Below are 108,182 nucleotides of genomic sequence, written 5' to 3'. Positions count from 1 at the left end.
TCTGTGAGGGGAACTGAGGTCTTCTAACAACTCTCAGCATCCTTAACAAACTACAGTTCCCAGGGGGGAAGCTGTTGACTGTTTAAAGTGGTATGATATTGCTTTCAATATACAGTGCAATGGGGCCTTAGCTGGATGCAACCTATAGCTCAGTATAGGAAAGAGGGAAAATAGCTATACATGCTATTTCTACAACAGTAGCCTTTATGGGGGAGGGCAGTGGGAAGATGAAATACAAATTAAAAATGGTAACAGAGAAGTTGTCACTCAGATGTAGCAGGAGATTTCATTTTATAAGAATTTATGTTCTATCTGCCAGTTCTTAAAAAAGAACAGAGAGAAAAGGAGCCAGAAAGGGCCGGCTTGGAGATATGTATATACAGGAAAACTGGAGAACTCTAAATAAGGATTTAGCTGATTATTTTTGAAATCAATTGTTTTTCCTGTCAGTTGGCAGACAGTTTTTTATTCACAGCCAGTTGGCAAACTCAGTCACTGAGCAGTGTCAGTTTAGTTCAGGAAAACGTATCCGGAGATTAAGTGGTGATCTGGAAGGGACCTGCCACATTGAACATATTTTGCCAGGTTTAAAATATCTCCAGTGGCTTCGTTTGTCTTTGGGTGCAATTCAAAGTTATGGTTCTGATCTTGCAAGCAGCCTGGTATTGACTACTAGTGTAGGTGAATAGCTGTCATCTTGCAGGCCTAGGGTCCAAATGTGGCCCTTCAGATCTCACTAACTGGCCCTCAGGACTCTCTATAGGCTACACCCCTCACTGGCCCTGCTCTACAATCCCCTTGAGTGTCTTTGCTTGACTAGAATATTTCCTGGACCTCTGATCATGCTTCCTTGTACAGAAAGGTATGTGAGAGAGTGTGTAGAAACTACCCTACTACACATGAGGTAAAAAAATCATTGTTGTTGCTCTGTCCCCTGTCCACCGCAGAGGTGGCCCAGCAGAGAATGTGGTCCTTGGGCAAAAAATGGTTTCCATCACTAGTGTAGCGGTTAATTAACCAATTAATTAATTAATCAATCTGGGAGAAACAGGTTCAAATCCTCATGAAGAATCTCAGTAGATGTCCTCAGGCCAGGCACACCCCTCACAGCCTAACTCTGGACCAGCTTCCTGGTAAAAAAGAATTTCTCTTCACTGCCCAGTAAGGACACTAATGGAGCCCAGTTAGTTTTGCCACAGCCTGATGGCTTGTGGGAACACGTAGTGGAACTTTTCCCCCACGGGTGGCACCAGTGTTCATAGAATCATAGCATTAGAAGGGACTCTGAGAGTAACCTAGTCCAACCCTCCTGCAATGCAGGAATCTCAACAAGGTCCTACATGACAGATGGCCATCCAACCTATGCTTAAAAACCTCCAAGGAAGTAGAGACTCTTGTGGGAATCTGTTCTCCCTCTGAAAAATAAAGAATTCATACAATTCAAAGAATTGTAGAGTTGCAGGGGACCCCCTAGGATCATCTAGTCCAACCCCTGGAAAGCTGGAATCTTTTTGGCCAGCGGGGCTTGGACCCATGACCCTAAGATTACAAGTCTCATGCTCTACAACTGACTGAGCTGTTCCTTTGACCTGAACTTGTAATAGTATTAACTATCATCATCATCATCATCATCATTATTATTATTAAAAAGATGTTTCACTTGTTAGGCTTGATTGTAATGCTATCAATGTTTTCACTGGGCGCTACATTTCGTTGAGTTTTGATCGATTCCCATTTTGCCAGTATTGAGGCAGCTGAGGTAATAAGTGTTTGTGCGCGCACGCGTTTAGCTTCGGCGAGTATACGTTTGTAATTCGTGTTTTCCCAAGAAACATAATGTCTAGAAAGCGAAGTGGAAAGAATTAGGCTCCTGGGTTTTTAAGATTTAAAACAGAAGTGGGGGGGGGGGGGCACCATTAGGTCAGACGCCACTTCTCCTGCTGTCCCTTCAACAGCTTTTTAAAAAGCTGCCCTTCTGCGCAAGCTTTAAAAGGTGACAGAGCTCACCTAGCCAGCCTAGGCGCTGTTGGGATGTACCATCCCCTCAACTCGAGGCAGGGGAACATCTACGCCCACCCGCCTTTGCCTCAGTTCTTTACCAATGGCCAAAAAAAAGAAAAGTATTTTCCGTTAGAGAACGTGCGGGAAAGCGCCATATTTCTCCCGTTTTAATAATAATAAAAAAGCAAAACTGTGATCTCCCACCCCCTTTTTTATAACTTGGTTCGCTCCGTTGCCTTAGAAGCCACCCCAAACTTGACGAGTGGTAAGCGCTCCGGAGGTAAGGCGGTCGTGTTCCCTTTTGCGTCCTTCCTTTGGGGCAAGTTCATTTAAAACTCGAGGCGGTTGGGCGATACCAATAGCGGGAAGGGGAGAGATTGAAGGGTGGGGGAAGTTTCCGTTGCGGCGCTGTTTCAGATGTAAAAGACGTCCATAGTTAGTATAGATTGGTTTGCTACACTTATCTGTCAATCTTAAGTCACTTGCGCTGATAACAATTTTACTCAACAGCGATAAATCCAACAGGGGGTGAAGGAAAGTTGATATTCTGCATCTGCTACAGGTGTACACAATTAAAACTGTTGGAAGGTTGTACCCGGTGCTCGTCCTGCTCAGAGTAGACCCCTTGAAATGAATGGTGACGACTAACTTAGAGACATGGCGGTTGTAGACTCATTGCTCCTAGTGGACATAAGTTGGCCATGCTCATTAATGTCACTGTGTCTACTCTGAGTAGGACTAGCGTTGGATACAGCCCACATATTTCAGTGAGTCTAGTCTGAATAAAACTTAGTTGGCTGCAACCTTGGGTTGTTTTTAAGCACCCCAGATTTATTTCAGCAGCTTTGAGCATTTTAATAGGAAGGAAGGCCATGCTAAAACGTTTTTTTAAGTATACACTCTTGCGTCAACCTCTAATATACAACTGTTATGTTTTTATTTATTACATGGCAGACCCCAAAGATTATGGATCTCCAGAAGAGTAGACAGCTTTTGTGCTAGGTTTCGCCTCTGGGTCTAGTTAAAACAGCTGGCCTTTGCTTCCAGATCAAGCCCACCAGTACTAGAATTTTTGTTTTCCTAGAGTTGGGCTGGAATAGGCTATAGGTTTACCTCATTATCTTTTTCTTTATGAAAAAAAGAAAAAGAAATTTACATTTCTAGGGTGAAGAGTACACACAATATGATGAGTGGGTCTTTCCCTTCATCTCCTGTACTTGTTTTTGTGGTGATCTTGCTCCAAATGCACATTTGAAGGTATCTTTAAGTACTTGTGTCTGAGTTGACTTTCCCCCATGCTCCCTTTTTCCTTGTGTGTCCTGCCTTTTAGACTGTAAGCCATGAACCAGGGGCTGTCTTCCTACTGTTTTTTTGTAAATGGTTCTGGGAAGTTTTCTCAGCTATGAAAAGCAGGGTATAAAATTGTTTAAATAAAGAAATGACAGATTTGAGGGGTGACATTTAGCAGGAAAATGGCCTGGGTGGAATGGCCTGGGTGGTCTTCAGTTTCTCTGTTTTTGAAATCAAGCCCGAGAAAGATTTGTTGTGCTAGGGTGGCAGGGCGCTATAATCCACTTGCACACCCTTATGTTTTTGGTATGAGTGTGAATCCCTCCTGCAAAATACAGTCCGAAAGTGACCTACATATACCTGTTTGCTGGAAAGAAGGGGAAGTTTATGCTTTGAGAGCAAGCACTCCATGTGAAGCTTCCAAGAATGTTTTTTCATGAGCTACTGACTCCAGGTTTAGATAATGATTTTTACGTAATAAAAGCTTTGATTCAGATTAATTTCTTTTCTTCAGCCATAAGCCAATACAAAAAATAACGAGCATAAAAACGAAGAAGAAAGGACGAATGGTACAAAATGTTCAGCACATTGAAAAGCGACAGGTGTTCTCATACTTGTCCAATAATAATAATAATAATAATAAAATATACAGAGTTTTTACCAGAATTTTAAAAAATTCTCCTAAATTTGTTAGGGAGTAGACTTCTTCTCAAGAATTGCCAGATAAGACCTGCATTGATTCAGCTTACAGTCAAATACAGGGTTAAGAACAAATTAATTTTGACTGGTTTGTTTTTTAAAAAACACACACCACTTTTCATATAATTTCTAAGGAAAACATCAAGGGTTGTATCCAATGCTAATCCTACCATTGGATGAGTAGGTGAAGGGCCATAGCCCATTGGTAAGGCATCTGCTTTGCATGCAGAAGGTCCTGGATTCAATCCTTTGCATCTACAGGTAGGTAGGTAAAGGTAAAGGACCCCTGGATGGTTAAGTGACTATGGGATGTGGCGCTCATCTCAATTTTCAGGCTGAGGGAGCCAGTGTTTGTCCGCAGACAGCTTTCCAGGTCATGTGGCCAGCAGGACTAAACTGCTACTGGTGCACAGAAGACCATGACAAGTGCTAGAGCGCACATAAACGCCATTGGCCTTCCGGCCACAGCAGTATCTATTTATCTATTTGCACCGGTTTGCTTTTGAACTGCTAGGTTGGCAGAAGCTGGGACAGAGCAATGAGAATTCACCCCGTTGCATGGATTCAAACTGCTGACCTTCCGATCAGCAAGCCATGTTCAAATATATAAAAGGATGTCATATAGAGGAGGGAGAAAGGTTGTTTTCTGCTGCTCCAGAGAAGCGGACACGGAGCAATGGATCCAAACTACAAGAAAGAAGATTCCACCTAAACATTAGGAAGAACATCCTGACAATAAGAGCTGTTCAACTGTGGGATTTGCTGCCAAGGAGTGTGGTGGAGTCTCCTTCTTTGGAGGTCTTTAAGCAGAGGCTTGACAACCATATGTCAGGAGTGCTCTGATGGTGTTTCCTGCTTGGCAGGGGGTTGGACTTGATGGCCCTTGTGGTCTATGATTCTATGATTCTATTCTAAGCCAAGCAGCTCAGTGCTTTAGACCCATGTCCTTTTAGGCATCTCCAAATAGGGCTGGGGTAGAACTCTGTCAAAAGCTCTAGAGAGTCACTGCCAATCAGAGCTAGGTAGACCAATGGTCTATCACAGTTTCCTATGTACTCAAAGTAGACACACAGAAGTTAAAAAGTATGACCAGCTTAGGCCTAGAGTAACTTAGTTGGATATAATCTTTTTAAATATTGGACCTATAGTATTTTGGTCGCAGAACAGGAAGATATTTATTTAGTACTATTTGTTTTAAATTACATGCTTTGTTTTGGTTGAAAACAGTTTTTGTGCTAACATTTATTGTTTTCTTTGGCAGCTAAGCTCTGTTTGAAAGGAAAAAGATGGACCAAATAAATGACATGGAATCCACTGGCATTTCAGAAGAGAACCTCAGGCCTGAAGAGAATGAAGAGAACGAAGATAATGAAGAAGATGAGATGATATCTGACCAACTTGTGCAAGAGGAGGAAAGCTGGAAAGGTTCATATATAAAATGATGGTGTATATTTTATTGCACTTGTGAGGCTTCTGACACCAATTGGTCAAGCTGAGTGTGAGGACATGGAATATTTGTGAACATTCCAATTGCTCAGGGAAGGACACTGCAAGAATACTTGAAGTCCAGATTCAGTGGGGGAAGGGAGCTGCCAGTTTGGTCAGAAATTTAGAGTTGACCTGGAAGTGGGAGGGTGGGAATTAGTTTCAGGGGAAAATTGTGTCTCCTTAGAAGTATAATTTTCACCATGTCCGTGCATGTGCATTGCAGTGACCCAGAAATGGCTGGAAAAGGGGACAGAATGGGGTCAGAGCAGGCTTTTGCATGGTCTGCTGTTGCATGTGATGACCCGGAAAGCAACCCCCAAGCAAATCAGGGGGAGTCTGTACTCACTTTTCTGGAGAATAGGGACAAATTGTGTCTCTGGTGCTAAGAAACCCAGGATTGCACAGCTCAGTTGCCTTGGCAGTGAGGAAATTTCCTCACCCCTTGCTAATTTAAACCACGGGTGTGATGCTGTGGCATTGGCAGATTCCTTATATGATCCCTGAATGGTCAGGATCACTTGGGAAAGAAGAAGCCTAGGCAAAATAAAGGCAAATGCTAGAGAAAAATGTGTTTTTCATGCTCTTCCCATAGCTCCCCTTTTTGTATTTAAATAAACAAAAGGAAACCTTTAGCACATTGCTAATTAAAAATGCACACAGGTCATAGGGGCAGGATTAGCTTTGTGGCGCAGAGTGGTGAGGAAGCCAAGTATCATAAAGCCCACAAGCAAAGCAGCTGAAGGAAGCACGAAACACATAGGCAATGAGCTGAGGAAGAGGAACATCAGGGAATGGTAGATATATAACAAAGCGGTGGTCTGCCCCTACCTTAGAGACGTCAGTGTCCTCATAAGAGCAAACCTTCTACTCTGTCTATGAGCTATACTCTGGGTCATCAGAGCTTTGCAACTACAGCAGCTCTGATTTGAAAGGAAGATAATTTTATTCAGGTTAATAACAGTACTGGCTCAACAGGAAGCATGGAGTTCTGAATAGTAGCATTGAAGTTGTCCCAACAGTTGCTGAATCTTAAAAACAAATTATCCTAGGTAAGGTCTGCCCATCAGAGAGGCAATGTTGCAGCTGTCTGAAAATAGAGATTATATGTGACTTTCCCCGTCAACACCCTGGGCTGCTGCATTCTGCACTAGGTGCGAATTCTGTATTTCCTTCAAGGTCAGCCCCACATAAAGTGTGTTACTGTAGTCTTTCCTGGTGGTTACTAAAGTGTGGATAACTGTAGCCAGCTATCCCTGTGCAGAAAAGGCTCTAGTTAATACATCACCTGACACTGGGCATAAACACCTGGGCTTCAAGTGACAGTGATAGTTCCAGGAGTACTCCCAAACTACCTACCAGGCAGCAATGCTTCTGAATACCAGTTGCTGGAAACTGCAAGAGGGGAGAGTCCTCTTGTGTTCTTGTGGTTTTCCTACAGGCATCTAGTTGGCCATTGTTTGAACAGGATGTTGGACTAGATGGGTTATTGGCCTAATTCAGCAATCTCTTATGTCCTCATGTCCTTCAAGGTGGGTTACCACCCTGTCCAGAACAGTCTGTCCCAGCCAATCTTGGACCTGGGAAGCACAGAAGCTTCACATTGTCTGGATTCAGCTTCAATTTATGGGTCCATATTTATGGGTTCAATTTATTTCCTGCCATTCCTCGTGAAAGGAGCCCAGGGTAGCAACCCCGTCCATTACCACCTCCAGGCACTGACTCAGGACCTTCATTGCTTCTCCTGATAGCAATGGAGCATAGATGTGGAGCTTATGGAAATGGTGGAGACGTATGAACAGAATGCTCAAACAAATGCGTTTTCCTCTGCTGTCTGCTACAGTCTGTCATTGAACTGTAAATTCCATTTTCCCATTTGGCTATTACAGAGTTCCTTTGTGCAGCACTTAGGAAAGATGGCTTGTGACAGCTCTGTCGCCAAGGTGGAGTGCATTTGCCTGCGTTAAGTCCCTGAGTGTAAAATTGTCTTTGTATATATTTTGTGACAAGATCCCCCCCCATTATACACAGTAGTAAAGCTTTTAGCTTGTCATCTGTGTGGCCTCTTGTCTTGTGTCGACTTGTCAAGGAAGGGTATCGAAGTCGCAAAGGGCAAAAGTTTCCTTCCTTTCCATCAGGACCTGAACTTGAAGACGATTATGAGGAGGAGGCCCGCACAGACAGTAATGATGCTTTGGAAGGAGGTGAAGAGGAAGGAGAGAAAGGAGAGGATTTGGTTTCTATTGGGTGAGTGCTTTGGCATGAGAAGATACTCTTTTCACTTCAGAATTCAGATAGAGTACCCATAAGAACATAATGTTCTTGCTTGGGGAACGGCCATAGCTCAGTGGTGGAGCATCTGCTTTGCATGCAGAAGGTCCCTGGTTCAATCCCTGGTATCTCCAGGTAGAACAGAGGATGCTCCCTGCCTGAAACCCTGGAAAGCCACTGCCAGTCAGGGTAGACAGTACACAGCTAGATGCACGATTGGTTTGACTTGATATAAGGCAGCATCTTGTGTCCCTTGATCAGATGAAGGTCTCTTTTAGGGATGGGGAACCACTGACCCTCCATATCTGGTTGAACTCCAACCCCCATGAGCACTAGCATGTTGGAAGTTCTAATCCAACAGCTCTACAGTGGGAGTAGGGATTTTTTTCTCGCCAAAGGGCTACATTTCCTCATGGGCAACCTTCCATAGGCCACATGCCAGTGGTGGGTGTGAGAGATGTGGGTGCAGATAGACACACACCACTCTCCCATTCTCCAGTAAGTATTTTCACACTTATGTTCCAGCCAGGTAAATAAATCAGAGCCACTGAGGGGAGTGACTTGGGCAGAATGCTGAGGGCCAGATGGAGATACAGGGAGGGATGCCGTCAGCCCCCACCCTTGATCAAGGGAGGGGCACAGGAAATCCTCGACCTGATTTCATAAAGCATCCCTGTCTTCATTGCTGGGTGACACTATACCAGACAGAAAGCCCTCAAGAGAAGCAGAAACGTGACAACTTTCTTCTTGTTGCTTGTCTCCATCTTTGACACCTTGTAGGGGCAAAGAGGTGGAACAGAAATAATTCTAAGATGGTAATTAAATATATAAGTAAACCAAGTAAATTTATAAGGCCTATAAGGCCTCTGTTGTTTTTTTATGGCTTTTTGATCTTAAGATCTATGGAAATAGAAATCTGTTCTCTCCCCACGCCCAGCCAACCAAGCAGGGAAGGCTCAGAACAACCAAAGACACAGAGAATAAAAAAAACAATGAACTATGCAGACAGAGTTCGTGTTCTCAACTTGCGCAGGAACCTGAACCAACTTGACAATCTAGCCAAGGAAAAGGAGATGATTATTAGGAAAACCAGGTCAGTTCTCCATCCACCCTCCCCACTACACACACATAAGCATTTTCCGCTGTTTCCACAATGTATGGAGTAAAAGTTGTTTTTAGGGTTTAGCCTGTGCTTAAAGACTTGATTTCTCATTATGCTGAAAGGGTCTGTCTGCTGCCATTATTTAAAAGAAAATGTTCTTGCTTAAAATACCCTTGGGTTCCTGGAAGTAGGAGTAAGCAGGCAGGGGAGGAAATGGAGGAACTGAGTAGCATAATATAGTGTCAAGCGACTGAGGGCTGAGCTAGGCAATAGTTAGCTATGTGTCAGTGCCCTTAAATGCAGGGGTGTGCTTTATATGCAGATTACTAGCATTCTGGGATCCTAGCATGGTGGGTAAGGGGTCTTTAATGCTTCTCCTATGGGCATAAAAAGGCAGTAATTTCTGCTCTGATCTGTATTCTCATAATCAGTGCTGTTTCTGTTTCACTGCAGTTCACTTTCTGCCAAATATTTCAAGACTTGTCTCACTGTTCACTGTTTAACATAGATTATGGAGCTATTTACGTAACTTACATTCATTTCAATGTAAAGGAAACGTCAAAACAACGTTTTAAAAAATAGTCATTGATTATGGATCATTTGAGGACTTAAAAAATCAAGAAGGGTGTGAACAAATATGTGGATCACATGACTGCAAACATGTGAATTGCAGCAATTTCCACCTCATATTTTTATTTTCACCAGAATTCTCTGACAATCCTATTGCCTGCCCCCTGCTATGGTCTTGATTGGGATCATGGACACAAACCTGCAATTTGCATGGAGGGCTGGGGGAAAGAGCTCCCCTTGAATTAGAGGTTGTTTTGCAGCACAAATTGCACACTGTCCAATAGGGTTTACGCCTCCCTACCCCTCATGCTGGAGCCCTAACACAGATTGCTGCTGTCTCCCTCTTCAGAAATTTATGACATTTCATGTGGATAAGGGCACAGGTAAGCTCTTGGCTACAAATTCAGTTCAAATCTCTCACTTCCCACGAACTCACTCAGTTGCTCTAAGCAAGCACCCACCTCCCCAACCCTCAACATCTGTATCATTGATTTTAAATAAATGCATATAAATTTCTCAACCATTGATGCTTGCTTTTGATGAACCTGCTTCTATAATTGTGATGTTTTTACTGTTTCACTGTTGTTGTTTATTTGTTTTATTTATTTATTTATTTATTCATTCAGTTTATATCCTGATCATCCTTTCAAAGAAGCCTATAAACATAAATTAATATTTTATTATTATTTTTGTCACTATATTATTTTTATATACTGCTTCAGGATTTATTTATAAATGAAAAGTGGTTTAGAAATTCTTTTCATAAAAAATAAATACGAAGGATGGTATTAGCTAAATTTTACTCATAGTAGACCCATTGAAATTACTGGACCTAACTTAGGGCTTGTCTACACTTCTGCTAGTTCTGTGCCTAGAAAGCAAGTGCCCAAGTGGTTTTCCACTTGACCCACACTTTCTAGGCACTGGCCTGAGTGGTTTTCCCCCTGCCCTGTTCCTTTCCCAGGGAAAACTGCTCTTTAGTTTGTTTAGTGCTAAATCTTTAGTGCTAAATTGGAGCAAATCTCAGTTCGGAGAAAACATTAATGCCATTTGCTCTGACTGAGTACTAAAGAGTGGTTTTGCCCAGGTGAAAGCAGCGGGACAAGAGGAAATGTGGATAAGCCTTCAGTCATCTTCATTAATTCTTGAGGTTCTACTCAGAATAAGTTGAACACTACTCTAAGTATTGCTATGGATTGTAGCCAACTACCGTATTTTTCGCCCCATAAGACGCACTTTTTCCCCTCCAAAAATGAAGGGGAAATGTGTGCGTGTCCTATGGGGCGAATGCAGGCTTTCGCTGAAGCCTGGAGAGCGAGGGGGGTCGGTGCGTACCGACCCCTCTCGCTCTCCAGGCTTCAGGAAGCTCTGCGCAACCCTCGGGAGACCGGCTCGAGGGTTGCACAGAGCTGCCTGCAATCCCGGGACCAGCGCAGCTCTGCGCGGCCACCGGGAGCCGGGGGCGAAGCTCCGACCCCGCTCCCGGGGGCCGCGCAGAGCTGCCTGCGGCCCTGGGACCAGCGCAGCTCTGCGCGGCCACCGGGAGCCGGGGGAGAAGCTCCGCCCCGCTCCCGGTGGCCGTGCAGAGCTGCCTGCGGTCCTGGGACCAGCGCAGCTCTGCGCCGCCATCCCGAGCGGGGCGCTAAGTCCCGCCCCGCTCGGGATGGCGGCACAGAGCTGCCTGCCGTCGCGGGACTGCAGGCAGGTCTACGCCGCCATCCCGAGCGGGGCGCTAAGTCCCGCCCCGCTCAGGATGGCGGCACAGAGCTGCCTGCCATCGCGGGACTGCAGGCAGGTCTACGCCGCCATCCCGAGCGGGGCGCTAAGTCCCGCCGCGCTCGGGATGGCGGCACAGAGCTGCCTGCCGTCGCGGGACTGCAGGCAGGTCTACGCCGCCATCCCGAGCGGGGCGCTAAGTCCCGCCGCGCTCGGGATGGCGGCACAGAGCTGCCTGCCGTCGCGGGACTGCAGGCAGGTCTACGCCGCCATCCCGAGCGGGGCGCTAAGTCCCGCCGCGCTCGGGATGGCGGCACAGAGCTGCCTGCCGTCGCGGGACTGCAGGCAGGTCTACGCCGCCATCCCGAGCGGGGCGCTAAGTCCCGCCGTGCTCGGGATGGCGGCACAGAGCTGCCTGCCGTCGCGGGACTGCAGGCAGGTCTACGCCGCCATCCCGAGCGGGGCGCTAAGTCCCGCCGTGCTCGGGATGGCGGCGTAGACCTGCCTGCAGTCCCGCGACGGCAGGCAGCTCTGTGCCGCCATCCCGAGCGGGGCGCTAAGTCCCGCCCCGCTCGGGATGGCGGCACAGAGCTGCCTGCCCTCCCGGGACTGGTGCACTTCTCCCCATCGCCAGCCCCACAAGCTCGGGGGACAGCGGGGAGGCAGAGCGTGCCTTCCCACTGTTCCCCGACCTGGTTCTTCCAGCCCCGCACCTGGGGGGGGGGAAATAATTTTTTTTCTTTATTTCCCCCCCAAAAAACTAGGTGCGTCTTATGGGCCGGAGCGTCTTATGGGGCGCAAAATACGGTAAGTCTTACTCAGAGTAGAGCCACTGGAATTGATGAACATCTGTTGTAAACAACTAAGTCCTATTTGAAGTGCACCTATTAAAATTAATAGATTGAAGTTAGTCAATTAATTTCAGTGGACCCACTTTGAGTAGGGCTAACATTGGATATAACTTGGCATTCTTGGGGGGTTTTTTAATTACAGTATTAAAATATACAGTATTTATAATCTTATAATCATTAATTTGTACACAGATGAATTTTTGACTGTTAATTCTGTGCTGAAATCTGCAGCTTAGTTGCCAGAAATGTCAAAGAAAGAGAAGGGTCTTGAGATTTAGGAAGACCCCCCTCCCTGCCCCCAGTGATTTGTGCCTGCTTTTTTTCAGGGAGGAACTGGATGCCTGTCATTCCCATATTGACAGCCTAACAAACCAACAAAGGGTTGTAGAGAGCGAAATTGAGAGAGAGAAGGAGGCTGGGAACAGGTACGTAGCTGTACCTGCATGTCATAGATTGCTACCCTTTTCAGTGTTCACATGGCTCACTCTGAACTTTGATTACTCTCTCTGGTCTCTTGCTGTTGCTGGAAGTGCTTGATAGTCCCCATCCGCCACCTCTCCTGATTCTCTTTGTTGAATGGTTCTTAATGAGTCAGTGATTAAAATGTTTGATAAACACAAATGCAGTTATATCTGAGGACCACAGTGTGCAGTAGGAAACATTAACCTTTTGTTGTGTGCTAGGAAGCAGATGGAGCACTTTGCCTCCTCCTTGCTGATGCCATCTCTCTGTATGTCACACACTGTTCATACCCAGTGGGTGCCTACTAGTCAGCAGAGTTAGGTGCATGTAGCAGCTTTGGAAATGCTTGATCTTTTTCTTCTCCACATTCAAGGAGGAGGTAAGATTACAGTCGGGCAATTGTTCACACATGCAAGGCGCCTAATAGCAGATTACTGAACTTTCTTTGTGGCTGAACCATGCAGTGAAGAAAGAAAATGATCAAAGATCATTTGATCTTATCACACAAGACAAGGTGATTGTGGGAGGGGGGATGCACAGGGGAATCAGGCTCAAGCTAAGCCTTCTGTCTCCTCATAATGGAAATGCTTCGTTTCTCATGAATTGATATAGCATAGAGCAGGCTTCCTCAAACGGGCCTCCAGATGTTTTGAGACTACAATTCCCATCATCCCTGACCACTGGTCCTGCTGGCTAGGGATCATGGGAATTGTAGGCCAAAAACATCTGGAGGGCTGAGTTTGAGGAAGCCTGGCATAGAGGGTAAGGCTGCACATACACATACATTTAAAGCACTTCGCTTCCACCAAAGAATCCTGGAAACTGTAGTTTGTTAAAGATGCTGGGAATTGTAGCTATGTGAGGGGTAAAATGACAGCTCGCATGATTCCTTGTGGTTGTTGTTGTAGACCTCCTTTCATCTGAAGATCACAGGGTGGTTCACAACATAAAAATACAAAATGAGAACCCAAAATGCATAATAGAAACAAACCAATAGCCCTTCCTTTTGTGTGTGTGTGTGTCTGTGGGCTGGGTTTTTAATGTGACTTAAATGTACGATGTGTATGACATTTCGGCAATAAATCAGGAGGTCTGCAGTTTTATTCTGGATCTGTAGAACTTTTTCTGCCCTGAACTTACTTGAGGGCTTTAAGCAAGGCTCCCTCAGCCCCCCCCCCCATCTGCAAAATAGAACTGACTTAACCTTACAGCAGAGTTGGGGAGCATGTTAGACCCAAAGTCCCCTCAGCCCCAGCCTGTGTGGCCAGTGGTTAGGATGATGGGTATTGTAGTCCAACAGCATTTGGATGATCACAGGTTTCCCATCCCTGCCTTGCAGGGTTGCTGTCAGAACTGCCACTAGATAACGTATTTGAAGCTCTCAGAACACTAGAAGTGCTATGCAAATCTTAAGTATTACTGTATTGTTAGGGGCAAGCTAGGTGAAATACATAAAAGTTTGTAAGACTTTATTTTAGAGAGTTTTGGTTGTAGTTCCACTCAGAGTAGACCTATTGAAGTCAGTGGAACAAAGTTAGTCATGCTCAATAACTTCAGTTGGTCTACTGTGCATTAAAGACAACCACTAGGTACAAAGGTGAAATGAAATCAAGCAAAATGTTCCCTTTTCATGGTTTCATACCATCATTATATCAGATTGTTAAGGAGAATAGGGCAAGATGGCACTGTACTGCTACCAACCCTTTGCTCATGGGACTAATTTAAATTTGACAGTAATTTCTAATGGCTTTGTTCACTGAGGAGAAAGCAATAATAAGGCACACAAATGTGTTTAGCAGCAGGATGGGCTTCTGATTCATTAACCAAATGCAAAGTTATGATCATAATTTTGTTCTGAGATAGAATAGTATAATCCTGAAGGAATTCCAATTATTTCTTGAAACTTATGGCTCCCCCTCCCATTCTAAGCAGCACCGTGGTTATGTGAAGTCCTTGTTTGTTTTGTTCTCCTTAACCTTTTGATGACACTCTTCTGTTAAAATTATGAACTGCACTTGACTTCATGTTCTGTCCATCTACTAAATTCTACAGTTAAGGATTCTAAGAAGTTGCTACAGAGCAGGGACTGGAGAAACCTGTGGCTCTCTAGATGTTGATGGATTCCAGCTCCCATCAGCCTCAGTCATCAGGGATAACAGGCTCCTATCTATGCTGTAGAGTTAGTAGAGAAGCCCGATAACTGGAGTAGTCCACACATTGTAATGATCTCTGCAAATGTTTTCAGATCAGAAAAAAAAATGCACATTTGGAGGATTCTTCATCATAAAAGCAGACATCAAATCAGATTTTCCAAATGGTTATTTCAATGCTAGCCAAAGCACAAAAGGCTGACTTGCTTGTTGTTAGGCTCATACTTGTCAATTCTTTCTAGTTGGTCTCAGTTCTTCACACACTGATACTTTCTGATCTGTGGTACTTGTTTTAAGAAACTAGGTGTTCAAGAATGACCCAAGTGTACTCTCTCCACTTTCACTTTCCAGCAACAGGCATTCAAAGGCACACTACCTCCAATTGTGGAGACCAGGGGTCAGCAAACTTTTTCAGCAGGGGGTCTGTCCACTGTCCCTCAGACCTTGTGGGGGCCAGACTATATTTGGGGGGGGGAATGAAGGAATTCCTATGCCCCACAAATAACCCAGAGATGCATTTTAAATAAAAGCGCACATTCTACTCATGTAAAAACACCAGGCAGGCCCCACAAATAACCCAGAGGTGCATTTTAAATAAAAGGACACATTCTACTCATGTAAAAACACACTGATTCCCGGACCTTCCATGAGCCGGATTTAGAAGGTGATTGAGCCAGATCTGGCCCCTGGGCCTTAGTTTGCCTACCCTTGGTGGAGGCAGAACATAGCTATTATGGCTAAAAGCAATTGGTAGTCTTGACCTCCATGAATTTGTTTATTCCTCTTTTAAAGCCATTCATAGCTAGACTGTAAACTAGAAGTTTGCAGGTACATGGGGAGGAGTATGTGACTCATCCCCAGTGATGAGTCGGCTAGCTGAAGTGAAGTCAGGAGATCTATGTGCTTAAATTTCTCTGCCATGCCCAATTGGTCCTTCAGCATCGTCTGACATCCCACATGAGGGGGAATCATGGGCTGCAATGGCAAACACCCAGCTGGGATGGCCTGTAAGTGACTCCTCCAACCAACAGCTCAAGTCTCCTTGTAGACCTGGTTGGCACCATTTTTCAGAGGACGAGGCAGGCAGATGTAACCATTCTTCCTTGCTCCTCTTTCTGCCAGCTTACTCAGAGAGGGCAGATGAAAGGCAGAAGTAGCAAGAAGGAAGAACACCAGGAGCAGGGGAAAATAGCAGGGAAACAGGGGCCTCTGCAGGTGCCCAGTGATGTCTGCTACTGGTGCGAGTCCTGGACAGTTAATGTGGCCTTGCACCATGGTGCAAATATCTCTTTGTTTTTTTAAAAAATAATGATATTTATTAAGCATTTTAAAATTAAACAAAAAACAAAGAGACAAAGAAGAAGGAAAAACAAGGGAAAAACAAACAGCAATCAAACAATACAAATTGATAAAAAGCAAAAGCAAAACACATAACACATCAAAATCAAAAAACAAAAGTAAACCACAAAAAATTAAAAACAGATCCAATATTCTCAAATCCTTAACTGTCATTACCTTATTTCATCGACCTCCTCACACCTCCCTTTTTTGTATTCTAGTTATTAATTATCACAGCAAATCCTTCCCATTTTTCATAATATTCTGTCATTAAATTACCTTAATCTATTTTAACCTTATCTTACTATAAAAAACCCTAAAACTTAAAACTTATTTATACCAATTTCTCATAACCATAACGTATTCTTGCATAGTTCTTTTTTAGATTTCTGCTAAAGCCAAATAATTTCATTCCAACATTTTTCTAATACTCATTAATTTTACAAAACAATCCTAAGCAAATTTTTTTAAAAAACTTTCTTCCAATCTTCATCCAACGTCTCTTCCTCCTGGTCCCGGGTTTTGTCAGTCCTTTCTATCCCATCCATCTAGTTCATTAACCTGGTAATCTTATGTCCGAGGCCCTTAAGTCTCTTCCATGTCCCTTCCGCAGATCTTCTTCATATTTATACCTGTACTTTACTTTGTCTCCTGGTCCTTTCACTCGTGGAAACTCCAACTTGACAGTATTTTTGTCCCTTCTCGACAGATCAGCCACTTTTCCATAGTCCACACTGAACTCCATGTGGTATTTAAAAGCGTGTTTCAAGGTCCCTCCAGAGTTGAGGACTCCCACAACCCCAAACTCCTCACGGCCCATTGCCAGACTTGAAAAGTCAAGACATCCCTGCATAGAGGGGTCTATCCAGCCCCCCATCTCCAAGCCAAACAAAACTCTATCTCTCCAAATCTGCCTTTTTCCAAGTTCATTTGTCAGATCTAACAACTTATGTTCCTGCTGGGCCACAGCTCCCTCCATCTCTGCCACCCGAGGTCCAGCAACAACCTCCTCCCTCATCTGATCTGTCAGAGCACACTCCTGAGTTGATTCCTGGGTGGGCTCTATATAGATACCCACTACCTGTCCAAAATTTCTAATCGCAACAGTCATCAAATCCGTCTTCTCATGTAACTGTTCCAATAAAGCACTTGTCTTGCAGAAAGCACGCACCAGAGCCTCTGAATACATTGTTATGCAAGGTCAGAAGTCTGTTCCCATGATCTTAATCTGTTTGCAGCTGCGAAGCTCCCCAGTTCAAATTTAATAACAGTTTCACAAGCTCCCTCTAGGGGAAGAACTTCTATTTGTATCAATCTTTTTTATTTTTTATTTTTTTTAACAGCAGATCTAACATCAAAGTTTCCTTTTTCAGATATTTTGTCAATATTTTTTCCTTTAAAATGCGAAAGAGAACAGTGGAATCACTATGTTTCTCTTCTTTTAACTGTCTGTCAAAAACATTTGTCTATAGTCAATGAACTTCCCAAAAACGTCTGTCCTGACACTCCGCTCCCAGGTTCAAGATGGTGGAAAATTACTTTTCTTTACACTCTCTTCTGCAGGTTTAAACAATCCAGAAAAAATCCCCCCTCTTCTCCTGCTTCCGAAGGGGGTTCAGTAGTTTTAGATGATGAAAGTTGATCCTTTACAAACGATTTTCTAAACTCTAGTTTGCCATGTCTTTGCTTTAATCTATCTACAAGAAATGGAAGGCTGACTTCCTGTTTAGACCTTCCCGCTTCAGTGCCAAATTAAGAGGAATTTCTTAATCCAATTTTTCGTTCTACTCACAGATCGTTGTTTAAAGTCCAATTGTCCAAATTTGATCTGCTCACGGGTAGTTGTTTTTGTAGCCAAATTGTCCCAGGAAAAAGGTAGCGCTCTCCGGCAACAGCTGTGCGGCTTTGCTCCACGGAAGAAGCAGTTGACTCTCAGCACTGCGCCACTAGCCCCTCTTCACTCCGGAGCCCGTAATTGGGTTCCTTTACGAATTGGGGGGGCGCGAAAGGTGCCCGCCGAGTCCCACGGTCACAGGCTTCATCCGTCTGTGATTTTTTAAAGGGTCCCCGCTTCGCTGTAGCGGAACAGACCCGTTTTCCGTGGAGCCAGTCCCTCCAGATCAGAGGGAATCCGCCATTACCGATGGCGCCACCCCGGAAGTCCATGGTGCAAATATCTCTTTGGCGCCCCCCGTTTCTCAGAGTTGTCGACCTTTTTTAAGGGGGGTCTGATTGCAGCCCAGATGGCCTCCCACGCCCTCCTGCGAAGCCTCTCTCTAAGCGCCCGGTGCCCCTTACCTGCCCCCGTCTGGGGAAGTCCATGCGACAGGTGGGCCAGCAAGCAGATCAGGTGACTCGCCGGCTGTCCCATCCTTGCTCGGCGCCGGGATTGCACAGGGTGCTTCCCTGCTCCTCCAGCGATGCGGCCAGAGAGGGGCAGGAGAGACACCCCCACCCTGACCCACCCCCACCTCCGATTGCACCCACCAGGCGCCCAGGCAGCCCCGGCAGGAGGGGACAAAAAGGGGCTTCCCTGAGCTGAACGTAGTATGCTCCAATGGGCGACTGAGAGGAGAGGAGCGGGCTGCCCCAGAGCGGGGAAGGGAGCGTGCCCTGACACTCCTTCCCGGACACTCAGCCTGTGGCGCCCTCCAAAATCTGGCGCCCCGGCACCCCACACCACTAACGTCTATGGGTAAGATGCCCCTGGCCTTGTTCACACCTGATAAACCAATCTCCTGTGTTTTAAAATATATTAGTTACAAAATGTTGTAATATGTTTTCTTTTCCTTTTTCTTTTTTTACTCGCAAACCAGTTTAAAATGGACTGTAAGGTCTGCAAAAATGCTGTCCATGGTTATTGTCATTCAAATTGTGTAGATGTTTTTAAGGAGATTGAACGGGGAATGGACACTTTAGGGACGTAATTGAAAGACATTCTGTTAATATAAACTGGCAGAATTCTGAAAACATAAGCCTTTACCCCTCAAGGCACCATAATTGTTTCTCTTTTTTATGTGCCAGGTTTTAACATTCATTATTTCCATTTTTCTTCTTTTCTCTTTCTCTCTCTTTTTCCCTTTAATGTAATAGTGCCGCCGTGTTCCGCCTACAGGCAATGCATCGACGTGTGTGTGTTGAACTGGGAAATGAAAAGGACCTTGAGTCAAAAATTACTGCAATGCTGAACGAAAGCCTGTAAGTTTAAAGAGCACAAAAGAGACAGAGGCAGGATTGATCATTATGGTTTTCTATTAATGCAACCTAGCAATTTAGCCCTGAGTCCAGAAAAACCTACTTAATGTTTTTTGGTTTTTTTAAAGTGGAGGAATTAATCAATAAGTATGCAAATGTGTTAAGGCCTAATGCTTGGATGGAAGAAAAATGTGAAAAGACAACCACCCTCTTAAAGAAAGTTTGAATTGCATTGTGGAAACAGTTTTATTTATTTGTTTGTTTATTTGTTTGGTTTTGTGGCATCGTGGGTAAAACTGAGATGCCTAGAAATAATTTTTCACATCATGTTGATTCTTTCCAACTGTCAGGCACTGGGTAAATCTTCTGGTCCTTCCTTCCTGCCCCCCCCCCCTCTGCAGCAAGAATGTGAGGGGGGGTGGAAGCAGAGAGTGCCCCATCTTCTGAACCTTACGTTGTCGTTTGTGTCCTCAATGCAATCCAGAATAAACTTGCAAAAAGAAATCATGTATTTTTAAAATGCAGCTTTGATTTAGGTTGCTAAATGATTCTTTGGATAATTTAAGTGTTCAACATACATATATGTAAAAAAGCACTAGTTATTTTCTCTTGCACCCATTCAATTAACTGCTTTGTAAATGAAACTGTGCTATACAAGCTGAACCAAATGAAAGCAACTGCTAGTATTAAAGACATTTGGAGCAGGAAGGGAGCTTAATGGGGTCATCCCATGCCCCGAAAGAGGACCATTTCTATCTAAACGATTCCCAACAGATGTTTGTCTAACCTACTTCTTCCTCAAACTTTCTATGATGTTTTGATGGAGCTCTGCCAGGCTGCACTGGTTTGGCCTGCTTCTCCTTTTGCAACAGAGGGAGTAAAGTCAATCCTTCCTTTTCACACTTGAGATAGAAATTGCCTGAAAGGGGAGAAGAGGCAGTGTGGTATTCTGGTTAAGAGTGTTGGACTAGGATGAAAGAGGAGTGTCTGGGGGGCTGAATTATCAAAATAATGGCTAGTTCAGCAATTTATGTTTGAGCTGGCATAACAGTCAACACTGCATGCTCTTAACTGATGCCTTGCATGTTCGAAATCATGCTTTACAGAAATACAAGGTATTTGTCTTTTGAGGGGAGAAAAACCCAATCCTTTTTATTTTTGTCTCGGAGGTCACACCACTGCTGCAGCCACATCAAAGCGAGTCCAGGATGAAGGGCTTATGGCAGAGCTTGAGCAGCTGATTAACCAGAGAGCAGCCTGACTCCTCTAGCTGAATTATATAAAAAGCTTAAGAAATGGGGGGGGGGGGGAACCTTCCTTGGCACTTTTTTTAGTAGTGTGATGAGTGGCATTTGCATTTTTAAAAAATATTTTTTTAAAAACGGCTGTCAAATGTGGCCTCAGCTGGCCCAAGCTAATTCAAAGGAGTGGATGAAATTGAGGGTTTTAGTATTTGGTATGCAAAGGACCACATGTGATCATTTTTAGGTGTTGCCTTTCAGTTATATTTAGCCAATGGTAGTCCTACTTAGAGTAGACCTAATGACGCTAGGAAACATAACCAACTGCAATCTATTAGTTTCAGTAGGTCTACTCATAATAGGACTTGGTTAGATAGAACCCACTAAGTCTCTAGAGACTTACTCTTGGGTAAGGGTGTATAGAATTGTAGCATAAAACATTTTTCACATGATGAAACCAAAATAATCTAAGTTTTGTAATGATGAGAAACAAGGGGTAACTATGAAAAAATGTTGCTGTATCAAGTGCTCCTATTCAGGGTTCAAAGTAGTTAGTCATGCCTGGTCTACGGATACTCCATTCCGTACTCCTGCCCACTTGATGTTTGGTTTTTAAGCCCTGAATAGCTAGTAAACATTCTGTTCTCATTGAGCATGATGCATCCTTATTGGGTTCTTGTGTGTGTGTTTGGGAGGGAAAATTCTGGCTAATGAGTTTCTCTGTTCAGCAGCTGGAAAGTGAGTTTTACTTTCATGGTGTTTCTATAGTGTAGTGTTCCATTTTATTTTCCACCATCAAATATTTTTAATCTGTGACTTGGCAAGCTTTCACTTGATTTGGTGTGTTACTGTAAGCTGTGGTCAGTTTGGGGGGAAAATGCAGCATGGTTCCCATCCACAAAGTAATGTTAACGTGCTAGCAAATTGCTCAGCAATCAAGTCAGAAGAAGTCCTTAATTATTGCTTGTTCTTCCTTTGTCTGTTTTTATAAGACTCGAGATGTGGAAGATTGAAATTGAGCAGGGCAATTTTTCCGAGCTCCGTAACCAGATCAAACAGGACGAGGAATATTTGGACCAGCAGAACCAAATGCAAGCAGCAGAACGCCTCCAGAAACAGAAGAACCGAACTTTGCAGCTAAACCAGAGGTGGCTGGCCATGGAGAGGTAAGTGAGATGTGTGCTGCAGTCTTCCTCAACTTAAGGCCAGCCCCTCCAGATGCTGCTAGACTAAACTTGGAGTGGGAACCTCGGACCTAGGGGGCAAATATGTCCCTACTTGTTCTTTATCAAACTCAGCAACTCTCCCCAAAGCCATATCCCTTCTTCTCAGACCACACCCCACAGTGGCCATGCTTTATATCCCCCTTGAGTGCTTTTGCCTGGCTGGAATGTGCCCTTAAACTCTGATAGCACCTCTTGCTTGCTTGCTTGCTTGCTTGGAAGGAGGATAGAGAGAGGTGTGTATAGAAACATGCCTACTGTATAGAGGTAAATTTTACAGTCATTGCTCCACTGGCATGTGGTCCTTGGAAGGTTGCCCAGAAGGAAATGTGGCCTTCAACCTGAAAAGGTTCCCTACCCCAGGACTAAACCCTTAACCGTTGGTCATGCTGGTTGGAACTGATGGAGGTTTTATTCCCAACAACATCTGGAAGGTACCAGTGCAGGGGCCACTCTGGGGTTGTTTCCCGAAGTCTCCCCATCCGTATTTCTCCCTGGATTTTGGAGTTCTAAATTACCAGTCCTAGTTCTCAAGTTGCAACCAATGCAATAGGAACCTTCTGTTGGTTTTTCTTTCCTAGTGTTCTTGCCTCAGTATACTGCAATGTAGCTGTCCATTTCTCCAGCTCCTTCATATCTCTTCCCCTTAATGATGCATACCTGTGTACTGATAAATCATTATAAAATATGAGATCATCCTTGAAATATGTGATGATGGAGCAAAGTTTGTTTCTTGTTGTTCCAGAAGGCAGGACCCAAACTAATGCCTGCCCCTTCTTCACTTTCACATACCCGCTTTATGCAGCCCACCTTTTTCCTGGTTGGACTGCCCACCTGAATGGGACCTGCTTGCTTCCAGATCACCAGCCTGACAGCAAACTCAGTTAACTTCTGAAGTTCCTGTCACTGCTAGATCCAGCTTTTTTGTGTGGTGGTTCTTGGGTAACATGTTTTTAGTGGGCGCCAGCTCCTTACTGCTGTTGATGCTGCTGCCATCCATTAACTTGCCTCTTCCTCTGAGTTTCAGTAGCAGCAGCATCCAGGGAGGGAAGGCAAAGGTTAGTGCTCCTACTTGCTCCTCTCTCTGCTTGTAGAGGGCAAGTAAACAGACAGCAGCAGCAATCAAGAGGAGTAGCAGGGCTAGGATTAGTAAAAGGCCCCTTCTGGATTGTGGACCTTGGCAGGTGCCCACATAAACCAACCCCTAACACCAGCCGTGGTCCTACTAACTCAAGAATATAAGCCAGGCATACAATGTTATTTTGTTTTTAAATCTGTGTTTTGCTTCTCTGTAGAAAAATACAGAAAGTCAGGGATGATTATGAGCACCGTCTTTCCAAAGCATTGGAAGATGCTCAGAGGAACCATGAAAAAGCAGTCAAGTTTCTGAAGAAAAGTTTGGGAAGGTTTGCCATTTGCACTTCATTAAAATTTTAAGTTTTCAATAACAACGCTGGGAATGATAGATGCAGCCATGAACTTGACTGGATTTGCTCCTCCAATAGGATCCGTGACAAAGAAGCAAGCCAGGAACAGAAAAACCAGGAGTATATGCAAAAGAGGATGGAAACTGTGTTGTCCCTGAAGAACAACATCTCTTTCAATCGGGTATTAGCTTTATTTTGAAGTTCTTTGATTTTTCTAAGCATGCCTTGGAGTCCTTGGGTAGACCAGCTTTCCCAACTGAGGAGTCTCTTTTAGCACCCTCTTGACAGGACTACACAGTGGTTAAAGTGTTGGGCTAGGATTCAGATCAACCATGAAGCTCAGTTGATTACTTGGGGCCAGCTGCTGTGTCTTAGCCTAACCTACCTTACAAGTGTGCGCTTTATTACTACCTAAGGAGTCTCAAAGCGGCTAACAATCTCCTTTCCCTTCCTCCCCCACAACAAACACTCTGTGAGGTGAGTGGGGCTGAGAGACTTCAAAAAAGTGTGACTGGCCCAAGGTCACTCAGCAGCTGCATGTGGAGGAGCGGAGACGCGAACCCGGTTCCCCAGATTACGTGACTACCACTCTTAACCACTACACCACACTGGCTCTAATTACAATCTCCCTTCTAATGACCACCAGTGTTGCTATTATATGGAAGGTGGAGAGCATTTGAAAAGCTGGAATTCTGGCAGCCTGTTTCAAGTCCAGTGGAAGCTCACTGGCATCTTGGTTAGGTTGGAAATGGATTGCCCTTTTTGAAACCAGTTTTAACTCTGTGTTGAAATCAATGTGTCTTCAGTTGGTTTCGACAGGCAGGGTGCCTCCTTGATAACAGGGGCCAGCAGGGCAAACTTCAACCCTATGGCAAAGGCCCTCTTGTCCCAAGGGTCTTCAGTTGTAGGTTGATGTCCCTCTGTCTGGCATGTTTAAATATGTAGTGCTCTGCAAATTTATCTTAAGTTTCTTTCTTGTGGAACTGTTCACAAATGAATCTAACCCCTCCCCTGCACCAATATGTAGGAAAAGCTCCGAACTCACCAGGCTCAGAACAAAGCCAACTTTCTTGATGCTCAAGAGCAAGAGCAGAAGATGAAGGAAACCATCGAGGCCCAAGGACACAATGTCACCCGGGAGGCTTTTCTCTATAAAAGACAGGTGGAGTTTGAGAAGCGGAAGAAGTGAGCTGCCACTTTTTTGGGGGGGGGGATGGTAGTACTTTTAAAAAAGGAACAGGAAACTATTTGTGTCTCTTGCAATGAAGATATGAAGTCTCAAACTTAGAGGAAACTACCAAGTGAACACTGGTTTATATAATATCTAACTCTGGAAAGGTGTGGGAGGCATTGCATCACTAAAGACAAAGATTAGATGAAGGTTTTTATGCTTTGCTTGCTGGGTCTATCGGAAAAAAAGAAAGGAAGGCATTGGCATTGTGCATTAAGTCATTTATATTATTAGGTGCTGACTTTCTAGGGATTCTCTGAGAGTCATCTTAGGCTGCATAAAGCTACCTGTAAAAACACATAAGATTGTCACCCCAAAATTTGTTTAGCCTGACTCTCCTCTAATGAGTCCAACGTGACATACAGTATGTGATTCTTATCCCTACTCTCATAACTTGGCCACACATGCTAGACCCCAGCCTAACCCCAGCTGCTGATAGTAAAGGAGTTCCAGGGATTGCTTACGCACAACCAGACGCCATACTCATGAGGTGTGTGATGACTTTGGGTCTGTAGACACATGTTTCGTTGTTACTCTGCAGCCTGGGCTCAAGGACAGAGCGGTGGCTTCATGGGTCCTTCAGCACATGTCAACCCACAGGGCTCCTCAACAGGATCCTTGGCACTGACTGAAGGAGACCTGGCTTGACCCTCAAGGTCCTCAACTGTTTTGTCCTCTGAGGACTCAGTGTCTGGTACCAGGGAAGAGCAAGTCACAACAGTGGAGTTTATCAAGCTGAAGTTAGATAGGCATCTGTTGGAGCTGATCTAACTATGGGCTTGATGTATTGGGCAGGGAGTTGGACTAGATGCTCTACAGCATGGGTAGGCAAACTCAGGCCCGGGGGCTGGATCCGGCCCAGTCGCCTTCTAAGTCCAGCCCACGGACGGTCTGGGAATCTGTGTGTTCTTACATGAGTAGAATGTGCCCTTTTATTTAAAATGCATCTCTGGGTTATTTGTGGGGGGGCATAGGAATTCATTCATCCCCCCAAAAAAATCCTGCTTGCAGGTTACCCAACGTCATCGGTTGGCCGCTGTGGGAACAGGATGTTGGATCAGATGGGCCTTTGGTCTGATCCAGCAGGCTTTTCTTATCATAGAAACAGAAAATTGTTGATTTGAAAGGGACCCTGAGGTTCATCTAGTCCAACCCCCACAATGCAGGAATCTCAGCTAAAGCATCCATGACAGATGGTCATCCGTTATGTTTTTAACCTTCTCCTGGATTATGTCTAATATATCTTCTAAATTAGAAATGCTTATTTTTATGGGGAAACTTTCTCTGTGTATTTTTTTAACATCATAACTAAGTAGAGGCATATAATCAATGCTCCTACAGCAGCATAGAGACTCTAAAGTGGGAGCAGGCAGGTAGCCAGATGTAAAGCTACTGCTTCTTCCACCCACAAGCCACCCCAGTAGCAAATCCTTGAAGACTTCCCTGACACCTTCTTGCTAACCATCTGGAGCTTCTGTCTCTTTCACTGGCTAGATACAAACTGCAGAATAGTTTTTGAGCAGGTGGGGCAATGACACAAATTCTAGTAGCTAACAGGTACTAGATAACACAGGTTTACTTAGCTGGCACAAACTATACAAAAGCCTTGAAAAGGAATACCTTGCCTATGCAAAGAGAATGCTTGCAGCACTGTATGCCCATTCTTTTTTTATATTCTATATTCTTTTTTTCAAATTATAATAACATTCCAGCTGTTTAGGTGAAGATGAAGCTATCTGACGGTTCATTAGGTCTCTTAGTTTGCTCATCTTTGCTTTCAATACAGGGAATTTGTGGAACAGCAGAAAGCAAGGAAAATTGAGATTGTCAGTCAGATTTTGAAAGAAGATGCTCAGATGGAGAAAGTGAAAAAGCAGTCGTGCCCACAGACCCTGAAGAGCCAGGATAAGCTTTCTGACGCTGTAAAATGGCGCATGAAAACATGGCAGTACATCAAGAAAGCATGTGATGATGCAGTGCCCACTATTCCACAGGTAAACAGAAGTGCAGCTAGCCTTTGAAACTAAAGTGGGGAAGTTTTTTCAGTGCAAGGGCCACATTCACTTTCCGAGGGCCAGATGCCAGTGGTGGGCAAGGTTAGAGGTAAAGGGGGGTGGAGCAACAAATGCATTTTTTTACCTTTATACATTAATCCAGTTTCTACAGAAAAAATCACTTCTTTATCCTCCTTTCAGCCAGGCAAACATTTGAGGTGCTCAACAAGGGCCAATGAGGGCTGTGGTCTGTGGAGAGTTCTGAGGGTCAGACAGACAAACCTGGAGGGCGGCATTCACTCCCCACACCAGGCCTAAGGTTTCCCACTTCTGTCTTTAAGGGCTGATAAATCAGTGGTATGGCTGTCCTAGCTTGAAATGCCTGGAGTTCCTTCCTTTGTCGGGATAGGCGTAGGTAAATAGTACCAGACCTGTAGGGCTCCTGGTTCAGTGTTGTTGCCACCTTGGACTCCTTTGGGAGGAAGAGCTCAATAGAAAGTTAGTTAATAAATAAGAATCCATGTAGGAATTCACTGACGTAAGGTGTGTTGCTGATGGCCACTAGTTTAGCTCCAGATTATAAAGAATGCAGGATCTGTTTTAATTCTAGAAACAGCAGCTATGTCTTGGTAGGGAAGAACAGACCTTATAGATTGGGACTGTGACCTCCACTGTTTCCACCCTAAAAATCAACTCTTCAGAACTACCGTTTGCCCCTTAAATTTCTATTTGTTGCAATGACACCTTTGGAGATAAATGATAGGAGGAGGGGGAAGGATCACCCTCCTTCTTATACACCACAATCCCAATCCAAGATCCCTCCCATCACTCACTATTTCTAGAAGAAAAACAAACCCTAGGGAATGCATAATCTAGCCTTGGTCTTGGCACCTAACTACATGTGATGTTAACAGTGTGATTAGGAACATCAGATGCTGCTTTATCAAGTCAGACTCATTGGTCTGCCTAGCTCAGTATTGTCTACACTGACTGGAAGCAGCACTCCAGGATTTCAAGCAGAATCTCTCCCAGCCCAAAGTTGTTGGTTGAGCTTTATTTGCAAAATCTATTTTTAAAAATGAAGTTTTTGAGCTATTTTTAATAAAACACGCCAAAATCAAGACTACCGGCATTGGTTGCAATACGTCTGGATTTTCCTGGACATTTCAGCAATTTCCTCCTGGACACTGCTTCTGACTGCATTATTCTGGCTATGTCCAAGAAATTCTGAACGCATGACAACCATAGTCAAATTAGACAAGTTAATAAAAGGTGTATAAATGGCTGGTTATTGGAATTAATAGCTAAGGAGAACGTCCTGGTTTGGTGATACTATTTCACCAAATGCAATTTGATGCAGGGGTGCTATTGCCTTAGTGCCCATAGTCTGAGTTTCCTGGAAGCTTCTAATTGGTCACTGTGGAAAGCTAGACTCCTGGACTAGTTTGGGCTGCTCTTGCTTAGAAATGCATGATATGTTGTTTTGTAATATTGTCAAGACTTCTAGATCATTTGTCAACGTAAAAAATAAAATATATCTCCAGCATTTTCCCCCTATGTAATTTTAGTCAGTAAAAGTTTCAAGGTGGTTTAGTCTGTTTCACCAGGGTAGCCAGTCAGTCACTCACTCGTGTTTTTGTATTGCAATAGAAACATTGGCGTTCTCCTTCACCTTGCACCTCACTTGATGACAGAAACCTCCTTATGGGAACATCTCAAGAGATGATTGCAGAAACCAAATACCGAGAGGAGGAGGAGGAAGAAGAAGATGGGAACACCCGGGATGAGACACTAGCAAAGCCAGAGTTTACGGGAATTTGGAACCAAGAGTGCAGCGTGCCCCAGGTTCATCATGCTTTACTTACTTTTTTGTTTATTTATTTGGTAGGACCACACTAGATCTCCTTCAGCAGAAGAGGTTCTGCTAAGATAGGTTACTCCTTTGATGTGGGTGGGTGTGGGTGCCCTATCAGTCCTTGAGTCTTACCCTGTTGTTGTGAGAGACCCCACCCACTGCTAGAGATGGGACAATTTGTCAATTTTGGTTTCTCTCAGATTCGCATTTTTACTTTCAGTTCTCCACACTTCCATATCAGTTTGCATTTTTTAAAGTTTTCATAAGAATTTATCAGCATTTTTGTGTGCATTTCCCTAACTAAGTTCTACTCAGAGTAAACCCATTGAAATTTAATCAGTTGTGTCTATTAACTTTAATAGGTCTATTCTGAGTAGGACTGGCATTGGCTATAACCCACACCTCAATTTTGCCTAATGTACTGATTTTTGCAAAACAGTTTCCCCTAATATAATGCATTTTTGTATGTTATTTTGTATGCACAATATATCCTAGTATAAGCATTTTTCTGCTTATTACTTTGCTGGAGAACTGCATTGCAAAATTCAGAGAACTGTGAATCTCAAAGAATGATTGTGTTTCAGTTTGCTTATTGCTTCAGGAAGTAGAGATTAGATAGCTTTTTTAAGCATATGGTGCGGATATGACCCTAGTTTGCATGTTGCATTAAACCATAGTTTAATTGAATGGAACAGGACAGAAATGGTGTCTCTTTACATCTCTGTGAAACTGGCACTCCCAAAGGACCAGTATATCAATGGTTTTCAGCTTCCTAATATTATTGGATTGATGCTTCTCTCAAGCCATTTTCAAACTGGCTCCCCTTTGCCTCAGTTCTGCTTGGAGAAGCATTTGGTTTGCCGAAACTCTTGTTAGGATGCTCTGTTTTAAAGGAGCTGAAGTCTGGGACTATTTTCAAAAGCGTTTCTTCTTCTAACTGGGGGGGGGGGGCGAGATATCTGGCTTAGTCTTGCCTCAGAGATTTGTGAAGACACATATCACTTCATGTTTGCTGGCTTGTTTGACTGTTGCGACTGAACATGACATTCTGTTGAGTTGGTGATGGAGATGATTTCATGTGGAAAAAAGAAATCCCTTTTCACCCTGCACTTGAAACAACAGAGCGACTCTTTAGAGCACTGCAGCAGTGTTAAAGGCATGGAAGACAAATGAATAATGTACATTCACAAAGTGGAAACCTCTGTTTTACTCTGTTGCCAAGAACCTTTGTGTTCTGTTCTCCAGTGGCTTTTGGGAGACAACTGTGGGCCAAACTCTGGCCCAGTTTGCATGCTGTGGCAAACCATAGTTATAGTGGTTTACAATGATAGGGCCTTTTGAAAATGTGTCTTCTCAGTAGTGTATGGATGGAACATAGCACAATCCCTGACTTAGGACGGGATTTAGCTAATGAGTACTATCAGCAGAAGCTCATGCAACGGCTTTTGCTTGTGCAACAGGGATCCCCCCTGTCCCCCCCTCCATGATGGAGGGGTTGTAGTAACCCCAAAAAGGCTACAGGGGAGGAGGGGAATTGTTCCTCTTCATGGTTTCATTGATGGATCAATCAGAAGGGTACACTGTTGAATTCTGCCCCTAGTGGTATGTCTGAACCAGGGATTGTAGTTTTCTTTCTATGCTGTACTCTGGTGTGCAAACAAGGCCATTATGTGATCCAGAAGATCAGCCAGGAAGATTTATCACATTTAATTAAAAATAATAATAATGACAGAAATTCTTCTCACAATTTGAATTCCTAATGCTTTCCACATCATTTTCTCAGTTTACAATCATGGTATTTGAAGCTGGAGTGGGCGAGAGGGTAGGCTCCTGTATGTTTCACCCAATGGGACAATTAGCAACATTAGGGAATGAGTTTAACCTTCTCTTCTCAGTGCTGTGGGCCTCTCTGCAACTGTTAACTAAAGCCCTGCAACTAATGAATAGCCTTAGCAAAAAAGGAAAAAAGGAAAAAAATATTCCCCATCTTTGAAATAACCTAATCACATATCTCCTCCTCCCCGCTATGATTTCACACTGCTCAGGTGCCAGATGTCGGTTTAGACTCCAAACCTGTTGGTGCATCTAAACTGGAAAAGGAGATATTTTCTCAAAACTTGGAGAAGCTGCATAGTGGAATTATTCGCAAACATAAAGTCTGTGGACTTGAATTTAAGGGGTGTCCTTTCTATAGCAAGCCAAGCCTCATTCACTTTAAGGTTAGTATGGGGTTTCCGTGGGGGTGGGGGATAGATCAGGGCCTGCGAGGTGTGTTTTTTTTTTGTTTTTGTTTTTAAAATAAACAACTTTGAGTTTACAGCTCTGGAAAGAATAGAAATGGCCCATTGACTTCTGGTGGCTTTAATTCATACTGTTACAATATGCACAAAACAGGATTTCCTACTCTGGCAAAGTTCAAGTTTCATAAAATGATGATGATTATGTTTCCATCTCACCATTCCTCCATTAATCTCAGAGCAGTGTACACGGTCCATTTTATCCCTGCAACAACCCTTTGAGGTAGGTGAGACTGAAGGCAGGGGGAGAGACAGTGAGACACTGACCCATGGTCAAACAAGAAGCATCATGGTTGAGTGGGTGATTTAGTCCAGCACTGCAACAACTAGACTGTACTTACTCTCCAATTCTTCATCTATTCATCTAAGAAATCATAGCTGATTAATCAATATCACATAGGAATTGCTTTCCATGCTGCATGCATCTTTCTTTATTTGTGTGGAGGAATGTCTATATATATATAGATACACACACACACACACACACACACACACACACAGCATCGTACTTAAAGAAAGGGGAAACATAAGGCTCTGATATTTCAAAAGGTATGCAACAGATTGACTCAAAGATATTTAAGACACTTACAACATATTGAAACATATTGTGCATTCTTTTTTAGGTTCATTCCAGAGATAGGGAGCATATGCCTCTCCAGATGTTGCTGGACTACATATCCCATGATCCCTGCGTATTGGCCATGCTGATGGGAATTGCAATCCAGCAACACCTGGAAAGTCATAGGTTCCTCCACCCTGACCTATGGCTGTTCATATATTTAAAAATAAATTTTAAATAGATCTTGAGCCTAACTGATCTTTTTTAGCCAATCAGGTTGCTTGTAATTGAGCTATTTCATGGATTAATCAATTGCAGAATGATCCTGTTTAATGGAACTATGAATTACGGCTACAATTCCATACCTGGGAGTAAGCACCATTGATTACTATGGGACTTTATTTAAATAAATATTCACAGGTTTGCACTATAACACAAGGATGGTGAACCTGTGGCCTTCTAGGTATTGTTGAACCACCACTTCTATCATCCGTGACCATTGGCTATGCTGGCTAGAGCTGATGGCAGTTAGAGTCTAACAGCACCTGGAGGGCCACAAGTTAGCCACCATTGTAGGCAATCTTAGAAGGGGTGTTCCCTTGTGTGTGAAAGAAGGGGAATGCTTCTTCTAAGATGGTGCATGCTACCTCCCGTTAGTTAGCTTTTGTATTACAATTGTTTTTAAAAATAAAAGTACACTGCCAAATTAATCCCTGTTGGAATCAAAAGAACAATTTATAATCAACAATACAATCCTTTACATGCCTACTCAGAAGTAAGTTCAATAGAACTCAACCAATGGCAACAAGAAAGCCTTTTGATTGCCTTGACTCTTGTGTGATATGAGGGCAGCTCAGCCAATCACAGTCAATGACATTTCTATCCACCACAAAATCTCTTAGTGTGTTAGAATACCACATGTTTTAATTCTTTCCAGGACTTTGACATTGGTAAAACCTATAAAAAGAAGATGATTTTGATCAATGCTTTCTATAGCATTAACTACTGCAAGCTGGTGGGAGTCAGTGAACACCTCAAGGATTTTTTCACAGTTCAGTAAGTACATTTGGTTGGCTTTTTGCTTCTTCTGGGACTGGGGGTGCAGGGGAGGTGGAAAAGAAAATGAGCAGCGGCACTTGTTAGACCTTACAGCTTCCCAGTTGGATGCTTCAGCCACTGCTAACTTTTCTGAAGGCCAGCAATGCAGCAAATGACCATAGTAGTAAAGAAACAGGATTTTCCACTACTGCAGAAGTGGGGAACCTTTGGTCCTCCAAGTGTTGCTGAACTACATCTCTCATCAGCATGGCCAATAGTCAAGGCTAATGGGATTCAGGAGTGGTAGGCCAACACCATATGGTTGGTTAACGGTTCTCACAGTCTGTGGGCTCCCTGGGTCCTAGCCAAGGTTCCCTGGGTCCTAGCTTCCCCTTGTCATCTCCTGTGACAGAGATGGAAGAAATTTTGGCCCTTCCTCCCCAAGATGTTATTGGACCCAACTCCCATCAGCCTTAGTAGTCCAGTGGCCAGATATGCTGGGAGCTAGAGTCCAGCAACACCTGTAGAGCCACAAGTCCCTGGTCATTGTATGTGAGGAACCTTCAGTCCCCAGATGTTGCTGAACTGCAATTTCAACAGGCATGGCCAATGGCCAGGGATGGTGAGTCCAGCCACACCTGGAGAGCCACAGGGCCCCCCTGCATTGTTCTACGGAAGAAGCCCAGAATTTACTTCTGAACAAACATGTTTAGGATTGTATTTTAATTGAGATGCGGAACCCGCAACCCTCCAGAAGTGGTTGGATTATAACTACCATCAATTTCAGCCAGCATGACCAATGAACAGGAATGATGGGCGTTCCAGTCCAACTACAATGGGGTGCATGTTGCCAATCCCTGTTTTACAGGGTACCATTCATGAAGCTTGATTTATTTCCTTTGGTACCTGATACTTAAGAACATAATGTTGATTAGCAAATTCATATGGTGAAAGCACAACTTTATTCCTGTGTCGGCACATATTAAGCAAGCACGTGGATAGCATTTTCGACTCTACATCCTCTTCTCGACAAAGATTACATGCTGCAGCAGATTTGCTGCTAGGGGTGGCTCTTGGAAAGAAAAGATCTGTGTGGATTGAACTCGGGCTCTCTAATACTCTCATCTCAAGTTGAAAGCTGTAAATTAGCAGCTTATTACAGTGACCGGTTTTAGCCAAGTGTTCAGAAATTATGCTGTAAATCAAATGGCAACTTGACATCTTACTTTCATGTCATCCTTTTAAGAGTCCCAATCAGGGATTGGCTTGCCAGGCTGGATTATTCCCCCCCACCCTGGAAGCAGGAAACTCTACCTTCGCATGCTTAAAAATAGTTACAGTGGTTATGTGTCATGTGACAGAGCTCTCTCTTCTTATGCTAAAGGTGCACAGCACTGTTACACTGGTGTGTCAATGATCAAATATCAAATTCAGGACAATAATAATGATAAATACTTGAAATGTATAGAATACTTTCAAGAGACCAATGTATGTTGCATACCACCACTGCGTGCGACCCATAGTTAATGGTGTATAAGCTAGTTTTGCCCACTTTGTATCCCCGTCTCAAAAAATCCCAGGAAAAACTAGAAAAAGAACCCTGGTTTAGCGTTATGCTTGAATCAGGGATTATGGTTTGTTTTGTTCCAAAGAAATCCTAATTTGTAGCCATGGTTTGTACTTGGCTTACCGCTTTTGGTTTGCTTATTTCTTTATTTAAATTTAACAAGTAAAAAAGAAAAAAATGAAATAAAATTAAAGAAGGAGAAGAGAAAAAAACATAATAATAATGATACATAAAAATACTATCAAGAATACTACTACTAATGGACCACCATCAGTTCACATCGTGAATAACAGCGATCATCTCATCTGTTCATTAATCTTAAATTAAGCATATGGATTCATATAAGACTTCCAGATGGCCAGATAGGCATCCATATGAGAATGATACTGATAAGAAAAATATCGGAATGTAACCAGGATTTTATTGAGAACAACCACCCATGATGTGAAGTAAAACATGTACATCTTTTGAAAATTGCAGAGCAGTTCTTCAGCCCAGTGATGTTTGTAGAAAGGCACATACCAGGGTAAAGTGTGCATAAAATGTATACATTAGGGGAAATAACATGCAAAATACATTCTATTAGGAAAAGTTGTTTTGAAAAAATGTTTTTATTAGGAGAAATTTACTGAGAATTTTTATGAGAATTTTAAAAATAAATGCAAACAGGTGTTGAAATATGGGGAACTGAATTTGAGATTGGAAAAATGAGAAACTGAAATGGACAGATTCACCTGTCCCTAGCTTATTTTTAATACTATTTCTCTTTTATTTTATTAAGGATTGTAAAAAAACAGCAACATTAAATCTGTTGTTCCCTTTGAACAGTGAATAATAATCTCTCAAAGAGCAAATGTATTAAAGTAGGTCTCGGAAAGGCCTCTGTACTGAAGTTTCAGTAATTTTCAAAATATATGTGAATTTTAAAGACCTGTCAGTTAATTTGGAAAATGACAGCTGATTCATTTCAAAAAAACCTTGATTGATTAAAATGATTTTAGTCACATATTTTGCTTGCTGCTGTTACAAGAACAGCACAAATAAGTCATTCAAATGGTCATCTAATTCTGTCTTTCATTTCCCACTGCAGCTTTGATCCTCCGGGCCCAATGTCTTCTGGAATGTCTTGCGAAGTAGGGGTGACCTTTAAACCTATGGTAGGCGTGCCATGCAGTCATCCTGATTAAATGGCATTTGCAAATTTCATGATAGCAAAAGGATTAAGTGAAGAGTCACACAAGGTTGATCTGCTTTTTGCAAACCGTGAAATTCCATCATTCTGTTTTATAACTGTACCAGTCATAGAGAGCTGACATTTTGAAATGCTTCCTTCTTGAACTCAGGAAAAATTAGGAGTGTAGAAAGCTGTTTTCCCCCCAGGGCAGAGTATTTTTCTGCCCCAGTGTTGGCCACTCTGAATGACTGTAGCCCTTCAGGATTCCAGGTACTGCACGGTCAATCAATGGAATGTTGCTTTATCATTGGTGTGCAGCATTTCTTTAGGTTTAAAATGGAGATTGAGGCAACAAAAGTTTATGTTTGGGGCATACTGGACTCCACAGCACCTCCACAGGAAGGAATTCAGATAGTTCAGACAGGTGTTGCTGATGGAGCACTGAAATTGCTGCAGAGTTTTATTTCTGATCAGAAATTACTGTTCACATCAATGTTGTCTTGGATAAATCCTTGACATTTGTGAATGTTCACAAGCTCTTAAATGATATTCTTGTGGAGTGGGAACTAACAGATGGACAACAGTTCTGAGAATCCTGTAAGGTTGGAAGGAGAAACACCCACCAGTGATTTGAAGATCTCACTGACCAGTCTACATTTGATTGTGTGGTTCGTAATCATCTGTTTCATTCAGATACTTTTAAGGGCAACCTATATTCATTTATTTAAATCAGGATTGATGGAATATTGTTACTAATGTCAGCTGGCAATGGAGTTTATTTTTTAAAATTATTTCTTCTTTTTCTCCTGTTTTGTTTGTAAATAAATAGTGATATTTTTTAAAATTGGGGGGGGGGGGAGACTGAACCTGAAACTTACTGCATGCAAAGCAGCCCCTGTACCACTGGAGGTCAGTCCCTCCCATAAATGCATCTAAAGAGGGACTATGGACTTGCTGAAATGCTTTCTGGCTGGTGACAGTCTACAAGAGCAAATGCTTCCCTCCTGTTCGCTTTAATAGACACCTAAGGCAGGGGTGGCTAGACTTTCAGCCATAGCCAAGCAGCAGTGGCAGTGTCCTTTCACAATGTTACATGCCCTATTTCTCCATGCACACCTATTGGATGTACCCACAATACTACACAGATTGGCAGATGTAGGAATCTTGTTTGGGATTAGAACCCTCACATAGAAGTTAGGGGGCTTTAACCCTTTTGTTTTATGCAGATGTTCCAACGTGGGTGGGACAGGGGCGGCATGTCTGCAATTTGCATTAGAAGAAAAACTTCCACTGGCTGGAAAAGTTTCCATTGGTGTAATGCGAACAGCAAGGATTCACTCAGGGCTACTGTGGGGTGATAAGAGTTTAAATGTGAGTCTAGTTTGACCTTCAGTGTTTTTATTTAAAACGAAGCAAGGAGCAAAGACACGTACCAGCCAGGCATAAACACTAGGGGGCATGAAGCAGGGCCAGAGAGGGGGTGTTGCCCGGGGAAAGGGTGTGTGGCTAGGTGAGACTTTTGAGGGCCAGTTAGGGAGGCTTGAAGGACCACATTCTGCCTCCAGGCCTGAAGTTCTTCACCGTGGCTGTATACCCCTAATTCAGCTTTCAGGTTGACTTGCATAATAGATATAAAACAGTATGAAGTAATAGCAATTTAAAAAAACAGCCCAATTAAACAGTGTGTAAGTAAAGAATAGCACAGTTGCCAATAAGAAGTGCTGGTGGACAGTTGAGACTAATTATGGTTAAAAGCTTATGCAAATAGGACTGATTTTAAAAAAATAATCACAGTAATAGTGCTGGGTGAATCTGCCTTAATTCCAGAGCTAGGGCTATATATGGAAAGACTGTAATACTTGCTGTAATCCTGCAAAATGTACACTTTTTATTAACCCCTTAAATAGTCTAAAGCAATGCTTAATTTACTGACAGGTATAACTAGATTCTGAAGAGCAATTTTTGTTTCCTTTTTAGATAAACCAAGATCTTGAAGGAGAAGTCACATTTTTATCTCAGATTGGCTCCTTCTCAATCCCACTCAAGTGTTCAACCAAGAAATGTGTGGTGAGTCCAATACCTATCCTTGAATCTTTGGATGAGACAGCCCTGTTTCAGGAAATAGGAATGAAAGTAAAGATATTAGCAAGTAGAGGGAGGGAAACTGGTTGCATTCTCTCTCCTTTTTAATCCAGCAAATCCAGACACCATTTATTCTGGAGTAAACACAATTTCTGCATATGTTTTGGTGACTTGTCTGTGGAACTGCAACCCAAGTCACTTGTGACTTGCCTGTTGTGCACAGTTATAAAATGCTGAAGTAGTAAAAGCAATGCTTAACATTTTGTATAGCATTTTACAGGTGTTCCAAGTACCTTAAATTCATTATCCAGTTGCAGCAAAGGTTGGTAGCTACTGGTACTGTTATTGCAGAAGACAGCCAACAGTAGGCGGAGCCAGAGTGAAGACTGGCAGAGCCACTTCATTCATTGGCACCTTCCTCTGAGGAACTGAATGTCCCCTCACAGGACCCCGTCCTGAGGTGCAGGAAGCACAACAAGCAAGAGGCTTTGGGACAGAGGAGGGGTGCCCATCTTCCAACCAGAGGGCTGGCCCACTAAGAACCTAAAGTTATCCACAAAGTGGGGGGCAGAGCCCAGGAAAGGTAGTGTGGGGGCATCGTCTTAAAAAGGTTCAATCTGCTGTTAAGCTTTATCGGAGCAAGTTGTTTCCTTGGTGCAAGATTTCATCTAACTTAAGTAGGGAGGAGATATATCTGGCCTTAAGAAGAGTTAGACCAGTCCCAAGCCCTGGCTGTGGCTGAGCTGGTGGTGACCACAGGGTTGTAGAGCACCACCGTCGCTCAGCTTCAGGAGGGGATGAAGTGGCCACTGGAACACTTGGGCTGCTCTGTCCAGGGGGTGCCCACCAGTTGCCCACCGTCTCCTGGTGTGATTTCTTGAAGTCTGAGGCATACATTCCAGTATGCTTGGCTCCACCCCCCTCTCCTTATTAGCTTCCTTTAAGTAAGCTGCTGCCTTGTAACTCTAATCAGGTCAGCATAGCAGCAATCCAAAGCGGGAACAGCTGTTGTCTCCATAGCTACAATGAGAGGAGCCTTGGCACTCCTACACACACCAGTCTGTTGGTATGGAGAGTGTTCCAAGTGGGAGACCATGGAGTAACAGAGAAGTGCCCATTTTCAGCTGATAGGTTTGGCTCTTTAAGAGTCTCTTGTTCTCCAACAAAGAGGGTGGAGCATAGGAGAGGTGGACAGGAGACAGAAGCTCAGAAGGCCTCAGTTCACCACTGCCTCTGTTGAAGCAAGTGTTGGTGGCAAGGGGAAAAAAAGCATAAAAGGAGAATTTCCTCGATGCCAGGATCCAGGTTTGGGGCAAGTACTCTTTGGTGATAAAACCCCAGCAGATATTTAAAATCACAAAATATGAAACATAGGAAAGCATGGAAATGTAGGCTGTTAGACCTTTAAAATATGCTCTTCTCAGTTCCTACCAAAGTTCCCCTCTTCCACTAGCATAGGAAAAGGTCACACGCTTTAAAAATGTTCTACTTATGAACTCTTCAAAGGTCAGATTCATGTGCTTTTTCCATACAGCAATCAGAAAAAGTTGCACAGGCATTAAAACCTAGCTTAGTTACAGTGGTGCAAGTTCTTAAATTATTGGTATAGGAACTCAGGAAAGGCTTGTTAGAGCCATATTGTCAGAGCTTGGAGCAACCAGCTCATACCTCTTTAGGTTCTAAGCTTCTCACGTAGACAGAGGCCTGGCAGGACAGCTTACTCTATGGCATTAACCCCTCACTAATCAGACTTAACCGCTCAAGAACCTTGCCCAAGAAGGGGAGACTGGCAACTGGCTGGTAATTACCGCATTTTCCTGTCTATAAGATGCCCCCATGTATAAGATGCCCCGTGTTTTGGGGGACCCAGATTTAAGAAAATGAGGGGAGATGGCCCCGTGTATAAGGCGCTCTCTAATTTTTGACATTTTTAAGGGGAAAAACCTATACACGGAAAAATATGGTACTGAGGTTTTTTGAATCCAGGGAGGGTTTCCTGAGGAGTGCTTTTACCACTGCCTCCTTCAAGCAGACAGGTATCACCCGCTCTTGCTAGAAGGCATTAATCACCTCCCTCATCCATCTGGCTGTCCCTTCCCTGCTAGTTTTATCAACCTGCTAGTTTTATCAACCAAGAGGGGCAATGGTCCAGAGCGCAAGTGGTTGCTCTGACCAATCCAAGCACCTTGTCTGCATCCTCAAGCCATCTTGTTTAACTTCATCCAACATGACTAGACTATCTGCTTTAAGAGTGGAGTCAAGGTCCAAGCAGATGCAATTGATTTTATCCTCAAAATGCTTAGCAAACAAGTCACAGCAAACTACTGTTGGTTTTGTCACCTCCTTTGGGCCAGACTTTAAAAGGACCCGCACTACCTGGAAAAGCTCTGCTGAACAGCACAGTGAGGATGCAATGGAGGCAGCAAAGTATGCCTTCTTTTCTGCCTTCACTGCCACTAGGTTGGCTCGATGATGAGTCCTCACCAGTGTTTGACTTCATTCGACTGGAGTTTTCCTCTACTCACATTCAAGCCGTCTCCCTTGAAAAGGGCCTGAAAAGAATTGACTTTAAAGCCTTCAGAGCATGGGAAACCACTCTTGACCTGGCAGTGAAAGGAGTATGTTGTAAAACCTGACATTCCACACAATTGGTGCTATTACTGAAAGGGACCTGCTTTGCATAGCACCACTTGGAGGAAAGCCTCAGAAAAACCGCAGAGAACAGGGTGGTCCCAAACACACAGAAGTTCTCTGTTTTAAATTTTAAATAATATGTATTGCTATAGTGTTTTTTCTTTTTAAGACTACAGGTGCTAGTGCTGCAAAAACACATGTAGGTGGTTCCATTTAAAAGTGCACTTGAGTATAATGCTCAAAGACAACAACTTCAGAGAATTTGTTCCTAAAATTAGCTGTGCAGTGGAAAACAACAGCATCTTGAAATCTAACCAACAGCTTGCAATAAAAGTTTATGAACCTTTTGTTTGTTTATTTATTTATTGCTGATACATTGTTGGGAGCCTTTCGAGAATTTTATCAAGCAGCTATTCGAGGGGGAAAGACGTCAACGCATTATTTTTAGGCATCGGACGCACAGTTCCATCAAGGACAGTCACTCTTATTAAACATAGATGCTTAAACAAGCTCCTTGTACAACCAAGGACATGATTAGTTCCACGACATGTGCTTGCTATCAAGGCATTGCAAGGTAGCAGCATTTTAATTCTTCAAAGGCAAATTATGGGAAACCAGCAAAGGGGCAAGGAGCTCAAAGTGGTGCACATGTTTCTACTCCACCCCATTTTAATCTCTGTAACAACCCTGTGAGGTAGGTTAGGCTGAGTCTATGTAGTGCATTGCTGCTTGTTCCTTCCGCAGACACGCCTCAATTCTGAGCCTTCCTACTAGTTTTGCTGAGTGGACCTCTGTCCCAAAGACAAGCCTGTTAGTGCATCACTGCACCCAAGGCCTCCAGTTGATAGGATCAGTCTGATGTGTATTCCAGTGTAAATGTGTTCTGTGCTACTTTCTGACCACAGAAGGAGCTCAGGACTATTCAATAGTTTGCAGTTAGACAGCCATCTCGGAGGACAATGTTAGCAAATGGCCACTGTGAGAAAAGGGTTGTCCTAATCCAGCAGGGCTCTCCTTATGCATTTAGGATTTTGTGGTGTGTGTGTGTGTGTGTTTCCCTTATCAGGGATGTTTCATAAATAATTTCTTTCCCATCAAATAAACCATGACAAGTATTCAACGCTTGGGCGAGAATCACTTCTTGCTGGCTCTCCATGGCAATCCGCATTGCCAAGTTTAGAAATGTGCCCCCTGACTTAGCAGCAAATTGGCAGGAAATGAATTGCTTAATAAATCGGTTAGCTGGATCTCTTATTTGTCACTAAATGTCAAAACTGAGCAGCACAACAAACATGCCTAAATACTAAAATAGCTGAATTATGAATATAGTTAATGCCCCATCCCAGAAGGCGTATCACTGAGGCAGCAGCTTGGAGGATGAAGTATTGGGGACAAGTAGCAGACCTGATATCCAAATACAAAGTTGATAAAAAAGCATTATATTTACTGTACCATGGAAGGTGCTGTAATATTCTGTCCTATGCTCACCAAATGGATAGAAACGTTTGTATGAATGTACAGTTGTGGAATGTAGAAGTAATTAGTGCAGGGTGGGTTCATCATACTAGAGGGGTCCTGTAACCTCAGTGGGTGACAGAGTGTTAATATTCATATTCGATAAATGATTCAGTGAGTTGTTCATTTACATAGAAAAGGCTCCTCTAACTTGATGTACCTAGTAGAAGCATTGATTTAATTTAGAGATTAAACTTGGACTTGTGCTTTTATCAAGATTTAGTATTAACCCAGTTGTATATGAGAGATGTTGGGTTCTTCTCAGAGTAGACTCACTGAATTTAATGGGCCTTAATCTTGGCTCTGAGTAGGATGAAAACTTAGTGCAATCTGTAGTATTTAGATAGGTTTTTTTATGGTTTACATTCTTTATAATTTGATTTCATTTTTCTTTTTGTAAAAAAATAATATAAAAATCATTGATTTATAAATCTGCTGCAGCTTCCATGCAACAGTCAAGGGGAAAAGATCCCACTGTGACATTGCCTTTTGAAGCGGCAATAAGGATTTTAAGGTCTTGTGCTTGAAATGGTAGCCGTTCATTTAACTGACATTACTGCCTATCTAGGACAGTAGTAATTATGTTTCCTCCCTCTCTCCCTCTCTTTTCAGCTGGCACTAGATAAAGAGCTCATTGACTTTGGCACTCATGTGGTGGGAGAGACAATTTCACGGACCATCACCTTGACGAACTGTGGCGCCTTGGGAACAAGATTCCAGCTCCGCAAAGCAGCTGACACTACACACACTGCAATGGTGCAACATACTGTGACTGCACCACCTTCCATCAACAAAGCAGTCTTTGTAAGCCTTCCTCAGTTGAGAGCTCTAAGCAACATAGATCGGCATATCTCAAACTAGTCATTGATAGGTGCTCCTTTCCCAGAGAGATCTGATTGTCATTTCCCTTAAGCCTGCTTGGAAGCAGGAATCCTTTCCTGATGAGTTTGCAATTCAGAGTTTCTTCTCTATTCCTTTTGCTCTGGATTGGCTTCCAAATAGGATCCAAGAGTCTAGCTAAGTGATGTTATTTCTCCCCAGCCTAAAGTTGCTACTAGAAATATGAAAACTTAAAGCAAAATTAATGATTGCTTTTCAGGCAAGACTATTAAGGAAGGAAAGAAAGAAAGAAAGAAAGAAAGAAAGAAAGCATTCTGATAAGATTTCTTGTGGGATGGGGTGGGGACTAAATATAGGGATAGAGGAGAAACAAATTTTGTTTTCATTTTAATAGAAACATACCAAACTTCCTGAACCATTCATCAAAGTGAAATGCAGTTATCACTTGAAAATTTGCACTGCTTTCAATTTTTGGTGCATCTGCCCAACCAAAAAATGTTTACAAAAAAGCACAAAAATGCTCAGATTATGAGAAATGATGTACAAAACCACATTATAGTGAGGGAATTGGTCTGCAAAAATTGCTTGTATGTAGCAAATGCATACAAACTTTGTGCGAACTTTAATTTTTTTTTAGCAAACTCGGGAAATGGGGGCAGCTGAACTGAATTGCAAAAATGAGAAACTGAAATGAACAAATTTCTCTGTCCCAAACTGCACATGCCTTGTTTGTTACTGTTTTATCGAATCAAGGTGTGTGTTTTTCCCAGGAACCTATTTTGGAATAAGCCAGTGAACGCTTTGATGACTAACTTAAATGGAGCAGAGAGCAGGCAGTTACCACAACCATAAACATCAAGCCCCTTGATCATTATGAGCACTATGAGCCCTCTTTCATTTTGGAACAAATGAAAAATTTCTCTAAACTGAGACTCCTACGTTCCCCATTTGTGCCATTCAGAGATTAGGGCAGTTTACTTTACTCTAGTATGGCAGCAACACTGAGGTCAGTGGCTGCTTCTGCTCGTTGACCATATATTCCTCCTGAGTTTCCTGGCTATTATGTTGTTCAAGAGTATTTGTTTCCCCCCTCCCCTCCAAAAAATACCCTGGTATTATGCAATATATATGGTGCAGTGTTTGAGGGGAAATGGCCCTGGAACTGATGATACAGAAGGCAAGGTTTTATATAGCACTGACATTTCCTTTCATATTCTCTGTGGAGGCTGCCCTACCAAGCTCAGTCTTCGTCAGCCAGTCCCCACCTGCCAGCCTCTTTACATACCTGCCTCTTATCTCTTATATCTCTTATCTTCTATCATAAATAGCTTACATACCTCTTATCTCTCATCTCTCTTATATATTCTTATCTCTTATCTTTTGTATTATCATTTTCCTTGCTTATCTGTTACCTATCTCTTGTCTATATTATCTCTTAACTTATCTCTTATCTGTTTTTCAATCTCTTATCATGATGACTATGTTTCACCCCCCTCTGTTATAGAGGCAGCCTGTCTCTGGGAATCGCAAGTGAGGAAAGTGCTGCTGTGCTCAAGTCCTGCTTGCATATTTTCCATAAGACAGGCACGTCCAACAGGTAACATCATTGGATGTCTGTGGTAGATCAAAAAGGGGGTAGATCACTGCCAGTCTTCAACTGTGAGTAGAGTGCAGTCTCTTGGGAGTTGGCCACTCCTGCCATAAGACGTCTGCTTGGCCAGTGTGAGAACAGGATGTTGGACTAGATGAGTCACTGGCCACTGGCCTGATCAAGCAGGTTTTTTTGGTGTTCTTATGTGGATGGTCCTGTTCTGTGGCTACTGATAGTTTTTTCCCTTCAGAATCAAAAGGCTGAATAGCTGTCCAGGAAATAGCCCTATATGGAGGCCAGACTGATCAGATACTTTGTTGGGAGTCAGTGTGGTGTAATGGTTAGAGAATCAGACTAGAAGCTGGTGCGACCAGGGTTCAAATCCCTCCTCAACCATAAAGCTTACTGATCATTTCTTCATTATTTGTATTTGATTTATGCTGTATTTGTGATGTTCTATTACGTTACTGTTATTTATTGTTTGTAAGCGGCTTTGAGATTCATCTGAATGAAAAGCAGGATAGAAATATGATAAATCAAATCAAATCTTAGTCCATCTGAAAATAATTGGAATTTGTAAACCTGAGAACTTTTTGTATATCTCCCAATTAGGTTTGTGCCCCTGTGGTCGAAACAACAACTGGGAATAAGAAAGACAGCAACTTTAGTATGGGGCGCTTCACTGGTGACAAGGAAACGGTTTCTCTTAGCCGCTCTGAAGAGGTTATTCACCACACCCCTCTGCCTGACAATTTTGGTAGGTTTCTGGTTTAAGGGATTTAAGGTAAATTCCAAGAGTATAAGTAAAAGTAGAAGTAGAAAAAAATCTCTTGCAGATACTATTTGTGCTTGATTTGTTTTTGTTTTAAAAAAGCTTCCTTCAAAACTTGGCTTGTTCGCCATTTTGTGACATTTGGGTTAGCTGCCTAATAACATTATTACCCTACTATGGATTTTGGATTCCCGCCCCCCCCATCTGCATGGACTTGCAAGGAGAGAGAATGATAGCTTGGAAAAGGTGCTAGAACAGTAGTGGGGAATCCTTTTCCCAAGGACAGCATTCCCAACCTTCTGGGTCACCTGGTCCTCTAATGACAAAGAATTATCCAGGAGCACCTCAGGGTGCGTATTCCTGCAACCCTGTCCTGAGCAGGCAATGGCAGTTTCCCCTCAAGTACAAAACCTCCAAGGATTTCTTCCCACGGATACAGAATCCTTATCATTGTTCTCCTTGAAATTATCTGAAACACCCACCTCTCAAAAAGCGAGAACCATGTGACAAGTTTATTTTTACAACCTGCAATTTTATGAACAAAGTGACACAACGATAAATTGCGTAAGTTTCTCTCCCCAGCTTTTAAATGTTTCAAAAGCGTCATCAAGTTTATTTATTTTGGAGAAAATAAAGCCATTCAGTTTGGAAATATTTGCTCCCCCATTTTTTGTCCTTATCAAATGCTGCCTGTGCCACAGTTGCCCTGCTGTGCTGCTTTTCAACAAAACTCTAGCCTGTGGGCTTTGAACTGTACAGCTAAGACAAGTTGCCAGTGCAATACAGCAGTGGTGGCTGGTGCTTGTTGGGACTCGTAGGGCAGAAGGCAGGGAGACCCAACAGTAGACAGAGCCCAATCCATTCACAGACACAGCAAAGACCACTGACAGGCAGAGCCAAGTAATAATTCCAATTGTGTCTTTGGCTTCCTCCCAGCTAAATTGAATTGATATTTATTACGGCCATTGGCCCGTCACACGACAGTTTCCCATACCAACATAATGTACTTAAACCTCCAAATTTAAAACCGCCAAAACTTACAAAAACAGACAAGAACCAAAGCAAAACAAAAACAAAAGACCACATCATACATTACAATAAATTTGCAACCTAAACATCGCCCTCTGCTCATAAATTAATAAAAGACATCAGTGGTGATATCACCTAATTACATCCTAAAACATAGATCATGGTTTAAAAGGGTTATCCGAGCCGCACAGGAGTCCGTTTTTCTTCTTTAGGCATAGGACGCTGATCAAGAATCTGGCAACCGTGAGTGATCTTAGGGGGTCTTCATCATTTAATAGATATCTCAGTTTGGCTTCATTCGTATCATCGGTGATTCCCTTTAGATATTGAGCAAGAAACTTGCTCCTGGCCGATGAGTGAAAAGCACAATCAAGAATTATGTGATGCAACGATTCCGGTGCCCCACAATTACAATCACATAAAAGCGATATCTGTCCATTGGAAAATCTATTTCTTAGCACGTTCGACGGGAAGGTGTTGAATCTTGCGCTTCCTCCCAGCTGAATTCCCTAGGGGAAAACTGTGAGACTAAGAGGAAGGAAGGTGATGGACAATGCCACTCCCATGGACTGGCTTTAAGAAGGCAGGCACGTGGGGCCTGGCTGAGGGCAGACTGCGATTGGCAGGGCATTGCCCCATTCACCCTAATGAATCAGTCTCCAGCAACCATCAGGGTCCTGGACTCAGCTGTATTAGAATGCCCAATTCTGACTAGAATCATCTTGTTATGTACTGAGTTGAATAGGATCCAAAAGGCAGCAGACTGATTGGTCCTAGAACAATAGGATTCAGAATGTAGCAGTCTGATTGGTCCTAGAACAATAGGGTCCAGAATGCAGTAGTCTGATTGGCCCACAGGAGCCACCCAATGCAGCTCCAGGTGGAAGTGAATCCGCAACCTGATTGGCCTACAGGTGAATCCCAGAATTAGCCAATCACGTGGGGCTCATTGTGTAAATAATGTATATAAAGCAGACATTCTGGGGGAACTTCCATTCCTCCTCCTCACTACTATGAGCTGAATAAAGAGCATGAAATCCACTCTCGACTCCGAATATATTTCACATCTGCTGCTACAGTTTCTTGCCACCCTTACCTCCCCTGCTTTCACCCTTTGGGCCCAATCCATTTGCAGGCCTGGAGAGGACAAGCAGTACTTTCACACCTTTATAATATATATTTCATTTGCTCACTATCTCTCATAACTCTTGCGTAGGTGAAAGCAATGGGGGGGGGGGCGACAGTAACTGCCACCTATCCCAATAGCTCACTCATATTTATTGTTCATGAATGCTAGAATGTTAACTGAGACATTCTGCAAACACCATGTAACACCTCTACTGAGAGGGCTTCACTGGTGGCCAATACGCTACCAAAGACAGCGCAGTGTTTTGATGTCAGCCCTACATGACTTGGAACAGGTTGCCAAAGGGACCTCCTTGCCCCATAGATTGCTGCAACTATGCTTTTTGTACACACTAGGAACTGGGCTTTTGGTGTTGCATCACCAGCCCTTTGGAAGCAGTCTCTAGAAATCAGAAAGGAACAGCTGGAGTATTCTATGATTGCCAAGAGAAATCACTCATCCCATCAACTTCCTCTACAAAACACCAAGAAGGAGCAAACATGCTTTAGATAATTTTGCAGAGCTCAGGAGGCTGTTGGTTCTAGTATCATTGTCTGAAGAGTCATGTTTCGTTTTATAGCAGTGGTGAGGAACCTGTGGCCCACCAGATGTTCGACTCCAGCTCCTACCAGCTCCTGCCACAAATGGCTAATAGGGATGGTGGGAGTTTTAGTCTAGCAGTATCTGGGGGACCACACATTCTATATAAGAGGCATGCAGAACCCCAACCCCGACCAGGAACATAGGGATGATGGGAGTTGTAGTCCAACAGCATCAAGAAAACCACAGGTTCTCCAACTCTGAACCAACCCTGACACTGCTTTTGTCATCTGAGGCCATTTTCGTTTACCCCTTTTCAGTAGTTGCTCCTGTTAGTGGAATTTTCCCTCTAGGGAGGCACAGCTGGCACCATCTGTTTTAGGCAGCAGGCAAAAGCACTCTTTTTCTCCCAGGCATTTGGATCTTCACTTTCTGCTATTCTTTTAGTGAGTTGGGGTTGAGTTGGATCTGCATATTATATAATGTTATTGGTGAACAGTTCAGGGTTTTTGTTTCCCCCCTTGTTTTTCCAATTGTTTTCAATGTCTGATTTTAACAAGCCACTTTGAGTTCGATTTTAGAGGCAGGAGGTGGAGACAAATAAATAAATATGGTTAATAATATTACAGGGTTTCCTTATTTGTCTACCTTTTAGGGCAACTTGATAATCTGGCTTCCGACACGGACATCATTGGGGAAAGCCTACAAGTCGCTTCAGCTGAGAGACCTCTGGGACAGCAGTCTAGGGAAGAAGTACTTGAGATCACAGTGGGCAAGGTAATGCATTGAAAGAGAAACTGTAGTTGTAGCTTAACAAAGTCCTACCCAGAGTAGACCATTTTGAATTAATGGACCTAATTAATCACACCTGTTAACTTCAGTGAGTCTACTCTGGGTTGGACTAACATGGGATATAACCCTGTGAGCTTATTGGTGAATGTAAAGGCTCTCCAATACCTTAGGTGAGATATCTTCATGTAGTTTATTTTATTTTAGTGGCACTTTCCCATAGTGGACTGTGCCAATAAGCAGCTCACAATAAGAAAGGTTATCTCAACAACTTGACCAAGGAAAAACATTTTAAAAGCAGTTACAGTCAAAATACATTCTTATATCCAGTGATCTTGGAGATGCCAGAAACCGTGTCCTTCAGCCAAATTCCTCCTGAAGCTTGATAATGATGGAGACAGACACATTTGACTAGGGAGAGTATTTACTCCCCCACACAAGAACCCTGGAAATGGTAGCTTGTAAAGGGTACTGGGAATTGTTGCTCTGTGGGGGTAAACCAGTGTTCCTAGGATTCTTTGGGAAGGTGGGAAATATGCTTTAAAGGTATGGTGTGTATGCAACTTAAACATGGATGAGAAAAGATGCAGAGTGAAGATAAAAAGGAAGTGAAAGTAAGCAATAACCACAAACCATTTTTAGAAAGTTGAGCTGTCGTTACTCTTCATTTTTGCTTATTATCCAGGTTTCTGAAGGTGATATTGGACCCTTCAGCTCTGTCAAACTTCAGATTATGTTCACCCCAGCAGTTCCAGGGGCTGTGCAGGCTGATTTCAAGATTACCTTTGACAACCCAGACTGCAAACCAGTGAGTAGTTATTGCTCTGAGTCTTATGTTTGCTTTTTGTGCTGCTCCTAAGATGTGCTGTGGAATGGATGGAGGGCTTTTCAGCACAAGGGCCACATTTTCTCATGGGGAACTTTGCTGAGTCCACATTCCCAGAGTGGGTTTGGCCAGACACACACTAGGCAAACAAGAAGTATTATCACACTTCAAAGAAACATTCCTGCCACGGAATGCCAATCACTAGGGGAGGGTGCAGAGCAAGGCTGGTGAGAGATGTGGCCAGGGTAGGCATGGCTCTAGAAGCATTTGCTCAGGACAAAATGGGTTTGAAACCCTCTTCTGGAAGGTCCAGAAGTATACACCTGACAGGCCCACATGTGCACCTAGCAGGTCTGGGAAGCTGGGTTGCTGCCAAACAGCAGTAAAACATGGTTAGCAGTAGGGAAGTGGGGGGTGAAAAGAGCAGTATAGGAAGCTGTCTTACATCAAGCCAGGGCATATAGTGTCACATTGTCAACACTGACTGGCAGGAGCTCACCATGGAGGATTCTTTCCCAGCCCTCCCTGGAGATGCCCAGGAGTCAAAATGGGACCTTCTGCCACAAAAGGTGCTTAGCTTGTCCCCCACTGCCCACCATTCCCCCCACCCCACCCTTGCAACATTGTCTTCTAGTCCCCACAGCTGTTCTTTTCCCCTGATGTGGCAAAGGCACATTCAGAATCCTGAGCAAGGAAAGGGGTTTTCAAGGAGTAAGCGTTAAGCATCCAGCCACCTCTTCTCCAGGGCAAACAGCTACAGTATTGTAGCTGTTTGGCAGAGGCCTGGGGCCTCAGATTAGGGCACTTTCAGACTGTTACTATTTTCAAGTGGGGTTCAACCTCGTACTAGTAAATCACATTGTGCAATTACAGTTTCCTGGGAGGTCTTGCACAACAAACCAAGTTTCCCCAGAAAGATCAGACTTTTGTGACAGATTTTGATGGGGAAATGCACTGAAAAGTGTAGGGCAACACTTGCTTTGATACAACATCATCTAAGCTCCCTGCATACAAATAGGAATGAATGTGCAATAAACAGGCAATTTGGAAGTGCCCTTGGTCACCTGAGTTGCCTCCAAACATCATCCTAAGATCTGCAGGCAATTCTGAGTAGTGCCCCTTCTTAGGATGATGGTGTTTTTTCGGAGAGTTTAGCGTAAAAACATAAAAAGAGCCTGCTGGATCAGAACAACAGCCTGTCTAGTCCAGCATTCTGTACTCACAGTGCCCAGCCAGATGCCTTTGGTAAATTCGCAAGCAAGATTCAAGCACAATAGTGCTCTGCTCTCCCACAGTTTTCAGCAACTGGTATTCAGAAGCATTACTGCTTCTAACCATAGAGGCAGTGGCTAATAGCTGCTGATAGCCTTGTCCTCCATCCTCTTTTCAAGCCATCCAAGTTGGTGGCCATCACTGCCTCCTGTGAGAGCAAAGTGATACAATATTCATTCATTCCTTCATTTATCACACACAGACACCCCACACACTTTTCAGATAAATGAGAGAGCTGGCATCAACAGCAAAACTGGAAAGAAATGGCCACTCCCTTGGGCTTAGGAACTAAAAAGATACACAAGAGAAGGAGAGTGAAGAGAAAAGGTAGAAGAGGGCAGCCCTATCCAGGTTCCTATTGAAGTGAGTGCTTTTTGAAACAAGGTGGTTCCTCCCTAAGCTGATAAGAGTTTCAAAGCACTCTACCGGCTGCTTGGGAAACTGTAGCTTTCCAAATGTTGTTGCACTCTAGCTCCCATCAGCCCCAGCCAGTGTTGCCAAAGGTCAGATAAGGAAGATATCTGGAGGGCCACAAACATTCTCCATCCCTAGACTAAGCAAACATATCTGCCACTCTCGTATGTAATTTGGGCTTCCAAGAGTTTGGGGAAAGAGTTTGAACCTGAGCACTTGGGGCAGCAATTGTTTTTTCAGCATACAAGACCGCGTTGCCCCTGAAACTTTACATCTGTCTGTGTTCAGTTGTCCTTCAGTGTCACTGCTGTTTCTGTGGCTGTGCCGGTGTGGGTGCCCAATCCAAACGTTGACCTCAAAATCTGCATGTATGACAGGCTGTATCAGGACTGCATCATCATCCAAAGCAGGTGTGTGGCCCAGGAATTCATCTACTTCTAGGTTCTTCTGCAGGTTGACTGATTCTTAAATTTGCCCTCATTTATTAGCATTTGCTGCAATCATATTCACATTTACTTGGGAGGAAGTCTAAATTAACTCAGTGGAACTTTGTTTGAGCAGACATGAGTAGGATTGCACTGATGGTTTTAGTAGTAGATAGGTAGCCGTGTTGGTCTGCCATAGTCAAAATAAAAAATTCCTTCCAGTAGCACCTTAAAGACCAACTAAGTTAGTTCTTGGTATGAGCTTTCGTGTGCATGCACACTTCTTCAGATACACTGAAATAGAAGTTGCCAGATCCTTCTATATAGTGAGAAGGTGGGGAGGGGTGTTACTCAGAAGGATGGTGGGAATGGGAGATAGGCAGATAGCTGGGAGAGCCTGTTGACGACTCTTAACGACTGTAATAGGTCTTACAGGAAAAGGCAAGGGGTGGGAAGGTGAGAAATGGTTTAGTTATGTATAGTGAGATAAGAATCCAATGTCTTTGTTAAGCCCAGGTCTTTTCATGGTTTTAAGTTTGGTAATGAGTTGTAATTCAGCAGCTTCTCTTTCCAGTCTATTTCTGAAATTCCTTTGTAGTAAAACAGCTACTTTGAGATCTTGTATAGAATGCCCTGGGAGATTGAAGTGTTCTCCTACTGGTTTCTCTGTTCTGTGATTCTTGATGTCAGATTTATGTCCGTTTATTCTTTGGCGTAAGGTTTGGCCTGTTTGTCCAATATAGAGAGCTGAAGGACACTGTTGGCATTTGATGGCATACACAATGTTAGACGATGAGCAATTAAATAGTCCCGAGATGGTATGTGTGATGTTGTTGGGGCCAGTAATGGTGTTGTCCGGGTGTATGTGGCAGCAAAGTTGGCATCTGGGTTTATTGCAGGCTCTGGTGCCAGTGTCTGTGTTAAGTCTGGTTGTAGTATTATTGTGGGTTAGGAGTTGTTTAAGATTGGGTGGCTGTCTGTAGGCAATGAAAGGTCTTCCTCCCAGAGCTTGAGAAAGAGAACTGTCATTGTCCAGGAGAGGTTGTAGATCTCTGATGATGCGTTGTACTGTTTTAACTTGGGAGCTGTATGTGATGACTAGAGGTGTTCTGTTATTTTCTTTTTTGGGTCTGTCTTGCAGCAAGTTCTCTCTGGGTATCAGTCTGGCTCTGTTGATCTGTTGTCTAACTTCATCTGCTGGATGAAGTTAGACAACACCCGGATAACACCATTACTGGCCCCAACAACATCACACATACCATCTCGGGACTATTTAATTGCTCATCGTCTAACATTGTGTATGCCATCAAATGCCAACAGTGTCCTTCAGCTCTCTATATTGGACAAACAGGCCAAACCTTACGCCAAAGAATAAACGGACATAAATCTGACATCAAGAATCACAGAACAGAGAAACCAGTAGGAGAACACTTCAATCTCCCAGGGCATTCTATACAAGATCTCAAAGTAGCTGTTTTACTACAAAGGAATTTCAGAAATAGACTGGAAAGAGAAGCTGCTGAATTACAACTCATTACCAAACTTAAAACCATGAAAAGACCTGGGCTTAACAAAGACATTGGATTCTTATCTCACTATACATAACTAAACCATTTCTCACCTTCCCACCCCTTGCCTTTTCCTGTAAGACCTATTACAGTCGTTAAGAGTCGTCAACAGGCTCTCCCAGCTATCTGCCTATCTCCCATTCCCACCATCCTTCTGAGTAACACCCCTCCCCACCTTCTCACTATATAGAAGGATCTGGCAACTTCTATTTCAGTGTATCTGAAGAAGTGTGCATGCACACGAAAGCTCATACCAAGAACTAACTTAGTTGGTCTTTAAGGTGCTACTGGAAGGAATTTTTTATTTTGACTGATGGTTTTGTTAATCTGCCATTATTTATTTAAAGCCGGAAACTCGATTGTGTTCCCAAGTACACTTTTATTCTGCTGGGATGAAGGTCCATCACAATGGGTATTGGCGCCACCTGTCATCCGATGCACACAAAGCTGTAGTAAGTAGGCAGGGCTTAGTCCTCCTCAACCGCAGTCTGTTTCCTGCCTTCCTCAGAGGTGGTCACCTTGGGTGGCCAGGTTTGCCTTTGGGTGGCCAGCCTTCAACCCCACAACCTCCCAGCCTTACCCCATGATTACGGGCCTTTTCTGCACACCTTATCATTATTTGCTCTCTCCTCAAATGCAGGCAAAGGCCTGCTGACCCTTTCCTTCCCAATGTAAACAGCAGCAGAGCTTTGGGCAGGCAGCTCGTTTACATTAGCCTTTGTTGGGTCGTTCACATGTGTCAGAAGCAACTCCCGGGTCCTTATTAAAGGAAGTGATAGGGAAGCTGTGCTGGTTGCTGATCATCATTAACTTCAATGGATCTAGTTACAGATAGGTAGCCGTGTTGGTCTGCCATAGTCAAAACAAAAAAAATCCTTCCAGTAGCACCTTAAAGACCAACTAAGTTAGTTCTTGGTATGAGCTTTCGTGTGCAAGCACACTTCTTCAGATAATGTTTTTTCAATGGATCTGTTCTGAATAGGGTTGCATCCATTGCTAATCCTATTCAGAGTAGATCCATTGAAGTTAATGATGATGACTAATTTAGGTACATTACTTTCAGTGGGTCTACTCTGAGTATGATTTGGCTACAACCAAGTTCTTTAATTTTGTAGAAATTAAGCAGGTTTTGTTGTTGTTGTTGTTGTTGTTGTTGTTGTTAAGGGATAGGGCTTCTTATCCCTCTCTCTTTTTCATTTTTCTGTATATATTAAAACTATTAAAAGTAAATTATTATTTTTTAAAAAAGCAGGGCAGGTAGTCCAGAATTAGACTGGCTCTGGATATTTGTATTCTATTTAGCTGTTCTATGAATACTGGTTATCGACGGTAACAAAGTAATTAATTGATTATCTGATATATGCCCTTGGCCCATATTTTTATATTGTAGTTTTATAGGGATATAAGATTCCCATTTATCTCCACAGGACTTTTACACATGGAGATTTTAAAAGAAAAAAGTTTAGGTTTTTGTTTCTTGGCAGACAAGCACCATCCCACTTGAAGGCCATGGAAGCTCAATTTTTGCTTTTTAGAAATGGTTCTGTCATCTCCCCTGACCAGCCATTGCTGACGCCCCCCTTTTTTTGAATCCATGGATTTTGCTAGCTAGATGTTGAGTCTTGCTATTTTAAACTTGCTCCTCTTTATCACTATTTCACATTCTAGTTAAATTCAAGCGAATACAATTGAATGGTATTTATTTTTCTCTTTTTTCTTTTCTTTTCCTTTTTTCTATTTTTGTTGGAAAGGGATACATCCTAAACTCCTTACTAGAATTAGACCCCACTGAGATTCTTCACAGTTGGAAGGAAATGAATAAAGCTGCTATCTCAGAAATTCAGCTTACAAGTGTGACAAACGTCAAGTTATGTAAGAGACTTTCCTGGGTCTAGATAACACTCACTACCAGGAAAGGGATTATAAGTATAGTGGCAGAGTATCTTTGCTATCAGATCCATTTGCTTCATCCTCACAATGCAAATCCAAGGTTTTGAGGTGTTCCCGATAGAAAACTGTCAAGTTGCTTAGCCCCAAACCTGAGCTGCTTTTCATATTTTTTAAAAACCAAATATCAATCATTTTTTGTTTTCTTTGTATGGTGTTCAGGATCCTGCACAGGACGAAACCTCTCCTGCTAATTGCTCCTTAAATGAGATGTTTTTGCTGTCGTAAAATATAGGCTATTTAATTTCTGAGCTCATCCCCTTTCCAACGTTAAAACACTCTGGAAATTCTAGCTCTATGAGGAGAAGCCGGGTCTCCTAACGACTCTCAGAACCAATAATAATAATAATAATAATAATAATAATAATAATAATAATATAATATATTATTTATACCCTGCCCATCTGGCCGAGTTTCCCGGCCACTCTGGGCAGCTCCCAATTGAGTGTTAAAAACAATACAGCATTAAATATTAAAAACCTCTCTAAACAGGGCTGCCTTCAGATATCTTTTAAAGATAAGATAGCTGCTTATTTCCTTCACATCTGATGGAAGGGCGTTCCACAGGGTAGGTGCCACTACCGAGAAGGCCCTCTGTCTGGTTCCCTGTAACCTTACTTCTCGCAATGAGGGAACCGCCAGAATGCCCTCGGCGCTGGATCTCAGTGTCCGGACTGAACTACAGCTCCCAGAATTCTTTGGGGGAAGAAACCATGACTGTTGAAAGTAGTATCATAGTAGTGCTTTAAATGCAGCGTGTGAATGTGGCCTGAGAGAAGCCAAAATTAACATATTCAGCTATCATTGTGTATTTGTGCAATGTGAGAAGAAATGGTAGCTGATACAGTCAGATCTGTCAGTAGAGGTGGCCAGAGCATCCATTGTCATGCCAACTCAGATGTTCCTCTTCTCTTTGCAGAGCAAAAAGTGCCTTGCGGTTGAAGTTTGAAGTTTGCAAGGAACTTGCCAACCACATGGAGCTGCTTCCAAAGACGGGCTACATTCAAGCTCATTCATCCTTTAGTGTGCAGCTGAAGTTTCTGCCAAGGTAGACCTCAGCCATCCATGGCCAAGTGTCTCAATTCTGTTTAAATGCTAATCTTTATTATTTTTATATTTATTAACTTTACATACCACCCTTTGTCCATACATAGCATACTATCTATACAACATAAAATTCTGAATGGTTATAGAAATACAACTATGACAATAAGAAATACATTATGAAATGCACATTCTTATAACAGCAGCAAGATAAAAAATAAGGAAGAAAATCCACAGCAGAGTATCTAAAATACAAAGCAGTACACAAATACAATTCTTATCCTGCCCCCACCTTCCCCACAAATCACCCTGGGAGCTTTCATTTCCTCCTCTAGTCTCCCATCCTGGGAGATCTTTATTTCCCTGCTCTGCCTGGGATCCTTCCATCATCTATTTGCCTTTTTCATGTGGGTGCAGTCATTGTCCCCTAATGACATCCCACTTCTACAGCTCCCAAAGCAGCCCACAAAAAATTCAGAACAATGCAGACCATGGAAATGGGAACAGAAGGTAGCAGCAAGACAATTTCATATTGGATCACCCAGGGTATGAGAGAATAAAACCATCCTGAGATGTTATTGAAAGGAGAAGAGAGATGGCATCAAGTGGAAATCTCTTGGGATGGCGTTACCTAGCCATGACATCACTATGGGGCCTCTGAAGATATCTCTGGGCAGTGGTAGGTCCATACCAGAGATGGTGGCCCTTCAGATATCCTGGTCCCAAACTGTTGTTCTAGATCAGTGGTCCTAGATCAGAGGTAGAGCATCTGTTTGCTTACAGAAGATCCTGTGTTCAAACCTCAACATCTCCAGGGAGGGCTGGGAATATTCCTAGTCTGAAACCCTGGAGAGCTACTGCTGCTCAGTGTAGACAATACAGTGGTACCTCTGGTTGCGAATTGGATCCATTCCGGAGGCCTGTTCGCAACATGAAAAGAGTGCAACCCGCAGCGGCGCATCTGCGCACGAGCGGGTTGCCATTCGCCGCTTCTGTGCATGCACGTGACATCATTTTATGCTTCTGCACATGCGCGAGCGGAGAAACCCGGAAGTAACCCTTTCCGGTACTTCCGGGTCGCCACGGGACGTAACCTGAAAGAACGTAACATGAAGAAAACATAACATGAGGTATGACTATACTAAGCTAAATAGGCCAAGTATAAGACAGCTTCCAGTGTCTTAAGGTTGTTGTTACTATATTTCATTTCTATCTTACCTTTCCTCCAAGGAGCTCAATGTAACATATATTATACTTTCTCCACTTTTAGCCTCACAACAACCTGGTGAGGCAGGTTAGGCTGAGTGGCAGTGAGAGGACCAAGATTACACAGTGGTAGGGAAATGCTTTGATGAGTATGGGGTGAATGACTGACTAATGGGAAGATGTGTAAACACCCTGTAAGCAAATCAGAATGAATGCAGGACAAATACTCAGTGATGTAGAACCACCCGACAAGAATATCAGAAAGAATGCTCACTATAAGCCCAGACATAGTGTAATCTCTGTGGAAGCCTTTGTGGAAGCATATCACGATGAATAGTCAATAAATAGGTAGTCTGTGCCCCCCATCAAGGACTCATAGGATTGTACTGTTGGTGTATAATTGTGTGACCTTAACTAAGAGTTTACTACTACTACAACAACAACAACAAGAAGAAGAAGAACAACAACAACAAGAACAACAACAAGAACAACAACAACAACAACAACTTATTTATACCCCGCCCATCTGGCTGTGTTTCCCCAGTCATTCTGGGCGGCTTCCAACAAAATATTAAAATACAATAGTGCGTCAAACATTAAAAGCTTCCCTAAACAGGGCTGCCTTCAGATGTCTTTTAAAAGTCTGGTAGTTGTTGTTCTCTTTGACATCTGGTGGGAGGGCGTTCCAAAGGGCAAGTGCCACTACCAACAAGGCCCTCTGCCTAGTTCCCTGTAACTTTGCATTGAGGGAATTGCCAGAAGGCCCTCAGCACTGGACCTCAGTGTCCGGGCAGAACGATGGGAGTGGAGATACTCCTTCAGGTATACTGGGGAAAGGGAAGATGTGATTAATTTTTCTGTGCTCAGCTTAATCGTAAGAAAAGTTTAATCACCAGTTCATCCAACAATAGCATTTAAACAGCACAGATGTGAACTTTGCAGCATGCTATTTAAATATTGTGAATGGTTTGCCCTACGTTAAGGAATACACTTCTGACTACCATGTAGTTTAAAAGGTTGATTGGCTCTTCCACACCATGCCTCACTTCCTTCCCCCCCCCCAACATATTTAGGAGTGTCCAGAAAGGAAATTGACTTGGATTACGTGCCTACTATTCAGTGATGGCTGCCAACTTGAATGGCTTTAAAAAGAGCATTAGACAAATTCATAGAGGATAAGGCTGTCAGTGTCTACTCACCCTGATGACTATGCTCTGCTGCCACTGTTGGAGGCATTAATGCCTTTGAATACCAGTTGTCTGTGAATACCACCAACTTTGACATTGTGTCCCAAAGGACCGTGGAGTAAGTTCAAGGGGAGGAGAAGCAGATGGCTACTAGCCATGATGGCTTTGTTCTCCCTCCCCTGTCAGAGGAAGTAATACCTCTAAATACCATTTGCTGGGAATTACAAGACGGGAGAGGGCTCTTCCACTCAGTTCCTGCTTGCAGACTTCCCACTGAGACATCTGGTTGACCACTGTGAGAACAGGATGTGGGATTTGATGGACCTTCGGCCTGATTCAGCAGGGCTCTACTTCTGTTCTTACAACATACAGATTTAGTGTAAGGCCTCTTTTTCAGACTATGCATGGAAAAGGTCTTTCTGTCTGCAGTTTTCCAGTCCCAGGGCTAGAGACCATCAGGTCACAGGGTTGGGAAGGATTTTGCCTGAGACTTTAGAGAACCACGGAACTACCTAGACCAAGATGAAAGCAGCATCAGCATCTGTTATTTGCATTCTGGTGGAATAAATTACCAGAGCACTTTTTTGCAGTAGAGCCTTAAGAAATGCAAACACTGCATGTCTCTGTGCAGAATTAAATTCCTATCCCATTATAGAAAGAGAGTTACCATTATTATGACAGTTTCCAGTCCCTAAACTTCAAATGTTGTGAAACACTGCTATAGTTTTGTCAAGTGGATAGAGGCGACACAGCTTGGATTTAAAATGTTAATCTGCATTTCGGGAGGGGGGGACTGGGGGAAAGCTTCAAAGGAGATTTGATGAGATTAAGGAGGTTCTGACTCATGAAATAAGCCCCTGACTGGTTCACCAAGCAGAGATCAGATAAAAGGGGATGGGGTGCATGGAAGGCAGAGCGGGGTTGCAGGGAGGGTTTACTAAAGTTTGGTGTTGAAAATGTTAAGCCAAGGCCATTTTAATGGAAATGCTAGACTGGCTCTCATGGCTCATACTTTGCATGAAAAAGGTCTCAGGTTCAGATGAACTACAACACCCGTGATCCCCAACCACTTCCCAACCACTGGCCATGCTTGCTAGACCTGATAGGCATTGTGATTCAGCAACATTAAGAGGGTCAAAGTTCCCCCACACCTGCTGTATGAGATGGTTTTCCATGTCCCTGTGTCCATCACACCACACCACCTAAGAGTCATCCATTTGAAGATACTTTTTATCACTGCCCTGCCTCGCTGAATTTCTGATTGGGTGTTAATGTGTGCAGTTGTAAACACCTGCTTCCCTTTGCATTTATGTGTCTATAAGTATCAATGTGCAATTTGTATATGGTCTTTGTATCCATCCATTTTCTGAGCAGATGCCAAACCTGTGGTTGCAACTGACCACCTGTTGGCTCTGCCATCACTCCATGTCAACTAAACGTGTGATCTAGAAACACGCCTGGCACTCCCCACATGGCTGCCCATTGCAATAGGGCTTGGAGAAACTTATCTGCCATCAATAATTTTCTCATAAAGGAAACCCTGAGAAGCTTCTGAGGGGTTCCAAAAGAGGGGCTTTTGTTCACGGGGGTTGTTTGGGAGGACAAATTCTAGCAGAAGCCTGAGTTTCATGAATGGATCCTTGCTCTCTTCTGAAAACAAAACATACAATGGCTTTTGTGACAATGCTTGACTACAAAAGAGGACAACTTGATATAATTGTTGCAGGTTTCTAATCTAAAAGATGCCCTTTTGATATGCAAAATTTGTCTTTTTTCTCAAGAATATTGCATAATTCGCTAGCTGAAGGTGTTCGTTTAAGGGCTGGCTTGAAAATAGGTTGTCATAAACTATTATATTCTAAGCGTTGTCTCCAACTAAGTGTTGCTCAGAGCAAGTTAGTCATGGCCATGAATTTCAGTGGGTCTGCTCTGAGTAGGAGAAAATCATAAATCCGTTGCCAATCATTTCTTCAAAAAAGGATTTCAAATGTATTCGCGTGACTCAGTATGGCAATTTTGTACTGTATACTGATTGTTTACTCAGTTTCTCTCCCTCTCTTTTATAAATATTGTTTTATCATCTTACAGAATATTGTTTTCCCTGATTTGATAGTCTAACAATATTACAGTTGCTCCAGACAAAGATTTTGTCAACATATACTGGGCAACTCATTAAATAATTTTTCCCTTTGGAATCTATTTTGAGGTTACCTCCTCCTTTTTAAATTTGAAAACCATACATCTACAACATTTTCACAGCATTGCCTCCACTTTTTATGATATTATAAAAGGAGGGAAACCAAATCTATATGACCTTGTACCGTCTCACTAGCGACCCATTTTTTCAAAGCAAAGACTCCAAGACAGAACACTGTCTCCCTGGAGACAAAATGGGAAAAATCACTCTGTGTTATAGGACCCAGAGATTATAAATAGGATGGGGGTTCTAAAAATGATACATTGTTTGTACTAATTTGGCTCAAAATTGCAAACAAGGCTTGCGCTAGGCAAGAAGCTCTGGCAAGCGAAACCCTACACATCCCCTCTCCGTGGTGGGTAATCAGACAGACGGAGATGGTCTTTAAGACTCTCCTTGCAGCCTGCTCTTATTTCAGTATCTGTGTGGTATTGCCTTCCTATTGATACTGACTCAGAAGAGCTGGTAATTAATTAACGTCAATGTCAAAAGGAACAGATTGCCCAAGATGGGTGTCTCATCTGTGCTCCTGACTACAGCTGGGGCCGAGGAAGCTTGCATACTGATTACCGAGCAAGTTTCTAAAGCCCTATTTATAGTCGTCAATATTTTGCTAGGAAAAGAGCAATATATCGGTTAATACTTTCTTAAAACGCTGGTAAATACAACATGGCCCCATAATCAGCTCCCTTTAGTAATGCAAGCCGAAAACACTTATGAGAGCATTAATGGGAATTATACACAAAGAAACAGAGGCCAAGACCCTTTCATGTGCTTTGCAGTTCCCACATGGAATTGGTACTTAAAAATACACTGTCGCACGAAACAAGCCTGGATTTTACACTATCTACATTGCAGGAATCAGTTGTTATTCAGCGATTCGATGCAGTATTGGGTGGGGGAAGTTGTTGTTTAAGGTTTTGAAAGAGCTAGGCAATTATTAACTTCATTTGCATGATCTAAACACTTAATGTGAAACTTTTCTATGAGCATTTGTATCTGGGTGAAATACGTTTCAAGCCTGTACTGTAGGGCTAGGGAACCTTTGACCATCCAGATGTAGTTGGACTCCAATTCCAATCAGCCCCAGCCAGCACACCTGAGGGTTGGGAATGATGAGAGTTGTAGTCTAGCATCTGGAGGACCAAAGTTTCCCCTGGAAGCATATTTCCAGATAGCATTACTTGCACCAGAACAAGAGCACTACATTGTACAAGAAATCAGCAGGTGGAAGCTGCCGTAAGGAAGCCCTTATCGCTCATGTTTTCATTCATCACTGAATACTTAGGTTATAATTGGATACCTTGAATAGTTTTCAATCTGGATTTCCCCCCAAATGCCTAAAAACCATTAGACAATATTAGACACCTCTCTTTAGGGCTCCATACTCAGATACTTCAAGAAGAAAATCTATGTTGTGGAAATGAAGGACATCTTCAATCCCTCAAAGCAAATATTCCTCTGCTTTTCCTTCCTCTTGTTCACACCATCAAAGTCTGTCCAAGGTTTCTCATTGGCTCTCTCAGCAACGAAGAGTTTAACCCATCCTTAGTGTCTGATTCCTTCTGCTTGGCTCTTTAAAGAGTATGTGATACTTTGCTGTTTCAGGCACTCTCTTCGAGAAGATGCAAGGAAGTACTTTGATGTAAAAACAAGAGTTCTGGAAGTCCCAATGACGGTCATGGTTTCAGATCAGGTTGGTGCAAGATTCAGCTGCTTGTTGTTAGACAACAAGGGAAGATTGTGTCCTGCTCAGGCAGGATGAGAGCCTGCTGGGTGTGGTCCAGGTCTGAGGGAAATGGTTTGAGTAGCATAATATCCATCAGAGGTAGGATACAGAGAACCAAGTACAGCTGAGGTGGGGAGCCTCAGGTCTGGAAACCAAATGTGCCAACCCTATGATGGGGGCTTCTCTATCTGACCCTCAAGACTTTAGGCTAAACTCACTGTCCCCAGAGCATCCCTCTTTGCTGACCTAGCTCTGTACCCTTCTTTAAGGGCATAGCTGGAAGGTGTCCTTGAGATATAATGTTTCTTGCTTGACTGGATGTTGCATGGAAAAATGTGTATGCAGGAACTTCTGAGTTTGGCATGACTCGAATGTAGCCTACTGTAGGAAGGTGAGAGGCACATCAGTTTGCCCTACCTCCAGCCCCACCCATTTTGGCACTGACCCCCGCCCACCCCTTGAAGGTTACCCATAAATGAATGTAGCTCCTCAGCTAAAAAATGTTCCTCACCCGTACAGGGATTGGGTCAGAATGGTTTTCTTCAGAACCTAGGAGAGCTCCCCAGGCCAGCAGGAGTTGTCTTGAAGGGATACAAAGTCTAGGACTGTAACCTAAAGCATAGTGTTCAGTTTTATTTTTTTATATGATATTTATTAAACTTTCCATTTTAACAATCCAATCAAACCACATCATATATTCCGAATTATACATATTATTCAATAATCAAACAGTCAAAATATTATGCCAAATTATAATTTTTTTTGGGGGGGGGACTTCACCATGCTCTGAGGTCAGGGGAGATCTGATGATCTCATACTTCTACTGCTTTTCATGATCATTCCCAATAGTTCCCATAAGTCATTCTGATGTTTTCAGTTTTAATTTTTTAATGTATATGTTTCTCTTGATGCATCTCTCTTAGAGCATATCTACAAGGTGGACACATTGTTTTAATGGTAATTCTTTCTGTCTAGGGATCTCTAGGAATTGCACTTAAGATAGCAAGGATGGGGAGAGATCTCTTAACAAAATTATTGGAACAATAAACTTGAGTTGACTCAATGTCACCCAGTGCGCTCCATATTTGAATTGAGATTTGGAGCTGAATCTCTTCTGCCCTAATTCAATCATTACACCACAACACAACTTGTGTTCTTGTTTCAGAGTAAGCCAGTTGAATTTACAGTCCATGCAATCGTTACAACCTCAGATTTGGAGATCAGACCAACTGAAGTGGATTTTGGATTTTGCTCTATCTATGAAGCTGTCCAAACAACAATCACACTAACAAACAAAGCCATCCTTCCCCAGGAATTTGGATTTGTGGAACTCCCAGAGGTAAATACCTTCTTCTCAGTTTCCAACACAATAAATATTCCATGAAGTTTTGTATGAAGAAGAGAATTGCACCCAAATGATTACTATCAGAGCTGTGTATATCTCATTTTGAATAAAATCTGTCCCATGAACAGCTCAGTTCTGTAACGTGCATAAATTATCAAACTAAGCAAATGTATATCATTTAGTGTGTGTTGCATAATATATTCTAACATGTTAATTCATTCTGGGTTTGCACATTATGGAAAAGTGGCGAGGAGCTATGTTTGTTTCAGCCACACTTTCAAATTATACCATTTTATAGCCATGAAGGCTAGGAAATTTTTTTAAATGGAGATTTTCAGCATACAGTAATTGTGTTCCCAGTACTGCACTCTAGGGTATTCTGTACTCCACTCAGAATATATGCAAACCCACAGCCCTGATCATCACAATATGCATGGGCTAGGACCAAATGAATATCTGTTCCTGATAAGTGCATTATTAGGCAACACATTTCCCCTGTTTCCATTTGAACTATAGTGCATCTTTTTCCTTTTCCTTTTGGTATATTCTCAATACTGTACATTTATTTTTCTCTTTTACTCCCTTTCTTTTAAAAAAATGTTTTTATTGAAAGATTTTTCCATAAGTAACAAAAGTACATGCAGTGTCTTTGTTTTTATATTGTGAGAAGATGAATGAGTGTGATTTTTTTCTACCACTTACGGAGCTGGGTTGGGGGCAGGATCCAAACTGGGAGGGTTTAGAATAGGTAGGTTATTTTCTGGAGGGTTAACATTTGGATTATGGCTAGTTTGTTTGAGAGAGTGATGCTTTTTTGCCTCCTTCTGAAAGTTTGTAGAAATTCAGCCCAATGATGGATTTGGAATGCTCCTCCCTCTTGAACAGTTGCAGCTGGACATAATCTTCAAAGCCCAGCGGGCAAAGGAATACAGTTTTGAGCTGACTTGCAAGACTGAAATCAACAGGTGCGCACAGAGTTTCAAGCCATCAAGGGTTATTCCAATGAGGCAGGATAACCAGGTTTGATCCCCCGATCTGATTCAGGTTTGCCCCAAATGGCCAAAACACATTGCAGTTAGTGGGAAGGAGGTGATGGCCAACCTATACCTGTTTACTGCTTTGGGGACGGGGTGCTTGCATTCTGCATGCACATGCACGCAGAGGCCACTTTCCTTTGCTTAGCCAGGACCCTCAGAATGCTTCCAAATGACCTGTTCCTTGAGCATTCATCCTGATTTGTTTGCTGAGAGATCAGATGATATGGGCTATTTAATGAGCATGCAATATGATTTCCTCACAGGGAGATTAGATGATGTGGCATGAAAGTGCTACCCCACACTTTCAAACTGCATTTCCCTGCCACTTTTCAACCTTTGGGGGAAAGAAGGCTTGTTGCACAAGACCCGACCCCCCCCCCCATCAACTATAATTGTGCAGTCTGGAATTGCTGGTGTGTGATTGAATCCTACATGAAAACAATGACAGCCTGGAAATGCCACCAGTCTTGGAGCCCTGCTGTGGGGAAATCAGACAGGGTGGAAAAACTGCATAGGAAAATTAGCAGCTGTGGGACTGGGTTAAACATGCATTGCTACCTGTCGCTTCTTCGCAGCAAAGCTTCCCCCGCTCCGGAGCTTTGCATGTTAGAGCCAAACCCAAAACTTAAAAGTGAATATTTGCAGTTCCTCTACCTGTAATAAACCACCAGAGAACATTCCAACTTCTTTCAGCATTTCTGCAGTCATATTTCAGCATCAGCAGCATCTTTTCAGTGAAAATTAAGTATTCCAAAAGTGGGACTTAGAGCAAAATCTTGCAGCATGACGTGCTCCTGTGCAGTGTGTTCATCCAGGATGCATGTTTTTGTAGGTCTGTTTGGGGAATGTTTCCCCTTTATGCTTTTTGTTAAGAAAGGTTTTGAGTTTTATACATCTTCGGGTCTATTCAGGGTGGACTCGTTGAAAATAAAAGACATAGCAAACTTAGGTCCATTAATTGCAATTGATTGTATTCATTTAAATTTTACTAAGAGTACATTAGCCATGCCCATTAATTTCAGTGGGTCTACTTTGCATAGGGCTAACATTGGAGACCAACCCAGTGGATCTACTCTAAGAATAACTTGGTTGGTGCAACCTTTTTTGTCCTCTGCTGAAAACTCTTTCTTCTGCATGGGTATGGAGCCATTTTGGCTACTTAAGCAACCACACTCACACCTGAACATTGGGATTAGAGGGGCTGTTTCCATCTTGTGTCATCATGGTTTGATTTCCATATAGTCTTGAGCCATAGGGGTGCCACAGAACCTGGAATGGGCAGCGAAATATCTTTTTACTTGAAAGCAATGAGATACTTGTCATAGGGCTTATTTAAAGTCTTGGCAACAGGCTGCGTATTGTGCTGTGACCGGATTTTTTCAGCTGTGCTTCCATTTTTAGAGAATTCAAGCTGTCATGCAAGGCAGTTGGAGTCCACCCTCCTCTTGAGCTCTCTCATACCTTGGTCCAGTTTTCTGCCACTGCTCTCAACGACGTGTCAACAGCAAATATCTTCGTGATCAACAATCACGTCAGTGTCAATCAGTTCACTCACAGTGTCCCAAGAGTTGGCAAGGGAGAAGTGGCCCCCGTTGGGCCAACTTCCTTCCAGTTCCTTGTTCCAGAAGACTCTCCTATTACGATCATGCCATGTGTCGGAACTGTCCTGCCTGGAAAGGTAAACACACACACTCAGCCTATTAAAGATCTGGATAAAAAAAGAACCTTCATGCTTATGGAGTACTACACTCTATGTATCTGGCCTGAAAGCAAAATAAAGTGTTGAGAGCACATGTAGTTTTAATTCACATTTTAAAAGAAGAAATGTAACCAGAGTCCTTTTTTTTTGTTCTTCACTAGATATAGTACAGGCTTCTTAATAAGGAGAGCCTGTGCTGCAAGCGTAAAACCCCAGATTTAGGAAGTAACATGGACATGAACTGGATTGTGTTCATTTGCTATACAGTGTATATTTTGTGAGCCCAGAGGGAGGCATGGAATTGACAGGCCTTGTGGGGGGACCATACAGTGTGAGGGCAGAAAAGGGCAACCAGAATGATCAAGGGACTGGAGTAACTCCCCTTTGAGGAACGGTTACAATGCCTTGGAGAGTTTTCGTTTAGAAAGCAAGTTGAGTAATGGGGGACATGATACAGGCGTATAAGATTATGCACAGTTTGGAGAAAGTGGATAGGCCTCTTTCACAATACTGTAACCTCATGGGGTCTTACAGTGCTGCTGAATGGTGGGAGATTCACAACAGGCAAAGGGAGATACATCTTCACACAGCTGCCACAAACTATAATTCTGGCTACCAATTTGGATGACTTTGAAGGGGGATTTGACAAATCCATGAAGGCTACCAGTCATAATATCTATATTACCTCCAGTATGCCTCTGAATAACAGTTGCTAGGTATCATGTGTGCTAGAGTGCTGTTCTACTCATTTCTTGCTATGGGATTTCCATTGGAGCTCAAAGGGGCATCTATGGTTTTCTTCTTCCACATTTTATCCTCACAGCATTGAGGTGGATAACAGTGAGAACAGGATACTTTGGCCAGATCCAGCAGGCCTCCTGCTTTGTTCTCTATTATGGATTGGATTGTCTGTTAAATGGAGCATAAGTCTGAACTCCATTTAACTACCCAAGTTCATTCTGCATGTTCTCTTTCTTTCCGGCCTCCTCTCTGCTCCCCCCCCCCCATGCCAGAAATGCATGCTGGAAGTGTCCTTCCGTCCAGTGTTGTGTGATCAGCTTATCAGGCTGGAGGCAGTCCAGCTGCTATGCCAGGCTGCTGAAGCAAAGGCTCAGCTGGAGAGGAAGGCTCGGGAGTTGGAACTGCAGGTAAGTGTGGGAGGGATCTATGACGCCTGCGTGTTGCTCATTGCAAAGAACATCTGCCGTACTCATGTCACACTGTGTGGAGAGGCAGGTGCAGCTTTAGGAATTGCCAAGCCCCGCAGTGGTGGCTGATGCCCATTGCAACTGGTGGAGCGGAAGGCAAGGGAGCCCAAGAAGTTGTTGTTGTTGTTTAGTCATTTAGTCGTGTCCGACTCTTCGTGACCCCATGGACCAGAGCACGCCAGGCACTCCTGTCTTCCACTGCCTCCCGCAGTTTGGTCAGACTCATGTTTGTAGCTTCGAGAACACTGTCCAACCATCTTGTCCTCGGTCGTCCCCTTCTCCTTGTGCCCTCAATCTTTCCCAACATCAGGGTCTTTTCCAGGGAGTCTTCTCTTCTCATGAGGTGGCCAAAGTATTGGAGCCTCAGCTTCAAAGTATTGGAGCCTCAGCCCAAGAAGTAGGGAGGGTAAAAGCCATTGACAGTGAAAGCCAACCAATTCTAGTTTTGTCCCCATCCTTTAATGGTGACACTAAGGAGGAGGATGCTAGCAGGCAGTGGTTGTAAGGTAGAAGACGGGGGGGGGGGGACCTGTCTGCAGGCAGACTGAGGTTGGTGGGGCAGTGCCCCATTTGCCCTTATGAATCAGTCTCTACTACCCATTCTTCAGCAACTGATCTTCAAAGGCACATTGCCTCTGGTATTGGAGATAGTGATGGTCTTCCCTCATCAACCTCCTGTTAACATTTTGCTCTCCAGACATGCCTATTTCTACCATATCCCTGCTCTTGCCCACAAATCAGCCCCTATCGACAAGCAGTCCATTACGAGAAGGGCTCACAGAGCCAGAAGCAACTTGTTGGGTGGGGAGGAGCCACTACAATCACTTCCCAGAATGTAGATTGCAGTTGCTTTCCAGGAGGGGTGAGGCAATGGGGAGGTCAGTGTGGGGCAAAGGCATCAGCAGGAGCACTGGATTGGCTCTGTGAGTGCATTTATACCATGCAGACCTTCCTGACACCTTGCCAATCCCCTCCGTAACCAAGCGTTCCACCTGCCAGAAAGCAAGCATAGTGACTCCTTCACACCTGGTGATCCACTTCTACACAAGGTCCTCATTGGAAGTGGAGTCCATTTCTTGCCCCCATAGCACAACAGATTCCTTCCCCATAATTCTCCTCTCTACTCAGCTCTGTTATCATCTTCCTTTCCCCTCCCATTAGGCACCTGCTTTCAGCAAGGGGAGGTTTGCTCTGACTCCCCCCATTCCAGCAGTTAACCAAAAGGTTTTGCTTCCCTGCTTCTCTCTCTCTCTCTCTCTCTCTCTCTCTCTATGGCAGAGAAGGAAAGAGGAAGCCCTTCTTACCCGGAAAGATGGAAAGAGGCCATCAAGCATATTATCCATCAGTCAAATCTCAAAGCACACCCGACCATTTCAGCCGCCCAACCCAGAGGACATCTCTCCAGAGTGCGTGAGAAAAGGCATTTTTCATTTCCCTCATCCACAGCTGACCAAGTGCACCTCTCCATGACTGTCAGGGTGCATGCCAGGGTGTGGACAGCTAATTCAGGCTCGCATCAGGCTTGGGAAATCTTTAGCACAATGCCCTCAGTGGGCCATCCTCCTACACTAGCACCCTTCCCCCCATTATGGATTTATCTAATGGTAAAAGTGAGTAGCCAAGAGCTGCTGTTTCCCACAAACACCAGAGTGATGCTTTGTTAAACTTCAGCATTATGGGAATTTTTTTAAAAGTGGCTCATAGCCACCCAGCATGAGAGTAGGCAGGACAGGCTTCAGAGATGGTAGATTCTGCTAGGGCATTGGGACCCCAGAATAACTGAAGACTTAAGAACAAACAAGCAGGAAACAGGCAAGCAGAGCTGGTGCAACTCATTTGCAGAGCACCACAATGGCTGCTCCCACACCTAATCAATAATCTACAATTTAGGATAGATTCCTAATGGATTAGCCAGCAGTCTCCCTTACAAAAGATGTGGCCAGCAACCTTGCCATTTGATGGAACTCTCTCCAGCAGTCATCCTGGCTTCTTTTTACCCACTTCTAAGCAGGTAGGGCTGTAACTCAGTAGCAGAGCATCATTTATGGGGGTAGCAGAATTAACCTTTACTTGTGTAATTTGGTCAGCGGTTCGAATTCCTGCAACGGAGTGAGCTCCTGTTGCTCAGTCTCTGCTCCTGCAAACCTAGCAGTTCGAAAGCACGCCAGCACAAGCAGATAAATAGGTACCGCTGCGGCAGGAAGGTAAACGGCTGGTTTGTTTTGTTTTTCTTTTTTCCTTGCCATCAATGTTCTCTTTTCCTCCTCTCTAGTTCCGAAGAGTATATCGCAGCTCATTTATCTCTGATCCGGAGCTTCGCCAACCACTTCGACAAATATGTTATCCCTTGCCTGATAGCATGTGGAGATATAGACGAGAAGAAAGGAACTGAAAACCTACACTACAAGTACAGTGATGAATGTGGAACTAAATATATACAGAGCCGCCTGCCAGGCCATTGATTCAGCTAGCCCAGTATTGTCTGCCATTGAGAGGGAGAGCCTTATTATTATTATTATTATTATTATTATTATTATTATTATTATTAGTACCCCACCCATCTGTCTGGGTTGCCCTAGCCATTCTGGGTGGCTAGTTTTGGTTGAACTCCAACTCCTATCATCCCAAAGGATTGGCCATGCTGGCTGGAGCTGTTGGGAGGCAGGGTCCAGCTACATCCAGAGGGCCACAGGTTTCCCATCTGCATTGTAATCAGCCTTGATAAAAGACAGTGCAGCTACTCCTACAGAGACACAGAAGGCAGCCTTCTTTTTTGGATGGTGCTCCCAGCTCCCAAGAGCCTTCTGTCCAGGGAAGGGAAACCTGTGGGCCTCTGAGATGATGTTGAGAGAAAGATATATACAGTTAGTCAGATCAAAATATCCATTCTTATGGAGTTGAATGGTGCTGCAGTCTTGTTAGGGTGGCTCTGAATTCTCTCAATCCGAATCAGGGGTGGGGAACCTGTGGACCTCTGTGATGTTGTTGGACTACAGCCCCCATCGTCCCTGACCATTGGCCCTGCTGGCTAGGACTGATGGGAGCTGGAGTCCAACAACATCTAGAGGGCTGCAGGCTTCCCATTCTTTGTCTGTTAACTGAAAGCGGCTCTCCAGGGTCAGTTGCAGAGAGTGAGAGATCTTTCCCATCTCCTTCCCCTTCTAACTGTGGAGATGCTGGGGATGAAAGCCAAGGCCTCCTGCAAGCCGAGCAGGTGCGTTATCTGGGAGCTGCAATCCCCCATACAGTTCATGTGGCGGGGGTGTTGTTGTGGTGGTTGCTTTGGCTACATCTGTAGCTGCTAAAATTAGCAAGTAGTCTGTGTGCCTGTTGCAACAGACACAGACTTCTTTGCGTCACAGGATAATTAAAGGCTAGACTTGCTCAAGCATACTTTTGTCAGACTTGTACCCTGGCCATATAGTTTCAAATGCCTTGAGCATAGATGTAGATGGGAGTTGGAGTGTGGGTGTGTGAGAGAGAGTGCACTGCTTCCCCCGCCACATGGCAGTGTATCAGGGGTCACTTTTAAAGTAGCTATTTTGTTCTATTAAATATGAAAATGGGAAAGGGAAAGGAAAAAACACTTGTTGTAATTTAACACTGCACTGATGGATTATTTGCAGTAGGGGTTGAGTGGATAGGTAAACCAGTTAAGAAGCTTACTACACAAAGCCAGCTGGAACAAGTGCTGCTGTGGTGTAGTTATTAGAGTGCTGGACTGGGACCCAAGAGGCCAGAGTAGAAATCCCCAGTCAACCATTAAGCTTTCTGGGTGTGACCTTGGGCCAGTCGCAGTCTCTCAGCCTCGCCTACTTCACAGCGTTTTTGTGAGGATAGAATGGGGTGAGGCTGATCCATGTCCATCACCCTTTGTTCCTTGGAGAACAGGCGAGATATAAATGTAATAATAATGATTAATAAAACAGTAATAAATAATAAATTGGTTAGTGTAGCACAGTGGGGGAAATGACTAAAATGTAACCCAGGCAGTTCTGGTTCAAATCTTGCTTCTCTCATGAACTAACTTCATGGCTTTGGGCCAGGGCTGGAGAAGCTTTGGCCCTCCAGAGGTTATTGCACTCCAGTTCCCATCAGTCCCAGCCAGCACAGCCAGTGCTCAGGGATGGTGGGAGTTGTGGTCCAGCAACCTCTGGAGGGTCAAAGGTTCCCCAACCCACCCTTAGGCCAACCATTCTTTCTCATCCTCTGCCCCCTTGTGCACATAGGGAAAATGTATGTCTCTCCTACTTTTCAAGGAGTGTGGTGGTTGTTCATGAATTTATTTATAAAGTTCCTAGTTTCCTCAGCACCATACAAAGATTAAGAAAGGAATCTCGGTCCCCGGCCGCAGGCTAATAAATACGATGCAGAAAGAGAAAGAAAATAGGAAAGCACATAAATTTGGGCACCATGTTTTTGTTGTTGTCAGGATTAACTGAGGACCAAAGTAGTCATGATTCTCAGTCCATAATTAAGAACCAGTCAGAGTAGATCCATTGAAATTAATGGACCTTACTTAGCCATGAGGGAGGATGAGAGGTTTAGCCCTTTCTCCCCTCCCACTATTGTCCCAGCAAAAATCCCCTTCCTCTATACTACCATTAGCCCAAACGAAAAAGTTCTTTTTTCATACCTTCTAGACTCTTAATTCTACTGCTGATTCAAAATCCATATTAGGGCAATATCATTTTTAGCCCAACCCAAATATCAGATATTGGTGCACAAGCCTTCAAGTTCAAGAAAACTGTATTTCCAATGCCTCCCATTTTCAAGCCATGTTTGCACATACTGTACTTGAGACCTTGAATAAAACACTAGGGTGACTTGCAGTCCATATATTGGAACAACCAGATAGCTTATATATTCTGAGAGCAATCATCATTTTTCTTTATTTTTGTGTGTGTTTGTAGCCCTTATTTTACCTTGTACCTAGAGCTGCATTGTCCTTCCGTAGCACCTGCTCTTATGGTGATTTCGAATAATGGGAGAACAGTCTTCAACTTTGGGGATGTTGCCGTAGGTATGGAACCAAGCCTCCTCACACCCTATTGCTAGAACGGTGTTAAAGCAGCAAAAATATGTCATGAGTCTTAAGATGGAGTGTAGAAGGGTGCAGTAGACCTTGGAAGATGCTGAACTCTTTCACTGGAGGTTTTTAAAGGGAGGTTGCTTGGGCATCTATCAAGGAATCTTTAGCTCTGATTTCCGCATTGCAGGGGGTTGGACTAGATGACCCTTGGGAAACACATGGGGTGATCTCCAGGCTGTAAACATTTTGCAGGAAGGACTGGAACACTTAACTGGAACTGCAGGTTTGTGCAGTTAAAGTGAATTAAAGGACCTGGCACAACAATTCCACTTTAAAAAAACAAAAGTGGTTTGGAAAGTGACAGGGAAATGCATTGAGAATTGTGGAGTGAACAAATGATTAGTGGGCCGATGTGTAAGTACCCCGCAAAGCACATCAGGATGAATATCAGACGAGCGGTCATTTTCATATAACTGCTCCTTAAACAAACCATACCAAATGCTCAGTAAAGAGCTGAGTTGGTTTAATCGCTACACAAGCTGCTCCCCCACTTTTTAAAACATAAAATCCACCCATTAGCCAGATCTGTCTTGAGCCGTGTAGAGAGTTAGGAATGTTTAAAGTGACATGATAGTGCTATAAATGTATACCACAGATGGGGCTGTAGTGCTGAATCAGGAGGGACTCCCTTGTTTGAGTCTTTGCCTTTACTGTGAACTCACTAGATAACTTTAGAACACACACAGTCTGATTCTTGACATGGCTCAAACCATATATTGTCCCTAAAAGGGCATTGGCAGCCACACTGTATTTATTTAACAAGGCTTATACCATTGCCTAATCACCAAAAGCCTCTAAGACTTTCCCATAAAAAATGCAAATAATAATAATTTAAAATGCTAATACGTAGTTGGGGTTGTTATGGGGAGGGAGCAGGGGGAAACTGTAACTGGTTGTATGCTTGTTCTTATATTCAAAATTAATAAACATTTTTGTAGGTGCCAATAAAATCATATGTTAAAAAACTCAGTTGACATCAACATTGATCAACATTGATCAAACATTGATCAAAATATAAATTATAGCAGTTTTGCAACAAATGCATGTCATGAACATTACATGCTAAAAATTGCATGTGTTGGTAGACTTGCCTAAACAAAAAAAGTTTTAGCAGGTGCTGAAAACTAAACAGTCAATGGACAAGGAATTCCAAAGAGTAGCTGCTGCAACACTAAAGGGTCAGTTCCTTGCATGTACCAAATAAACATTGTGTGGCACTTGTAAAAAGAGTCCCAGTTCTACACATGGAACAGCTGGACCTCTGTCTTCCCTACTGAAACATCTGAAAGCATCTTAAGAATTCTTCTTTGATTTTTTTATTTTATTGGGGGGGGGTTGTTTTGTTTTCTGGAATAATATGAGAATGGCTTCCGGGTGGATTTTTAAAACAGACTTCCACTGGCTTGATTTCCTGGTTGGTTGGTTGGTTGGTTGGTTGGTTGGTTGGTTGGTTGGTTGGTTTTTATTTGTATGGCCCGTCCAATAAAGATGCTTTCTGGGTGGCTCACCTTTGTAAATGCAAGGTTCTCTTGTTTACTAGGGCATACAGTTAAGAAAGAAGTGAAGCTACATAACATCTCTCAAGAACAGCTGGTTGTATCCTTTGCTTTGAATCATCCCCTCTCTGTTCCCCAAAATCTGTGGCTGCTCAGTAGAAGACATCAACTGGACTCACCTTCTGCTGTTTGGGGTGAAATATTCAAAATATTCCAAAATAAACACAATAGGATACCCACATATACTTCCATCTTCAAAGTCACAGGTTAGAATATTATATTATGGAGATACCTGTGCTACTAATTTAAGTTGGGTACCCATTGAATTGGCATGATTGCAACCAGAGGATCCTGAAAATTATGGTTTGGTGAGAGAGTTGAGAATCACTAGAGGTTTCCTCCACTGCTTTGGAGAACTACTGTTCCCAGGGGTTTCCTGAGGAGCAGGAACAGTTTGTATCTGTAGTGGAGACAATGGAATAGTAGGTGCATCTTATAAGAGCACATCTCAATTACTGAATTTCCTGTGCTGAGTGGGCAAGGATTGAAAGGGGCTATATTATCTATTTGTTTGAAACCAACACAATCTGGAACCCTGAAAAGGCAGTGTTCCCTGTCATCTGGATATAGGAGGCCCCTTCAGACCTTCTGCACTCAGCAATGGAATGGGTTGGAAGGTGAGCAGGTGGGGTCCTATGCCCACTGAACAAGGCCTTTGTGTTGGGATATTGTGGGTAAATTAAAATGCCAGGGATCTCGGAGTCATCAGCTACAGATCACATTCTTGCTTGTCACTGCCAGCAGCATTAGTGGGTAAGCCTGCTTGAGGTAGGGAACATAAAGTAAGATGATATTTTATATATCCTGTACCATATTTTTCTGTGTATAACACGCCCCCTAATTTTGGGGACTCAAAATTAAGAAAATGGGGGGAGATTGCCCCCGTGTATAAGACTACCCCCCTTTTAACATTATTTTTAGTAAAAATACCCTAGTCTTATACACGGAAAAGTATGGTATATTTTTACTGTTTGTTAACTTCCTGTTGCGAAGTGTTTTTATAAATCTGCAAATAAATGAAATAGATGAGGCACTTTGCTACAACCTGCATATCAGCTGTCCACCATCTGATATTGTTCTTGGCATGCAATCTGAGGTGTTAGGGTGTGGCCTGGTGGAGGGGCAGCCAGCCCCATGTCATTTATGCTGGTCTGACGATCTCTTGCTCCTTCCACTTTTATTTTATTTTATTATTTTTAATGTATACATCATTTACATGCCAAAATGGCTTCTAAGAAGTTTACATGTGTAAAATCAATTATAAAATCTATACGTAATTAAAATACACAGTGAAACAATTTCATGAAAACGTACATCCATAGCTAATATCTGCAATGAAACAAGCCAGAACAAAAGCATAGCAATTAAAAAAACAGTTAAAACTATTAGATCATGAAGTTAAAGTTCAGGAAAATGCTTGAACCCTAAACAGGTATGCATGTATTCAGGAGCCAGCAGAATGCTAATATTGATGGGGCCTGTAATGGGAATTGGGGTTGCTTGTGTGTAAACTGCAAACTGCTCCAAGCTAGTAGTATAGCTGAACCTTTCCCTGGTTTGACAGCCCTTACAACGCGACTGTCTTAGTCACTGGCAGAATCCGTGAGTGGGCGTCTCCTAAACTTCCTCCAACATAGAAATTCTTTGACGCCCAGTCTCCTCCTAGATTTTCTGCGCGGAAGCCTTCTGCGCAGCGTGGGCGTGCCAAACGGAGGTCCTGTGCTCTCTCCGCTGATTTCACTGGAAGAGTCTCGGAGCCTCCCCTCCGCAGTACTCTCCGCCTCCCCTTCCTCCCTGGTGTCCCCTGGATTTCCTTCCCCAGCGGAAGCTCTCTCTCTCTCCTTGCTAGTTCCCTCCCCTGCATCATTGGAGCGTCTTACCTCTCCTCTTGCCTCTGATGGCAGTTCCCTGACAGGGCCTCTCTTATTTCTGCAAGGAAGGCATTCCATACCACTGGTGCCATCAGTGAAAAAACCCACCTCCATGTAACCACAAGCTGATAATAATTAGGCCTCTTCCTTTGTTTACAAGGTTTTTCAACATACTGCAAAGCAGAGTGCTGGTGAAACACCAATTCACCCCTCCATCTTAAGTTGCTCAGAAACCAGTGTTTGCATCTGCAGATCTAGATTAGCAGCTGCAGATTTTATGCAAGTGTACATCATAAGCCTGTGCCCAGAGTCTTTTATGTAGCCGGAAGTGCCCCTGTATGTAGTTAGGCAACACATGGCAACCCAACCAGGCTATGGTAGATCAATTCAGTCCTCTGGCAAATACTAATTACCGTATTTTTTGCTCTATAGGACGCACCCAGCCATAAGATGCACCTAGTTTTAGAGAGGGAGAACAAGAAAAAAAAATTCTCTCCCTCTCTGTGCAGCGCCCCTTCAGTGAAGCGGCAGGAGAAACGGAGCCCCTTCCATTTCTCCTCCCGCTTCGCTCTGGAGGCTTTGCGTTGCTTTCGCTGAAGCCATGGAGCCTGCACTCACTCCATAAGATGCACACACATTTCCCCTTAATTTTTGGAGGGGAAAAAGTGCGTCTGTCAGAGCTGCCCGAGGTCCCAGCTCACAAAGGACCAACGCCAGTTCGTTGTTTTATACAAAAGTCTTTATTGAAGTTCAGTTTCACTTCCACAGCCGTAGCGTGCAGCTCTACGTCTGAAACTCTAGACCGCCGAAGCTCCGTCTGAATCTCCTCCCCCCAGACACCAGTTTAAGACTCTAGCCTTGCTCCACCTCTTCCTTTGCTCTTTCCTCCTCTGGTTCCGCCTGTCAGCTGGGGTCTCGCCCTTCCTAGACTCTTCTGACGCTGAGTCCCCTGAGTCTTCCCCCTGCCTCCGGCGGGCTTTAGGACCTGGTTCCCAATCCGGGTTTTCTGCTGTCCCACGCACCTGTACATTCGAACTTGGCACACGCGCCCAGCCGGCAACTTTCCTCCTGACCGTTACACTGCTCCTGTCACTGCTTCCCCCTTCGGGGGGGCTAGCTGGACCTGACCTCCCCTCCGTTCCCCCACTCTCCGATGGAGGCGTGGTCAGTCCTGACTCATCTTCTCCCCCTGCTGGAGGAGACGCTGGCCCTGACACATGGGACCCTTCCCCCCCCCACTACGCTCTGGTGGGGAAGCTGGTCCTGATCTCCCGCTGCTGCTTTGGGAGTCCCCACTGGCCCCTTGTTTCTGGTGTGTGTCCCCTGGGACCCCCCTTGCCCTGACCATCGGCGCCTCCTTCTGGGAATCTCCTGATTCGCTGGAGAAGCTCATGGAATCTCTCGGGTCACTGTCATACTCCCCTACGCTGCCCTCAGATTCTTCCCCTTCGCTCTCCATTTCCTCTCTCCCCTGTGCCTCCGTCCCTGAGCCCCTGACAGCGTCTTATAGAGCGAAAAATACAGTAATATCTGAAGGGAAGTCCCCATGCTTGCTAATTCTTGTAATAGTCCCTAGGTAACAGATTGCCATGGCTGTCTCCATTTCTTTTCTTTTTGGGGGGTGGAGTGGTTGCTTTGGTTACCACTAAACTTGTGTTTCCTTGAGCTGTCATTTTCAGCTGGGATATTCCTTCTTGAATCCCTTTGGATCCTTCACGGTGCTAAATCCTTTCTGGACACTGGAGGAAGGTGAATCCCGCAATCTTCTCATCTCATTCTGCCCAGAGGAGAACACACCAGTGAGTCTCTAAACAAGGAATTGGTTTAGTTTATTTCATTGGTGTCCCACCTTTCCTCCAAGGGGATCGTACTGCAAGGGTGGAGAACCTCAAGCCCAGGAATCAACTGCGGTCCTCCAGGCTTCATTATTTGACCCTCAGAACTCTCCACAGGCCACAACCCCTTCCACACCATTCCCTGGGCTTGCTGAAATTCTTTGAGGATGTGTCCTTGAACTAGGATAGCTTGGATAAATGTATGGGTTTTGACCTATGCTAATGCTTCTTCCTTACCTGGATGAAAGATGGAGGTAGGGTTGTGTGTGTGAGTGTAGAACATCTGACTTTTCAGTGGTTGAAATGTTGCCTATGTATAAAGGTAAGAGGCACATCCATTGCTCCCCCCCTTTTTTTTACCTCTGGCTTTGCCCACCACTGGAATGTGGCCCCTGGAAAGTTCTCCACAAGGAAATGTGGCCCTCTGGCTGAAAAAGGTTCTGCAGCCCTGGCATACTCTCCTCCGTACCCATTTTATCTTAAGGTCCGGTTTATATGCGATTCAGACTTCATGACAGGTGGTTAATCATGCATGAGTTCTGCATGCCCCCAACATGCTTAAATATACCTGTCACATGCGCTGTCCCACAATACATGCTGTGTTAGCACGCCAGCAGAGTCTGCGCTCAGATCATGTATGCCTGGCTTGTTAACGCTGGGCAGACATGTTAAGTGCACAGGGAAGGGCCAAAAAATTTTTCCGCCTGAGGCAGTGCAGCCAGCAGACACAGTTCCCCTCAAAGTCAGGCTACGAGGCCAGCTAGGTTATTTTGGCACCTGAGGGATGAAATCTCACAGGCACATCTTCCACCTCTCTGATGACAGTAATACAAAAAAAAATTCAGTTCAATTAACTATAAGTACAAACAGACAGACATATTAAAACAAAGAATGAATATGCATATATAAATAGAAATGTGTATGTACATTTAAGTATATCACACATTCAAATGAAAGCCAGGTGGAGCCAGAGCCAATAACAGGCAGAGCCACATCCTGACAGGTTGTAAGAAGGCAGGCAAGTGGTAGCTAGCTGAGAGGAGACTGAGGTTGGTGGGTCAGTGCCCCCATTTGCTCATTAGTCCAAGTGTACAGAAAACAAACATGGCTGTCCCTAGTGGTTTTCTTCTGTACAATTTGCCTTGAGAATGATGTAATGTTATCAAGTGCCAATGCTCCCACTGGGACTTAGTCCCTTCCCCTTTGAGACAAATGGGTCTAGCCATCCGTAGTGGACACTTTACTATCAGTAGCCCTTAAATGTCAGAAATGACACTCAGGTGGCTCATGCCACCTGAAATAATACTATCCTTACTGACCAATAATGTTTTATCCCACAGTACTTTGAAATGCTGGAGATCCGTAGTGGGAAATTCACTCTAACCCTTACCCTGACAGGCCAGGGTGTCATCCCTTCAATTTCTTGCTCAGTGGAAGGAGATGTATTCAACATGGGATATGTTCTTGCTAAGGAAACAGCCACTGCCACTTTCAAGGTAAATCACAACTGCACTGTGAATAGGGATGTTGAAGGATTCCATCAGAAATGGAAAGAGGTCAGGAACAGAAATTATGCACGTGAATAAAAGCAGTACAGTTGTACCTTGGATCCCAAACACCGCAAACCCAGAAGTGAGTGTTCCGGTTTGCGAACATTCTTTGGAACCCGAACATCTGACTACAATTCCCATCATCCCTGACCACTGGTCCTGCTAGCTAGGGACCATGGGAGTTGTAGGCCAAAAACATCTGGAGGGCCGAGGTTGAGGAAGCCTGGAATAAACAGCTGCCTTTTCAATACTGTAAAAATCCAGGAGAAAGTATGCTCCAAATCCAAAGTGATGACCAGAACGAGTGTATTTATATGATCGTTTTTTACAGGGACAAAACAAACAATGCCTTGAATTAGTGGCTAAGACACTGGGCTATGAATCAAGAAACCCCCAGTTTGAATCCCACCTCTGCTTCACAACTCACTATCTGGCCTTAGGCAAACCACAGCCTCTGTCCCCTCATCTGCAGCCTGTGGGATAATAATACTTACTTACCTCACAGGGAGGATGGGGAACTAGTGGACCTCCAGTTGTTGCTGGACTGCAGCTCCCATCATCCTTGGCCCAAGCTGCCTGGGGCTGATGGGAGCTGGAGTCTAGCAACACTCAGAAAGTCACAGGTTCTCCATCACTTCTGTACAGAGTAAGGATTACAACTAGATCACACACGCAAAGCATTTAGAATACCTGAAGGTGGTATACAAACATTAAGGCTGCTGCAGCTGATGGCTATTATTATTATTAATCGAGATTCCTTGTTAATATAAATGTGCCCATGCATGGATATAGCAGAAAGACAATCACAGAAAAAGGTTGAAGTCAGTTTGCAGGAACACAGCTTTTGACTCTGCCGTTGGCTGATCGGTCTCTTGCAGATAGAGAACACTTCGAATCTGACCCTGAAATACAATATTCTTCTTGACTCGCTCTCACCAAGCAGAGAGAGAGAACAGCCAAAGATTCCCCCTTTCCTCGCATCTCCAGGGAAAGCAGACGTAGTTGGTAAATAATTGCTCTTAATACTTTTGAATATTAATTGATGGAAGTGATGGAGATAATTGTGGACTTACTCAAAGCAATCCTGTGTTGATCAGGATCTGTATATATTCTGTGAAAGTAATTCTAAGAGTAGGTGCAGTTGCTAGTTTATAATTCCAGCCACACGGTGTAAGTAGGGATGTTGGAGAATTCTTTCGGAACCAGGAGTGGAAATTGCCGCAATCTGCACCTTTGTCTGAGTTCAGGAACAGAAATCACACAATCACCCGCCATCCTTTTTTTAGTTCATGAACATAACATAAATAATTACATTATTTTCTGCATCATTTTTGACATTCCTTTTCCACTGAAATTAATTTAAGGAATAACTGTTTTCATTTTGGTCAGAGCAGGTAGTGAGATGTATAGCATAAGTTTTAGCAAAAGCCAAACTGTAGCAGTTTGCAGCAGTTCCTGCCCTCAGATTTACAATCTGGAAGGTGCAGCGTGAAAAGGAAAAGGGCTGGCCCTGCTTTTCTTCTCTGCGGCAGACAAATGGAATAGCTGCTGCTGGATGGCAGATGAAGGAGAGGAAAAAGCCTATAGAGTTGGAGTTAACAAAATGTAGGCTACAGTGTTTAAATGGCCCTGATCAACTAAGCAGCAGATTTTTAGATGGTTACTTTTAATACAACTATTTGCAAGCACCATCTTCATTCCTACCTGCATAGGAAAGAATGAGGATCTCTCCTCTAAGATGAAGACTGCTGTGACTGCTGAAATCTTAAGTAATCTTTTCTCACATGCATAGTTATGCGGCTTTACTTAATAAACTAAAAACAGATAGGGCTTCCTTGGCCAGGTGACAAGCCTTGTGTTCAATATTTGCTTTGAATTGTTCTAATCTGTGGTACTTTAGTTCCCTAAGCCGTGTGTATGTGTGTTGTGTGTTTCTTTCTTATACCTTTTTACAAGCTTGACAGCAGGCTCCAGCTTAATACTTTTAATCATCCAGATTTTTCCAGCTTTGCTGCTGGGTTTTTTACCTCTCCTGTAGAACAGAGTGCTGAAAATATTGGCCAAGGAGATGGGGCTCTCCAGCTGCTTTTCTCCTACCAGTTTGTGTTTCCATCCTTTCCCAGGTACACAAAATTACAATGGTTTGAGTGTGTTCAGTGTCTCTCCCGTGGAAGGCACCATCACTTTCAAGAAGTGCCAGGAGTTCACCATCACCTTCAGCCCTGATCATGAGAGCCTCTATTATTCCGATTGCATCCACATTTTAATCTTTGGCAAGGTGAGATTGGCTCAGGTAGGGCTCTGAACATCAGTTGCTGGAAACTGCAGTAGGGGAGAGTTCTGCTCAGGTCCTTCTAGTGTCCTGGAATCCCCAGCATCTGCAGGTAGGGCTAGGAGTGTCTGCAGTCTGAAACCCTGGAGAACTGCTGCCAGCCAGTATTGGCATCACTGAGCTAGGTGGACCCAATATGGTCTAGCTATATAAGGCAGCTTCCTTTGTTCCTGTATCTTAAAGACAGGGCTGAGTGGCGTGGCATTTGTTTTGCATGTAGAGGATTCCAGGTTCAACCCCCAGCATTTCCAGGTAGCAAGTGCCAGGGAAGACTCCTTCTTGAAAGCCTGGAGACTCACCTCCAATCGGTGTTGAGAGTCCAATGCAGTGTAAAACAGCTTCCTATGTTCCTAAGGCTCTTGTAAATTTGGTTCTTAGTACACTATGTGTGGCACAATCCAAACAGAAGTGACTGGCCTCAAGGACTGAGTTGTGAAAGTCTCTTCCCTACTTTAAGATGAACCGGTGAATGAAGGAACATTGGTGATGAATGAGGAGTGCCATCTAGTGTTAACTAGGCCAAAGGGCAAAGCACTCTCAGATACCCTGGAAAAGCAACGAGAACAACTCTTCCCTTTGCAAAGCCATTAAAAACCCCCAACAAAGCCCAAACTTCATTTGGATTTCTACGAAGTTTCTGAACTTTGGTGGAGAGCTTTGAATGGTTGCCCAAAAGCAACCACTTAATTTCCAGACCACTTAATTGTTTAAAGAAAAAAAACCCTCAAAGCTGTTTGCAAAGAGAATTGCTGCCGAAACTACTGAGGGCTGTTGCAGTAAAGTGGAATAAACATTAGGCTGCGATAATCTTCTTTTTAGGAAACCATCCGTGTGATCCAGCTGAAAGGGGCAGCACGGAACCACATAATGTATGTGGAAGGAGGTGACCCGCTGGATGTGCCCATTGAGTCACTGGCCGTAACTACGTCTATGGCTGAAGAAGCAACCAAAGCAGGTAGCCCACCTTAAACCCATCCATATTGATGGATGAATCTCTGTTTCATTTTTAGAAGCATGTTTAGATTAGCTTGCCGCACCATGTAGAATGCTGATGTATGTTTTAATCTGTTTTTGTTTATTGCTGATTTTTATGTTTTTAATTAGTTGTTTTTACTGATAATTTCATTGTCTTTTTTGGTAAACCGCTTTGAGAATTTTTTTATTAAACCAAGCAGTGTATAAATTTTATGAAACAAACAAACAAACTGAAATTGGCAAATTTGTCTATCCCTACCAGTGGCAGTAGTTATGGTCCCTGTACAATCCCAATTAATATTGTTTGGGAGTGTATATGTATGTGTTTTTACCAACTTCTTGCCCCACCAACAATTACAACTGGGTTTGTTTCTCCTGCAGAGAGCGGCAAGTCTACAAACTCCATTCTTCTGAACCTGGAATGTGTACAGTCAGAGACTTTTGTTATCCCAGCCACTCGGGAGCTGAGAGTTGGCGCGATACGAAGCACTCAGTTTGCATCAAAGAAGGTGCAGGAGCCCTAGGGACCAGGCATATGTCAGTGGCTCCCAACACCCTCACCGTTAGAGGACCCAGCACAGTGGTTTTCTGGGAAACACGGGCCATATTCCAAGGAGTGTGTTAGCACTGTTTGGAAGGGATGGGACTCAAGTTGTAGGAAAAAGCCAATCATCTCCCTCAGTCGTTTTCTACCCTTGCAAGTCTCTCTGCAATTTTTGGCCTTCCTTCTCATGAACCATTTTGCTAGCATAGGTAAAAGAGGCACATTGAGAAAGGGAGCGACAATACCCTGGGATGTGTCACCTGGGGAAAACTCACAGCACCGTTTCCCTGCAGGAGAATTGCGAAGAAGAAAAAGGGAAATAGAGGTATAGGTCAGGTCTGATGTCAGACGCAGTGGCAGAGACCCCATCGTTCTCTTACAGACCCTGGCAAACCAGCATGTAGAATCCAGCTCTGCACATCTTTGTGTCTAGGGATGTCAGAGAATTCATGGGAGCAGAAATTGCTGGTGTTCATTTTTTTTTTTTTTACACCAGCACAAATCAGTGCTATAGATTCAACTTATTATGGGATACTCGGAAAAATTGAGATGGTCTCTTCCCTTCCTTTTTTTTTAAAAAAAGAATCCCGGTTTGAATTAGTTCTACAAATGGGGAGCAGATCTTAGGGCATGTTCACTTATTCACCCAGGCATGTTTTGTGCCATGAGGTTTCATCAGCCATAGTGTCTGACAGCGTGTTGTGAACCTTTCGTTTCTGCAGAATGTAGAATTCAACTGGGAAAACATGCAACTTCTTCAGCTAAAAGGATTCACAGTTGATCCTGTGAAAGGAAGCGTTGAGCGTGGACAAACCAAAACCATCAATGTTTCTTGGGTGCCCCCTGCTGGATCAAATGTATGTTGCAGGTTTTAAAATGTGCCATTTATTGCTATTGTATTATACTTCCCCAAGCAGTAGGATAGGAGGAGGGAAGGTTTTTATAAGGTCAGTTTCCCTGTTAAGCAAAGGAGGCTTAGGTAAAACACCAGCATAGCTGACAGAATATTCGATGTTCAACATCTGGCATCTGCAGTTAAAAGGATCTTGCATAGCCAGGCTTGAAAAATCTCTGCCTGACATCCTTCATAGCCACTGCCAGTTAGATGTCTGGCCTAGATGGGCCAATGGGGCATCTTCATATGTCCACGTGAAGCATGAGAGTCATTTTATAGTAGACACTCAGGGCCAAACTGAACACGACAAGCAGCTTTGTATATAATGTGCAATTTTTATTTTTAATGCAAGTAGCATCTGATGTGGAGGCTGATAATTCTCCAGACTGCAGCAGGTGGTATGGGGAGAATTTAACTCTTTCCTTCCCTCCTGATCCTATTGGTGCCAATGGGGAATTCCCCTACCCCTTGCCTTAAAAGAAGCAAAGGAGGAATCTTCCTCAAGACCAGTGCTGATAGATGGTTGAAGTTGTATTTCAGCAACATCTGGAGGGTCACAAGTCTCCCATTCCTGCTCTAGATGAATCTATTTGGTTGTGGGGAGGGGGTGAGTGACATTTATGCACCCTTTATAACAGTACTGGAGCACCTGTGGCCCTCCAGGCAATCTGTCAGCCCCAGCCAGCATGACCAGTGGTCAGGGTTGACGGGAGCTGTAGTTCAGAAAACATAAAGAAGTCAATGGGGAGGCAGGGCTAGCATTTCTGTCCACTGGGCTGCCTGCAATTTCTGCCTAGCGCTTCCCTCCATCTTGTCTCTGCAGCCCAACCAGCCTGTGACTGGATCAGCCATATTGAATGTGAAGGGAGACATCAAGGAGGTGTACAGTGTCTACTTCATGGGCAGGATCGTGACCAAGTGAACTGCCACTGAGCTGAGGCTCCAAACTGCCCTTTCTGAAGAAAGATGGAAAAACATCCCTGGGGGTGTTGGATCATTCATCCTCATGAATTTCCCAGAGCATCCAGAACTGAAGCAAAAGATAACAGATCAAAAAGAAGATGAGGAAAAGTCCGCAATCTGAAATGGCATAATCCAGTTCCCTTAAAGTTGCTTAAATTGGGGGTCCTTTGTATCCTTTCATAACCAGCTCTACTGAAACTAGGAAGATTCCTTCAGAATATATGGGCCAAGGTGGGATCCTTATGGCAGTCTCAGCTTTCAGAGATGGAAGGCACAGGAAAGTCTTACTTTCCTTTTAAGCTCCACCCTTAGGCTCTTAGGTGGGGCAGCTGTGATTGTATCACCTGATTTCTTCCTTTTTCTGTTTTCTTTTTGTGGAATCCAAATTTTATGGGAGCTGTGACATTTCCTCCCCACCCCCCACCCCCTGCCTTTTGGATCTAAATCCTTCCCCTTTGGAAGCTGTAAATTACTCTTAACAATCAGAATAATACAGGTAACCAAACACCAGCAAGGCTAATTGCAGTTTCAGAGCTATATAGATCTGGAAAACAGGATGGGGAAGGGGGTCAAACTCCTCCTTCCACAGAACCACTGCTCTGGTTTTTCTTTTACGTGACCCCTTATGGTTTTCTAGTAATGATGAGCCCAACTTATCTTCTGAAACTAGAAGGAGGGATGTAGGTACGGTGTTGAATTTGGCAAATAAGGTGGAGAATGAGACTCCACAGATGGATGGTTAGCAGCCAAACCTGCCATATTTCAAGGGACCCACTGATAAAGTCAGTGCTGCACTGTTGTTTGGAATAAAGTCCTCTGAATACAAAGATGTTTTAAAGTAGCTTACGTTGTGTATTCAGTTGATTCAAACTTTTTTTAAAAAAAGAAAAAGAAAGGAGGTCTGGTATACTTTCTTCCTTATGTTTCAGCAAGGGCCAAAGCAGCAAAAAACTTATTATTTCCCCTTGGTGCCGGGACTGTCTCAATTTTGAACTCACACAGCCTCCAGTTGTTCAAGAAGCAATGTTGTAGCCTGAAATGATGGGAGTTTGTGGAGGGTTTGAGCCCCAGATCCACACCCATCCACCATCCATCTTCGTTTCTTCCTTAGAAATTCGCTTGACTGAAGTTTTTCCAGGCCTTTTGCAAACATATGTCAATCACTGTGAAGGGCAGCTAATAGCTGTTTATCCTCACAGTCTGATCAGCTGGCAGAACATTCCATCCTGGCCTCTGAGCCAATGAGGTCTGTTCCAGGGTGATAATTGCACACTGCGGGTGGTGCTATAAATGACAATAATTATACTGTAGGAGCTTGCACTGCCCAGTATGTGGCCTCTGCATGCAAATGCTTGTTCCACAACCAGTTATTACAATAAATGTGTGCTACGTGGAATATTTGGTAATGTAAAGACTTGCAGACATCACATGCTGTTGCATGAGTGTCAAGGCCTACCCAACCATACAAATCTCTTTGATTGATTGGTTGTGTGCCTGTGAAGATAGATGCAGCTTTAGATAACCTTTCGGAGCCAGGGGTTGTGAAACCTGTAGCCTTCTAGATGCCATTGGACTCCAACTCCCATCAGCCAACTCAGCACTGTCAGGGATGATGGGAGTTGTAGTCCAGCAACATCTGGAGGGCTGTAGGTTCCCCATCCGTGTTTTAGATCGCCCTGGTTGTTGTCAGAAATTGAGATACAGTATCCAATAAAGGTTTAAAGCGCAGAGATTTTGGAAGAAATCATGCTTTTGCTAGTTTATACCAAAATTGGGTAAACACCCACCCACAGAGCCTCAGGCAGTGGTGGCTGATGCCCATTGGGACTGGTGGAGCAGAAGGCAGCAAGACCAATAGTAGCTGACACCAGAGTCAATGAAAGGCAGAGCCAACCCCATGAGTGGTTCCAAGTAAGGGCGTGGGTAGGTGAGGCTGACTGCCAGGAGGTTGAGGATTGGTGGGGCTTTGCCCCACTGGACTGCACTTTTTAATGCATCTCTAGCCCCACCTTGAGTTGATTGAAATGAGTCCACTCTCAATCATTGGCTGAGTTACAGATGTGTTCATGATACATGTTTCAAAACACCCTCAGCTGTTCAGATTACAGCCTTCCCATCCTGGTGCCCTCTAGATATTTTGGATTGCAAACTCCCACCAGCCCTGCGCCACTGGCCATGCTGGTTGGGGCTGATAGGAGAGAATCTCTTGGAGAGCACCAGGTTGGGGAACTTGGATTCAGAAGGTGAAACAAACTGCCTCAATGCAAGAGCTGGATGGGAAGAACAGGGGCTCAGGGGTGGAGGTGGGAAGGGATCCTTTGGAGAAGGGGGTAGGTAGCATTATCAAAGTGTTGCTCAACTGCCTGGTGGGGTAAGAGTAATATGTGAAAAGCATTTGGAAGAAGGGGTTCCACATCGGTTTCCCATGCCTTCATAAGTCTGTTCCATCCAATTTCCACATTTATTATTATATTTATATTCCCTGAAGAGCTTGAAGTGGTTCTCCTTTTCCCCATTTTATCTTCACTACAACCCTGCGAGGTGGGTAAGGCTGAGAGACTAAGTGAGGAGCCCTAATCCTCACTGATCAATAGTCATTCCCTACCACTGAGCCCTCATCCTCCTAGTCTACTAGAAGCATCCCCAGCAGATGACTCTCCAACCAATGCTTGAAGACCTCCATTGAGGGCAGAGCCCACCACCCCTCTGAGGCATTGGCTCCACTGTCAAATTGCTCTTTAGAAGTACAGTTGATGAGTCTTCATTTTTAATGGAGTGGGAAAACATTAAGCATTTCAGCTGTCAGTAACCAGGTGCTTTTAGCCTTTCTTCTTAAGGAAAGGGCTCCAGACTATTAATAGTTCCAATGACCTTTTCCTGGCCCTCTCCCACCCACCCCCTCTGTCTCATAGTTCCTACAGAAGGAGTGCAGTCTTGCACGTTTGCAGATAATAAAAGAATTTAGGGTGGTGTTTTGTGTTTTTTAAAAGATTAAGTGAGCAGCATGGACTAGGATCCCAAGAACATGAAGGTTGATCTAGTCTGGTTTCTTCAACTATAGCCCCCAGGCCCCACGGAAAATTTCTTTGGGACGTGAGGAGCTTTCAAAAGCAAATTGTGATGAGGGAATCCAAAATCCCCACAGGGCATGTTGCTTTAGGACCCATGTTAAGTACCTCTTGGGTTCATGGTCCTTGTTTTTTTCTGGATTCAATCCCTCAGAAGCAATGGTTCTAGAGGAAAACTATATTGACAAGTGTGCGATCATATAAAGTGTTCCTCCTTTAAGCATAAACCCTTACATAGCCAACACGGCAGTACTCATGCAGAATACGAAGGTATATTTAGGCTTTGGGGGAACACCAGGATTTGTAGAAGTCATACATACATACATACATACATACATACATACATACATACATGGGGGTAATTCCCCCCTCTCTCACCCCCACCCCAATGAACCATGATCTCCAGATCCACATGTTATTGCATTATTGCCATCTGGAGGGGCATTCTTGCAAGAAAAGCAGGACAAAAAACACCCCCAGAACACTTGTGGCAAGAAGTTTCAGCACAAGTCACGGGACCCACACTGATTGGAAATGAAGCTATAAAATGAAATGAATCTATAGATGCAAACAGGATTGTGTGTAAACCGCCCCAATACTGTCATGAGCACAAATAATTATGAATAAAAGTGAAGTCTGGAGGGCTCTTGGAAGAAGGCATCACTAAGATACTGAACAGGAAGACGCCACTGACAACATTTTGCTTCATTCCCCCTTCTCTAACATAATGTGGTGTCCTTAAGACTTGGTCCAAATGTTATTTATTGCATCAGAAGAGCAGCTACCGAAAAGGCCAAAAAGGAACAGGTGCAAGGGAGAAATTAATCTTGGGCAATAAGCCCTAGCCAGATAAATCACAATGTGTAAGTAATTTTCAGGTGAATGAAAAACCGTGTCCTTTGACGTAGGCAGTGTCCAGTCAGGTTTAAACTCATTCAAGTAGTCTGAGTGGGGAACAGGAGAGTTTTGTGTTTATATAAGAGCCCTTGGCTCTCCTCTATCTTAAGATCACAATGGAAAAACCCCTGCAGGGCTTGGCCAGCTCAGGATGAGAGGTCATTGTTCCTACAGCCTCTTTGCTGCCTCCAGATCCTGATGGTATCTCTTCTTGTTTACTCCAGATACACAGGATGGAGCTGTAACATGATTTGTAACCATAAAACTAAATAAACATTTGGGGTCAAGCAGAGGGTTCTCATGAAGTCCACCCAGACCTTAATACTTGAATAATTCTGTATTGAAATTATTGATCGATCGATCTATGGGATGAGTGAATCTATCGATTTGGATTTCCCATGTTTTCAATCTTAAATTAATACACCTTGTCCACATCAGCTGACTGCAGAAGTCAAAACAGATCCCACAACACATCACTGGCTCTGGCGTTGGTTACTTCATCTGCAACTGCAGCAGCTTCAGAGTCAAGGTCACTCCAAAAGCAAGCAGTTTATCCTCAAAGCGTGTAGCCAGTTGGTCAGGGTAGGTCCCCTGTTGTTCCAGAGGGACCCCACCTGCCCGTTCCCCGAAGGAGTCAGTAACCTCCAGACCTACCAAAAAAATTCTGCCAGCCATCTACTAGAACAGGGGTCTGCAACCCGCGGCTCCGGAGCCGCATGTGACTCTTTTACACCTTGGCCGCGGCTCCGGGGCGGATACTAGCGAGGGGAGGAGGCGCATTGTGTGCCCTGACACTCCCCACTGTGGCGGGCGCTGTACTGGCTGTGACGTCGCATGGGGGCAATACGTGCGGGACGCACCGTCCCGACATCACCTTCCCGCCCGCTGTCAGATCGCGGCTCCGGAGATATATTTGTTTTAAATGTCACAATGGTTTTGCGGCTCCCAGTTTTTTTCCCCTTCGGAAACGGGTCCAAGTGGCTCTTTTTGTCTTAAAGGTTGCAGACCCCTGTACTAGAAGATGTAACACAAGTTACAAAGTGAGCCTTCTTCACAGCTCACATTGCCACATAGTGGACTCAGAGGTATTTGTTAACCAGTGTTCTGTTAGTTTTGGTGCGAGACCACTTCACACTCTAGACTCTGTCCAGCTTGCTTCATAGTTTGGCCAGTGCTGGAGAGGATGCTTGGGTCATGTCAACTGCCTGTTTTATCTTTCTATAGCAAGGCCAGGGGATTGTCAACAAGATTGTCAAATTTCTTCACTGGAAAATGCCCCAGAGCATTCAGGAACACGTCAGGTTCCACCAAGTGTCTGAGAACAGGCTGTCTGAATGGGCTCACCACCCTTATTTGAAGAAAATAAGAAAACCTGATGGATCAGAGCCAGGGGTCAGCAAACTTACCGCGCCTCGGGCTGGTGTCTCCAGTGCCAATTGCGCGGCGGGCCAGAGGGAGAGGGAGTGCGTGCCCATACGTGTGCGCGCACACTATTTCTGGAGCACTTCCGGGTCGGAGGAGCACCGGAAATAGCTTGTGTGCATGTGCACAGGCATCCTCTGACTAGGATGTGCACCGGAAATAACGCGCATGCGCAAATAACACTTATGTGTGTGCCCAAGCTATTTCCGGAGCCCCTACGACCCAGAAGTGGGCTGCCACGGAGCGCAGTGCCGGTAAGAGCGGGCGCCGGGGGTTGCCACGGGTCAGATAAACGAGTCCCTCTGGCCTTATCCAGCCAGCAGGCCTTAGTTTGGGGACCCCTGGATCAGACCAAAGGCCTATCTGGTCCAGCATTCTGTTCTCATAGTGGCCAACCAAGTGGTCATGAGAAGCTCACAGACAGTATATGAGTGCAACAGCACTCATGCTTTCATAGTGCTTTGTATAGCACCAACTCATGTTGCTTACAGTGCCAACAAATGGTACTTTTGGTCTATTCATTTGGCAAGTTTTGTTTACTAGTAGAGTTATCTTAACAGTTTCAATAGTTCGCAAAGCCGCTTAACATGGAGGTTTGGGTAATATTGTCACGCGCATTCTGCATTTCCCCAAGCAGTGAGACATACCAGATGCAGAGCTACAGGCTTTTGTTTGCTTTAGATAAGACAGCCTGTGAGTGTCTCGGCAATATTTGCTTTGTATACAAACAGCAGATTGGAGGCAAATACCTTTCATTCTGAAAATAAATTTCTAGAAGCAGATAGCACATCTACAAGCCCTGCATCAGATCTCTCCTCCCCTGAAAGAGTAACTTTGTGCCTCTGGAATCATGTCCCAAAGTGGCTCATAAAACTGGAAACTGGCTCCAAAGCCCCAAAGGGCAGAATCTACAACCAGAGAAATATGATTTTCTATACCTGCAGAGGGACTTTACGTTTTAGACTTACCTTCCTTCCAGTCACAATATATATTGCACAATAGGGCTTCACTTCACTTGTTTACCTGGTACACCACCCAGAATTAATCTCTTGCTATGCTCATGTAAGTGGGACATGGGTGGCACTGTGGATTAAATCACCGAGTCTAGGGCTTGCCGATTAGAAGGTCAGCGGTTCGAATCCCCGCGATGTGGTGAGCTCCTGTTGCTCGGTCCCAGCTCCTGCCAACCTAGCAATTCGAAAACACGTCAAAGTGCAAGTAGATAAATAGGTACCGCTCCGGCGGGAAGGTAAACGGTGTTTCTGTGAGTTGCTCTGGTTTCACCAGGAGCGGCTTAGTCATGCTGGCCACATGACCCAGAAAAACTGCCTGCGGACAAACGTCAGCTCCCTCAGCCAGTAAAGTGAGATGAGCGCCGCAACCCCAGAACCGTTCACGGCTGGACTTAACTGTCAGGGATCCTTTACCTTTACCTTTATGCTCATGTAAAGAGTGCCATCCTTATTACAGTATTTCTACACTCTAATCAGGGACGTGTGTGTTTTCCATAAGACGTGAGTCAGCTCTGGGTAACAGCTGTGCTTTGTGTTTTTAAAAACGGGGATCAGATACTACTTATCACCCATTCCGGGATGCTGAGTGGAGCACCATTTTTCACTGGCTGCCAACCAGCTACTGAGCCATATTCTTGTTAACATCTAAAGCTCTGAACAACATGGGACCAGGTTATCTGAGGGACAACCTGCCCCTGTAGAGACTGGTACAATAGTTTGTTATCATCTGGAGAAATGCTACCCATGACACTGCGCCCTACAGAATACCACCATTGCCTCTGAACTCCGGAATGTCTTTCTGTCATACATGAAGCACTTCCCTCAAACATCTTGCAAAGACTGTATATCTTTTTGCTTAGTTCCGGGCTCCCCTCACCACCCCCACCCCCAGACCTTTAAGATCAGACCCTGTCATTTCTGAATTCCTGCTTTCAGTCTGTTTTTATAATCTCATTTTACTTTTATTGTTGCATTTCTGTTTTCGACCTTTTGCGTGGACAGGTAGAGTCCCCCAAACCCTGGGCGGCCCCCATGTGAAATAATGACTCAAGACAATGTGCTATGGGATTAAAAACTGGCCACAACTTTATTATGTTTCAGATGTGGGTAGAACTTGGCTCAGGCATTGGGTGTTTATCCCTCCCAGTCCCCCGCCGGGGATCTGGGGAACATCAGGGTTATCCAGAGTGTGTGGGAGGATGGGCTGGTTCTGGATAACATATGTTCAAGCAGAGAGAGCCCGCCCACGTTATACCGTCGTCACAGGGGAGACCAATGACAACCTCTAGGTGTACGGCCAAAGCATCCCCTCAAAACAACCCCTTTAACGGGGAACCCTGGGATCGCCGCCACAGAGAGAAGGGGGCGTGGGTCACTGCTACACGCCCCCACCCCCATTCAGGGAAGATAGACTGAAGGATTCCGCCCTAGGCCTGATACCGCCAAAGTTGTTGCGTTTTGCTACGGGAAAGGCAAACCTGCCAATGCAGGAGAATTCCTTTCCGGCCCTTGAACAGTGACCTTGACGTAGCAGCACCCGCGTACCTGTGGAGGAAAGTTTAACCTGCAAAAGAAGTCTTAACTGAGGGTGGGAGAAGCTCTGAAGCCAACTGATGATTCCCAGGTAAGATCCTCCCCCTATTGTGTGTGCAGGGTGGTCCCTCCCCCTACCTGGCCTGGTCACCGTGGCAACGCCTCCCCAGGTGGGATTGGGCAACTGGCTGAGGTAGGCGGAGACCTCCAGGTATCCCACCTGGGGAAGGCGAAGCCAAGCCTGTGCTAATGGTGCTGCATAGGGTCCAGGGGGTTGCGCGCGACCATGCAAAGGGCACCCCCCGTTTAATGTGCGGAGCAGTCATTATTGTATTTTCTTTTCTCAGTGCCCACCACATCTGGTTAATGTTACATCAAGCCTGGTTATGAGTTCTGGAGAATTCTAAAGTTCTGCTCACTGTTTTTGACAGTGTGGTTGAGTCAAACAAACGTATCGCCCAATTATGGCTTTTTGCTCCGAACTGTTTCTCTGCCTTCTCTCTAGGGAATGGGAGAGAAATTCAGTTCAGGTCATATTATTATTTATTTATTAGATACACACACACACACACACACACACACCCCACACCTTTTGGTGGTTCTCTGTAGACTTCTGGTCTCCTTTGCATTTAAAAGCAAGCCTACCCAATTCACTCTTTTCAGAATAACACAAGAACAGAAGCACAGCTATTGCTCAAACTTCACACTGCTTCAAAATTTTGCAATACAATTCTCCAGCCAATAATTTTTTTTACAAAAATGCATACAGATGGGCAAAACATGCATTAAAAGGCATATATCAATTTTAAAAACACACAAAATTACATTACAGTACAGGGGAAATTGCTTTGCAAAACTGTAAATCAGGCAAGGTTGGATTAAAAATGTGTATATTAGGATAAAATAGCACCAAAATGCTGGTGAATTTTCATGAGGACTTTTTAAAGTGGGGAGTGAATTACAATCTGATGTGGAATGTGGAGAACTAGGTTTAAGATTGGAGAAATAAGAAACCAGAAGAATTTGAATTTGGCATATTCATAAACACAACTTCTCCCACTAGTTGAAGGGGGTCATCTTTCCAAACTTTGATGGGTATTGCCTTCCAAGGCTGGCAAGAGAGTCTCAGCTATGAAGGAACAGTGACATCTTTCTTTAATTCCCACGATGGTTGAGGCAAAACTGTAACAATAGACTTCGTTCACACTCCTAAAGATTTCCAAAACTCACCGCAGTTTGTAAATGCAATCAGTGAATTAACTAACAAGTTACTTCTCTTTTTGCCAGTCTATCCACAAACAACTATTGGAATTTGGGAATGAAGGTGGAATTAAATGCCCAATAAGTGTATAAAGGGACGCGGGTGGCGCTGTGGGTAAAACCTCAGCGCCTAGGACTTGCCGATCGTATGGTCTGCGGTTCGAATCCCCGCAGCGGGGTGAGCTCCCGTCATTCGGTCCCAGCTCCTGCCCACCTAGCAGTTCGAAAGCACCCCTAAGTGCAAGTAGATAAATAGGTACCGCTTTATAGCAGGAAGGTAAACGGCGTTTCCGTGTGCTGCGCTGGTGCAGGCTCGCCAGAGCAGCTTCGTCACGCTGGCCACGTGACCCGGAAGTGTCTCCGGACAGCGCTGGCCCCCGGCCTCTTAAGCGAGATGGGCGCGCAACCCCAGAGTCGGACACGACTGGCCCATATGGGCAGGGGTACCTTTACCTTTTACTAAGTGTATAATTCAGTCTGTAAGCTGGATCGCTGCCTCTGGCTGCACAAAGCAGCATTCACACCTAAATGTACGATGTTGGAGGTCAGGGATCAGCTTAGTTTGCAAAAGGAGAGTATTTCTCAAACATTAGACCTGTTCCTCTCTCTGCCCTGCCACACAGGAGAAGAGGGGGGAAATATTCTATTCAAAAGAGTTGTTGATAGGGATCTTTTTTCCGTTTACTCAGTAGGGCAGAGATCTCCTGCCTCGTGGAAATTTATGAAAGAAGAGAAAAATTGCACAGAAGAGGGTCAAAATATTTGAAACATTTAGGAAAAGGCCAGTCTCTCACCCTTCCCTTCCTTAAAGAACTGTAGCAAATAACAAGCAAATGGCAAAGTAACGTTACAGGCATTTCCCCATCTCCTCACAACAACACTCCTTCCCCAATCCAGTACAATTCCTCCAGAGATATTCCCAAGTACATCCACACATCTTTGTAGCTGCATGTCTTGAGGATATCCATCCAGGATCAATCAAAATGTTTCTTGAAAAGACAAGTACAGATCATTTTTTAATTTAATTGCACATTTGTTCCCATTTTCAAAGCAAGATGAAGAACTAGCAAGTAGTAGATCCTCTTTGTGGAGAAGGAGAACAGGTGGCAGAAAGAAGGCAGGACTGCTCAACACCTACTTTGCCCCTGTCTTCGCTCAAAAGGAAAGCAGTGTCCAACCTGCTGATAACAAAAATAAATGATGTCAGGAGGGAGCTGCAGCCCAATATAGGGAAAGAGGTAGTAAGGGAACACCTAGCTACTTTAAATGAATTCAAATCTCCAGAGCCTGATAAGCTACACCCAAGGGAGCTTGCGGATGTAATCCCAGAGCCTCTCTCTATAATCTTTGAGAATTCTTGGAGAACAACTGAGGTCCCTGCAGACTGGAAACGGGCAAATGTTGTCCTCGTCTTCAAAAAGAAAAGAAAAAAAAGAAGATCTAGGTTAACTACTGACTAGTCAGCTTGAAGGGAGAAGACCCTGATGTTGTGAAAGATGGAGGGCACAAGGAGAAGGGGACGACAGAGGATGAGATGGTTGGACAGTGTTCTCAAAGCTACAAACATGAGCTTGACAAAGCTGCGGGAGGCAGTGGAAGACAGGAGTGGCTGGTGTGCTCTGGTCCATGGGGTCACGAAGAGTCGGACCCGACTAAACAACAGTCAGCTTGACGTCAATAACAAGAAAGTCCCCACAACAGATAATTAACAAATCAGATTGTTTAATTAGCCAAAGGCCTGGGAGAAGAAGGCTTTTGCCTTGCACCTAAAGATATATAGTGAAGGTGTCGAGCGAGCCTCCCTGGGGAGAGTATTGCAAAAGCAGGATAGACCAGGTTTCCAGGTTGCATGGGGCTTTGTACACCAGAACCAGCACCTTGATGTTAGCCTGGTAGCTAATTGGTAGCCCGGTTTCAGCAATGGCATGCGGTGGCAGCGACAGTCTGTCCCAGGGAGCAATGAAGCCAATGAACGCCTGTGCTTCCCTTCTCCATGAAGGGTAAAGCAGATGTTTCCAAGGGAAGGTCCCTTCTGGCTGCAGTTTTCCAGCAGGACTTGATGAACCCAGAATTGTCATACAGTTAATGAGTAAGGGGTCTACTTTTGAGTAGGCATCCATCGAGGCTCCTTTGCTGTCAGCAGCTGTGGTCAGGGTGTGGTCTGGGAAGCCAGAATATATAAGGTCTCAGTCTTGAGCCTTATGGCTCCTAGAAACAACAGTGGCCTGGAGTTTATTTTTTGCAGGTCTTGTGCCTTGCTGAGCACCCAGTGATATTGACGGCGGGCTGTTTCCTGACCTGACTTCTGGATTATGACTGGTTCTTACCTGAAAATCTATGCTTGACCTTGGTTTGCTTAAGCTGTGCCAGCAATTCTCCATGTGTTGGTGAGTGGCTTATAGCAACGGGGACTCTAGCTCCTGAGGACACCTACCGGCGTGGGGGAATGTGCTTCAGTAGGGTGGCCAGTCACTTAAACATTGCAGAGAAAAGGGAATGTATCCCTAAAAGGGATGTTTCTGATTTTGTTTTGCTTATGTATTTTTGTTGTTGTTGTGATTTTATTCTGTGAACCGTCCCTAGACCTGCGGGTACAGGGCAGTATACAAATTCAGTAACTAATAATAAATAATAATAAAAGGAGATCACAGAGTTGGAAGAGACCCCAAGAGTAATCTGGTCCAACCTCCTCCAGTGCAGGAATCTCAACTCGTGGTCCCCCACCCAATTTGAAACCATACCAGCCCCTTCTTAGTTTTGCAGCTTTGCTAGCAGTTTTATTGCTGGAGGTCATTTGTACTTGGCAACAAGAGGCTGTTGATTTGTGTTAATTCTGCATGTTTTGGTTAATACGTATAGACGCGCGTTTACAAATAACAATTCTAATTTAAACATAAGTATTTGAAATTTAGCAACTGTGGGTAAGACTGTGATCAGGACCTGTGTGATAAATCTGCTGTGCAGGTGCTAATTGTTGGATGGTTTCAAGGCTCCTCCTACTCTCTTTAAATGCCTTTAAATAGAGGACTGTCTGCTGTAAAGTAGGATACAGAAACCACTCTTCAATTATGTGGTGAAGAATAAACTAGTGGCTCTCCTTTTGAGTGGGAAGCAGAGACAATTTAGCTAATAGACGTGATCCTGGATGATGTGAGCATTCTGTTTCATAAGGCCTCACCCTAAAGTGTCTTAGTTAACTTTGGATAACTCCCAGAATTGATGTTGATGGCTGCTCTGCTATTTTGAAGCAAGATGGATTTCTGGTGTCTTGGCATCTAGTACAAAACAAAACCCAGTTGCCATCTTGGTTCTTTTGTGGGAACTGGTGTTATACATACTGATTATTCCGGCAATGTTTTTTGTTTTAAGCTTATCTTGTAATCTACTTCTGGTATGTGCATTTTAACTTCTGATCTTTCAGACTTCTTCATCAGGTGCATGGTTAAACTATGGCATTTGCTCCTTTCCAAGGTCGTGAGGGCCAGGGTGGGCTTCAAAAGAAGTTCAGGCCAATTCAAGGCGGGGAAGATGGCCAGTGGCTACTAGCCCTGATGGCTATGTTCTGCCTCCACAGCTGGAAGCATTGATGCTTCTGAATTCCAGGAGGAGAGGGGTGCTGTTGCACTCAGGTCCTGCTGGTGGGCTTCTCACAGGCATCTGGTCAGCCACTGTGAGAACAGGATGATGGACTAGATGGGCCACTGGCCTGGTCCAGAAGGCTATTCATACCTGCTGATTCATCATACTCATCTTGGATGGCTTTAAAGAGGAATTAGCCATCATGGCTCTACAGGGGTCAGCAGAGGGCTGGTTCACAGTCCCTCAGACCTTGTGGGGGGCCAGACTATATTTTTTGGGGGGGAAATGAACGAATTCCTATGCCCCACAAATAACCCAGAGATGCGTTTTAAATACAGTGGTACCTGGGGTTAAGTACTTAATTCGTTCCAGAGGTCCGTTCTTAACCTGAAACTGTTCTTAACCTGAAGCACCACTTTAGCTAATGGGGCCTCCCACTGCTGCCGTGCCGCCAGAGCACGATTTCTGTTCTTATCCTGAAGCAAAGTTCTTAACCTGAAGCACTATTTCTGGGTTAGCGGAGTCTGTAACCTGAAGCGTATGTAACCCGAGGTACCACTGTAAAAGCAAGCATTCTGCTCATGTAAAAACATGCTGATTCCCAGACCTATGTGTCTAATCCTCTTTTCAAGCCATCCAACTTGTCCTGCGCAGGGCAAGACCCAATGAAATTATCAGGAGCCATGCAAGAACATTAAATGTGCTCTTTGCTTCAATGGGACTCATGCAAAATGACTTTTTAGAGCTTGAGGGAGCACTGTAGCCCAGGGGTCAGCAAATTATTTCAGCAGGGGGCCGGTCCACTGTCCCTCAGACCTTGTGGGGGGCCAGACTATATTTTTTTTGGAGGGGGGGAATGAACGAATTCCTCTGCCAGAGATGCATTTTAAATAAAAGCACACATTCTACTCATGTAAAAACATACTGATTCCCAGACCGTCCGCGGGCCGGATTTAGAAGGCGATTGGGCCGGATCCGGCCCCCGGGCCTTAGTTTGCCTACCCATGCTCTAGCCTATGTTCTTCCTCTGCTGTTGGAGGCAGTACACCTCTGAATGCCAGCTGCTGGTGGGAATTGCAAGTAGGGAGAGTGCTGCTGATGCACTCGTGTTCTGCTTTGGGGTTTCGCAAGAAGCCTCTGGGTGGCCCCTCTGAGAACAGCAATTAGACGGACCTTTGGCCTGATCCAACCAGGCTCTTAGGTTTATAGTTGTTGGCTGTTGTGGGAGGTTTTTAAGCTCTTGCATTTTGATGCCCTTCTTGCATCCATCATACTGCTATGTTAGTTTGGTTTGTATTTCAATTCCCCACCCCCACCCATAGCTGTCAACATTTCTCTTTTTTTAAGGGAAATTCCCTTATTCTGAATAGGATTCCCCTATGCCCCCACCCCCGTGTTCAGCTCTCTCCCTGGAAAGCTAACAGACAATTCAGATGCCCTGTTGTTTTACAGTCTGCCTATAAAGAACAGGGTCTCTTTACCTTTTAAGGGATGCGGGTGGCGCTGTGGGGTAAACCACAGAGCCTAGGACTTGCCGATCAGAAGGTTGGCGGTTCGAATCCCCGCAACTGGGTTAGCTCCCATTGTTCAGTCCCTGCTCCTGCCAACCTAGCAGTTCGAAAGCACGTAGATAAATAGGTACCGCTCTGGCGGGAAGGTAAACGGCGTTTCCGTGTGCTGCTCTGGTTCGCCAGAAGCGGCTTAGTCACACTGGCCACATGACCCGGAAGCTGTATGCCGGCTCCCTTGGCCAATAAACGAGATGAGCGCCGCAACCCCAGAGTCGGCCATGACTGGGCCTAATGGTCAGGGGTCCCTTTACCTTTATCTATAAAGAACAGGTGGGATGCTCACTTTCAGGGTGCAACAGAGGGAGAGCAGGTCAGGAGCAAATCCCACCCTCCTCTTACTTTCTCTTCCTGCATGTTGTTGTCTGAAGGCGTCTATCCCCAGCTTGGCTCCGATACTAAAAGTGATCATGGTTTAGGAAGAGAGACAGTGTGGTATAGTGGTTAAGAGCGGTAGTGTACCTTGGGCTAGTCACACTTCTCTGAAGTCTCTCAGCCCCACTCACCTCACAGAGTATTTGTTGTGGGGGAGGAAGGTAAAGGAGATTGTTAGCCGCTTTGAGACTCCTTTGGGTAGTGATAAAGCGTGATATCAAATCCAAACTCCTCCTCCTCCTCTTCTTCTTCTTCTTCTTCTTCTTCTTCTTCTTCTTCTTCTTCTTCTTTTCTTTTTGACAGCTGGGTTGGCTGCCTTGAAAGTGGGGGACCCTCAGTCGTGAGTGCTTTTCAAGCTGAGGCTTGAATCGGGGTGACGTAGCAGCAGTACCGGATTTACGTTTAAGCTAAACAAGCTATAGCTTAGGGCCCCACTCTCTTGGGGGCCCCCAAAAAATATACTTCTTCTTAATTGTATTTCACTATTAATATACTTCTTCTTAACTGTATTTCAGTTCAACAATTACTTTGATAAAATCCATATTTTGTTATGTGCAAATGGCTTTAGATACTTATCAGGTCCATAAATTACCATATAGCATATATTCAACACAAAAACAGCAACAATTTGTTGTTGACAAAGGACAGCTGGACATATAAAGGGCCCCTTTACCTTCAGTAGCTTAGGGCCTCATCAAATCTAAATCTAGCCCTGCAAAGCAGTGGCTTTTTTGTTCTGAGTTCCATTCCAATTCTGATTTATGGGAAGAAATCATTTCAAACAGCAGTCTCTGGTGAAAGAATGGATTTTGCTCCTGTCCTCTCCCCATGCTGTTGTTAATATAAAGAATAAAATCAGTAATAACCGAGTCCAGTTGTCTGGGTCAGTGAAAGCCAAGCAAACAAATGTCATCACAATACATCTGAAGTGATAGTTGTGTGTTGCTCCCCATATGGTAGAGGGAAGGGCATTCCAGAGTGCAAGGAGAATGTTTGGAAATGCCTGATTTGAGGCCACTGCCTGTGATATTCTCTAGGGTGCGGTGCCAGGAGCAAAATGTTCCCAGATGATCTTTCACATAAGCTAGTCCTGAGTTCTTCAGGGCTTTATGCATTCATATCCCAGACCTTTGATATGAAATGCATTGCAGCTGCTGAGCTTTGTTTGGCCCTCTTAAACAGAACGTGGGACACCTGCGGTCCTTCACCAAGGAGTGAATGACCACTGCCTTTAAATCCGCAAAGGCCAGGCATGTAAGAAAGAATGAATGTTGTCTTCACAGAAATAATATTGGTGTTATCTGATTATCAAGCACAATTCTGTATTTACCAGGCTTGTGACGTGGGTTCTCTTTGAAATGTTTTGAGTAAATAAATCCAAGGTATGGAGTTTGGACTGAGACAGATCCCCCTGTTAAATCTGACCTGACAGTTTGAAGCCCCCTATGAATGTTTCTGAGGTGCCAAGGAGATTCAACGTTCCCCGTGTCCACAACAATTGGCAAGGAAAGAAAGTTGGTGAAATTCAGTGTTTCTACGTAACTCTTAAAGGGACAGGAATCCCTTCGGGCCTCGGTGCAGGTCAGTAGTAGAGGACACACTTTGTGTGCAGGTAGTCTTGGCATCTCCAGGTAGAGTGTCAGGTGCGAGCCGACCGTAAATCACACTGTTCAAATTGAAATAAACTCTGTATTAGCAAGAACCTTTGAATTATGGAGCTTTGAATTATGGAGGAGACTCTTGAGAGTCCCATGGACTGCAAGAAGATCAAACCTATCCATTCTTAAGGAAATCAGCCCTGAGTGCTCACTGGAAGGACAGATCCTGAAGCTGATGCTCCAATACTTTGGCCATCACATGAGAAGAGAAGACTCCCTGGAAAAGGCCCTGATGTTGGGAAAGATGGAGGGCACAAGGAGAAGGAGACGACAGAGGACGAGATGGTTGGACAGTGTTCTCGAAGCGACCAGCATGAGTTTCACCAAACTGAACTGGAATACAAAAAAAGGAGGCGTGAGGAGGTCCGGGAAACAAGCTAATGAAAAATAAGTAATGGAAAGATTGAGTTGTTTTTAATTATTTTTACTTTGTATTTTTCTTTTTTCCCCCCTTTTTCTTTTTTGTAATACCTTGAAAATCTTAATAAATATCTTATATATATAAAAAAACCCAGAAGTGCCTGGCATGCTCTGGTCCAGTGGCGTAGCGTGGGGGGTGCAGGGTAGGCCGGCCGCACCGGGCGCAACATCTGGGGGTTAGGGTTAGGGGGCGCAAATCCACGGGTTAGGGGGCGCAAATCCACGGGTTAGGGGGCGCAAATCCACGGGTTAGGGGGTGCAAATTACTTGCCTTGCCCCGGGTGCTGACAACCCACGCTACGCCACTGCTCTGGTCCATGGGGTCACGAAGAGTCGGACACAACTAAACGACTAAACAACAACAACAGTAGCAAGAACACATTCTGCACAGACTTGGTGGAGTGCTAGGCCTAATGAGCAAAGCAGCTCATCGCCAGCAGGTCTTGCCCCATGGATCAGTTGCTGAGACTGAAAGTCCCCCCGCCCTTCCCCACAGCTGTCTAAGTCCCCTCCTTTCCGGGGCTTTTCCAAGCAATCGGAGACTGCGCCTGCCTGCAACCAACCTCTTCTCTACCCTTTTCATGCCTCTTCTGATTCTGGGAGACCATGAAGGAGGGGAGCTTGTCACAGCAGGAGAGGGAGACACCCATGATTCTTCACCAGCCTGACTTATCTCTACCTCTTGGCCTCCCTCTTCTCCCGCTTCAGGTTCTGCCTCTGATACTGGACTTCTCCCTGTCAAAGACTCTCCCAGTTCCCTAAACCGTGCTACACCTTCAGCTTCTGACACCTCCTCCTCCCCAGTCTTCTCCCTCTGGCCACTCATTGTCATCCAAACCACCAATCCCTGGGCTCTGAGCTTCTTCCCTTGCGAGTTCCCCAGCTGGTTCCTCCCACCATTCCTCTGTGTCCAACCAGTCCATGACATTGAGTTGGAAAAGATCCCTGCCTGTGACATTCTGGAGAGGCATAGCCAGTCAGCATAAACTTAAGTTTTATTCAGAGTGGATCCAGTGAAATAAATGGACCTAAGTAAGCCATGGGCATTAATTCCAATAGGTCTACTCTGAGTGAAAATATCTCTCTTGTGGTGACCAAAAACAGTCCTCCACCACCCAACCCAATTGATATTTTCACCAGGTTTTCCCACATTTTCCTTCATCCTGGAAATCTTGAGGATTTTTTTAATAAGCAAAAGCATAAATTCTCAGAACAAATGGATGGCTTTTGCCTTATCCTGGTTCCACTCCCTTGTGCAAATAAAGGTATAAACATAGAGTGCCATTAAATGCATTTATTTGCCAGTTTTACAGCAGAGATGTGTTGATGCAAGGAGAAAACATACAAGGCGATAGCAATACTACAGCCGAATTATGTTGTCACAGTGCTATGGTTGTGGTATATTGAAGAATGGCCTTGCCAATTATACAGCTGGCAACTATTCACCTTGGCACACCTTGGCTCTTTAGCTCTGAATTGCAGGCAATACGATTTAACAGCTTTGCACCTACCCATTTTATTCCTTATTGCATTATTTGCTTGGGACAAGAAAGCAATACGCCTGAATTTCTGCCCCTTCATTCCCACCCACCCCCATCCCTGCATCCAAATCATGTCTGAAAACTAGTGCCAAATACCCTGGGAGGCAGGGGTACCCTGCTGCCTTTTGCTGCCTGTGGCAAAATGAAAAAGTGCTGCAATGTTCCCCTACCTCCTGCTGCCCCTGCCAAAACCCTTGCTTACTGGGGTTGTGTGGCTGCAACTTCCAGTGAAATCTTGTGGGAGCCCCCAAGCAATTGCACAGAGGCCTCCAAATCTCACAGGGTTCTTGTGTGATCTCTCCAGGTTCCAGGAACCACCACTGCCACTTCTCCAGCAGTGGGGCTCACCCACGGAGGCACCCCTTTGATTACGTCACCTGAGGCGGTTCCCTCAGTCTGCCTCATGGCACAGCTGAGTGGTCAATCTGGGATGTAGGGGCTTTGCCCAAATCCAGCTAGTGAGATGCAGAAGATTAACCTGGGAATCTGCCCCAGTCGCAGGCAGGGAAGGGAAAGAAATGGGGTTTGCTTTGTATTTCAGTGCCAACATACCCGGTTCTCACTTTCATAAACAATATGCAGACTGAAACACTGTCATATTTCAAAAGCTGGACTTCTCTGAATTTGTGTTTTTATCTTGTATTTTGATGCAGCAAACCACCCTGAAATCTATGGATGAAGGACTGTGTACAATATTAATATTATTACGATGAAATGCAGTTCTGCAGCCAAGGAATTTTCACAAAAACGTGTGGGTGTGTTAGGGCAAAGTATGCATAAAAATGCTTATAACGGCACAAGTGACATACAATTGCATCGTATTAGGGGAAATTGTTCACAAATATGTACATTAAGAGAAAAGGACCCCTGACCATTAGGTCCAGTCGTGACCGACTCTGGGGTTGCGGCGCTCATCTCGCTTTATTGGCCGAGGGAGCCGGTGTACAGCTTCCAGGTCATGTGGCCAGCATGACTGAGCCGCTTCTGGCGATTCAGAGTAGTGCAGGGAAACGCCGTTTACCTTCCCGCCGGAGCGGTACCTATTTATCTACTTGCACTTTGACGTGCTTTCGAACTGCTGGGTTGGCAGGAGCATGAACTGAGCAACGGGAGCTCACCCTGTCACAGGGATTCGAACTGCCGACCTTCTGATCGGCAAGCCCTAGTCTCTGTGGTTTAACCCACAGCGCCACCCGCATCCCTTACATTAAGAGAAATGCCCACTAAAAAAGTTGGTGGTTTTTTGGGAGGCCTTATGAAATACATCAAACTGACAAGGAAATGTGGCAAACTGAAATTTAGGGGAAATCGGAAACTGATGTGGATTGGCGGATTTGCTCATCCAAAGATCTCTGACGAACAGCATCAGCTGGGGGCCCTGGCAGTTACCCAAGTATGGCAGGAGCTGGTGCCAACCCTGAGTGAGCCTCTCTGTGCAATCCAGAGTGGTACAGTCCAGACACACATCCACCATCTTCTCTGCTGCTTGTTTGAGCAGTAAACAAAGCAAATTGTGAGGTCTGGAGTATGTACAGCAGGGGCGTGGGAGCATTTTTTTAGCCTGAGGGCCTCATTCCCTTCTGGGCAACCTTCTGAGGGCCAGAGGCGTCTTCCTTTTGTATCTACACCCAGAGAGACCTCTCTTTTCTCCCTCCAGGCAAGCAAGAGGCATGCTCCGAGTTCAAGGACATATTCCAGCCAGACTGAGGCACTCAAGGAGGGTGTGAAGGAGGACCAGTGAGACGTGTGACCAGGGGAGACTCCTGAGGGCCGAGGAGAGAGGCTTGGAGGGCCACAATCTACTGAAGTTTCTCCATCCCTGATCTCCATTCCAAACGCCCATCTCCTTCCTACTGCCATGCCTTGGTTTTAACCTGCCTCCTAATGGCGGCTTATAGTGTCCTTGTTTGCCCCCTGAGATTCCATAACCCGCCTTGTTTCACTGATGTGAACTTCCTCCAGATGAGATTCTAGCAATAAATTTCCTATGATGGTTATAACATTGCTCTGTTTTGCCCAGCCAGTTTGCACTGGCTGCCCTGTTAGGTTCATCTTGGCCTGGCTTTTTCTGCTCCCTGAATCCCCAACAATTTCCTAGTTGGCACAGCCGTGATATCAGCAGTGCCTAAAAAGCAGCTATAGGCACACAGTGGATGCCGTTTGCCAAACCTGCATGTGGTTGCCAGCTGCCCCCTAACCAGTGTTCGAAACTCCCATTGTTCTAGGTGGATCTTGTGACAGGGAATTTCATTTGTGCGAGCAGTTTCCAAGCTCTGGGTGCAGTTCTGCGCCTGAGGTTTCAGATTAAAACTACAAAGTGGAAGGAAAGGAGGAGCTTTTTCTGTCTCCCCACTTCCAGCCCCTTTCTGAAGACTGGAGAAGAGACCCTCTAAAGAATATTAGGGGAGTGGGCAGGGGAAGGTCTAGACCTTGTGAAAAATGAACGTAATATTTTAGCTGCAGTTCATTCATTTTCAGCTCTGTATTCTTGTTATAAAAAAAGCACACCTAGACATTCAGTTGTTGTGCCTGTAACCTAGGTTTAAAATGCTATTTAGCTCCTAGCTTTCATATCTCAGTTTCTAACACTGGCCCTAGCGCAGATGCACAGGTGTGCCATTCATAAGGTGATACCTGTTGGATCAGAGCAAAGCCCTGTCAAGCCCAGCAGTCTGCTCCCCACAGTACTATTTATATGAACATTTTATATACCACTTAACCACAATAGTCTCTAAGCGGTGCAATACAAAAAGGTAAAAATCAGTTAACACTTCCACAGCAGCGAGACTTCTATATAATAATAATAATAATTAATAACAATTTATTATTTGCACCCCGCCCATCTGGCTGGGTTTCCCCAGCCACTCTGGGCAGCTTCCAACAGAGACCAAAAATACACTAAAATGTCACACATTAAAAACTTCCCTGAACAGGGCTGCCTTAAGATGTCTTCTGAATGTCAGGTAGTTGTATATGCACAAAGATAGAAAAATTTGCCATTACCTACAATGGTTGCTATATTTAAAGGACTTAGCTGAGATGGCAAAGTTGATGTGTTTAATTAGAGAAGAATCATTATTGATATTTACTAAAGATTGAAAAGCCTTTATGGACTTTTTGCTTGAAAAAGAAAAAACTTGTGCTATCTGGGTTTGAGGATTGAAGAAATTATAAGTTTATAGAAAGCAGAATAGCTGGGTGTTGCCTTGGTGTGTATGTTTTGAAAAAAAATTCTATATATAGTTGACAGATGAAGAATAATACGTTTTACCTTTTTTTCTCTTTACCTTTGTGTTTTTATGAAGATTAGTTTTTCTCTTTGATATTTTAAAAAGAGATTGGGCATATGATATTAACTTTTGTGTATCTTTTTCAACCCCTTCATGGATCACTGCCTTGCCGTGGCGAAGGGGCTTGAATAACTCAGCGAAGCTATGACCTATGCCGAGCAAGCCACTCCAGTATTCCTGCCGAGAAAACTCCATGGACAAAGACTGGTTTTTACTTTTCTATTTTTCAAAACTTTTTTTTTAAAAAATTACATTTGTATTCTACCTTTCCTCCAAGGAGCTCGAGGTGGCATACATGGTTCTCAACCCGTAATATCCTCACAGCAACCCTGCAAGGCAGGAACAGGTTCAAGCTCATTCGGGGAGCTTCATGGCCAAGTGCAGGATCTGAACCCTGAACCCTGGCCTCCCAGGTCCTGGTCCAAGCACTATATTGGTTCCAACTTATGTTAAAATGCCTACTGGAATAATAATAATAATAATAATAATAATAATAATAATAATAAAGTATTCAGTGGGTGTGCTGGAAGTTCAGCTGAGAGGGAACCTGTCTGATCTCAACAGGGACTTCCATAAAATTGGCCCACAGAAAGCAGCATCCCACCGATCTGCCAGTTAAACTGGAAATTAAGGCTGCATTAAACTACAGTGAACTCTGCAGGGCTTATCTCTGAGCTGGCCTTGCAATTTGGTCTGCAAGGTGCATTTTTTGCAGAGCTGCCAATGATCTCAGTTCAGTTGTTTCCTAGCACAGGTCACGGGCAGAGATGTCTTGGAGGATTAACATATTTTGTTCCATCTCTCGGGGCTGTGCAAAGACAGCCTGGATTGGGCGACTTATTCTGCTGATAACAGGTGTGAAAAACAAGGCAGCTGTAGATCTCACAGGAGCAATAAAGCTTTTGGGTAACAATGGAGGATAGCCAGAAAAGGGCCTCTGGAAATCACATTGGTGTACAATACATCAAGAGCAGTGGAGGCCAGTCTATTAGGGCAAACAGGCCAGTTACCCACCAACTTCAGTTTGCCCTCAGACAGCCCCCTACCTGCCTGCCTGAGGAATATTAAGCTATGTTCATATTCCCATTTACTGTGTGTCCATTGCATTTTCATTGCTGGGCTTTTAAGCTGCGTTCTTGTGAAGTTATCCAAAACACACATGCATCCTCTTCTATTTAAATAAAATACTGCTGTTGAATGCATTGTTTCTCAATCCAGTTTCCAACTGATAGGCGTCCTTAAGCTGTCCCTAATTTGCCAAGGTAGGAATACCTTTGCATAGGGTAAAGGCATCCCTGTCAGTGTTCCCTGGTGTTTATACAGTCAGAAATGAATCTGACACCAATGAAGCAGTGCTGATGTGAACAGCTGGGGGGGGGGGTAGGAGAGCTGTGAAACACACCGGAAAACTCCTAGCTTTTAAGGTGGTAATTCTCAGGGGATGGCCCTGTCTGTCAGCTTCCTCCTCCTTCCAAGCCAGGAGGAAGATGGGGACAAGGCTACAATTAGTTGGCTCCATCTGTCATTGGTTCTGGCTCCCTCGACTGTTGGGGTTCCTTCTCTTCTGCCCCATCAGTACCAACGGGCACCAGCCAACACTAGTCAATGGTAGTTCTTAACTACTAATTCTTCCACCCACAGGTTCTACGACAGTGGTGGCTGGCACCCATTGGAACTGGCAGGGTGGAAGGCTGGGAGATGAACAGTAGGGGGAGCCAGAGCCAATGATGGGCATGACCAACCAATTCTAGCTTTGCAAAAGTGGGCAGAGCAATGGAGGTAGACATTATCTTTGTACAGTAGATTTGTTTCTACACACTCGATCTCTCTATCCTCTATCCAGACAAGCAAGAGGCAGGATGAGAATTCAAGGTCCACATCCCAGCCAGATGAAAATGTGCAGGTGCAAAGCAAGACCAGAGGGATAGTGCCTGGGAAGAGGGAGTGTGACCTGGGGTGGTGGGGAGATCTGAGAGTCAACTATGTCCTGAATCTGACACTCTCCAGCCCTAATCTACCTACGTATCTAGCCTGACCTTGGTATAAGGCAGATTCCTAAGCAGCTGTTTTAGTCTGTTGTAGCTAAAACAACGAAAGAATTTGTTGATAACGGCTTTGAGAGAACTAGATGACATGTTGTGATCACATGTTCTCCTAAGTTGACATGTTATCCTCAGTTCACACACA

At 44.1% G+C, this 108,182-nt stretch overlaps 1 protein-coding gene across 3 annotated transcripts; it reads left to right on the top strand.

The window, feature by feature from the left end:
* Positions 1-2,133: 2,133 nt before the first annotated feature.
* Positions 2,134-85,198, top strand: CFAP74 (cilia and flagella associated protein 74). 3 transcript variants are annotated; one of them, XM_083512787.1, is made up of 39 exons: positions 2,134-2,281; positions 5,252-5,415; positions 7,614-7,722; positions 8,684-8,839; positions 12,312-12,410; positions 19,029-19,133; positions 21,364-21,537; positions 22,890-23,000; positions 23,100-23,202; positions 24,049-24,206; positions 26,039-26,246; positions 27,897-28,091; positions 30,147-30,320; positions 31,895-32,013; positions 34,653-34,719; positions 36,714-36,803; positions 41,580-41,771; positions 44,011-44,155; positions 47,521-47,642; positions 48,340-48,462; positions 50,455-50,576; positions 55,026-55,154; positions 61,349-61,436; positions 62,635-62,808; positions 63,646-63,779; positions 65,253-65,529; positions 66,564-66,698; positions 68,037-68,164; positions 69,031-69,165; positions 71,672-71,781; positions 73,391-73,446; positions 76,957-77,076; positions 78,453-78,608; positions 79,541-79,667; positions 80,786-80,940; positions 81,814-81,949; positions 82,351-82,478; positions 83,236-83,370; positions 84,232-85,198. In XM_083512787.1, exons 2-39 carry the CDS (start codon positions 5,277-5,279, stop codon positions 84,328-84,330), a joined length of 5,133 nt encoding a protein of 1,710 aa, XP_083368913.1. In that variant the 5' UTR covers positions 2,134-2,281; positions 5,252-5,276; the 3' UTR covers positions 84,331-85,198. The 3 variants fall into 3 exon arrangements, with proteins under 3 accessions (XP_083368913.1, XP_083368912.1, XP_083368914.1); XM_083512786.1 differs by lacking the exon at positions 2,134-2,281 and adding an exon at positions 2,306-2,436; XM_083512788.1 differs by lacking the exons at positions 2,134-2,281; positions 80,786-80,940; positions 81,814-81,949; ... (1 more) ...; positions 83,236-83,370; positions 84,232-85,198 and adding an exon at positions 2,306-2,436 and having other exon boundaries at positions 78,511-78,608; positions 79,541-79,670.
* The last annotated feature ends 22,984 nt before the right edge of the window (positions 85,199-108,182 follow it).

The sequence above is a fragment of the Podarcis liolepis genome (genome assembly GCF_965112155.1).
Source record: "Podarcis liolepis genome assembly, chromosome: 7".
NCBI lineage: Eukaryota > Metazoa > Chordata > Lepidosauria > Squamata > Lacertidae > Podarcis > Podarcis liolepis.
The sequence above is the reverse complement of the archived record's forward strand: the minus strand, read 5'-3'. Positions and strand labels throughout refer to the sequence as shown.

Coding starts and splice junctions, on each gene's coding strand:
- CFAP74 (XM_083512787.1), top strand. CDS start 5,277: ATGGACCAAATAAATGACATGGAATCCACTGGCATTTCAGAAGAGAAC. Junction 21,538..22,889: donor AGGTGGCTGGCCATGGAGAG/GTAAGTGAGATG, acceptor GCTTCTCTGTAG/AAAAATACAGAAAGTCAGGG. Junction 28,092..30,146: donor AAGAGTGCAGCGTGCCCCAG/GTTCATCATGCT, acceptor CACACTGCTCAG/GTGCCAGATGTCGGTTTAGA.